The 140,863-nt window shown below is 39.8% G+C and overlaps 12 protein-coding genes across 20 annotated transcripts in view; 6 read left to right on the top strand and 6 right to left on the bottom strand.

Moving 5' to 3' along the window:
* Positions 1–1,079, bottom strand: part of tbc1d8b (TBC1 domain family member 8B) — a 10,934-nt gene extending 9,855 nt beyond the window's left edge. The window contains exon 1 of the mRNA XM_029518639.1: positions 953–1,079. Within this exon, the coding sequence (XP_029374499.1) occupies positions 953–1,079 (127 nt within the window). The remainder of the gene's footprint in view (positions 1–952) is intronic.
* A 2,519-nt stretch (positions 1,080–3,598) lies between these two features.
* radx (RPA1 related single stranded DNA binding protein) lies at positions 3,599–9,264 on the top strand. Its single transcript, XM_029520107.1, has 16 exons — positions 3,599–3,914; positions 4,160–4,685; positions 5,238–5,380; positions 5,493–5,685; positions 6,046–6,154; positions 6,380–6,480; positions 6,600–6,719; positions 6,805–6,900; positions 6,983–7,150; positions 7,393–7,550; positions 7,633–7,733; positions 7,877–7,924; positions 8,006–8,115; positions 8,211–8,447; positions 8,591–8,773; positions 8,909–9,264. Exons 1-16 carry the CDS (start codon positions 3,822–3,824, stop codon positions 9,043–9,045), a joined length of 2,523 nt encoding a protein of 840 aa, XP_029375967.1. The 5' UTR covers positions 3,599–3,821; the 3' UTR covers positions 9,046–9,264.
* Positions 9,265–12,808: 3,544 nt separating this feature from the next.
* On the bottom strand, positions 12,809–48,279 carry npas2 (neuronal PAS domain protein 2). 4 transcript variants are annotated; one of them, XM_029518777.1, is made up of 22 exons: positions 48,096–48,279; positions 27,108–27,304; positions 25,928–25,984; positions 24,308–24,462; positions 24,065–24,156; positions 23,597–23,686; positions 23,071–23,191; positions 21,957–22,070; positions 21,249–21,367; positions 20,014–20,096; positions 19,798–19,904; positions 19,475–19,622; positions 19,249–19,333; positions 19,023–19,149; positions 17,648–17,745; positions 17,438–17,524; positions 16,812–17,012; positions 16,153–16,353; positions 15,623–15,804; positions 15,193–15,285; positions 14,863–15,064; positions 12,809–13,998 (listed from the first exon to the last, which is right to left on the bottom strand). In XM_029518777.1, exons 2-22 carry the CDS (start codon positions 27,161–27,163, stop codon positions 13,789–13,791), a joined length of 2,628 nt encoding a protein of 875 aa, XP_029374637.1. In that variant the 5' UTR covers positions 27,164–27,304; positions 48,096–48,279; the 3' UTR covers positions 12,809–13,788. The 4 variants fall into 4 exon arrangements, with proteins under 4 accessions (XP_029374637.1, XP_029374638.1, XP_029374635.1 ...); XM_029518778.1 differs by lacking the exon at positions 48,096–48,279 and adding an exon at positions 33,579–33,761; XM_029518775.1 differs by lacking the exon at positions 48,096–48,279 and adding an exon at positions 33,335–33,570.
* Positions 48,280–52,050: 3,771 nt separating this feature from the next.
* brwd3 (bromodomain and WD repeat domain containing 3) lies at positions 52,051–66,081 on the top strand. Of its 2 annotated transcripts, none has more exons than XM_029519639.1 (40): positions 52,051–52,240; positions 52,418–52,476; positions 52,587–52,616; positions 52,802–52,861; positions 53,837–53,987; positions 54,145–54,243; positions 54,329–54,489; positions 54,723–54,944; positions 55,127–55,227; positions 55,313–55,383; positions 55,896–55,996; positions 56,101–56,141; positions 56,241–56,345; positions 56,419–56,569; positions 56,681–56,815; positions 56,894–57,022; positions 57,172–57,397; positions 57,495–57,632; positions 57,790–57,973; positions 58,101–58,194; positions 58,304–58,474; positions 58,742–58,815; positions 58,897–59,089; positions 59,223–59,333; positions 59,415–59,522; positions 59,854–59,978; positions 60,095–60,177; positions 60,295–60,406; positions 60,605–60,666; positions 61,464–61,619; positions 61,700–61,820; positions 61,938–62,063; positions 62,179–62,254; positions 62,394–62,444; positions 62,548–62,667; positions 62,791–62,943; positions 63,050–63,219; positions 63,535–63,623; positions 64,037–64,171; positions 64,281–66,081. In XM_029519639.1, exons 1-40 carry the CDS (start codon positions 52,207–52,209, stop codon positions 65,189–65,191), a joined length of 5,439 nt encoding a protein of 1,812 aa, XP_029375499.1. In that variant the 5' UTR covers positions 52,051–52,206; the 3' UTR covers positions 65,192–66,081. The 2 variants fall into 2 exon arrangements, with proteins under 2 accessions (XP_029375499.1, XP_029375498.1); XM_029519638.1 differs by having other exon boundaries at positions 62,545–62,667.
* A 3,695-nt stretch (positions 66,082–69,776) lies between these two features.
* On the bottom strand, positions 69,777–72,089 carry LOC115054566 (terminal nucleotidyltransferase 5C-like). Its single transcript, XM_029519836.1, has 3 exons — positions 71,500–72,089; positions 70,468–70,475; positions 69,777–70,360 (listed from the first exon to the last, which is right to left on the bottom strand). The coding sequence occupies exons 1-3, from the start codon at positions 72,087–72,089 to the stop codon at positions 69,777–69,779; spliced, it is 1,182 nt and encodes a 393-aa protein (XP_029375696.1).
* Positions 72,090–75,219: 3,130 nt separating this feature from the next.
* LOC115054000 (chromatin modifying protein 1B) lies at positions 75,220–78,929 on the top strand. Its single transcript, XM_029518944.1, has 8 exons — positions 75,220–75,380; positions 76,438–76,535; positions 76,647–76,793; positions 76,906–76,974; positions 77,058–77,165; positions 77,293–77,336; positions 77,835–77,907; positions 78,217–78,929. Exons 1-8 carry the CDS (start codon positions 75,365–75,367, stop codon positions 78,259–78,261), a joined length of 600 nt encoding a protein of 199 aa, XP_029374804.1. The 5' UTR covers positions 75,220–75,364; the 3' UTR covers positions 78,262–78,929.
* Positions 78,930–80,962: 2,033 nt separating this feature from the next.
* rraga (Ras-related GTP binding A) lies at positions 80,963–84,530 on the top strand. Its single transcript, XM_029519289.1, has 10 exons — positions 80,963–81,085; positions 81,358–81,448; positions 81,910–82,009; positions 82,095–82,161; positions 82,276–82,498; positions 83,368–83,463; positions 83,548–83,670; positions 83,768–83,859; positions 83,969–84,084; positions 84,176–84,530. The coding sequence occupies exons 2-10, from the start codon at positions 81,422–81,424 to the stop codon at positions 84,277–84,279; spliced, it is 948 nt and encodes a 315-aa protein (XP_029375149.1). The 5' UTR covers positions 80,963–81,085; positions 81,358–81,421; the 3' UTR covers positions 84,280–84,530.
* A 2,462-nt stretch (positions 84,531–86,992) lies between these two features.
* cnga2b (cyclic nucleotide gated channel subunit alpha 2b) lies at positions 86,993–90,955 on the bottom strand. Its single transcript, XM_029519832.1, has 6 exons — positions 90,855–90,955; positions 90,638–90,748; positions 89,905–90,081; positions 89,576–89,683; positions 89,350–89,456; positions 86,993–88,479 (listed from the first exon to the last, which is right to left on the bottom strand). The coding sequence occupies exons 1-6, from the start codon at positions 90,953–90,955 to the stop codon at positions 86,993–86,995; spliced, it is 2,091 nt and encodes a 696-aa protein (XP_029375692.1).
* A 3,707-nt stretch (positions 90,956–94,662) lies between these two features.
* Positions 94,663–108,150, bottom strand: LOC115054145 (plastin-3). The gene is made up of 16 exons (XM_029519195.1): positions 108,049–108,150; positions 102,605–102,707; positions 102,228–102,379; positions 99,815–99,944; positions 99,493–99,625; positions 99,290–99,371; positions 99,038–99,203; positions 98,779–98,921; positions 98,240–98,335; positions 97,949–98,144; positions 96,842–96,920; positions 96,609–96,726; positions 96,389–96,519; positions 95,744–95,867; positions 95,368–95,492; positions 94,663–95,282 (listed from the first exon to the last, which is right to left on the bottom strand). Exons 2-16 carry the CDS (start codon positions 102,663–102,665, stop codon positions 95,150–95,152), a joined length of 1,869 nt encoding a protein of 622 aa, XP_029375055.1. The 5' UTR covers positions 102,666–102,707; positions 108,049–108,150; the 3' UTR covers positions 94,663–95,149.
* A 1,091-nt stretch (positions 108,151–109,241) lies between these two features.
* On the top strand, positions 109,242–131,130 carry LOC115054813 (transcriptional regulator ATRX-like). The gene is made up of 35 exons (XM_029520250.1): positions 109,242–109,407; positions 110,396–110,499; positions 110,575–110,630; positions 111,543–111,571; positions 112,442–112,563; positions 112,873–112,989; positions 113,352–113,455; positions 114,636–114,703; positions 114,811–116,567; positions 117,158–117,218; positions 121,506–121,660; positions 121,867–122,028; positions 122,116–122,233; positions 122,582–122,672; positions 122,766–122,948; positions 123,119–123,263; positions 123,570–123,679; positions 123,870–124,013; positions 124,126–124,303; positions 124,400–124,537; positions 125,557–125,732; positions 125,819–125,936; positions 126,343–126,464; positions 126,555–126,625; positions 126,721–126,806; positions 126,891–127,047; positions 127,148–127,239; positions 127,331–127,436; positions 127,558–127,735; positions 128,338–128,529; positions 128,655–128,798; positions 128,910–128,978; positions 129,069–129,164; positions 129,836–129,964; positions 130,047–131,130. The coding sequence occupies exons 1-35, from the start codon at positions 109,388–109,390 to the stop codon at positions 130,137–130,139; spliced, it is 5,691 nt and encodes a 1,896-aa protein (XP_029376110.1). The 5' UTR covers positions 109,242–109,387; the 3' UTR covers positions 130,140–131,130.
* Positions 130,599–136,620, bottom strand: ccdc61 (coiled-coil domain containing 61). 5 transcript variants are annotated; one of them, XM_029520256.1, is made up of 13 exons: positions 136,352–136,620; positions 135,155–135,306; positions 134,990–135,072; positions 134,424–134,584; positions 134,160–134,312; positions 133,865–134,072; positions 133,667–133,767; positions 133,327–133,547; positions 133,146–133,224; positions 132,851–133,048; positions 132,730–132,775; positions 132,436–132,502; positions 130,599–132,313 (listed from the first exon to the last, which is right to left on the bottom strand). In XM_029520256.1, exons 2-13 carry the CDS (start codon positions 135,300–135,302, stop codon positions 132,219–132,221), a joined length of 1,560 nt encoding a protein of 519 aa, XP_029376116.1. In that variant the 5' UTR covers positions 135,303–135,306; positions 136,352–136,620; the 3' UTR covers positions 130,599–132,218. The 5 variants fall into 5 exon arrangements, with proteins under 5 accessions (XP_029376116.1, XP_029376111.1, XP_029376114.1 ...); XM_029520251.1 differs by having other exon boundaries at positions 130,628–132,313; positions 132,721–132,775; XM_029520254.1 differs by having other exon boundaries at positions 130,629–132,313; positions 132,721–132,775; positions 133,327–133,544; positions 133,685–133,767.
* Positions 136,621–137,913: 1,293 nt separating this feature from the next.
* Positions 137,914–140,373, top strand: itpkca (inositol-trisphosphate 3-kinase Ca). The gene is made up of 6 exons (XM_029520259.1): positions 137,914–138,263; positions 138,397–138,610; positions 139,004–139,208; positions 139,690–139,791; positions 139,869–139,940; positions 140,100–140,373. The coding sequence occupies exons 1-6, from the start codon at positions 138,215–138,217 to the stop codon at positions 140,301–140,303; spliced, it is 846 nt and encodes a 281-aa protein (XP_029376119.1). The 5' UTR covers positions 137,914–138,214; the 3' UTR covers positions 140,304–140,373.
* The last annotated feature ends 490 nt before the right edge of the window (positions 140,374–140,863 follow it).

Genomic DNA, 140,863 nt, shown 5'->3' with positions numbered 1-140,863 from the left:
GCCTGCTCTACCATGGGGTTAGGGTTAGGGTTAGGGTGCTCTACCATGCATCTTGGAGGGGTGGAGTGATAAGATGGATAATTACATTGTTAAATAAGTTCATCATCAGACAACTAATCAATGATCACTTTTGTATTTACTAAACTTTTAAGCAATTTGTCAATGTCAACAATATATTTACTTTTGGCTTTTAAAATGTGAGTACATTTAACCATAAACACATAACCAAAACAACTGCAAGCCTAATGTAAAAAAAAAAAAGATACAACATTTCATTTTGGCAAAGCTTTAGCATATCCTCAGTGACAGCTCCACTAAGCTTCAGCGCCCCACAAAGTCTGTGACACATTTATTGCCCAGGGAGCAGATACTGACAAATACACTGACATTACAAATTCAAGTGCTTTATTTATGTCCTGTGGGAGAAGATGCTGCAAATATCCTCAAACTGGATGGACAGTTTCAAAAGCTTTGGCTTTCCATGAGGAGATAAAGTATGATTATTCGCGATTTTGAATTTGCTGTTGTCAGCTGGAAAAGCTAAACATTGGATCACAGGTCGGACAGAACCTGCCTCCTATGTGATCTCCTTTTTCAGGGCTGAGCTGTAACAGAGCCTGACAAACGCCATGTGTGCAAGGCGATGTGTCGAAACGCAGTCAAGTCAAAGAGAGCGTCTCTGCAGACTGCGACCAGCCGATCAGCTGATCAGCTGATGTTTCTAACATCTGGCTCTTTTTCTACCTGTTGCGGCTTTTGGACGTGTGGGCTAAAAGCAGCAGCCGCCCTTTCCGCGGTGGACCAGACACAAGCTAAACAAACATATGGCGAGGTAAGTGGCCCAGGACTTGCTGTGTGTGTATGTACACGGTTCAGTGAAACCAGAGAGGCTAAAGGCTAAAGGCTAAAGGCTAAAAGCCCGAGGGGACGGCAGCACGACCGCCAACGTTACCTGTCAACCCGCCGCCACCTTCCCCGTAGCCTCGTCTCCGCTGCAGGACGAAATACTCGTTATCATTCTCGGTGACCCACAATTTGAAGGCGTTTTTCAGCAGAATCTCTTCGGGTTTGAGCCACATCGTTCAAATGTCATGGAGTTATCTACCTAAACCAGCTGTCATGTCACGGTTTTCGGCGACGCGGCCCCGACACGGACCCGTGGACATTTGTTTGTGTCCGAATCCCTCCCTTCCCACGTCGACAAGAAAAGCTGCCAAAGTTGCAAGGGATCATGGGATTGTAGTTTCTGACGAGGAGGCGGTCCTTAGAGAAGCATTCACTGAGAAGAGCTGTTTTGTGAATGAAACGGGGGTAAAATAATGAATAACTGGTGACATACTTTCTATCGTATTTGTTGATAATTAATTCATTATTCGAACGACATTCATTCATTTTTGATCAAGTCTTTATTGCGACTACATTTCCAGTTTTCTTTTTCATTTACATATTTATTATGTTTTTATCTTGGCTACATAATATATTGGTGATCTTTTAGATTAAACGAATGTCCATATTTACTCTGTGTTCATATTGTGTATGTGGTGTGTGTTACAATTATCTTGCTTTTTTAAAATTCCAGTTATTGTGCTCATGAAGTCCAGTTTTCTTGACGTCTAAACATTGGAGAACAGTCCATTATCAGCCACAGCCGTTTTATTTAAACGTATTTAACTTTTGAAAATGATTCTAGGAAAACGTGAAAATCAAGGAAATTAAAGTAAACTAAGTTCAGTTACGGAGTTAGGAAGCAAAACTTCATCACAAGATAGTGGACAAAAGTTATGTTAATTGAGGTAAGAGCTGAACTGCTGCAAAAATGAAACACAGTGATGAAATAATTTACTGACGGGTGAAACTGCCTCATGAAAAAAAAAAAAAAAAAAAAACACGAGTTGACTCACTCGACAGGATGTTGTAACTAGTTTTGGAGGAATTAAGATCCCTGTTATTTTCGCACAGATTCATAACGTCAACAGGATTGTTGTTTGTATGGTACATTGTGCCACAAGAGTTTTATTTTAGACAGATTCTGATGTTTGGTCTGTAAGGCCTGTAGCTGGCTCTCCAGGCTGAGGTTAGGAATCTGTATGAGCCAGAAAAGTTCTCCCTTAAGAAATGAATTTCTTCATGAGCCCTGTTTTGCACAAGACAGTACTTTCATGATGATATAGAAAGGATCTTGCACAAACTGCTTCCTCAGTGTTAAAATATGAGTTTGGCATGATCGGTGGTAAATGATAGGTACAGCATATAAATCTTGTTCTGTCTTTCACTTAGCAAGCAAACGTTTTATCGGTGTGTGAGCTGGGTGAATGGATTGTGAACTCTACTTGAATAAAGAGTATTTGGCTTCTGGGTGCTTTAGCTCCATCTAGTGACGTTTATATTCTATCAACGCGGTTTACTCACAGGGTGTGTAAAAAGTATGACACTATATAATAATCCATTAGATACCAAACATTATACATTTATAAATGCATTCTCAACTTATCCTGTCAATTTTGAGGCCGTTGATCTTGTAAAAGTGAATGTACAAGAAAAACCAACTAGGTCTTGGCAGAAAAACTCAGTGAAAGCATTAATAAAATCACTTGTTTTGTTCCTGTGAGTGATATACTGTAAATTATTATTATTAGACAATTGCAACTTAAGTCATTGTGAGTAGCATATACGCATTGGAGCTGCTGGAGATGTTTGGTACTATGTTGAAGTTTCATAGATTCAGTTTCATATAAGCCAACAGGAATATTCTTTTTAAAAAAAGAGGGGGGCTCCTGAGAGATCTCAAGAATTTTTTTTTTTCTTTTGCACATTTTCTTTATGTTCCCCACAGAGTTAAGGAAATTAGACATTACATGTACTAGTGTGGAAACCTATAAATTCCCATTACTACTAACTACTTCATGTATTAGCTGTATGAAAGCGATCTAATTGCATGTAAAGTTGATAAATATTGTTGTTGAATTAAAAAAAGCTGTTTTTATTTCCATTGCCAATCAACATGTCATTTTTTTGTAGCCATGATATGAAAATGTTTTCACATCCTGTTCTGAGCCCACAATAAACCAAACAACCAGCTCCATCAATCAGCTGACGTCCTTACGTCACTTTTAGCCGTCGCTTTGATGACGTTACATCAAGTCCACCATCCTACAGAGGAGTGTGAAAGTCAAAAAGGCAGGAAGTCCAATAAGAAGAGAAGAAATTATATTGACATGGTTAAGGCTGGGACACTGTGCATTAAATAAAACACTGAAAGTAATGGGTGAACGCCAAACAGGATTGTGCGAGGGATGTCAGGAGGAGGAGTCTGTGGAAGGTGCAGTAAATATGAGACGCAGAGTGGCAATGAGGAATAGTATATGAGGAACAGAATATTAAAAATGGTATTAAAAATGGTGGACAGAGCACAGGGCTCTACTAAAGGGTTGGAGGACACTAGGGGTGTATGATGGAGAGTAGACAAAGAGTATGAGTAGGGTTTTTATTTTATTTATTTTTTGTCTTTCCGTTCTGGGGAGCAAGAAAGTAAGCTTACAGTCTGACCCACACTCCGGAGCAGAAGGTGGCGGTAATGCGCCATCGAGCTGGATGCCAACCGCCGTAAAACATGAAGAAGAAGCCCACCATCCGCTGCTAAGCGGGGGATTTTAAAATTGGAAATTGCAGTGGACATTACCTGCGAGTTTTAAGCCGCAGTGAATTTGTATGACTCGTATCGTCAGTAATAAACAAACAAACAAACAAAAGAAACATATTCAGGGAGTTTCGTGTTTTTTTTTCACAGTTTTTAACGCACGCTAAAGCAGTGACGCAATCAAATGGCACCGCGCTGTTTGTTTTTTGAACCAACCGTGACTGTTACTTCTGTTACCTTGCAGGCTTTTATCACTGGAAACTGGAAAACAGTCCAAGTACGTATTTAATTGTTTAGTAGGGGTTGCTGGGTCTTACATTTGATCTGATAAGACAGGTTTTCTGTAAAATTAAACGCGGGAAGAAAGAAGTTGGTTATTTAGCCAACAAGCTAACATGGTACTCTTGAGAGCGGTCCAGTTTGTCTAACGGGACACCGGTCCGGTAAAATCCTGCAATGGGGGACACCTCGTCATGCTCTTCCTGTCCGGTGTCCGGTCTTTCTCGGGTTTCCTTTCTGCAGAGGACGCTTGAGCGTTTATCGTCCACACAGAGTCTGAAGCTCACAGCTGAGGAGAGCGCTCCTGTCGCTGTCATCGCGCTTCAGAGGTACCTGTCGGAGCAAGGCGATGGGCAGCAGATCGACACCTTCACCTACGACGTGACCGTCACCGATGGGGTCTGGAGAGCCAAGTGCTTCCTCGACCCCGGTCTGAATCACCTGGTGCGGACAAACACCCTGAGGACCGGGACAGAAATTAGCATTGTGCAGTGCTCTTTTGTTTACAACGAGAGGAGACTGGGACATGGCTACATTTGCATTGAAAAGCTCAGCTGTGGTGCGGAGACGTCCGCCGTGCTGTCCCGTGTGAATGACGTCGCTTGCCTGCCTATGCTGGTTAAGCACGGCATGGAAAGGAGTGTGGTGCTGCAAAGCGATGTTCCTCTGCAGGTGGGCCGCAAACATTACCTATCTCTGTGGAACAACGACGACCCAGAGGGAGACATCTGGACATCAGGATCTCCCTCATCTGACACTGTGCTGGACGGTGAGACGCTGACCCCGACCCCCCCCCCACGTCACACACAGGTCAATGAAATCTGCACCACTGAACCTTTTTGTAAATAGTGTTGAGCAAATATAATATCCCATTGCGTTTGGCCCATTTTTCTTTCCTCTTAGAGGATGGCAGTTGCTGAGGTCAAACACACAAGACTATTTTATACTATTTACATAGCTGCAACTAAAAGTTATTTTCATGATCTCTTTTGAAATAAAAAGCCAACCACAACTACTCAGAACCCATGGTGATGTCTTTAAACTTTTCTCTGAATCTCAGTGGAGGAATTCTTGAAGGCTAGTTGCATAATTAATTGCCTAAACTGCAGATGAAAGAAATGCTTTTTTTTGTTTGTTTGTTAGTTTTTTTTACAAAAACACATTTACTAAATTTGCCTCTATGTTAATTCCAGCTAATGCCTCTCCTGAGCAAATAATTATTTTCCTTAAATAAATAAGTAACTTAAATGAATTGGCTTTTACTGCTTGTGGTGCAACAATAACCTTGATGATTTGTTATCTGCAATGTCTTATTTTCAAGTGTCCAAGATTACCCTTCTGAGTAGTCTGGAGTCATCATTTAGAAACTCATGGAAACCTTTGCCTCTCCTTGTGAAGATAATACACAAATCCAGGTTACGATATTATGGGAAGTTTGCACTCAAGATTGATTACCCCTACCAGGTAAGCCTGAACCTGCAGAAATCAGTAGATGGAATTTTAGCATTAGGATTTCTTTTGCTGTGACAGAATCCGGTTGGCTCGTATTTCACCACATATTCACATCCCGTTGCAGGCATATTTTGAAGTTGCTGACCAGAGTGGCACAATGTCTCTTGTGCTCTGGAATGAACTCTGTCCAGAGTTTTACCACCAAATGACCGTAGGCTCAGTGCTGTACCTTCAAAATTACTCCCTGAAGCAGAGTTATTCAAGCCGATCACGCCCACAAATGGATCATCACAGAATGAAGAACTTTAACTCTGTAGGTATGGACATAACCACTGATCATAGTCCTAAATTGTGTGGCATTTTCATTTTAATTCCGACAAGAAAAACCTCAAATGCTGTGTTACAATGCATAACATTCTCATAACTTGATAGCAGTTACTTGTTTGTACTTGAATACTCAAAAGTAGCAGATACCTGCAGTTGTTTTTTAATTTTGCTTACTAGTGAGTGAATATTTGGACCAGGTTTTACACTACCTGGAAAATAAAAGGAAAATTTCTGATGTTCTGAAAACTGTTAATGAAAAGCTTTGACTAGTTGCATCCTGTCTTATCCCAGTGTACTAACAGTTATACCTTACACTCTATTCTGGTTTCTGTATATGTATTTTTTCCAAGAAATCTGCCTGAACCCTCGCAATCCAACTTCAGTTATCACTGTAGTGTCACCAAAGAGCGTGCTGCCTCAATGGGGGTTGCCAGAGGTTTCCTACCACTTCATCACCAGGTAAATTTGTGAATTGGTATTTTATCATCACTCTGCACTTCATCACGCTATCTGTCTTCCTGTAATGCTTCAGATTTATACAAATGTGGAAGGCATTTGGTTTAGCTATTATTCTGTCTAAATAGTAAATACTTGCTGCACCATGTATTATTTATTTTATTAATAAAATTGATTAAAAAAAAAAAAAAAAACAGCTTCATATGATGGTATGTATATGTCTTACAGGTCTGAGTTGGAAAGTTTAGCCAACAATTTTGCCTGTGATATTATTGGTTTGGTAACGTATGTTGGTCGTGTTGAAAGAGTCAGGAGTAAAGGGAACAAGGGTGAGAAATGTTCATTTATATATTCAATATAAATAATTTCTGACTGAGGATTGAAGGAAAGCTGCAAAATATAATAAATTTTTTTATAAAATTATTGATTGACCATTCTCGCCTTTAAGGTCCAGAAAAGTACTGGACCTATCGTTGGGTCCATGCAGTGGATGGGACATCTGACCAGCCTTTTATCCTGGAGATTTTTTCGTCTTCCCAGCCAGAAATCTTCTCTTCTATTTGCCCCAGTAAGTCAGCTGCCTCACATCATGTCTGATAAATCTGTTGTCAGATATGAGAGCACCTTCACTTAATTCAGCATCTCTTCCACAGTGACCTACCTGGTTTGCACTCAAATGAGGGTTTGTCAGGTGGAAGGCTCACTGCCCTACCTCACAAGCAGCTGTGAGACAGAAACATTCATCACAGGTTAGTGATGAGAAGCTAAACATGGCAACGCTGCTGGTCACTTCAGTAGGAGATAGCTGTATGTTATTCGTGTCCACAACAGGCTATCACAAAGGTCAGCCTTATGTGAGTGACCCCAGAGTGAAGAGTTTCATCCAATGGACCAAGACTCTGAAGGACAACGTCGTCCTCAAGAAGACTGCAGTCGGTGGCCATTATATCTACCCTCGTCCCCCCAAGATGTTCACACAGTCAATGGTAGATGCATCAGGTAAGGGAAAAGACGGACGGCTGACGGGCCTAATGCTGTGCAGTGCTCTACCCTGTCTTTATACACAGCTGCAGGAAGTTCAACTGTTTACACTGTAGATGTTTTTCTTTTAAGCCAATAACACTCGGTGTTAAGGGTACAGTACATTCTGCATTTGAAATTCAGTATCTGGCAGTAAAAGTAATAGTGTTTAGAGCAGTTTTAACTTTTGTTGTTTTGAAACCTTTACGCTTTGTCTTCAGCTCAACTTCCCCTGGTTGCTGCCTCTGACCTGAAGAGGGAGTTAGAGACCCTGCAATATAGGGAGCATAAAAAATTTGCAATTCAAGGACAGATCACAGCGGTACAGTTCAGGAAAACCCTGAAGACCACAGAGTCCAAAGGGACAGAAGTGAGAGAGGTGAAAGACATTTCAAAGAACTTTTCTGATAACGTAACCTTTAAATAAATTAAATCAGGGTAGACCAATTGGTTTCTTGCAGGTTCCAGATGTTTCAGCTGAGCACATTGTGATCAACACTTTAACATCCCCATCTGCTGAGGAAATCCCAGCAAGCAGAGGAAAAAGAAGAATTGAAGTGAGGTATAGTTTCAGCCATGACTACCAGATTTCTGAGCATGATGTTTTATCGATGCTCGTACATCAATATCTGCACTTTGAGAACAATGCATCTCTTCAACTCTACTTTTAATTAATGCATTGTAACATGCCAATATATTCTTCAGAAAATCCAGGCAGTCCTCCTTGAATCGCAGTGACGTGCCATCAAAAAGGTACCTAAGGTTCAGCTGATTGTATTCATCATTAAACCACACCAACAGTTCTCTGTTCTCAGTTTATCTCTGCTCCCACAGAAAGGCTGGGCATAAAAGTACAGAGGAAGAGCAAGAGCAGGATGAAAGAGAATGTGATTCTGAGTCTGAGGATGTAGAACATAGTCTGGAATTGCAAAATCCAAATCAAGGTGAATTACCTGAGCTACACTTTCATTGTGTGCATCTCATGTCCTCTGATACACTCTGGATTCCTGTTGAAGTATTTCTGTCGATTTCCCACCAGACTCTGATGTTTTTTCTTGGGAAAGCAAGAGTTGGTCAAAGCAGAGAGAAGAAGTGTCTGAACATTTGTGTCAAGGTGGTCTATACACAGACAGCATCTCTCAGAGATTCACATTTGATGCCAAGAACGTCCTCCTGCAGTGGAGCAACCTCCAGCCAATGCGATGGATGCCGGGGGAATCCACTGAGACCATCCCCCCGGTGGTTTGTGCAGGATACTACCAAGTCACAATATTAGGTAATGCAGATTTACTCTGATCTGTGGTGGCCATAGCTGTCTTCTTGTGTTTAAAAAAAAAAAAACTAACACAACAAAATCTGCGTCTGTATTCATTTACCACTGATTACTTGTGTGTTATCACATTTTCATCCTCCCCACAGGCATAAATAAGCAGATAGCTGTTGATGCTGCATACTTTCCTGTTGTGAGTGCTGATGAGCCCAGAGCTGTGGGTCTCCCTCAGGATCCCCACGGCAACACAATGATGTCCTGCCTTTCATCAGGCTTCCTCTGCCCTCTTAGCGACACAGCTAATCACAGTGATGCAACTCTTCCTGAGTCAGGTAGCCACCACACTGCTCAACATATTCAGAAAGAACTCACTGAGACACATGCTTTTTCACAACAAATACATCGAATCATATTAAGGACAATTGCAACACGCGACTCTGATGTTGGAATGTGAAATGTCTTTTCAGAGGAGATCTTGGCAACTGCTAGTGAGCTGGAGGACACACACGTCGTGTGCATTTTGGATCTTTGTCATCTGGGTGGAGATAAGGTGGAAGTTCTGATCACCAAGGTGTACCGAGTGGCTGAGGTTTCTCTAGACTAGGACAGTTTAGTTTAATTTTGTGGGAGTAGCTTGTGATCAGCATGCACAAATCCCGTCTTTACTCATTTATATTTAGACAGAGGGAATAGAGACCAAACCACCCTGTTTTAGACCAAAGTCCAATTTGATATACTAGTACAAACCTAATACTTTAGAGTGTGCGCTTTTATATGCTGAATATACTGAAATATGTGAAATTAAATATTTTTACCATTTGTCTTCAGCTGTATATTTATCATCGCTGACACATGATGCTAAGATATGAACTCAGCTAACTAAAAAACTGCAAATTTCCAATCTAACCAGGAAATCTTCACTGCAGACTTTTGAGAAATGTATGGTGCTATTAGTAGCTTTCAGTCAAAGGGGTTTGTGTACAGACATCAAACCTTTTTCCTCCACTGTACTATGGGCTTCTCAGTCTTTTTCGTATTTAGATTTTGGTCTGTTTTGCTGAAGTAAAAATACAACTTTTTGCATTAAGAAACCACAGCTGAGAAACACTCTTGTACATAAATAAATTTCTAAGTAAACAGTTTGCTCAGAATAACAATACATATGTTTAAAAATATTTATTTTCAAATGTTTCACAATATCCACTTTGATTTATAAATAATTCAATATAGCAGAATTAATATCAAGATATTTTAGAATGTAAACTTAATTTGTTAATTTCTTTTAAAACAATATTAACAATATTTTAAAGCTTATTTTGATGGTAAATACAGAAAAAACAAGCCATACAAGTGACTGTGCAACACCAACTTGGACGCAAACAAAAGCCTCACCTCCTCTAATAAGACACTTCATTATCTGTTAAAAAATTACTTTAATTTTAAAATCATTTACCATACATATGTATTCTATTAGACATATAAAATAAACAACTATATAGTCTAAACCTTTTTTTGTTTTTACATTCTATTATACAGTATATTCATTGTTTCTGCACTGAAACAAAAGAGATGGCTGTGTACCAGGTTAGTTTTGTTCATGTCCTGGCAATTCTTACACAGAAAGCAACGCTCTGACCCCACATTGGAGTCAGTCAATCTCTTACAAATCAGAATAGCATTACAAGTTAAATGTGATTAAAATCACTTGCCTTCAAAAACATTGACACTGAATGGAAAACTCCATGAAGAAGAAAAGCATTCTGAAAGTTGAAGGAAAAAATAAAAATGAAGGCAGGACAACTGCTGTTGGGGAGATCATTTTAACTAAACCACAAAAAAAAGTTTGATTATTTACAGTGACCTATGTGAAGCAATACACACCTTTGTGGGGGGGGTTGTGAAGAATGACTGATTTGTCTGAAGCAAAAATACTTTAGGGCTGAGCCAACAGCTGGAGCACAATACATGAACTATCACATCATTCAATCACAGTGGAGTTTAATGAGCAGAATTCCCCAGAACCACCTTTACAAGGCAAGTAATATGATAACAGTTATTCTGTATACAGGCATGGACTAAAGTCTGAAATGTCTTAATGGAAAACAACCTCACAGAAATTTTAATACCACTGAAAGGTAGACAAATTTTCCAAAATGTCTTAAGATTTTAGTTGAAATAATTATTGAAGGGGAGATAGAAATATAGTTGTCTATGGCACTTTTGAGTCTTTTGTGGGTACTCACGTCACCGTTTCTGCACGTGGACGTGCGGTGATGCATAAAGTGGGACTGAGACTTCCTTCCCTCATCTAAAGTAATATTTGCGCTTTGAATTGAAACTATAAACTTAAAAAAAAAAAAACAAACAGTCAGTTTTGTCTGCTGTTGTTGTTACTATCAGGGAGCACACAGCTGGAGATCTGTTTCTGTCTGATGGAAACTCTACTTGTATGTGAAATCTTGCTTGACAGGAACATACGGGTCCAGATTCTTTATTTAACTTTCATTGTTATGGTGAAGGTGTCACCCTTTACTCCAGAATTTCTGTGTCTTGTGATAATATTTCGTCTAATGTTTGGGAGAAGTTATAACTGCAGCACATTCCCATGCAGACAAAGTCCTGTGTAATCACTGTGACCGAAGTCTTCAGTAGACACATGCTGAACCAGAATATCAATGTCTGAAGGAATGTTAGGACATTTCATTAGAAAAATACTTCCATATAATTTACATGGTACAGTGGCTTATTATACAACTCTATATACATTGTACATCTCTTCTGAAACATTTAAAACAGTATAAATTAACATTCTTTTTTTTTTTTTTCCAAATTGACATTGCACATAGGAAAGTGTAAAACGGCACTGAACATACATGCTGAAAATATTCTGATAGTGGAGTCCTGTTGTCCAATATGAACAGCACCAGTCCTTCAATGAGTACAGCTGAGGTGGCTGAGACCAGACAGTCATATAGAGCATTATTATAGGCTGATTTGAATAAAGTGTAGCACAAGTTCCACAATGAGAACATCAGGAGACAACACGTTTTTTTCCATGTTGAATCCTCTGGGAACGACTGTGTAGCAACTGAATTTAAGGGTAGAAGATTTTCAGATGTTGGAATCTGGCCGATAGTTCCCGCACAGTCTACTGTTACAAGCAGTGTGTGATCGTCGTTACTAAAAGAGGAGATCAACATTTTCTTCCTGTTTATCGTCCAACTGCCAGTCTGGCTTCACTAATACACTCCAGACTTCTTTCTGTAACTGTAATTTTGGTTTTCTCATATCGTGCAATTCAAATTAACTGTTGCATGATTGCTGATTAGAAGTCGAACGTGTGGCAGGAAGATTTTCAAAGTAACAAACTGTTTCTCAACAAATAATGAGCCAAAAGATTGTCAGAGAAAATGTTACAACCACCACAGCAGGAAAAGAACAAGATTGTAACATCTTATAATGATAGGATTTGAGCAATTTTCAGATATTGAATAAACAATATTTGATATTTAAAAAGAAGAATTTAGAGTTTGTCTTATGGCTGCAGCTATTATATAAAATAGCCCATTAATGGTTCCAAGGTAAATTAAATATCTGATAGCATTATTTTTCCAATGAGATCACATTCATTGTAGCAATCACTGTAATATTTAGCCCATCTGCTCATGCTTAAAGCCTTAGTGTCGTGACTCTGCAGGTACTCAAAGCAAACAAATGACCAGACCTGAATAAACAGTAACACTGTTCAGAGAGATCCACTCAACAGGCATCATCTCCTCTAAATCACTGCCTCTGAGGTAACTGAATCACCAGACCAGCACCCCTGCAAAAGTGTCTCGCTGTAACTGTGCTATGGGAATTACGCTTTCATTTAACTGTGATGGGCTTCGATCAGCAGTGACCTTTTCATATTTCAATGAACAAATAAAATCAATTATAATTTTGTGTAAAACAAAACAAAAAAGATAACTAGTTTCTTATCCCATATACAGTTATATATATATTTGTGTAATAAATAACCATGAAATGATTTCAGTAGGGATCTGGTAAATAATGAAATGAATCTTATTAGATACTATCATTACAGAAAGTGTTCAAGAGGAGTTTGGACTACCAATGTAAAGGTTGCAAAAAGCATCCAATATATATTTGTAATATATCCAATACAAATCTAAATGTATTTTGTTTTAATCTTACGTGGAAAATAATAAATTATGACCTATGAAAATATAACTTTGTATTCCAAATGGACCTGAGCTGGATTTTTAAAGCCATAATCAGACAAAACCATCAAACCACACCATGGATGAACCATGGTTAAAGGCACAAATTCCCCCCCCCACCCCCCCCCCACCCCCAACAGCTAGTTCATCACCAAAAGACTTGAGCTGCAGAGCTCGTGAGAAGCACCTACAATTTGGACTCAGGAGCTTTGTTTGTCATTCACATTGAGAAGTGGTGTGATATTTGTAGCACCCCTTCCTCAGTCCCAGATTGAGGCTTTAAAAATCTAGATAGACCTTTCGAGTAATTAGAGATCATTCCCCTCAGTTTCCCAGTGTCACATGTTACATTTGAACTCTTACCTGATTTTAGATATGATAGTCATTTCACCACTGTGTGTCACAATAATAAAGCAGCTTTCATGGCAATTTGCCGTGAATTTACCTGCAACTAAATCAATGTATTTGGGAGAAAATTAGAGAAACATCAGATGTCTGTTAACTGAAATACACATAGATGTAGACTTCCCATGTTCACACATCCCTCTATGAGATTAAGCATTTTTATTCGAGCTAAAAATCTGAACGGGGCGATGATATTATGTGGAATAATCTCATTGTTAATCCATTATTAGTGAGGAGAATTATGGATTAATTTATGGGCAAAAAATAAATATTCTACTTTTAGGTGGGGGGCGGGGTGTGGTATCAAAGTGCAAACAGACACTTAGAAGGAAACTGTTAGATGAAAGCATACACATGTAAACATGTGAAAGCAGTGTCTTTTTGCGATCACTGATATTTCAGTTGCTCCAGCAGTCTGACTGATTGACGCCGGGCAAATGATGAAAGACCCAGCACCTAAGACTCTCCTCAGATCCTGCAGGTGACGTCAGGTCAGTGTGGCGCTGTTTGTGGTTTTCACTACAGTGACATGTGGACCTTCGGCTTCTTCTGAATGGGCTTCACATCTAAGGTAAGGTCACTACGAGAAATTTTCCACTTTTCAAGCACTTCCACTGCAAAACTTGACCTCAACTTTGACTTCAAAATGCCGCAGCATGCTGCTGCCTACACACCAACAACAAAGGCAGATCTCAGCGCTCTAAGAAAAATCCACAGCGCTACCGAGTCAGCATATTTCGGAAGTCTGAAACACTGCCAGTCTGGTTTTGGGAATGTTGGTATTGCCTTTGTTGCTGTTGCTGTTGCACTGGCGGCAGTTGCTGTGTTTGTGGCTGCTGCTGAATGTATCCCATCGTGCTTTGCTGTGGGACATTAGTGGTGTGTAAGAATGCTGGAGTAGACCCACCATGCACAAGTCCTTGAGTCATCTGTGAACACAAAAACAAATGTGAATATGCTCTGGCTGGCTGATAAAAACCCCTTCACTAATTTTTATATTAAACCTTTCTTCGTGCACATATACATAATAGTATATTTCTCTGCAGCAAGGACACAGGTGTTGTCAACACACATCAGGATTGATCAGTAACTGACCAAATAAAATAAATGTAAAAAAAATACAATAAAACCCTGATAAGGATGCAACACACCTTAATGATCACTGGTGGCGAGCCATTCATTTGATAGATTTCAGATGAAATTTATGAAATGAAAAATTGAAAAACTGTGGACTTATGCCGTCTACCCTACCTTCAGACCACCCACTCTTCAGCAAGGAGATAAAAATGCATAACTGTCCCCTCCTCTGATGATGTTTCAGAGGATGTTTTGGTGTGCAAAGGGATTTAGGTTAGCTACTTATGAACAGTGTTTCTGAACCTGACTAACAAGATTTAGCTACGGTAAGTTTTTAGTTTTTTTTTTAATGGCTGGGGGCAAACATGATTAAAATAAAAGAAAAGTATGAGGAAAAGAATTCAGTGTCACATTTTGTTCATATCTGATCTAATAACCTTTTAGATTATGCCACAGTTTTGTTACAAAATTGAGGTTTTAGAGAAACTGAATATAACACCAATCTTTTTAACACGCTGTGGGAATGGCATTGTTGCCGTGGAAACTAAGGGTTGAAATGCAATGTAATACCTAAAATTCAGATAAATCAGTAAAGGCTGAGCATCATTATGCAACAGTCCATTTCTAAACACAGATTTAAAATCAAGCATACGCCAGCAGAGTCTATTCACATGGTGATGGCTGATATCTCATTACACAGCAGACAATGGCCGTACCTGAAAGAACTGCTGGGGCTGCAGGGAGTGCTGAGAGGCCTGAGGCTGAGCTTGGTAGGCTGACTGGGACTGGTGTGTGATGAAACTGTTGTGTGGGAACATAATGGGGGACGAGAATACTGGAGAGGGCACAAGGACAGCGTTGCAGTTGACCTGTTGCATGGAGAACGAGGGGGCGATGATCTGCTGCTCCAAGGTGTATCTGTTTAGAGAGCACAACGAAGAGCTCAAGCATAATGTGACATTATACCACACGAGCCGACTGCCGTGTGGGAGTGAGTGTATGTGTTTTTGTTCCGGTTAATCGAAAACAACAAGTACAGTTCTCACATGGTTTGGGAGATGCCCATGTTGCACTGGGAAGGCTGTGAGGTGACATTGGTAGTGGGAACCAGCGTTTGCATTGGCTGGTTGAGAAGCATGCTGTGGGGGGGGGGGGGGGGACAACAAAAAAGTCTTTTACTGCAATAATTGCCTCTGATTGATTCACAGTGTGAGGCAGAAAGTATGACTCGCAACAAGAGGGCCGCGGCTGAACTATAACAGGACTGCTGTGACGAGGAGTACACTCTGCAATGTGTCATCCTGTAATTACTTGATGATTCATTTCTGCGTGGGAAATTTAGAAAACTACTTGATGCCCTTCATAAATGTGACTGTGTATTAATAATTTTCCACAATGTCTGCCAAATTTCTGGATATCACAGTTTTTTTTTGTTTTTTTTTTTTTACCATTACAGGTCTGTTTCAGGGCTCTCACCGTAGTTGTCCATCTTGGCTGAACTCGTCTGTGTGTCTTTGGTTTGCATCCTGCAGAGGCCTTGTGTTGGTCTGGGAGAACATCATGGGGTTGCTGTAGAAGGGCATTGTCAGACTCGTATTCGTCTGCACGGGCAAACTTACTGATTGTACCTGTGTGCCCCGGGCAAGCCGCTGTTGGACCTGTGATGTAACGAAGGAAACACACGCCAGAGGTACCATACATTTATCAGCAGCTTATAAAAACAAGAGGATCTGCCTTTTGAATCAAATAAATGTCTGCTCATCCATCCTTGCTACATGAAAGTAGAGAGTATTGCTTCAATGCAAACAAAGCACAAACTGCATATGGCAGTTGGCAAATCAACTGATTGTGAAGCCGCCACCTGTTGTGTTGTTTAAATCTTTAAACAACCAACTTCCTCCCATTATGTTATTATCCTCTCAACATTAGAAGGCAGATTTCCAAACAGCTGTGTTCAGACGGGTTGGCTGTTTCAGATTAGCGGTTTTACATGCACAGCTCTGTACCTGTGTTGAGGGTGAGCTGTTCTCTCTCAGGAGTGAGTGAGGGGACGAGCTGTGGCTACAGGCTGGTGGTTTGGGGTGGCCTGAGAGCTGCCTGATCACACCGGACTGGCTCTGCTGAGCCGGCCTGCCTGGGCCCTGCTGCTGAGGCTGCTGCTGGGTCTGATCAAAGTCATTGTTGTGGATAGGCTGCTGCAACAACATCTAAAACATAAACATAAGAAAAGTCTGAATCAGTGCAGGTTTAATTTTGATGTCACTACATTGCGTGTGTTTGTGTTCCAAATAAGCTGATGTCTTGTCGCCTGCGTTGCCACTCAGGAGGCAATGACATTAACTAAAGGGACAATTCAATTTCATTAGACACATATTGAAACACTCCCCAGGTCTCTTCAGTGAGCATGATTTGAGGATGACATTAAGAGTTGAACTGGTTTGTGCTGGCCTCTTGGTGGGGCCATTCCACCATTCCTATGAGAGGTTAGGTAGGCGGAGTTTAGCACATGACTGTGAATTAAACATTGATGAGGACATATGTAATGATCTCTCCATCTGGATTAAAGTGTGTGTTCATCTACTTTTAAGGAACTTCAGTGTTTTCTCAATGCAAAAACAAGCAAACGATGTTAAATGGTGTGAGAGGTCTTTCTGTTCAGTGTTACCTGGAGGTTCGCCAGGTGAAGCTTCTCCTTAATGTCGTGCAGCTCCTGCTGCTGCGTCTTAATGTCAGCCTGCAGAATGCGTGTCCTCTCCTCCAGCTGCTCCTTCAGCTGGTTCATTACACCGAGCTGAGGCTGCTGCAGCTGATAGCGGGACGACTGCTGCTGCTGCTGCTGCTGCTGCTGCTGCTGTGTTTGCTGTTGCTGGAAAGACATGATCCAAATAAAACTGGTTAGGAGCAAATATAATAAAGCTTTGCAGTCTCTTTCATTCTGGAGGTTGTGTCTTTTTTTTTTTTTTTTATTCAGACAAAGCTATTGCACTTGTGCCAAATTGTTTGAGGTGGTCATTTGGTATGAGTCACACGATGGTTTAGACTTTTGAGCTTCATAACTTCTTCAGTAAAATAGCTCTTCTAATAATATTAATAATTGATTTATATATAATGACAAAAAAACATACTTAATAATGATAATTGGGTTTTTCCCCCTCACTTCTCTTATAACTGTGCCACAAGACAATGTACACAATCAGATGAACACACACACGGCAGCAACAGTTGTATGATATTGTAGTGAAGTAGAACAGAGGAAAGCAAAGAGGCAGGAGAGGAAGTCTAAACACTAACCATGGCGGAGTGCTTGCTGCAGGTAGGAGAAAGGGGGAGGCTCATTTGGGGAACGAGGTCAAAGGAATTTTTTCTTTGTGCCAGACTCTACAGGGGGGAAATGACAAAGTTTTACAATTTCACACAACTTTTGACTTTATTTTGGCCAACTTCATGCAATTATTAATCTGTAAAGACAAAGAGATGCAGTGACGTGTTAAATAAACTGACCTTTGAACTACTGGGCTGGGGTCTGGCCGATGTCTTCTCTGTCCCAACTGAAGTAGACTGCCACGATGGTGTGCAGGCCTCTGTGTAGGAGGTAGCTGCTGCAGAAGAGACAGTTGACATTTAAACACATTTCAATCATCGTGGACTGAGGACATGTTCAGTGAGAACACTATCGTTGTTTTTCTGTTAACCACAGAAGACCTTATATTCAAGGTCTTGATTCTGAATCAAAGGACACCGTTTTTTTTAGCTTTCCAGCTGCTAATATACTCACCTGGGGAGCTTTCAATTATTTCTGCTCAGACAACAATAAGGCTTCACCAGCAGGAGTGTCTGCTGTGACTTTTTTTTTTGCCTTGTGTTCTGCCTCTGAGGCTACAAAGAGGCTACTGCCTACCCCCCAGATTTGTTTGGACTACAAGCAAGGCTCAGAGCTGGAAAGATAACCCAAGTTAGCACTGAAATGTTAGTCTATTGTCAATATTCTTTTATATTGAATTATTTATGCGATATTTTATAAAGCATGAAACCTGTGTCATAATAATGCCATAAAACTGATATAAATATACATAAAAATATAAACAGCATTCAGGCATTTTCAGCTTTCAGTCTTCTGTAGAAGCTACACTGTTCCATTTCAGAAGAAAGAGGCTGAAACAGGTTGAAATGGGATTTACATATTGCATAATGCTCATGAAATAAGCAGTGTGCTATAAAGTTTTTACTCATATTTGATTTACAGTCTCCTTTCTTGAAATAGGGGTGATTATTAATACTCATGTGAGTGACCACAATGCTTATGAAAGAGTATAGATTGCACTGGTTTTGCAACAATACTGCTGATTCACTACCCTTTCACTCCCTCCCCAGTCTGCTGCTGGCTTAGACCCACAAACTATGATGCACGTAGTTTTCCCATCGCAACCAACACAAAATGAATAAGCAATGTCAAAACAGTGATTAATTACTGTTCAGCCAGATGTAGCTTTTTCATGAATGAAAATATTAATAAAAGTGTGTATTTGTGTAGGTTAGGCTAAGAGCAGCTGCTATGTTTGCTTTTTATGAATCTTCTAATGAATCTGGGTTAGCTTCACCCACTAAAGTGAGCCCTGGAAATATTTAATCATAGATGCATCGTCACCTACATGAATAAAGGTGGGTGTTTTATTGACTTCTTTCCTGCTTTGTTCCAGATGCTTTATTAGAAGATCTTGGTCAGATTACAACATGAAGCCTCAAATGTAGGATTTTCTACCCCTTTGAGATAAATTTAAATAACAAAAGTTCCTGCAGCCATCTGGAAACAGGATTTCTGTACATATTGACCTGCTGTTGAGTGAGTTAGCACTTTAGGGAGCAGAGGATGACTCACATGCAGAGTCTGACAGCGCTGTGTGGGAGGACTTCCGGGAGCTGTGGGAGGATACCGAACGCGCACCACTGTTTCTGTCCCGTGTAGGATCCAGTGTGGAGCAGATGTCCAAGTACAGCTCCTGAGCCTGGAACATGACAACAATGGCCAAAAAGGAAAGTTGAAGATGAAAGGTTGACATAAAAGCTGAACTTGGAAACATAGCATATAACATATAAACCACTACCTTCACAGAGGAGGGAGCGATCTCCGGTGGAGACAACTCTTCAAGGCCAAACGCTCTCCTCCTTTCAGCTCGCACTTCCGCATAACTGAGGAAGAGCAGAAAGGCACTATAAATGTGAAAAATCTAACGTAATCTTAATCCAAAACCGCTGTTATTTGTTGTTGTGTTATAGTGTAAACAGCCCTTCTTTGACAGAATTACCCCAAAGTGCACCAATGAGCCTTACCTGACAACAGTGTGTGTACAGACGATGAACTCAGGCTTGGAGTTCCACTGGTGGTATGTTATGTAGTAATGAGTCTGCAACCAAATCCACTGCTGACCTTTGGTCAGGAAGCGATAATAACAGGATTTACCCTTTCCAAACTGCATTACTGACGAGAGACAAACAGAAGGTGCATCTCAGTGTCATGTTCATGTTTGCAGGTGTCGCAGGCATAAGTAAAGTGGATGGATGCAAGCAACTAAAGCATATGTCAAAGTTGGATTTGTGGATAAGGTGATGGGTGTTGGTAAGAAAGAAGAAGCAGATGGACAAGAGTCACTTACGCTGCTTGTGACACTGAGCGATAAGCTCCAAGTCATCCACATGATAGTAATCATAGCCAGAAGTTCCAAGAACCTCAAAGGGTAAATAACCGATGATTGGTGAAGCTCTGAAACACAAAGGAAGACAGTGAAAAAGATGAAAAAGACAACGTTTTGCAGTATTTGCTAAATCTAAATGGCTGAACGGTGAGAGAGGGAATCATGCAGATTGTTTACCTGTGATCTAGAAACAGGAACTTCCATTCAAGGCTGTGTCTGGATGTGAATTCATCACAATGATCTTCCACATTACACAAATCCTAAATGAAGCCACAATCACAGAGGATTTCACAACAAAGAAAGGCAGTCTTCTAATATTCTTTTCTTTAACCTGGGCAGTTGTGAAACTTAATGCACTACTACGGGAAATTATACTTCATCTTGTTTGCACTTAATACATACCCCTCAATTCATACAGCTTGAATAGAATATTTCAAAAAAATTGTTTGATTTTTAGTAGGACGAATTAAATTTATACTAATAATGTTGCTTATATTGTGAACAACATCCCAGAATATACAGTATCATTTCTGGTGCTATCCCTAACTCTTCCATCGTGTCTGTACAAGCAGTGAAAATAGTCTGTAGAAGAAACAATGATGTATATCTATATATTAAAGCCTGGATTTGGCTTTTGTCCCTGTCCCTGTCATATAACCCAGGTATTATTGTTCCAGTCATTCCATTTGGCAAAGTCGCTGTCATCAGTGTCTTTTACATTTTGGAATAAGTAGTGGGGGAGAACTGAAGCCTGTCTAATAGATCTGCTCTTTGAACACCCACACACTTTACAATAGAAAATAAAAGATCTGGCATGTTTCATCTATTACAAAAAAAAAAAAAAAAAAAAAGATGGAAAAACACTTTTTTTTTTTTTTTTTTACTTTACCTTACAATCCCTTTGCATAAAAATGTTATACTGCAACTCTAACATGACAGTAATGAATGTTCATAAATGTCAACACACAATAAAGATTAATCCCACCTGAGCCATCACTGGAAATATATGCCATTTTGTTTTTTTCTTTATTCGTTTGTTCTTTAATGTATAAACCTGTTACAGTGCTGAGTTGATCTGACGAGGGTTGCACTCTTAATGGCGGTGATTGTGATCAAGTCCTCTAACTTGCGTTTTCCATGTTTCCAGATTTCAACTCATTGACTACCTTTGGGATCAGATATATCTTAATGATTTAATCTGTTGGGAGGTACATGGTGTGCCACACTGTATCACTTTGACACATGAAATCTCTAGAGAGTGCTTGACTCAGTCAATATGGACCAAATTGTACCAAACCCCCCCTGAGGCCATCAAGCACAGCTCATTGCTGTCATGCAAAATTTGATTATGGTTGTTTTTCAGTATCACATGTTTTAGTCCTCTGAGGGCCCACGTTCCCAGCTGGTCTTACCTTGAGAAACTGTGGAGTGACTAAGCGTACAGTAGCAATGAGGCAGACTTGCTCCTCCAGAGTTGACTGCAGGCTTCTTGGTAACGTCAGTTCAAGTCCGTTACAAGAAGATGTAGGCACTGTGTGACAAAAGACAAGGTGCATACAGTTCAAAAAACAGAAAACACCCATTCATCTTCTACCGCTTTTCCGTTTCTGGGTCGCAGGGATGCTGGAGCCAATCGCAGCTCACACTGCAGCGAGGGCGGAGTCATCCTGGACAGGTCACCAATCCATCACAAGGTCAACACACAGAGACAGACCGAGACCAACAACCGCTCACACTCACACCTCCTGACAATTTAGAGTCACCAATGAACCTATACATGCATGTCTTTGGACGGTGGGAGGAGACTGGAATACTTAGAGGAAACCCACGCAGGCATGGGGAGAACATGCATACTCCACACAGAAAGACCCCAGGCCCCATGGTCTAGACTTTTTCCTTCAGTGGGAAAAAGGAAACCGTTTGCTGATTTTATTTATTTTATTTTTTTCAATATTTTTCAGCTTTTATTTAAATTTAACAGTGCCAATAGACACGTCACACAGGCAAAGAAGCATTTACAGAATGACAGTAAATGGTCTGGACAGCCAGAAATCAAAGCAACGATTTGCTGTTCAGGGATTTTAAATGTGTGGAAGGTATGAAACAACTTAAATTCTTACCATTGTTATGAAACTTGAAATCTCCAACAAACTTGACATACTCGTACACAGGCGGCTCTTTTGGGTTGATGTTGCCTCTGGCCAGATGACAGCAAAATTCAATATGTGCTTCACCTGGAAAAAATCAGATTTTATTTTGAGATGTAACAGCAAATTCATTATGTAGTGTACATGCATATTTGCATCTTTACACCAAATCAATTCTTAATTAATTTCTTGCTAACCATGGTTGTGTTTTGTTTGATTATGCAAAGATTAGGTGATATTTAATATAATCATTTCTCATTTCCTACCCTCTGTGGAGAGTCAAAGAAGTCACTCTCAAATGTCAACTCAGAAAAAGATTAGAAGACTAATGGAGGGCTTTGACCTGATAAGACAGTTTTCCAGAAAATGTACTGCTGAGATGCATAGTTTGCTTGCAGTTACAGTCAGGTGCTTATTCTCAAAAATCAAAACATTTTAGGTCTAGCCAAATGTGCCACTCCAGAAATGGCTCTGTAACAGTTTGCTATGTAGCCTTCTAAGGACAGACAGCTCTCAGAAAAGGCCAATAGTGACACAAGATTAAGGTCAGTGTCTTAAGCCCCAGATACAACATTGCTTTGGATTACTGTGCTAACATAACAGTGATTTAAAGTCTTAACTATGATACTAAGATAGCTCCTATTACTAGCTAAAAGACTAATTATAGACACAGTAATCAGCAATCCAATAAAGTGCAGAACTCAACTCAGCCACTTGTTCTATATATAAAGAATTTCAAATGACACAACCAGTGCGAAACAAGTCATTTAATATTCTGAAAGAAAAAATGCTTCTAAAAGAACTTGAAAAAATTCAATCAATAATTCAATCATGTGCTGATTCTATTCTTCAGCCAAACAACTTTAAACATAATACTCAGTTACAAGTGAATAATTTCAACAATCAACACGATATGCCCAATATTTATTTCTCCACCCACTGGACAAGTGACGTGATCTCACGGGCGACAATCTACAGGCTATAAACTGTCAAGTCATGACATGGCAGGATGACCCAGACGCAGTGTCGTGTTAGAAACAGACAAGGGCCAGACGAGTACAGAGAATCCGACCAGTAGGTATCTTACTGTCAAGGAAGTCAGCAGCAATGGGGTCAGTCATCAGCATGTGGGATGATAGCAGCTTATACACCTCCCCGTGTTCCCGCTCCGGGAGGAAATTCAAGATATTTTGGTCCACCATATCTGACTGGTGCAAAAGCAGAAATGAATGATGGTCAGTTTCTTGGGGAGTGGGTGATCTGCAACAGTACTGCTACGGAAATAGACATTATAATTACATATGATATTATCATTAACTACTGGGACACTACTTCAGAGTCACTTAAATGCAAAAACGATTGCTGATAAATGTATATATGTTACATCCCAACATGTGCTGGATAATGCTGATAATTTATTAGTGCAAGTCAAATATTGGCCAACAAATATTGTTAAACATTTTTTATAATTAAGAGGCTGTTGGACAAGAGCAGGATTTAAAGTGCCAAATATATTTTTTTTTTTTACTTTTGGATGAGAATGAGCCGAACACTGACATTTGCAAAAAAATAGGACAAAGGAAAAAAGGACAAAAAGATGTTTTTTCACTTACCGGTAAATGGCCAGTAAGTGAAGACACACTGTCAGATACGTATATGATGTTTCCATCTGTAGTTAATGCTACTAAGAAACCATCTAGAGCCTGTAAGGAGAGGGAAAATGGGGACTTTGATGATGAAGCTGTGGGTATGCTGACAACTTTGTGTTAATGAACAGCTGCACGCTTACATTGTCACATGCCATCATCATCATCTTTGGTAGTTAAATTCAATGTAAAATTATTTTGATAGCTATTCTGTGCCTCCTTCACTCTTCAACTGTTATTATATTCATGACAGGGTCTTACTAACTTCAACAACAGTGAAAATATAAGTTCTCTAAAATTTAAATCTCATGATATGTTACCTTGACCAGCTTGCGATGAGGATTTTAGGGAGTAATGTCAGTATTATTTCATTGTCAATATTAGTCAGAGTCGGAGCTTAATCAACTTGGACAAACACTTTGTTGTAAGTTTTACCTCCAGCATTAGCTGAGTGAACTCCTCATTACTTAGGAATGAAGGCTTCCAGTCCTGTCTCACATCACAGGTCTCATTCTGTGCAGTGATGTCTAAAACAGATGTAGGAAAAGGTTAAAGATGTGGATTAACTCAACTCGACATTCGAGCTGACATTCTGCATCGGTAAATCCCTGAAAAAAGAGTCAATTGTTTTCTAACTAAGAATACATGCTGTCAAAAGACTGCAATATATTGTTTTACCTTTTTGTTTCTGCAGGAAGTCAATAGTTCTCTGCAATATGGTGGACTTGTCCATCTTGCGCGGATGGCCTTGGCCCTGCAGCATGGTGCATAGCTCTTTGATGAGCACATTGAATTGGTCTCTTCTTTTCTTTTCTGATTTGTTACGAGATGCCCTAAAGAAGCCAGCATATGAAAACAATTAGTAAACAGTGGATGCGGATGTAACAGCAGCTGAGTGCTGAATATGAGCAGATGTTGGGCATAATCTGATCTATATGTAAAAATAACTGTTAGAGACTTAAGTAAACAAAATTGAGGTCTTCTAGCTCTTAAAATAGTTAAATATTGAATGATTACATGCTACTAGCACAGGCTTAAAAAAACAAACACAATACAAAACAAATACAAAAACAAAAAAAAAACAAATGGAATCCCAACAAACACAAAACAGCATTTTCTATGAACTACAAGAAATAGGTGATTAAAGACAGAATAAAACCATCCAAGCCCACTATTTATTTATTTTTTTACACTTTGTTCTATTTGCTAATTGTTTTTCTCAGCTTATGTTCTAAATTTGATTGAAATCCCAGCCTATGTTTCTGTTTTAATCATGAATCAAGTGCCAGGTGAAAGAGGCTGCTCACAGCAATGAATCCAGAGAACATGATCACCACCGACGCAATTCAACAGTTATTTAGGCTCTTTAGCAGATTCATTTAAACATTTACTGTAGTGTTCAGTGTCACAGCTCTCATCAGCACCATTTAAAGCAGACAAGCTTAGAAAAACAAGCTCCACACCAAACAGCAGACAAAGTAACCAACTATCTGAATGTGGAAGCTCATTGAATATTGTTCTTTCTTTTATATGTGTAAAGGAGTATTTACAATCCCACTATAAAAACTCATTTGAGAAATAACTATGTTTTTTCTCTCTCATGGCTGTATAGTTCTGGTAACCAGCGAAGTTGGAAATTCTTTCTGGTGCTTCTGGAGTGTTTTGACAGTACATAATTAGAAATCAGAAATAGTTTTATTTCCAGATATGTATAAACATACTAGGAGGTGTTTAAATCTTGGACATGGGAAAGACAAAAGGAAAAAAAAAAAAAAAAAAAAAAAAAAAAAAAAAAAAATATATATATATATATATATATATATATATATATACACACACACACAGTACGGGCCAAAAGTTTGGACACACTTTCCTATTCATTTGAATGAAAAGGTGTGTCCAAGCTTTTGGCCCGTACTGTATATATACATTGAAATTTGAAATTAGAAATATTTGTAGTGGCAGTACATTCCAATATCAACCAATATTGACCATTATTGAAAACAAGCAAACAAATAAATGAATGAAGATAGATAGATAAATAGATAATAGAAAATGTCACCATCATTCCACCCTATTAAAAATAATTAAAATATTTATTTAATCTAATTCAAATTATCATCGGTCCGCCTTACATTCAAATAAATGCTTGTACTTAATATATATATATATACACACACCAACAACACTTATGTCACAGAAAGAGATGTCCATTTTATGCTGTAACTAAATGCGCTACATAAACTAACATAAAGTGAAAACTTTCAAACAAGTCCAAGCTGACAGAAGGATTAGTACCTTTTTGCCCTGTCTTTCTCATCTTCGTCAATTAGATCCTCCACACAGCTGTTGGTGCTACAAACAAAAGCATACACATTAAAAATTAGGTTGGGCCAATGTTATCTTGTTATCATTGGACTTTATTATAGCTTCTATACCAAGTTCATTAATGGCAATAAAGATAGTCAGTCATAAAGCCTAAGCAAAATAGGACTTTAACCTGAATGTATGGGCAGTAGCAAGTTCCTGTCTGATGAGTAACATAACAAGTACTAACAAGATTAATTCTCAGGTAGGTTCTCCTGAGTTCTCTTTGGGTTGAGACCATTTCAGATTCAGGTTGGGAAGAGGTTTTTGCGTTTGAAAAATTGAAATACTGTCCACTGGGAACAGACAAAAAGACAGTGATACTGTTGCACGTCACGTTCACTCAGTGAGCTAACGGTTAGGAATGGAGAAAATTAGGGGCAAAATATAAATCAAGTTCAGTTCCAAGTTTCAAGCCTGCAGATGTGTCTGTAAATATTCCTTGGATGTCGGGTTTCCTCATTTGAATCATGGGTTTAAGAACATGTGTTGTACACACTGAAAATCCTGTCAGGAAATATATATACACCAAATTATACCAATTTGAAAGAATAGGCATTAGATCTCAAGTATTATCACATAATAATGTGTGCGAAAATGAAGCACACTCAAATCAGGGCGTGCGAGTGTGTAAATGAATGTGATAAAGAGTTCCTCAGATCTTCTGAAGCATAATATACAAATACACTGTATACTGTTTTCTTGTGCGTCTTGGGTTATACGTATGCTGACAGAATTCCTCGAAAAGCCAGATGAATTCTTCTTCTTCTCCTGACATACTGTCCTCCTACAATCATCTCAATCCTACTCAAAAATATCTTGTTCAGTCTCTGACAAGCAGCTAAACTCAATTTATTTCACAGAAGTAATCGGTCTGATCTGTGCACTTTAAACTGTTGTTTAATTTTTAATTATTTTTAAACTAATGTTTAATTGCACACACTATTGTTGGCCAGTTGAGCAATAGTTCTCATGGTGCTCATGATGAGCCAACCACTGAAAGATTAAATAAAGTTACTCTCTCCCTTTATGCACACTAATACATTTTTAAATTGGCTTAAATCAAATATTGAGAGACATAGGTGTAGATAGGTATAGATATACTACTCACTCCCATTCCCGGCGGGTGGATGGACACGGGCCTCCGAAGTCAGAAAGGTTGTCCATACTCACTCCCTTTCCCAGCCAGGCCCTTTCTGAATTCTTATAAGTCCCATTCGCACTGACCTTGTCTGAACACTTTTGGAAAATTCTACAGTGGACCAGCTGCCCACTGCCGTCGCCAGTGCACCAAAGAAACACCAAAACCTGTGGACACATAAATCCGATTACAACATCCAGAAAGTGGGGGTGCTGCTCAAGAGGAAAAACTCAGCTGGATGAAATCATCTGAATGTAAATTAAGCACGTATTTTCTTTGGAACAAGTTTGAAGGATGATAAATAATTCAAAATTTTCCTTTTTTTCTGTTACTTTTTACAGACTTAGGTGCTTTATTGTAAAACTATAATAGAAAGTAAATTTTGCATAAGTTACATTATTCAGATTCTACCTTAGTGCGACATTTCATAAGCAAAGAAGTTGTTCTACGCATGAAGCGCTCCCTTGACCTAGAAAATGTCTGAAGCATACGTCTCCTTTGATAACCCAGCATAAAAAAAAGAGCGTGCTAACAGTGACCTCCTCCAAACTAAGAACTCACACACTTGTCTTGTTCAGCTGCAATGAAACAACTCAAGACTGTATTTAATTACACCTATTCATAACATTTCTGCATATAGTCTTTGCTTTAAAATGTTTTCCTTTTCTTTATGTGGTTAACACAACATGGATCATTTTAGTCATCCAGAGCTGTCTGAAACAATCACTTTATTTTATTCAGTCACCATCATTTTCCAGTAGAAAAAGAACACACACACTTTCCTTGTACCTTGATTAAAAAAGTTCTTGGTTTTGTGGTCTGGAAATATTTCACATTGTGTATAAATTATGTCCAAGTTACAATTACAGTTGGTGGATAATGAGAATTCAGGAAATTGTCACTGTTTATCTTTATTTCACAGTGAGTGATATACACAAGTGCCCTCAGGGGAAACTATGTTATTGCATTTTCCATGATCATTGTGTCAAATGAGAGCCATTATCAAAAGAGAAATACTTGGTAACATGGAAATTTAAGAGTGATGTGGTGCAGTGCTGAATAATTGCCTACTTAGAAGATTATTCGTCTCCATCTGACTGAAGGAAATGAAAGCCTGTGTCCTGAATCTGCCTAGAAATGAATCTAATTAACTTTGCAATTTGCTGTAAGACCATCTTTTAACATTTAGTAAAATTGAAATTGATTTTAGACATATATACATGCAGTTATCTGAGAAAATGTTAAACTGTATGCGTTTTTCGGTATGAGAGGAAGAAAAATCAAGTCAGCAACAGCCAGCTGCTTCTAGAAACTGATTGGTCAGTTTATCACTAAACTGCATCAGCACTGGATATGTGGGACCTGGCAATAATTACTACACACTACATTGCAATGACTTGCAAAAGTGATTTACTTTTGTCCAGCAACATTTACAGAGAATATGGAAACTGTTCACATTCCCACATTTTGTTACATCGAAACTTACTAAAATCTATATATTTTTACTTCATCAATCTTTTCCTAAATTCTGTTTCCACACTTTGCTACTACACAATATTCTGCGATGATAAAATGAAATCAAAATTTGCGAAGTTTGTGCAAGTATATCAGGACTATTCACACTGAACCATTGAAACTTCCATCTGCAGTAAATTCAGCTGATTGGACATCATTTGGAAAGGCACACAGCTGTCTATATAAGGTCTCACAGCTGACAGTACACATTAGAGAAAAAAAAAGCCATGAGATAAGAGATTTGGCAATTGGACAAGAAGGACCTTGGAGAGAGAACTGACCAAAACCTTGACAGTCCCTTTGGCTGTGCTCCACAGAGCTGGCATGGACAACGGGGAAACTTTCAGTAGTGTGTAGTTCCAATGCAGGAAGTTGTGTGGATGAGCATACAAAGCATCGAAGACAAAAGGTTCAGACACTATTTCCTAATTCAAATTGGCGGTTTTTAACCATGAACCCAGTCTTAAACTACTTTAAAAGAAATCTTTTGTATTGACATTGTTCCCATCGCGCTTTGTGCACAAACACACACATATATAGGAAACTGTAAAAGAAGAAAGAGAAACTTTGTGATAAGAGCCCAGCACATTCAAGGATACATCTTCTACATTATTACAGAAAATGTTATTTATTATTTAAATTGGACATCAATTTGGATTTTAATGTTTACAGTAAATGCTCAACTGTAGAAACTGACCATGACATTCTGTCCAGGTACTTAAATAAATAAAAATAAGCTATCAAAGTGGGAAACAATCTTTACTCCCTCCCTGTCCACACTTACTGCCAAACTGCTGTTTAGACAGATATGTTACAAACCAATTAACACAAAAAAATACTTACTGAAATTTTTAACGAGAACTTTTGATTTCAGACAAATCCTGGAGAGGCAAATCTCCTCTGTGTCAATCATAAAATAGATCAACTAATATTAGAATATGAATACTGCTATAATGTCTAAAAACATAAGCAATTATAGGTGCGTCAAGATGCTTGCTTTATGCAGCTTCAATTCATGTGCCGTCCCTCTACAAGGTGTGTAAAACGAGACCTCAGATATCATCATACATTCTTCTAATGCACTGAGGTTAATCCACACCTTGCAAGGTTAAAAGCTAAAAAACACCTGACTCTGGTTACACTTGTGCCCTCAGGTATTTAAAGCCTTTAACTAGCAACCTGAACCTGGAAAAAGTCAGTACACTGAAGTTCAAGTCCACACTCTGGTGTGTTTGTAAACAAGCTGTAAAAGACATGGAGGCTATTACTCTGCCAATAATTACTTTATTATGGCACATTACCCCACATAGAGGAAACTTGATGTTACGCAGTTTTTTCTTGAAAGCACGTAGGTTTCATTTTAAAATTTAATGGAGGAAAGACACCTGCTGCTTCAACCGCCCCCCACCCCCTAGTCTCCCTCCCCTTTAGCCTCTTACGAGAGATATTACTGTTTCCAACCTAGAAAAAAATGCAGTAACTAGATTTTCAGGCAGGAAAGAACAGCTGTGTTTTTATCCCATGTCGCACTCATGGGATAAACATCTAACATCTAAGAAATCTTAAAAGTTAAAACCAGTCTAATTACCTTTTGAAATACCAACACATACCAAAAAACATTGTTGGCTTTGATGAGAAAAAAAAAAAAAAGTTGTAGCAGTGTTACTTCAGACGCTGCGCAGCTCACTTGTTGCTGAAGACATAATCCTCTACTGCCTGAAGTCTGCAAACCTTGTTCCCACCTCACTTTTCCTTCTTTCCCTTTTTCTGGTGCCCTTTCTGGTCTTTGATCAGTGAGTCACATAACGCAGCTACACTCTGTGCAGTAGGCAACTGACATCCTGTTAATGAAAATGAAAACCATCCCTGTCATTAATCTGAGCGACGGATCTGAAGGATTATCAGAATTTGTGTGTAGCTCTTGGTTAATGATGAATTATACAACTCAAGCAAACAGGTTGTTATAGATATCATCAACAACTTTACGCTAAGAGGTTTCTAAAGGGCATGGATGATAGGCCGGATCCTCCTGATGACCACAGATACACAGATATCTCCCTTTTGCTGTCAAAGACAGCATACCTTTAACATCGGTGACTAAGGTGTGGCTGGCATACCTTGGAGGTTTAACACACGCTCTGTGTTTAAGCCACACTGTCTCATTGCTCATTTAGGTTAAGAAAACATTATGCTTTGTAACTTGAAAGGGACTAAAATCTTCACTTTTTAACCTCAGAGCAGAGAATTGTTCTGGCATGGCTGTTGTTTGCAACAGCCAAGTCCAAGAAAACCCTACTTTGTTGATCGTCATCATGTGGGAATAGCACTGTGTAATTATACTTCCCATAATTTACCGTAATCATTATTGACTTCTGACTTGCTCAGTTACTTTTCATCTAGACAGACCCCTTTTATAAATAATTCAACTGGTAATTTCACCTTACTTTGGCTATTTATTCCTGTTACTATCGAAGTTTGTCAGTCCGACTGATATTTTACAACAGCACTGTGGTAACTATGCCTTTAATATTGCTGCTCATATTAAAATATTGTGGGTAATAACACAAATCAAGGAGCAGTACTGCTTTATTGCAATATTGGATTTCGGCATCAGTGGGATGATGCAGCTTTATTTGTCTGGTGTTTAATTTGCTGGATCAGCTCCACATAAACAGTTTCTCGATTGATTTTCCAAGACTTTATAAGAATATATCAGTAAAAAAAAACTATGTGCATCACCCACTCCTGGTCTTTAAACACCAAAGCAGAAATGCTCAGCACAGATGACTCATATCACTGGTTTACATATGTACAGCTAGTGAAAAAGTTAAAAGCCCAATCAATATCAAAACTTCAGATACTGGCTGCAATTTCTTATTTGTGGATAACTCTTCTACTTCTTCACTTCTACTTGAGGGTTAGTTTTAAATAGCTTCATAAGCATGCAGCAATGAGTAACTAATAAAAATAATAATAATATATTGTAAAAAAATATATATATAAATTAATCAGTAAAGTGCTAAGCCAAACAGTAAATTCATGAAAAAAAAAAAAAAAATTATTATCATTACTGTTGTTGATTTTATTGTTACCTTGTCTAATTAATTTCTATGACTATTTACAGAAGAAATATTGATGAAGCCACGAGATAGAACTGGTTAATTTGGTTTGCAGTGGAGCTAAAAATTATCCTCTGCTGTTGACCACAATTGTTATCAGGAAAGGACTTTTTCCCAGGGTTTATTATGTTCATGCTAATGTTTCACCTGCTTACACCCACACTAAAGATGAAACTGGTAATAGACTGTGAGTGAGAAAAGACCATATGCAAGCTTTCTGAAAGCCAACAACATTCTTGAAAAAGTACTATGTTAGTCCAGCCAGAGAGCCCACTGCGCTGATGAATGAGTTTGGCTACTTGTTCACTTATCCCTGGAGTGCCGGGTGCTACTGTCTGCTAGTCTTAAAGTTTATATTGCGTGACCACCTGTATCTGGTTTTGAGCTGCTAGGTCATGCTCTCAGGTTAACACTAACAGGGCCTGGACAAGTTTACCATTCGTCAATCTGGATATGTTTAAAATCAAATCAATACATTTTGTTTTAATAGGTAGTATGTTTTCACTGTATATAATAATAAATCATATTTATAACCATGAACTCGTTGCATTTCCCCATAAGATGGGAATTACAGTTAAACATTAACCTGACCAGCAAGCATCTGCTGGTCATATTAGTCCACATATACAGTAAAAATAGGCGTGCATACACTAAGTGTGGACATAAACACAAAAATTCAATGCTTCTCAAATCCAGTTCATTTCTTTTTAATATATCAACAAGCCATCTATATATTAAATATAGATGATTTCCTTCATTGGAAAGAGGCCCGTTTTTTTCTGTTGTGATTTCTGTTGTAGGAAAGCTCTCTGTGAGAGATAAGGGAAGAGGAGGCCCCTCCGTCACACATGTATAAATGAAAAACACTGGGACTGCCGATGAGTGCACTCAGTGACCCTTTAACTTCCTAATATGTGAATGGTCAATAAGTAATGGTGCCAGGGAAAAACAGTGCACATCTCTCTATACAACACCACGTCTGATGCAAACGTGGAGCCCAAAATGTAACGAGAACAAGGAGTGTTAGTTGGTTGGTCTGAGAAATGTGAACTCCAGTAGACTTAAGGCTGCCAGGTTGGGTAACATCAGTCTAACATAACCCTGCTGAGAAATTATTCAAGGAAGTCTGTCCCTGTGGTATTTAACATTTTGCTTATGTGCGTCTTTGAGGAGCCGATGACGAAAATCCCTTCAGTGTTTTGTCATGAATGTCACCAGCAATGGTGCAACGGGGGGAAAATAGGTTATTTCAACCTTGTAACCAGGGCACTTGATGACTGAGAGCTGAAAACATGTAAGCAGCGTTCAAGAGCGCTGGCCGGCTGCGTGGAGCTAATACAGACCCCTGTAGTTGACAAACATATATATGTTCAGCCTGCACAGCTCTGGGATCTGGTAGAAAATCATTAACTGGGTCTTGACATGCGGTCGACCACCTCCACTTGAATTTGCAAAGAGGCCACTCCTGAACTTTGACGTTATACACGGTGGAGACGGGCGGCAGCGATTATGACAACATTAAGACTGACGCGAAACTGAGATCTTAAATTCAATCTCACTTACCTTGAAAGCGGCTCTCCAGCAAAAATCCACGCCTAACTTTGATAAATCCACTCATTTTTTTTAATTCCCCTTCTTCTTTAAACTACAGCATAGCGGCTGACCCACGGAGAGCTCAGAAAGCCTCCAATTGCATAACAACGCCTTAAGTTAATAATAACGCGCTGTTATTAATCGCCGGTGAGCTCGTCTGCGGCTCGACAGTCCCGATTTATCATCAAACTGCCGAAGAGAAAAAAAAAAAAACCTGTTCAGTTTTGCGGGCTGTGTCCGTCCGTTTTTCCAGGCAGTGTACTCCACATCCTACCGCTGGCAGGGGCTTGTAAACAGGACCGAGTGGCTGGGAGCGGAGAAAGTAGGTCAGCTGGTAGCTCAATACTCGGCCAGCGACGGCAGCGGCTGGGCGACACCGACCGAGAGAAAAGCCTCGGTGACCGGGAGGAGGGGATTGTAATCTTTATCACGTGCTAAATGCATAATAGACCACACTGAGACACACTCGGGACCGTCAACAGGAACCGCCTATATGTGTGTTTTGCAGCTGTGAATGGTACGGTCTGAAGTGAAGCCTAATACCACTTGGCCATGCAAGCATGACAAGGAGTCCTCGATGTATTAAGGTTAGTTGCACATTTATCCTGAAAGACCGGCCTGTTTCTTTTTTTTTTTTTTTTTTTTTTTTTTGACGAACCTCAATGGGGGCCTGGACTTTTGCCAGTAATGCAAAATGTGGAAGAGCAAAAGTGATCATCATGAGTTAGATGTTAATTATGAATCCCAGAGACTGCGTGCCAGTCTGGGGAGCTTCTGAGAAAATATGCTTGTTAAAACTCCAAATTTGTGTAATGTCTGTTTATTGTTCAGAAATTACTGTCAAGACAAGGTGTTCTTTGAAAGGCCTCTCTCGATCTACCTCTCTTATTCCAGGGATTGATCCATTCACAGCAACGCCCACATTACTACAGCCCATATATGTGATGCGTTTTGCAGCAGGTTGTTTTAACCTAAAGTTCAATTTTTATCTGGCCAAGGGACAATGTCTTTGTCAGGAGGAGGTCAGAGTAGATGGGTGGAATATGATGTAGCAATGATCAGTTCACATGTGAAAATAGCAGCTCGTTGTTTCTGTTTTCCATGACCAGTCAACAAATTTAAAGTTGTCCAAAAATGATTGCATCAAACCCAAAGCATATCTTCCTACATCTAACCAAGTGTAGGTAGGCCCATGAGTCGTATCAGAGGTTGAAAAACACTACCAATATGGTTGTCTGAGGTCAAAAAATACTTTCATCACATCTTTAAATAAAAAAAATTTTTTAATTCAGCTCAATGTTTCACACCCTTTGGGATGCAAAACACTACAATTTCACCTACACCCTAAAAAGTTGGGAACCACTGAGTTTTTTAAACTTGTTCCAAGATTGATGCTACTATCAGAAGTGCTTCCATTGTTGGCTTAAATGGTGGATCGTGTACTCTTGAATACACAAGTGTAGAAGAATAAAAAACTATTTGAATTTGAAATAGAACTTGAGAACTGTTACTGAGTTTTTAGTTTTTATATATGGTTGAGAAATCGTAAAACAACAACAATAACAAACTAGGAATATTAAAGTATTAATATAAGACTCATGGTTTGAAATGTGTGTAATTTTGATCATCATACTGCATTCACATAGTGTTAGCACAGCTCTTTAAATGAAATATACTACATGAGAATGTATTGTGGGGTACATAGGTACTTTTACCTAAATGCTAACATGGTCACGGCGATAATGCTAAAATAGTGATATTTATATTATATAATGCTTAACATGGTCACCATTCTGGTTACACCCATTAGCATGCTAATCTCTACTTAATCAGCGTCATTTAGTAAAATTATTCGAAAATTTAAGTGCTGGTCAAATTAAATAATTGACGCAGTGGTGCTATTTGATGAAAACTTAAATTACTACAATCTATCTTGATGGAGGCATGAATGTCTACTCCTACTTTATTTTAATTTGAGTATTTCAGGGTGGGCCAAAGTGGTGGATGACAGTGCCGTCCCATTCACAGCTGACGAGCACAGGTGAACAGTGACATATAACACTGGCCCAAAGTCTGATTCAAACCAATAATATCACTAAACTGTACATGGTAAGGGCAGCCAGGCGGCATAATGATTAGTGCTCACAATAAAGCTGTGTTTGGTTCCCGGGTCCGGGGCCTCCCCGTGCCCACATGGGTTTCCTATGGTTTCCTCCCATCCAAAGACATGCATGTTGAGGTTAACTGGTGAGTCTAAATTGTCCGTAGGTCTGACTGTGAGTGTGAGTTGTTGTTTGTCTGTATTTGTTGGCCCTGTAATGGACTGGTGACCTGTCCAAGGACGAACGCAACTTCACCTAATGTGAGCTGGGATTGGCTCCAGCATCCCAATAATGCAAATGTTATGACTATTGGACATCGATCCATCAACGGCTAAACGGTTTGTTCATCATGATGATCACAGAATTTCTCTTTGGTCTGTATCAACTTAGCTATATCTGACAAATATATGACATGGAATGTGTACTTCAGATTATAATTAGACAAGGCCTCGTGGGGTAGGTTTTTGGTTTGCAGCTATTGCTTTGATGCTGCCATCTGTTGCACCCTTTTAGAACTACCTTTCCTTTCAATCCTGGTTGTTCATGTTGCATAGAAGACTTTCCTTATAGATGGTCTTGTGATAAAGGCCACTTGTCATGTAAGTTAAAAGTACAAACAACAGAGCACAAAAGCATCAACTCTTTTGACAGGTCAGTTTACAACATCGGAAAAATTTTAATGCATTCTCTCAATTCGATAAACGGAGACTTTCATAAACCATGGGCAGTTATGGCCTCCAAGTATGTTGAACATTTTTAGTGAATCATTTTATATTGTCAAATTTGTAAGGTATAATATTTCAATATTAAATACAGTCTGAGCTCCACAAAAACCTTTAACTTGTTCTAGACCCTGACCCCTAATAGTATTCATTCTTAAAATATACTCTAGATAGATTTATCTTTAAGATTAAACAAGCAAAAGAAAATTTGTTGCAGCTCAGACAGAAAAGTCTGTGAATGTGATTTCTAAGTCAAGGGAAAGGAAATAGCTCCCAGTGGCTCTCCAAGTCCTCCTTATTCAACATTTTATTATTACAATTTCCCTCCAGACGACCATAAGGTTGACGCACACAGCTGAGACAATGCTAGATATGCAGACCATTTGTCTCAATGGTCATCTCCATGTGATGAGTCACACTTTCCCAGAGCCAATTCAGACTCCAGCTGTTGTAGAAGGCCAAATTTTGATGACAGATCTGAGTTATGATATTAAACCAGTATGATATAATTTAAAACAGCTGTTCGGATACAACGTCACAGATGAGTGAGTCTCTCTGATCCTCAAAACTAAATAAGCACATCTTTGGGTTATGTAGACAACTGAATCTTTTGTGTTTTTCCTTTAGTGTTGAGATGATGATATCTAACAGTTGTTGACTGCAGGTATAGTGAAATTTTTTGCACACAGCTATTAAGTTAGATAAGTTCTCTACAGAGCTACAGAGCCCCCCAAATATAATATGCTGACAATAGAAATGCAATTCAACTGTTGGCTCTTTCTGTGTGGGGCTCCCACTGTGTATCACACTGGGGCTCCAGTTTCTCTGATATGACAGTCAGGTGGATGACAGACGTAGTTCTGGGTAAAGCCCAATGGCAATCATTTTCTTCTCAGTAACGATGGTAACTTGTAGATGTTGGTGAAATAAATATAGTAGACTGGATTGCAGCACATAAAGTACAGTACAGCTGATCAGAAGCCCATCTGCAGTAAGTTTTAGGTAAGCACCAGGTGATAAAAATAACACTATGTACGACACATAGAGAACAATGAATTATTGTAACCTGCGCCTTGCAAGTTGCTAGTAAAAGAAGTCCGGTCAAATGAACTAAATGGAAATCGACATTACAAAAGTGACTCAACCCAGACAAAGACATGATGTAAAGTATGCTGTCAGCCAAGACTATAAGATGACTGCAAACAGAAGTATTCTATTCACCTGGAAATGTTTTAGGAATATAAAATTATTACCAATGCATGTGTCATTATGTCTACAACTATGTCTATCTATTAATATTCTTTCCAACATCAGCAGCAACATTGGAGTTCAACCAAACATAGAGTCATTTTAAGCCACATTTGCAGACTAAAATGTTCATGTAAGTAAATAATAGTGATCATTTATGTTTCAGGCAAGTGCAGTTACTGATCAGGGTTTTTCCATTCACAAGATCTATTCCATTCAAGAGATCTTTTACTGAGGAATTTACAGGATGGGTGAAGGATGTGTAGTCGATTTGGATTATAATGGACCATAATGGTTTCTTGAGGCTTCATTTATCAGTTAACAGAAAGTGTCAGAAAGAATGTCAACACTGGAGCACATTCCCTTACAATTAATAACAATAGACCCACGTGTATATGAACACAACAGTGACAACACAACAGCCACAGTAATACTGTATACTTTATGTCTTGGTTTATAGTGACACCAGATCTTAAAAAACACCAGCTGACATTGAGGTACTGAGGTTTCTAATGATAGCCAATTTTGATTACAGATACAGATAAGTGTTTCAGAGAAAGCAAAAAAGACCACAAACAGATGTTAAATAAGTAAAACAGATTATATGTGGGTCACAGGGAGACATTGTTGCTCCAGAGGTAGATGAGAGGTTAGGGCCTCAAAAGTGACCTTCAACACACAGAAATCATGATGCCAACATTCTGGACACAGCACTTTTGTGTTTACCAACTTGTCTAGTCTGCAAACGCTTTACACCAAAGGATAGTGTAGGGATGGGAAGGGCAAGGCACGGCTGGTTTTCACTCTAGGAATTTGTTCCCAACATTTTGTGTAAAGTTACTAATATTTTTTTAGTGGCTCTTCATAGTTTTTGTTTTTGCCATCACTATTTTCTATCAGTCCCAGTGAGGCATGCTTAGTGTAGTAATAGAAGACATTAATGTTCTTCAATGAGCTGATGATTTCCGAAGGTCGTCAATGAACAATTTAAAGCTCAAAGAGTTTCTACTATGAATTTAACAAGATTCCTATTTGCTTGAAAGAGCCAAAGACCGATGTGATTTAGCTGGGATGGGATGTTATTCTCAAGAGCAGCCAAACTTTTAGACTTACAGCAATTAAGTTGATTAATCTTTTCAACCGTTTTAGGATGCCAGGGTTGGTCTGTCAGTCAGGTCCCATATTTGGTCCATATTTGATCAGAGTTTCCTGATGATATCCTGGTGACCTTTTCTCTTGTCCCTCCATGAGGTTCAAATTTGTGGCTTTGAGTGAAAAGCTTATCCTGAATGAATGGGAATGAAATCCAACACTTTGGATATTGGACAAATATCTGCTCTCTACACCTCCATACAGCTCATCTGTATTTTGTGCCAAGCTCTAATTGGCAAGTCTTAGCTTGCTAACATAGCGAACTATGAAGTAAATATTCAACCATCAGCTTGTTAGCATTACCTTTGTGACAACGACTTATTGATGTTAACCTAATGACATTTGGATTTAGATTAAAGCACTACAGTATCAAAGTACAGTGTCATATGCAAGGCTGTAAACTCATAAGTCTGAAATAAACATCTTACCTGATGAGTTGAACCTCTACAGTGACACACAATGTGATGTCTACAAGTAACTGAAAACATTTTGCCGACAAATGAACGCAGGGTCAACTGCTGTTTGTTATGTAACAGAGTCGATGCTGATAGAAAGTACAAGCACACTAATTGGCAAGCACACTTGCCACACAAGAACACAAGCCCACTTTAGCTATGCTGGGGAAGTGAAAAATACCAGTGACGATAGTGAATGAGGATCAAGCTAAACTAAATTGTTGCTATGCCAGTGACCAACAAGTGCGAGACATCTACGATTAATAAAGATCTCCCACATTTTACTGCATTATTCACCATCCGCCTACATAGAGATTAGTTCCGCTGTTTTATGTAGGTCATGCTATTGGATAATGAGATGACATTTAGTGTTCATAAGCAAGCCTCGCTACATAATTAATGCTCAGTGTTGGGTTCTTTACATCCTGTACCTTTGTCCAGACTGCTTGGCTTTCATATCTGTGAAAAACTGGATTATTTTGATAATCGCTCAGACGTTAAGCCATATTGCCTCCAGCTACATCTGTGATACTGGTATTGATGATGTCATCCTGGCCCTCTGCTGAGGCACTGACTGTCATTAATTAGACTGTGGCACTGCTGTTCACTCTGTGTTCCCATGGTAACAATGTGTGGTGTCTATTTTCCCCCATCCAAGGCAGCTACGTCCATTAAGCTACTGGTTTCCATTTTCTTCAGGTCTGGGGATATTTTTCACACACAAACCCGTTTGCTAGTCTAATGAATAATAATAATAAAAAAAATGGCAGAAAACCTTTCTGGCTGAATGAGCTCCTCATTATAACAACCTAAGCTCACTCTCAAAATATTCCTACAGTAGTGATGACCGATTTACTGGTGATTTAGCCTTAAAAGGTGACTCAACAACACTGCAACAGCAACAGCACACAGCAACACTGAAATTCAGTGTATTTTCTGCTGGATACTGTTTGAGATATATTTTTTACCTGAACACTGCAAATCTTTGAATTTTATAGCTGACGTAAGAAAGCTAAAGCCCTATTTTAGATCACTGCTTATAATCAGTGCATGATCAAAACAGAGTATTTCCTTGCGTATGGAAAGATTGATTATGCTGAATGCTTCGGAGCTTCTCCTTCTCTCAGAAAGGTAAGAGCATCTCATCAACAGTAAATGCTCCACTTGCATTCACTCAAGAAAATCACCTCATCACAGGAAATGGTGGGTTATTTCTACAGACTGAGTCTTCTCCCGCTTTGCACTGCTAGCTAGCTTGAAGTTCCATGAGGACATTTTGTACCATGTAATCCAGAATGCATGAGCACCACTGGCTACATCTGTAGACCTTATTCAAGAGCAGAGCAAGTAAATTGGAACGGTATTATAGAATGAGCTATTCAGCACATTTCTTACCCCAAACTGTACTCTCTTCCACGGAACAGCAAATAGAAAAAAAGGCAGTGGTCAGTAAAGAAACAAATAATTGTGCCCCTTCTGAGCTGTGCTTTCCCACAAGCTTTGTCTGTCTGAACCAAGCAGCAGCAGCCTCACATTAATCCCCCCTTGGGCAACAGCTGAACCCTTGCACTGACTGAGCTCTACCCGCTGGACAATCTTGTCACAATAGTCCAACACATCCTCACCTGCTGTGCACTAAAGGAAAAACACATGCCCTTTCCCTGTGTTCTTCATAACTGCATCTGTGTAAACAGCCTAAACGACGCTGAATCAATTACACAAAGAGGAAAAAAAATTACTATCAAATTAGTATTTATTTTCATAAATTATGATGAAGAAATTACATTGATAATGTGGTAATGGTCAGAAGCTCACGGGTTCGATTCCCAGCCTGAAACCTTTCTGCGTGGAGTTTACATGTTCTCCCCGTCCCTGCATGGGTTTCCTCCAGATATTCAGATCCAAAGACATCATGTTTGTTTTAATTGGTGACTCTAAACTGTCTGTAGGTCTGAGTGTGAGTGGTTGTTGGTCTCTGTCTGTCTCTGTGATGGACTGGCGACCTGTCCAGGGTGACCCCACCCTCACTCAGTGTGAGCTGGGATTGGCTCCAGATCCCCCCCACGACCCAGAAATGGATAAGTGGTAGAAGATGAATGAATGAATGATCAACAAATGTTTATATTTTATCTTGAAAAACCTGACATCTCTTTTTTATTCACTATTGTGAACTCCCATCATAACTATGGAGACATTTTACAAACTACCTTGACTAACTTATATCAACTGACTTCAAATAAACAAATAAATGAATCATTCTTGTAATTTGCGTATGAAGTGAGCTCATTCATTTTCAGTCTAGAACTATAAATTTTATGACTTTTTTTTCACTCATTCTGGGTTTATGTTTCATGCTTATTCAACAACATTTGTCAATGATGATGTGCCTTGTAATTACACATTCGCCACACAGCACTGTCTCGCAGTGGGTGGCCACAACATTTCAATGAGAAAGCAGAACTATAAAACAAACATCCTTTCACCAGGTAGATCTACTCTCAAATTTCCTTTATAATTATATTCTTTCAACAGGTCTAAATGAGTCACCAAATTATTTCAGGCCTTTTATTGTCTGCTGCTGCTCAGGAAAAGATGCAATTACCTAAGGCAGTGTGTGGGCAAATATGTGGGTCACATTTCTAGGGCATGGGTGGAAAGGGCAATGCAGCTCTTTCTTTGTATCACTGATTCCAACATAGATTGCAGGTAAAATCTTTGATTAAAAGAACGTAAAAATGCATGATTATTGTACAAGTCAAACCCAAGGACACACTTCCAGCTGATAACCAGAATAACATTATAATGAATCCATCACTGAGCATCTGTAAAACCACAAGCAGCCACGCTCTTTTGCACAGGCAGTGAACTCAAATAGCCTTCTGCAAGCAGTCTGTGGAAAAAATTACCTTATGTCTCCATTCCTATCTATTGCTATTTCATTTTCCTTGTTATGAAACTCTGCAGTCCATATTTCAAAAGTGTCCAACTGAAAGCACAAAAACTCAGGTTATTCTTAATAGATAAAAGCAGCTTGTTGTGAAAAGCTCTATCCATGAGGGAACAGGCATACAAATAGCCAAATACTGAGCTGTACTAAGAGCAAATACTCACTTTTTATCCACAGGGACCAAAAGTAGAGGGCTGAAGACAATTCACATTTCTACATCAAAACAACAATTTAGCATATAAACTGAGTCTATTTACAATTACAGGTTTATTTTTCATGCAATTGAACATTTTAGTTGAACACAAAATAAGGAGGATAAAGCATCTCTCTTTTACCAGAAGACCTTTTCATAGGATAGAATTGTTGTACACATATTCACAATAGATGTCATGAGAAAAGTGGATTAATAGCGTCTACATTTTTAATGATAAAAGACTGATTCATTAGTTGTCTGGAAAAAACAATAATTACACTGACTTATTTTCACATGCACTGATTATTGACACGCTGGTGCCTGATTAAAGTACAATGAAATGCAGCTAATTTAGATGCTTAAAAAGGCCGCAATCCCTGTGAATGGTATTATGCGTACACATTATTCAGGATAACAGCTCATTCTAATGGCCAAACAGATTTGTGGAGTGACAGTAGAGCCCCTGCTTCGCTGTGATAATGATTCATGATTTGTTCACCCAGCTGAAGTGTCCTTGAGCAAAGCTTTAAATCAGAGCCAGTTTCTGTGACGGCGCTGTCAAATCTCACTCCAGATTGAGGAACAGATTTTCTCTACAGATTTACAGAATCACAGAATCACAGTCTGATATGTATCTGAAAGGATGCATGCCATACTAACAAAATACTTAAAATATTGGAACAGATTCCAAATTAAATTCACATAAGTCCTCGGGGAATATAAAAACCTATACAGCACTCTGCTTAACCCAGAGAATGCAGCTTGCTCTATCAGTACATCCTGTGTACAAGTGTAAGCATTTCACATTTCTTCACGTCTTCCTGACCCAAACTGGAAGTAAAACTCAAGTGTCACCACGGAGTGTGAAGTCCTATTTCAGTGTCACTATAACGACCAGGTTTTGACATCATAGATTACAGATGACCTACTCAACCTGACATGCCCATTTATGGTCTTTGGTTCTTTGGTTGTGTATTTTACTCCACAAAAACAAACCGTGTTGTAATGCACATGGAGCCAACACCCTGAGCTAAAGATCTAAATCACATCTAGGTCACACACAGGGGCCGGGCCAACACATATTGTGAAACCTTTTTTTCCTCCATCTGAAAGACAAAGGTGTGGCAACACCCATTCCTGATGGTAACCTTGTAACGAGGGAAAACTTGAACCCCGAGTTGCGTGGATCTGTATAAAACGAACATGGTCTCCAGAAAAAAAGCATGGATTCATAGACAAGAGGAATAAAAGTCTGTGTCAGATAGTGGCTGATTTTATTTTAGCTGATCCTTATTGAACATCATTGATGAAGATGGAGTATTCACACCTTTGAAAAGCAAGAACTGCCTCAAAAGTAAAAAAAAAAAACAAAACAAAACAGGTCAGCTATTGATTTTAATGAATGGAGAATGTATTGCAGCACAGTCTGTGAAAAGGGTTCACACAAAATGTTTAGATGTTTATCTCCTGAAATGCCATCACTTTACGCCAAGAAAGCAAGCAAATTTCAATAATGTGATACGCCTTGGAGCGGGATTAAGGGAACTTTAAAAAAAAAAAGAAGAAAAAAAAAAGAGAGCGGGGAGGGGGGGGCAACTAAGTGTCTTAATCATGCCCCAGTAGATCTGAGCCTGAAGCAGCTGAGGACAATAGCTGTGTGCTTTGGAGCAAGAGATCAGCAGCAAGGATGATGACGTCTGTAGAAGCAGTTATATAACTGGAGTTGAACATTTTGTCTGTCATAGTTACACGGTTGAAGAGGGTGGCATGAATACCAGAGATAGTCTCAAGAGTCATGTGCAAACAGTTTGACTGGCCAAATAAAGCCATTCTTATTAAGGCACAAAATAGGGTAACATCCTTGTTGTCTCATGAAACAGCTTCCCTCTGTCATGGTTTCAAAGGCGCCTGCAAAAGTGCACTATCAACATAATGGAGATTTGCCAGCTATTCATTATCCAACACAAAATATCACAAGCTATGCCAAGCTTACAATTCTCAATACTCATATATAGTGTAAGGATGTAATAGCATGATATAGTGTAGCTGCAGATTTGGCTCAACAAAGCTGATTGACAATTGACAAATCAACACATTGTACCATACACATGGATAGAAAAAATTGACATACAGCATTCACAGTAATATGTTGATAAACAATCATTTTGTAGTTTGCTGGATGTCAGTGAAACTAAAAATTCAGAAATGAATTGAGATAAATATAATTTCCTTATTCCTTCCACATGTAAGCCACCTCATGACTCAGATCATTAAATGGAGGAGAGTAGACTAGGAGGTGCAAATAATAACTCAAATGAACAATCATTAGAAAAACAAAATGATTCATTAAATTTACTAGTAAATTGATAAATTCTTCTCAAGATGTATGTGTAGCTTGTGATATTCAAATTCATTAATCTGCTTTACTTTTGTGTATTTAATTTTCTTCTAACTTCCTGAGGAACAAAAAGTCTTTTATTCATCTTATCACGTTTGACTGGACTCTGTTGTTTTCTAAGGAAACAGAATCAGCGCACTTGCAATAAAGGAGGCAATCACTCATTCACCATCCGTGCAGACTTTTGACATAAATCTCATCTCATCGTAGAACACAGATACCTATAGCAATACTTAAAAAGTAATGATTGCCTTTAACCCAAAGCATATACACACAATATTATAATGCTGATATGCATGCATAAGTATCATATTGCTAATATGTATGCTTACATGATCACTTAAAACACATTTGGACGTAAAGTCAAAATATTTTTAGTCTTTAAGTCTCTGTTTATGTGTGTGTGTTTGTGTATTAATAAGCAACAAGCAAAAATTCTCCAAAGGAGGAGATTATACCTTCTATGACCAGCTGAATGTCGAGCTAATTTGTGCTGATTAGTGCTGCGGTCACAAGTGGTCATATCTTTGTTTGAGCAGGACAATGTATTCCAGGACTTTACTTGGAAAAGTTTAAATGGCTGCCCAAAGGCCATACAAAACACTTGAAAGATCAGGAATTATTGTTACAGGCTCTTAAGAAACACTGGACTCTTGTATGGTTCTGATGAAAATCACACATACTTTAAATGCCTGTTTACTATAGTCAGAACGTCTGTTTCACATTTCTCTCAGCTTTTCTTATTGCATGACTTACAATAAATTGGTTTTGGTGTTGCTTTGTCTACTAACCATGCTCTTATGTCGCAGTCAGGGATCTCTTGCATTCAGGATATTTGACAAACTTTAACATTTAAATAGGGTTATATATTCTGAAAGTAGTTTCCTGAAGAATGCAATTTCAGTTATAAATTGTGCTACATGAAGGACATTTGAGCATTAAAACTAAGACCCAGGGATAAAAAAAAAACAAACTGTGAGATATTATGCCATAAAGCCTAGTGTGTCATTCCCAAGGGTAACGACTGCAACAGCCAGGTGTGAAAAAAATGTATCACGCAGGAAGCAAGACTAATTCTTCCAACATGAAATAGTTTGTACTGTGTAAAATGTATGTTTTTAGAGAAACAAACATCAAGATTCATTTCTAAAACAGCAAATGTGATTATTCATACAGTGTAAATGGTAAATATAAGCTGTTCACACACAGACAAAAACACAAACAAGCAGCACATTGTTTGAGATAGATATAGACAGGGTTAGTCATTTTCACCCTGTGATGTTAGTCAACCTGTTGTCAGATTTCACTCTACTGTATTTCATGTGTGGTTGAGATTAATCAACATGGGTTGAACATTCAACATTCATTCTATGTGGAGCACCGCTCTGTTTTCTTAAAGAGACAGAGGGGAGCAATGATCCCTTTGCAGTTGCTCAAACCTACACCATTTGTGCATGCCCAGTCACACTAAGTAGCTCTAGCAATATTCAGACTAGCATTCAGTTTAAGCTTGCAGGACATGGCCCACTAACCTACTTTCCCCCCAACATGCTCTGTAACATCAGAGACGAAGCTGTGTGTCATCAGTTTACTAACCTTCAGCACAGCATAGTTTAAGCAAAGGCATACAAAAACCAGGCACAAATATGCTTAAGCAAAAAGAGAAGACTAATAATCACAGTGGTATCCAAGAAGAAGAAATCCCTACAAGGTCTGTTGCTCAACTGACTCTAAAAGGGGGAAATATAATGTTGTAAACGGACACTCTTTGGCTTTAAATCAGCAGCGGAGTGAAGTAAAACTAAAAATAAGAACATGGGTAAAATAAAAATCTGGAGCTGTCAAGAGGATTATGATACCAGTGACATGTCATAAAGTAGCAATGATGTCTTTATAGCTATATCAACTTAAAAAAAACAACAACAACAAAAGATAAATGTTATTGAGGAAAACTCTAAAGTCTGAGACAGTTTCACCAGGATAATGCCCCGTTCTCTGTCCACATCCCTTCCCAGTACAACCTATGCATTTGTTGAACCACATTATGAATGGTTAAGCCTTAAAACCCAACACCTGCAGCCCATTCTTCCGAGTTTCTAGGTTAACATGAAACAGCAATAGTGACTGCTCAAACATTGCACTACTGACACAGGTGTCTGTTCCCTTAGCTAAACAAATGTAATAATTAGAAGACTCTGGACCTCTGGACTGGACTATCAGCTGATGACTGCATTTCTGCTTTTCGTTTGTAGTTATAGTTGTTGTTGTTGTCTGCATAATGTGAATGAATATGGTTTGTTAAAAAGTTGGTAACATCTGCCATTGGGTAAATGGTAAGTGCATGAAACAGGTATTTTTACAGTGAGTCAGGTAGCTGTAATGCACTCAGTACAGAACAGACAAGGATCCAGATAGAACTCTCACCTCTGTTCTTACGGGGGCAGACTTTAAACCTGAATAGATTATACTAACTTATCTGACCCATGATATTTGCAGATAACTAGATTTACTGTTGAGACAGGACTGAAAAATTAGCTGAAGGGAGGAGAAGATACCATGAGTCATAACAGTGGCCCAAATGTTTCGCAGCATGATATGAAAAGGAGCATATGGTGCAGCGAACAGCCCAGATCAGTCAGTCATGGAACAGCCCTTCCTGTCCCACTCAGCTGTCAGCACACATCCTCATCACTATTCATGTCTGCTGGGCTAACCTTGGCACTGACGCAGCAAGACGGCAGACTGGCTCAAGCCTCAACATGAGTGTAAGTACACGGAGACACGGCATAATCATTTGGACACTGACACGGCTTGCAGAACAATTTTCAATGACAACTGTTTTTTGTTTTTTTTTTTTTGCCATCAGCCTCCTGAACAAAGTCACTTGGCAGTAGCCAGTCAGACAATGAAATGCATATAAAAAAAACTGATTTGAATGGAACAAGTGTGGGTTTGATGATTTGCACAATCACATAATTCAGCATCTCCCATTACTTTGGAAAAACCTGTTTCTCTTTAATGCATAAAAGAACCCTCACTCTCCTCATAAATCAGAAAATAAGTCTTTGTTATCCAAATAAAGCGATGTGCCTCAACTGTATATGCCCCAAACCAAGAGCTGCTTCACATGAGGTTATGGAAACATATAGTGAGATTCAACAACGTTTCATTAACAGGGTTTAGCTTCAGTTAGACATAATACCAGAGGAAATGATATCCTCCATGTCTCTGTCCAATTATAATTGGTTAAATATAGCTTGTATTGACTGAACCTGACAAAAATGTTATTTGACTGTTGTTACTTAATTGTTATAATGATATCAACGAGTTAGTGAGAGACAACATCAGAGCCATCCGCTGATATAAAAAAGATGAGGTTTATTTGTTAAGAATGTGCTTTAAATTATAAGCGTTTGGGGAAATAGGCAATAAACGTATTTAAAATGCGATTAAAAGTTACTGCTGGATTATAACTATATATGTAAGAACTGTAGCAATTACAGATGAAGCTCACCTTGTCCTGTGGAGTAAGGGTCAGTATGATCCACGCTGACACCGGGTGGGGGGCCGATGTCCTACAATCCACAAAGTTGTCCTGAGATGAAACTGCACAGGCGCCTCTGTTTGTAAATGACCGTGTGTGAAGGAAACCGCCTCGGGAGGGAGATCCAAATTCAGATCCGGCACACACTCTTGCAAACGGACGTGGACACACACAAAGCACACACCTTGAAGTTTACATGTAGATCAGACCGGATGATCATCGGAACTCGGTCCCCGGCCGACTGAAGCCTCCACCTCAGACCGCGCCAGTCCGCCGGCAGAGCCCCGCCCACCGGAGCTGACGGGCTGTTAAATAAACTTCTGTGAGCCTGAGCGCCTGTGATGAACGGGCGGGTATACTCCAAACATGGATGAGAAAAGAACCAAAAGCGTCACTTATTCTAACTAAATTTGGCCATGCACGCGGCGAACGGTTATGAAGTCACTGTATATGGTTGATCTGTGCTGTGATTTGTGAGTCCAGCTTTACTATGGCTTGTGTGAAGGAAGTCAGCACATACCGGACTGGCTTTACAAGAGAGATTATGAAAATACAAATCCAAATGTGATGGCTCCATAGCACCAGTTTTACATGATGCACCAAGACACTTGTAGCGCCAGCTTTACTGAAAAATACTCCGCTACTAATAAAAAGTCCTGCAACTGCAATCGTGCTTGATTCAATATTATCCTAAACCCAAAGGTAAGAGCCTTAACGCGCGTTTCTTAAGGGAGGCTACAGCATTGAAATATTAAGATATATTATACTGTCAGTTCTCAGCATGACCTGCATCACCAGCACGTTAATTCATTCATCTTCCACCTCTAATCCGTTTCAACCTCAGAAATTTTGAGTCACCAATCAACCTAAACCTACACAGGCAGGGGGAGAACGTGTACACTCCGCACAGAAGACCGGGAACCGAACCCGCAACCTTTCTGTTGGGGCATCAGTGCTCCACGTCACTGCTACAATAACTTTTTTTTTTTTTAATGCATTTGGGATCTCATTATAAATCCAATCCTCCACTAGGTTGATCACGTGGTAAAGAAATTCATGGATAAGATGCTGCACATAATCTAATTTCTCTCCTGCTGTTACCAACCATACGTTTTAGTCTTTTCCAAATGTGAAAGGTGAGCAAATTTTGACTGTTTACATATCATACATGCTTAATGAAAGGTTAAGTGTGCCAACAAAACAGCAACTCTGATTTGGTATCATTTAGTAAACGTAGTGACTTTGGTGGCGAGCTTCATGTGACCATAAAAGTTTTGTCATGAGTGTGGGCTCTAAATTAACGGCATGGCTTCTGAATGGTCTTGCATGATTAAGGCCTTTCCTACACTGTAGATATAGAGATATAAATTGAGCATAAATGTGTAAAGCTTTAGATTGTTAGCTGTTTGCCATCATTTAAATCACAGCAGCTAAAACAAACTGTGTGGCCAAGCAGCAGAATTCAGTACCTCAGAGAGATTGATGTACACTTTTGTTATTTGCATTTGTAACACAAGTATACTATATGTGAGTTCCCCTTTAGAAGATGCTGTTGTTCTTCAGTGACAGATATACACAAACGCTTCTGAGATCCTACACTTCCTCTTTATAGGAACTTTATAGGAACTTTCAATAAAACCTCTATCACTGGTTCATGCCTGAGTAAACTCCTACAGTGTCAGGCAACTGTAGTTCCTAGTGGCACAGTAGACATCATACAGCCATTCTTACAGCTCTAAGTAGAACTAGCCATGACAAGTAATTTGACTTACTTGTAAATAAGTGAAGTCCATGCACTCAAAAAATCTGTTATTTGTAGTTACTTAACAGAAACCCCTTGAGGTAACTTTTCCAAGAAAAAAATGCATTATTCAGTCCCAAGTGATTCTCCTCTTTCTCTTCGGTGAATAGCCTTTTACAACTGCCTGAAGGAATGATTAGCACTGCTTTCTCAAAATGTCTGTGCAGATGTGAGTCAGCAAACTGTTACATATCATTTTCTTCTAAAAAGAGACAATCATTTTTCTGTTAGCATTTTTAACACTGATTCATTTGAAGGTTATAGATCATGAGAAGTTTAATTTGAAATTACTCTGGACTGTTATCAAAGGCCTGGATTATGGATACCAGAGATCCCATCTGTATTTCTCAGACTACCTTTTTGCACTATGTCATATGCACCACACACGTAATTTGGTCTTGCATGGCAGGCAAGCACAGGGACTTGCAAAACTATTCTGGTTGTGAAATGCATGAAAGGGTTTTGCAGTCTTTTAAGTCTGACATACTAGTATGTGAATCTATTGTGTGAATTCAGTGGTTCAGTATTGTGTAACTCAAATCATCAGAGGAAAAAGGTAAAGCAGATCGTCTAAAAAAGTAAAGAAATTTCTACAGGCTACAAGCTCTGCTGCAGCCTATCACTCCACCAAACAACTGTGCTATGAGAGGTCAACTAACCATGTTATCAGGCAACTGCACTCCACAGCCTATGTTTAAATTTCAGCACAGATCATATACTACATAACATTATAAGTATTAAAAAATAGTTACCTGTAAAAAATTTTTTTTCACAATACATTTTTTTATTCAGCCAAAACACAACAGCTCAAATTTCATGTTATGTCACAAATTTCAACATAAGCACACACGCCAGTTCATTCAGTGCTGAAGTGAACACTGAAGCTTTCAAGCACAATAACAGAATAGACCGATGTGTGCCTTTCAAGAGAATTTCCTTTTTATGTCCATTGAGCGAGAGGATAAAGATTGAATGCATGTGACACCACAACTTGCTAAATAAGAATAATCTTTTCAGTTGTAATACCGGGCTACCTTAGATGTAAAGTAATTCATGAAAATGGGGTTCATGTTTAAAATGTGTTAAAATCCAAACTAAAAAAAAATCTCCATTGTGTTAGATAAGTACAAAAAAGTGTGAATCATAGCACATGTAACAGCAGTTTTCCAAGTGACATCACCTTGGTTGTTAGTTGAGACATGTTGTCAAGATTTCCAGGACTGTTTCTGTTTCAGCAAATTAATGTGTATGGAGAAAAATGAAAAAAATCAGCTTATTCCATTGTTTTTAGTTGCCCTGCCAACTTTGATATTTTTCAAAGAATTAACTTCTGCAGTATGCAGGCTTCAACTTCAGTCCAATAACACAGTGAGGTGGTAGATGATGATAAATGCACGGACTTCTTAAAATCAAACAATGAATTATACAGCTTTAAAAAAGAAAAAATCTCCAATTTAAATATACCAGCAGGGGTTATTTGTGGACTTTATTTTAATGAAATGACACTTCTTCCTTGACAGTGTGCAAACACAACATTTGTCGATTACAAAGCAAGCATGGCACCTACTCTCGCTCTCAATATTTGCCTCACTATAGCTCCATCTATTACAAATAAAAACCACAAACTGTACATTGTGAGTATGGAAAATTTCTTGGGATTATCTGGCAAGATCCCACGACTTTGCCGAATGACATTACCATAGTATTGCTGTTAGTTGTACAATCTGCCAATATGTGGTTTACCACTTCACAATGCCCACTTTGTTTTTACTGCAAAGGTCAAGTGGACCTCTCCTAAAATTAGACCCAGATGCTATTTCCAGTACGGCAGCCTACAAATAAACTGTAATAGTATACATTTCGTATAACTATATTGTTAAATGCATTTTTTTGCCAATAAATATAAAAAACTTGTTTTCGTTTTTCAGCTGTTAAATTTCAAATAGAAATAAATGCAGTAGGGTACAAGCATGTATCCCATCGATAAATGCTCAAAGTCACACCTACAGTCTGTCTGAAAATGTTGGCTGTTCAGTTTAATATGTAAATATAATTCGTGTTTATACATTTCCGAAAGGGAAAACAAGGCGCTCAGTATAGCAGAGTTTCACTGGAGGGCGCTAACACAAAGCACCAGGTGGTCTGGAAACAACTTGAGAAAGGAGGAGGCCATTCACTAGCCTGTTTTAGCTACACACACCTAGCTAGTGTTAGCTAGCCGGCGGCTAACGCGCAAGCTAAAACAACAGTTTGTCTTAATGTCGCCCGTCTTATCAAGTGATGGCAAGAGAACAGTGTTCACAGATCGAAGCCGGTGAGTACTGACGATTCACCTGACTCCCGACAAAACATTTGACATTTCTACAGTTTGCTGTTGTCCGTCAGCTAGCGAGCTAAGTAAACCGAACGTATCAGGCGCTAGCTAACGTTAGCTTGGCTCAATAGTAACTGTTATCAATACCGAGCTAATTTGTCCCCCTTTTCCTTTCAGAACTGTATTACCTCATTGCCAGATTTCTGCAGTCTGGGCCTTGTAAAAAAGCAGCACAGGTAACGCTCGTAAATTAGAGAAAGATTAGCAAATTCCCGATGATATTTCTTTTAAATAAACAGCTGGTGCTAGCCGCCAATGCTAACCGTGTCCTCTCTTGTGTTGTTAGATTCTGATTGAGGAGCTGGAGGAGTATGAGGTAGGTTCAGCGACACCCTTCTGTTTGTATTCTCACATCTGGTTTCCCCAATGCTTCCTATTTGGTCGCTTTTTGGAGTTGCATTTTTTTTTGTTATTCGGGTGGTGATGGATAAAGCTGTAGCCGAGCCGGGACGAAAGTGGCACTTTGGTGCCATCTCTTACTAGCTTGTCTTTTAACTTTAGTTGGTCCCTCAGCGATGGAGTTGGGACGGACAGAAATACAAACGGACCTTTCAAGACTGGGTGAGTGTGAATTGTCATAATTAACTTTGTAATCAATCGTCTTTATAACTCATTTTAGCCGGCGGTTACCTCTCAAGAAATGTCTTTATTTTTAACTCTGTCATCTATACACACCAGACGGGGTGATTGTGTGTTTACGTTCATTAGAAGAGATTTAAACATTTGTATTTGTGCAGGCCTGTGGAGAAATTACTTACAAGGGGCTTTGCTATTGTGTGGACCAGCAGGCTGAAAAGCGACGAGGGCGGGTAGTGATAGGCCTAAACGCATCAGATGAGCTGTCTGTCTTCTGTCGGAGCCAATGAAACAGCAGTTGTAGTTTCGAGCGAACAGGAAGACTCTGTTGATTGGCTATCGCGAGCTTTGTCCCGCCCATTTTTTTCCCATCACCCCTCCCACTCTCCTGCTTGTTTTTCAATTTACTGTATCACAAAACCATGCAACAAAATTTAAATTACTCTAATAGGACAGTATTTAAACAAAAAATCATAAAAATCATAAAAGGAAAAAAATATAAATATAGATTTACATGTTTAAAGAGAGAATAAACTAGAACTAGATGGTGGAATTATTTGAGCGAACACATTGAGGCAATATGTTTGTGTGTCTGCTGTTAGAGTACAGAAATTGCTGTACAGGAAGATGCGTTTGCTTTAGAGAGCCTCCATTAAACAGTTTTTCTGCTATAATAACAACTGACTAAATTGACTAAAGCAAATTGAAGGGTATATTATCCAGAAGGTTTTATATGTAGCGTATTTCCATTACAAGATGATTCTCACCTGATGTACCACTGGCAGATTTATAAGTCTTTAATACAGCTTCCCCAGAAATACAGTTCTGTAATTAGCTTGAGTTATTTTATTTTATTTATTTATTTTTTACTTTTACTTACTTTTTCTAGTATTTTTGGGAATGCAACTGAGATTATAATGCTTTGGTGTATGTGATTAAATGCTATATTACTTACTCTAGGTGATTTTGAACCAGCACATTCCTGCAGACTATCTGCTCCGTGTTTGTCAGCGGATAGGCCCACTCATAGAGAAGGAGATCCCACCTAGTGTTCCTGGAGTCCAAACACTTCTGGGGCTAGGAAGACAGTCCTTACTTCGTACCACCAAAAGTGAGCTTTTTCCTGCCATCCATCAGTTTTCTCTCTGTCTATGCACACTCCTCATATTTGTAGTGTTGGAACATTGGAGTGTGGTGTGTTGGCAGTAGATCTGTTTCCAAACTAATAATGAGTTACAAAAATATACTTTATTATGTGTATAATTTAGGTTGCAGTCACAAAGTATGCAGTGGCTCAGCTGTTGCTGCACTCCATCGAGGCCGTCCCCCAGAACCCCCAGTCAGCCATGGAAATGCTCCCAGTGTTGGTGGGTGAAACTTAATTTTCCTTTAAATTTATAGTATTTTAGGAGACAGTCTATGCTAATCATGTTTGCATGTTTAAATATCAAGTGTCCATCATGGGGGCACGCCAGGCCGCAGGAGCAGCTCGTTTTGGCCAGGCCTTGCCATCTTCCTTTTACCAACACATGAAGATACACAAGCGTATACTTGGCCACCTTTCCTCAGTCTACTGTGTAGCATTTGACCGCACAGGTCGTCGGATATTTACGGTGAGAGATGATTATTGAAACCCCCCTTTGTCTAATGTGCCTGCCTTGTTGTGTTTACTTATGTATTTCACATCTATGCCAACTCTGAAAATTTTGCTAAAGAAAAAAATGCAATTGAGGATTATTCTAACAAGGGAAAGATTAAAAATGCTTCCAGGTCCTATGTTACAGTGCCGTTCTACTCTCCAGTGATACCCTCTGGTGAATTTCATTGCCACTATCTAAATCTGTAGGGTTCAGATGACTGCCTGGTGAAAATCTGGGCCACAGATGACGGCCGGCTTCTGGCAACACTTCGCGGCCACTCAGCAGAGATCTGTGACATGGCCATCAATCACGAAAATTCACTCATTGCTTCAGCCAGCTGTGACAAAGTCATCAGGGTGTGGTGCTTACGTACCTGTGCACCCATCATTGTTCTACAGGCCCATGCTGCCTCCATCACATCCATACAGGTGAGAGTAATGCACTCAAAAGAGTTTGTGTTAATATCCAGAATGAAGGATTTTTAAAAAATAACTGAAGTTGACACTTAAAGTTATATTACGACAAGTCTGAAGGCATTTAATCTAATTTGATATAAAATTGTTGTCAGTCTTGCCAGTGATAAGCCAACACTGACTTTCTCTCCCTTAAGTTTTGCCCTGCAGTCAAAGGGACTACACGGTACCTGGCCTCGACAGGAGCAGACGGCATGGTGTGTTTCTGGAAGTGGCACTCATTGACCATGAAATTCAAGTAAGTGTTTGAAATGTATTTTAAAGCTTTATAATTGATTTTATATAAGGCTTTATTAAAAAAATTACGTTTCCTCTTTCTTTAGTGATCAGCCAGTGAAGTTTGTTGAGCGATCACGTCCAGGAGTACAGGTCTCTACTTCCTCATTCAGTAGTGGTAAGTATATTTCCCTGCTTCATGATCATATGTAATTTTCATAAAATTAAGTGGTATCTGCTGTAGTTTTATCCATATTCATTAACTTATATCAGCAAATGAAAAGACACTCTCAGTGATAGAAACCGAACAACGGCTTACATAGGAAGTAGGGCTGAAGTTGAAGTTTAGATGAAGTTTAAAAATTTCAACCGGGGAACATTCTTTTTGGCACAAGACTTAATAAAAATCACATCATGTTTCTTTTTCTGTGAGTATAAAATGCAAAAACTACCATTCCAACTGAAATGAAAAGTATAAAGTCTGCTAAAGTAATTTTAATGATTTTTTTTTCACTCATATTATCTAACTCTAATTGTAACTTTAAAAACCTTTAAACATTCTCTGAAAATTGCACAGAACAGTTCTACAATTCACTGGTAGATATAGTCAACATCTGCAAATATGAAGAGCAACAAAACAACTTCTTAAAGACTGTCTTTTTAATTTCATTTGGTCTTCACTGATAATAGGTGGTATGTTCATGGCTACCGGTAGCACTGATCACATGATCAGGGTCTATTACCTTGGAGCTGAAACTCCGATGAAGGTTTCTGAGATGGATGCTCACACTGTAAGGACAACACACTGATTCTTTTGCTCAGCATCATTCTGTTTTTAATAATTAAATGAAACAAGTTTGATGTAACTGAAATGCATATCTTTTTCTGTTTTCAGGACAAAGTAGTTGTTGTCCAGTTTAGCAATAACAGTGACAGGTGAGTGTGTGTCTGTGTGTGTGGCAGCTCTGAATTACCTATTTGTTGTGTTTTGGAGCCTTTAGACAGTTACATGTGTATCGTTGTATGTCTGTCAAGTCTAAGGTTTGTGAGCGGCAGTCGTGATGGCACAGCCAGGATCTGGCATTACCAGCAACAAGAGTGGAAGAGCATCACTTTAGACATGACTGCCAGACTTCCAGGGTAAGAGTAGTTTTACAGAGTGGATTCAACTTCTGTCTTCAAGTATCGTGTCTGATGGGCTGTTTTCCTTCAGGAGTACTGCTGCTAATGGAGATGATAAAACCAAACTGGTGGTGACCATGGTGGCCTGGGACCGCACAGATAGCACAGTCATCACAGCAGTGTCAAACTACCTGCTCAAAGTGTGGAGCGCAACCTCTGGGCAGCTTCAGCACGTTTTGTCTGTGAGTGGCTGAGGTTTCTATAGTGCAGCTCCTTCAGGAGAAATAATAATAATACAACAACTTCTTTGGACAAACTGATAACTCTTGATGTTTGTTCTCTTTCTATTCAAGGGTCATGATGATGAAGTGTTCGTGATGGAGGCGCATCCATTTGACTCCCGCATCATACTATCTGCTGGCCATGATGGCAACATTTACATCTGGGACCTGTCCAAAGGAGCCAAGATCCGTAACTTCTTCAACATGGTAACTGATCAACATAGAAAGTCACCCTGCTGTAGCATTTCATTATTTAAAAGTTCTTATGAAAACGTTTATTTGCAGATCGAAGGGCAAGGTCATGGTGCTATTTTTGACTGCAAATTCTCAGCTGATGGACAGCATTTTGCCTGCACTGACTCACATGGCCATTTGCTCATCTTTGGCTTCGGCTGCAGTAGACCATACGAAAAGGTAACATCATAAAACTGCTTATTGACAAATATCTCAATTATAAATACATACATAGATAATTTCCCAGTATATTTACCATTAACTTATGGTGGTGTGAACTTTTTCTTTACCAGATTTTTTTACACAAATTTACTCTCTATCCACTCTAGATTCCTGACCAGATGTTCTTTCACACGGACTACCGACCTCTTATTCGGGACTCCAATAACTATGTCCTGGATGAGCAGACACAGCAGGCTCCTCATCTAATGCCTCCACCCTTCCTGGTAGATGTTGATGGGAATCCTCACCCACCCCACTACCAGCGCCTGGTGCCAGGAAGAGAAAACTGCAAGGAGGATCAGCTGATACCTCAGCTTGGATACATGGCTAACAGTAACACCTGCTACCTCATTATGACTATCATTCAGAATGCAGTATTAATATAGAAAATACAACAGTGTGACTCAATGTCTGCCTTTGTGTGGTTTAGGTGATGGAGAGTTGGTTGAACAGGTACTTGGCCAGCAAACAGCAGATGGAGAAAGCATATTGGACAATCTGATCAGACAGTTACAGAATGAGCAAGATGAGCGTCAGAATGCTGAACGGCAGGCTGAAGAAGCAGAGGGTATGTTTCAGGGTGCATTTTATATTGTCAGAAAATACTGATAAGTTGTATAACTTACTGTACAAAATTTTTTACATATTTGGTTTTTAAATATTATGAACTTTTCAAAGTTGGTATATTGTTCAAGTAGCATTATAATAACAAGGAATTTTGTCAGTAGGAGGTGATGCAGCAGAAATGGTGGCCTCCTCTCCTACTGTTGGACCACGCAGAAGTGGACAGGTGGATGGATTGTGGCAGATGCAGCATAACACCCTGCGTAGTCAGGTGGCTACTGAGAGAGACCTGCTGGCCTGGAGCCGCAGGGTGGTGGTCAATGAAGTGCAGCAAGGTGTATTTCGGTGAGAAGACTGCACGAAAATGTTATTTCACTTTACAGTGATACATATTGGAGATGAGATTTTTAAGGTGTGTTTGGTTGATTATGGGGTTGAATTTTTTTTTTTTTTTTTTTTTTTTTTAAATCAGAGTTTCGGAGGGATGCAGACAAGCCAAAGGTGACATGGAATGTTCTTTATACAATGCAGAGAGGAGGAAGAAACCAGTATCTTGTGCAACCAAGGTACACTATTGTTAACTTTGATGGCTTCCTTCTCAAATTAAAAATACTGTCTATGCAATTTCATTCCTGCTCTCATTATTTGTTTCATTATTTTTCCCACACTTTGCAGAGTGATCCATTAACTTCACGCCTTCGCTCATTACGGCCAACCAAGAAAAAGCAACAGCGCCATGCCTATCAGACCCGCTCAGCTCAAGTCCGCCGTCCTGGGAGCAGGAGCCGAAATCCAAGCACCAGGCGTAACTCCAATAGCCAGATAGACTCTGACAGCGATGGAGATGTACGTTCTTACTCTGTAAATCTAAGCTTATCAACAGAATTGCATTGTTCATATAAAGTTATTCTGTCATTAATCTGGATACATTCACTAATATTTTGAATGTAAATTAAAGCTTTTTTAATTGAATGACAAAAATGATAAAAAAAAACCCTAACCCTTGCTGAAAATAGAAAAGCAATGGAATTACTTATTTAAAATGGCCATTAAGCCAGAATCAATCTTTATCATTTATAATTGCAGAGGTGTTGTCTGTCTTTGTTTTGACAGGCAGCAGAACAGGTTGAGCAAAGTGAAGCCTCCTCAGATGGCGAAGCTCAGTGGCAGAGTGAAAGCAGCTCCAGGTTGATATCTTTGACAGAGCATTGTTTTCAAGATAAGTTGATACAGACCCATCCCTAACTAGACCCCTCTTTTGATCTTAGCGACTCTTCCAGTGAATATTCTGATTGGACCGCTGATGCTGGGATCAATCTCCAACCGCCAAAGCGAACAACTAGGAGGCCTGTACAACCTGCAGGTTACAGCAGTTCTGAGGAGGAGGAAGGTGATGACAAGGCAAAACAGTCCAAGAAGAGGGAAAATGAGAAGAAAAAGAAGCCCAAAGAGACAAAACAGGTTATCTCAATTACCTGCAGCTGATGTATTCACATACATGTCATTGTGCAACACATTGGTTGTGCTCCAGGTTTTAACTGCTATCTCACGCAAGACACATCCTGAAATGTCCTGACAAACTCTCTACACTCAGAAACCTGCATCCTCTCTGGGCGGGCTTGATGCAGAGGAGTGGCTACCACCATCATGGATAATGGAGACTATTCCACACCGCTCTCCTTTTGTTCCACAGATGGGAGATGAGGTACAGGCTGTTACTGTAATCAAAACAAAAGTACACAATATTGAATGCCTTTTAATAACAGCTCTCCTCCTCCCCCTACAGCTCATCTACTTCAAACAGGGGCATCAGGCTTATGTCAGGGCAGTCCGCAGGGCCAAGGCCTACAGCATCAACCCTCAGAAGCAGCCATGGAACAGACTCAATCTCAGGGTGAGACACAGTACACAACTTTGTGTTCTATCAGAGAACTGGTCATCTGACAGTCATGTTCGCATTTCACTGTAGTCTCTCACGTACATAAATTGCCAGATCTCCCTCCCCACAAAGTTCTTTTGGCACAATGTCCCTCATTTGCAGAATGTTAGTAAAAGAAAAACACTGGTGCACATAAGTTGCACATTTTTTGATCTACTTCCAACATTAGTATTAGAATTCCACTCTTTGTGTCTTTTTTATTTCAAATGAACATCAGCAACAAACCTTTAGCATGTCTCAGGTTCTCTTTCCCCAAGCATTATGGATTTTTGCTCTGCTCCTTCAGGACCAGGAATCTGTAAAGGTGGTCGGAATCAAGTATGAAGTGGGACCTCCCACCCTTTGCTGCCTCAAACTGGCATTCTTAGATCCAGTCTCAGGGAAAATGACCAACGAGTCTTTCTCTTTAAAGTGAGCATTTAAATACAATATCTACAAGATAAATATAAAAAGTATTAGAAATGTTAAGTATTTTTGTATTTATGAGAACTTGAACATCACAACTATTTCATTCCCACGCCCCCAAGGTACCATGACATGCCTGATGTCATAGATTTTCTGGTACTGCAGCAGTTTTACAACGAAGCGAAAGAGCACAACTGGCAAGCAGGTCAGTCAGTCCACAGATCTTTTCTGAAGTGAGGTGTTTTCCTTTAACATTCATTTTTCAGGACATTGTGCTGTCATTCCCTTCTGTGTGATCCCTTTCCCCCTTTGCTCTCCACAGGTATGAGATTTCGCAGCATCATTGATGACGCTTGGTGGTTTGGCTCTGTAGAAGATCAGGAGCCTCTGCAGCCAGAGTATCCAGATAGCCTGTTTCAGTGCTATGCAGTGAAGTACGTCTGTGTGTTTGTTGCTGCTGGAGGATTTCTGTACTCCAACATAATGCATCAACTGCACTTTCTGCTAATATGATATTCTTCTTTGCTGACTCAGTATAACTTTTCATTAAAGTTAATCGGATAAGTGATTTTAATCTCCCACACGACTTGGTAGAATAGCCTTCTAATGTTTTTTCTTCTTTATTTAAACAGGTGGGATAATGGCGAGCGGGAAAAGATGAGTCCCTGGGACATGGAGCCGATTCCTGAGGAAGGTCAGTAATATTGGTAGAGATTTTCTACTGATATTAAATGTGTAACAATATATTTTAAAGAAGATGTTTTGGAGATTACATTCAAATGTAGAAGGTTTTAACCCTGTTATAAACCCATACTGTGATAACTACCTATAAATATACATCTAATACATGTGCAAAATATACCTTAATATACAAATTGGAAAATTATGTGGGAACAGTATTGTTTGTAAATCTAGACCACAGGCTGTGTATCAAAAACAATCTCCTTAGAAAAGAGAGTTATTCAGAAAGAAAAAAACACAAACTGGATTCACAACTCAAGTAAATATTAATGGGATATATTTAAAAAAGCTGCATAAAGGAGCTATGGCTGAGTAGTAAGGGCATTTTCCATATGGATGAGTGTGCCCTGAGCAGCAGGTCTCCAGTTTGACTGGTCAGATCAATAGCCCTAAAAAAATAAATAAAAATGAAAGCAAAAAAGTTGAACATGGTCATTTGCAACCAGCAGTGACCAGCTGTAAATTTTTTTAGATCACTTGCTGCTTAATTTTAAGGAACTTTGGGAGCCTGATGCATTTAAAATATAAATGTTCTTGTCAATTATGTCACAGAATTAAGCTCAACTAATGTTCAGCAGAATGTGAAACAATGATGTCAATGTTACATTCTTACATTTTAATGATAGTATTGAACATTAAAAAGCAATAATAGCATTTTATAATTTTTGGTACTGACTATTATCTGCAATTCATAGTTACTACTTTTTGTTGACAAACTAAATACAACTTAAATTTTTGTGTCTCCATCAGCTGCTTTGCCAGAACACGTTGGTGATGGGGTTGAGGTGGCGGAGGAGGAATTGAAGGCTCTGCTTTATAAGCCTCAGGAAGGAGAGTGGGGGGCTCACACACGGGATGAAGACTGTGAGAGAGTCATCCATGGCATTGAGCAGCTTCTTACACTGGGTAAGTCATCAAAGGGTTGTTAGGGTATGGTTTATTTCTGACCTTGTTCATCATCTGATCCCATATTTGTTTTCACAAAGATGTAGCCAAGGCATTTGCATCACCTGTAAATCTGCGGGACTACCCTCTGTACTGCACTGCAGTGGCTTACCCAACTGACCTCAGCACCATCCACAAACGACTGGAGAACCGCTTCTACAGGTGAAGCTGAACACATGACCTCACCAAGACACTGTTTTTCCCAACACCATGTCCTCACATATGTGATATTCAAATCCTGACATTGGAGTTTCACATGCTGATCTTTTTCTGCTCCAGGCGGATCTCTGCATTAATGTGGGAGGTGCGCTACATTGAACATAATGCAAGCACTTTCAATGAACCCCAAAGTCCCATTGTAGCAGCTGCCAAGGTGGTGACTGATGTTCTCTTGCACTACATCGGGTAAGACTTATTGATGCTTTCACACTGGACATAACCTTTTTAGAATAACAGTGACCAGGAGTTGTTTACATGTATCTGGGATTCCTTTATCTTCTTTCTTCTTCTTCTTCTTTAGGGACCAGAGTTGCACAGACATCTTGGATCTGTATCACAAACTGAGGTGTGAGAACAGCAGTGGAGGAGAAGCTGAGGTGAGAGAGCTGGGTTGTTTTGTATACAAATGTAAATCTATTTTTACATCACAATGCCTGTTTCTTCTTATTCTTGTGAATGAGTAAATATTATTGTGGCTGTAAATAAGTACCAAGGCTTGTATTTGTTGCCCTGCAGGCTGAGTTGGATGTTGACTCTGACACTCCAGGGACATCTACAGGACATCAGGTAAGAAGAAAAGGAGGCCGGTTTACCTCATGCACTTTCTTAGCAAATATAAAATAATAAAATTATTTTTTTCTGCCTGGGTTCCAAATCAAATTCTAAGAAGCGTGGTGTGGTTTTGGATGTGAAAGCATGGAGAAGTCAATGTCGGGAGCTGCTGCATCAGATGAGAGTCTCCCCTGATTCAGAACCATTCAGACAACCTGTGGATCTTTTTGATTATCCAGTAAAAAAAAAATCTATCACTTTACATTATGAGTTCAATGATGTCAGAAAACAATTCATACTTACTTGAAATGTGGAATTAAAAGAAATTGTCAAATTAAAATAATCATCTGTTTTTGTTCAGGACTATCGGGAAATCATCGACACGCCCATGGATCTGGGTACAGTGTCAGAGACGCTTGTTGCTGGGAATTATGAAAACCCAATGGAGTTTGCCAAAGACATCCGCCTTATTTTCAGCAACTCTAAAGCTTACACACCCAACAAGAAATCACAGGTAAAGTAGCAGCTGTTAAATAAGAGAAGTGTAGCATTATAGATGTATAAAGTCTGGAAAATGGTAATCTATTAGTTTCATGACAACCTTCTTGTTTTACATTTAGATCTATACCATGACCCTCAATTTATCGGCATTCTTTGAGAAACAAATAATCTCCATCATCTCCGACTACAAGTCTGCCCTGCAGAATGAGCGGCGGGCTCGTCAGAGGCTAAGTTACAGAAACAGATTGCACAACGGAGGCAGTTCTCCACCTGTTAGTCCATCCCCAAGGTACTAAGTCTCATTCAGAAAGTTGTCACTTTATCACAAAAGATCTTTTGTTCAATCCAGTCTACACAGGATGCGAAGAGGCGAAATGTCTTTGACAAACCTAAGTCCTCAGTCCAGTTGCTTTTCGATTCAGTTGTTGGCCAGATATGACTATGACCTAGATGAATGAGAATATACACAGACTTTCCATTGTTGTTTTCTGTGATGTAGATTCTAGTCCTAACCTTGTATTGGACAAGATGTTTCTTGAATTATCATATATTGTAAATAACTGCTCAGAAATGTTGCTTCTATTATCCATGTCCCCATGTCCAGTTCTAAAGGGAAGCACAAGTCAGGGAAGGTGTTGAAGCCAAAAAAATCCCAGACCTCAACAAAGAATCTCTCTCAGAGACCATATCAGGGTGAGACTGCAAAACCACTTTGCCTTACTGCTTTGTATAGGTCTTTTTTGTGCTATTAAGTGTTGTACAGATAAATGTTATCTGTACGACACAGATTGCTAAAAAAAAATAAAAATTACTAAAAAAAAAAGGTAATGGCTTCTATGAAATATAAAAGTGGTCAACAGACAGACTATTTTTCACACTTGTATTTAAACAGACAAATTCTATTTGCAACTTTATGGAGGCATTTATTCTGTTTTGGGCACAACTTAAGTTCATTTCAATTTCAGTCATGTGAGCAGTGTTGTCCATTCACTGACTGAAAGATCTCAATGAGTCCCGTGAAGTTTAATGTGGATATTTATCTCAATAATCTCTTTAGTGATCACTTGGAGTTTTGAATTATAATAAGCGCTGTGTTTTTGCTTCAGCTCAACAAAGCAGCAGTGTAGCAAATGAAGAAGACGTGCAGCCTTCTTCCCCAAGTTCAGGGACAAGTAGCGAGACCAGAAACCATGGGCCGCATCGGGTAACCCGCAGCCGAACAACTCCAGTGAAGAAGTCAGGTATCCTAAGCAAAGCATTCGAACAAAAGTGTCTCAACATCTTTGATTTGAATGTGGCGTTGACAGTAATGATGCAGATATGAGTCACCGTCCTCTTGTGTTGCATCAGGGCATCAGCGTAATTTGCATCTGAGCAACGGCTCCAGACAGCGCCCCAGGCGAGAAGAGCTGCAGTCTGACAATGACGAGGAGGCGTCTGTATCCAACAGCTCCTCATCAGAGTCATCATCCACTTCATCATCATCATCATCATCCTCCTCCTCCTCATCATCATCTTCAGACTCAGAGAACAGCTCTGATTCTGAGGGGGAGAAGTATGTGGAAGGGGGTGATCATGACTACAGCAAAGCCCCCTGCCTGTCAATACGCCTGTTAGGTAAAGGTAAGGTGGTGGCCTCAGGGAAAAGGAGATACAAAGGAGGGGAGGACATGGCACAGAGACCTAAAAGAGCACGAGTGCAGCTGCCAGTAAAGGAGGAGGAGGATGACGATGACGATGACGACGACGACGAGGAAGAGGACGATGAGGAGGAGGAGGAGGAGGAGGAGGAGGAGGAGGAGGAAGAAGAAGAGGAGGAGGAGGAGGAGGAGACGCAGCAACAACCGGTCAATGTAAGGCACGAAGAGGATGACGGAGAGGAGGAGGAAGAAGATGAGGAAGATGAGGAGGAGGAAGAAGAAGAGGAGGAGGAGGAGAAGGAACCCGAAGAGGATCCTGAAGGGGAGGAAGATGAGGAAGATGAGGAGGAGGAGGACGAGGACAACAACTCTGAAGTGCAGAGTAGGGCTGCAGCAGCAGTAGCAGCTGCCACCACCAAACTGAAAGGCAACCAGTGCAAGTCTCGGCGGGTGAACACACGCAACCAGGGCCGCAGGACAGTTCTGTACAGGGACGACTCAGAGGATGATGGCCATGGGTCAAAAGACGACCCCCTCAACCTGGGCATGTCCCGCTCAGGACGGGTACGGCGAATGACTGAAAAAGCCCGTGTCAGCCACCTCATGGGCTGGAGTCACTGACACCGTTTTTACAAACCTCAATACAAAACATGAGTAACACTTCAGGGATTTTTTTGTTTCTTTTTGTACAACAGTGTGCACGTGTGTATATGTATAGACACGCACACAGACACGCACACACACACACAAACACACACACACACATATGTGTGTGTACGCATACATACATATAGAGATGATCTCCTTTTATCTGAGACTACTTATGACTCAGACTGATAGCTGGTGCTCATGACATGTTGCCAAGGATTTTTCATCCCTGGTGGACAGAGCCTCTGTTCAACAAAGACCCTTACCAACTGGACTAACTCACCTCGGCCTTACTGCTCGCTGGAGGAGCTTTAAAAACACGGCACTGCTCTGCTCTTCCTCATCTTGTGCTTTTCACGTCAAGTGATAAAACACTATCTTCTTCATCCCTCCCACAACATTTCTTACTCTTGGTCACCAAAGAAGGATGCAGAGATGCCAAAAAATGGTGCTCATATTTTTATTTCTTTATTTTTCTCAACAAATAATTCAGTAAAGCTCTCATGCTAGTGGTCACCAGTTGACTCATGACTACAGTGAGAGTCAAACAGTATCGCCCAAGGTCACTGATGTCAATATTTTTGGTACTTGGTCTTTCTTTAAAACCACAAGCCTTAGTTTTCAGAGCTCACATCATTCAGATTTTGTGCTATCTGGCAAAACAAGAGCAGTTGTGGGGAGAAGCAATACTGTGGAATCAGTGGCGAGAAGAATTTACCATAGTAATATCCCACTTGATGGCCTTGGCCTGTGAATGTTAAATGTTTTACCTGCTACCTGCTTTTTACTGGTCTTGACAATTTTTTTTTCCTTCTATTTAAAAAAAAAAAAAAAAAAAAAGATTTTTCTTGGGTAAAATTAAAGCCACTACGTCTTTTTATGTTCCCTGCTGCACCCATTTATGGTTGTTTCCACGGCACCTTCTCCATCCGTCACATAAAAATGCAAAAAGGGTTCCTGGCCAACTCACGGACACATAGAAATATTTATTTTTCCATTGTATTATACTTGGGTTGCTATTTCGTACATCATTAGTGATGAGGACAAGGAAATATTTGCACATTTATCTACTATACATGGCAGCTGAGTAATAAAGATATTAGAAAGAGAAATGAGACAAAAACCTCATAATTTTTGTGTAAAAATGTTTTCAACTGTGCCAGCACATTCAATTTAGTTCATTTTAAGTTTCATCAAATAAAACAGGCTATAACTTGGAAACTCTTTGAACCTGTGCATGGTTAAGCTCGAGGTCTCATCTGTATTCTTTTGCCCTAAAGCACAGGCAGCAACCACAGATCAACCCTTTGTGAATTTTTTTTCTGGTCTGGGTTTAAACTGTAGACTCATGCATTTGTAACTTTGGGTGCGTAACACTGCGTACATGACATGATTTTTACATGATATTATACAATCAGGTGTTGTCAGAATCACTGAAGAGTTTTTCTGCCGAGTTATAATCATGGTCATATGTTTAGTGGAATTCCATCAAAATGGATGCATCCAGTGTTGTTTACGTCAAGCTTTTGCAGTTGTAGGTTTGAAAACCATTAGAGGAGAAACCAGAAAAGCTGAGTTACAAATTCTCATTTCATCACTGGGTGCTCTAATTTAAACACACCAACTCACCACTCTGCCTCTGTGTGGTCACTGGCAGGGGGAGGTAGTTAGTTTTCTGTGAGGCTGAAGAGTTTGGTTGGTGTTAGGTGCTCAGATTAAAACACAAATCAGCACGGCAGCATTAACTGGCATCTTGAAATGATTCTGGTTGAGTGTGAGAAGACTATGATTCACATTTTGGGATCTTATTTTCATATAGTAAATGGTCCGTAGTGTTGCCTCGAAGCATCAGTAGCTCGATGACAAACAGTAACATTCCGCTGTAGGTGGAATAAGCTTATGTGACTGTCTTTTATACACAATGTTTTGATTGTATGTGTTTTTTTAATAAAATGAATTTATCTCTCTTTGAAAGCATTTGATGGTGAATGTTTTATAATTTCTCTGTATATTCGGCCAGCACAAGCTTTAAGAGACAGCTCTGGGACTGACCCATCATAAACACTGCAGATGACTCAATAGCGTCATACCCTGAAGGCAAACAATCAGATTTCAGAGCACTGGGACTGTTAACCAGATGTGAGAGATGGTCATAAACTTGATCATGCCATCTGTATCTGCATTAATGCACTGGAAACTGGGGTGAGTCAGATGAGGAACTAGCAAGGCTGAGCTTCAGTGCACCGTGTTCTGCCACACCTACAAAATGCAGAGCCGGGGGAGGATCATGAGAATTAAAAGGGGTCAATGCATTAAGAGGGAGAGGTCAGTTTACAGGGTGCTATGGTGGAGGAGGGGGGGGGGCTTAGTCTGTAACATGCACATACATATAGAACAAATTATTTTGCATTGTCCACTGCTGATAATATCAAATCAATACAATAATGGAAACAGCTGTGTGCAGTCAGACATTTGGGAGATGACACCCAAATATTTAGCATTAAATGTTTGATCCATCAAAGCTAAATATGTGCATTGAAGTGTTCAAGATCTACTTGTAATGTGTATTTTAAGACTGGTTATTGAAAATATATCTCAAAAAAGAACTGTGGCTAATTCATCATATCAGGTCCCTCATGTTTTTATATTAAGAGATGACCTATTTATTTCTTACTACTGCACAGTTGTGCGCAGAGGGTCCATATAATGTTGCCATGGCACCATGAGAATGACATTTGATCCTGAGAACAAATCAAATAACAGTGAAGATATGATGATCCTCCATAATTTAATGGAAAATGCGTACAAAAACAAGTCAACAAATGCCAGTAACAGTGTAACTAAGACCAACAAAATAAGACTCCAGACAAAAAGCAGTTGTGTTATATTTATTATCACAATAACACAACAATCTGCGCAACTAGATATCATAACAGGAATATTTGACATTCTCTACAGCTCCTTAACGATATACAACATACCCAAAGTCTAATAATAGATACGTCACTTTAAAGCCACATAGGGCACTACGGCAGCACAAAGCATCTAGATGTCTTCAATATTGAATTTAAGATTCACAAGCATGTCTGAAGCACCTTATCTACCCATCCACACATATTGTTTACATTGTGCTTCAGTCTCAGTTTTAAGTGTGAACAGTCCACATATCCAAACCTGTGCTTAAATGGTCTTTTTTAATACTGAGTGCACGTACTGTAGCTATAAATACACAATAAACAGACATACAGGGACAGGGTGCAATAACTATTGGCTGCTTCATGGACTGCTCCAGTCACTCAACTATGCAGTAACATTTTTGCACAGAGTCGCAGGCAGGAACCCAACAGAACTGACATTCACGACATCCACCACAACAAACAACTGTCACTGTGTAACATACTAACACGAGAACACGTTTCATTTAAAATGAATGACACCACTGCCAAGGCTGTCATAAATCATCAAGGGCAGATCATACTTTTAGGACTAAAAGGGAAAGTTCTCTTGGTTTGTCTGCTGAGTCTAAGTATATATGTATTTCAGCTTTTCTTTACATTATGTAAACCTTTTGTAGATGCTAAAGACAATTTTAAAGGCTTTTTATTATGAGTGAGGGGAACCTACATTAACAGCTATTTTGTAAGTTTGTTCTGTTCTGAAACGGGGAGTTTGTTAAAAGTTGATGTCACCATGAGAACCAACATCTAAATCTAAATCTGCTGAGAGTTGTATTTTGCTTCTTTTTTTTTTTTTTGGCAACTTAATAAATAAGTAATAATGTCTTCACACTTTTAACATGAAGTTGTTATGTTTAAAGAAATACTATTGATAAGCTTTTTTTTTTTTACCCAGTTTCCCAAAAGTTTTCAAAATGTCCCTAATGGGACTGAACCTGGGATGTTGCACTTTTGAAATTAGGTGTTTACTTTCATAAATACAGAACCTATGACATCATGGAAATACCACAGCATATTTTCCTCATGTATGTCTGGTCTCCTACTTCTATACACTCAATACACAGGTATAGATAAGTGCTGAACTTTACAAAGACTGATGATGATTCACAAAAACAGCCATATGGAGGTTTGATCCCTCTGAATAATCAATAACAATTAACCATGATGCAAAGTTGAACAAAAAAAGGAACTAAGTTTTATATATGTTTATCTTGTAACTATAGAGAACTATCACATTACAACACTCTCCTCACCATGGGAGAGCAACCAGTACAGAGCCGTGCCAAAACTGAGCTGAAACGACAGTAAACAAAGTCCCTCTACTTCAATGAAATCCTCCTCATCTGAAGAATGTGAGCTCCTAGCGTTTCTTTCCTTTTAAATAGTCTTCATCTTGAGAGGGTGACAAGCTTTCCCTCCAGACCCCTTTCAGTTCTGACTTTTCGCAACCTTTCATGTCATAAGCGGGAGTGATTTCAAAGTGATTTTAAACAACACTACAACCGTGGTTGCCTGTTGTTGTTAAAACTTGCACTTGTGCCTCTGCTTGCAGAGGACCATGCTGAAAGCCTGCATGCCTCCCCGTGGGCATGTCACTGTAGCTACACCAGGCCAGTCTGCATGTGGACGTGTAGAGGGTAGGGGTGGTAGACGAGCGGGGGCTGGGGCTGGGTGATGAAATAGCTGCTGTAAATGGGCTCTGTCATGTATGGAGCCGGCTGATAGAAGCAGGTCACGTTGGCTGTGTTTGGGATGGCGTTCTGCTCGCCCAGCACCCTCAGAGCCAGGACAGTGATCATATTGAGCGTCTGCCTCCTCTCATGTCCCATCAAGCACACCGTGCTCTCATCTATCACGCGTCGCAGGGTCATCAGGTAGTCGTACTTGCTTGTCTCCTCATTGCCAATGAAATGGCACTGCAGGTAGGTCTCGATCTTCCTCTGCTGCTCACTTACATCAGGAAAGTCGATGAAGAAGCGGGAGCACATGTACCGCTCCAACGACTTGATCTCCGTTTCGCTGGCTGGCCTGAAGTTCCTCACCAGCAGGTCGCTGTATTTCAGCAGGCCCCCTCCTCGGATCTCCTCTGGGTTGTGGGTAGCAATGAGGTGGTGGCGAAGGTGGTGCATGGCCTGCTCAAAGTCTCCATACATGCATTCTGCTTCAACCATGATCCGGGGTTCCCCTGCTGCCCCGGCCCACGGGGTTGGCCCACAGCTATCTGGAACAGTGCCTGTCGAGCCCGATTTTTGCTCGCTGGCCTGAGGCTGTATTGCTGTGTTTGCTGTGCACGTGTCGCTCTGAGTCGCTGAATCAGGGGGTTTCTTGGAGTTTTTTGGTTTGACAGTCTGTTCCCCACTTTTATTTGTGCCTGCGTCATTCTGAAGTGTACTCTCTGGACTGTTTTGGTGAACTGTAATAGCGCCGGTACCCTCAGTATTGTCTAAATCAGAGCCTGGGACATTTGAGCAATGAACTTGAGCATCATCTAGTAAAGGAGGCTTTGGCTGAAGGGGTTTCGGTATTTCTATGGGTGGAAACAGCTGTGTTGTAAGATCTGACAAATCAGTTAGTAAGGACCATTTTTCAGGCTTATTGATCAACTTCCGTGACATTTTTCTTTGTAATTTTGGTGAAGGACAGTAGTCAGGAACAGCTTCCTGTGATGCGCTGCAGGTTTTCTTAGCTGGCGGAGGGAACGAGTATTCCAGTTGTGAATCCTGTGGGTCTGGTGTATTTTCAGTCTTGCAGATGACAGAGTCTACTTTGAACTGAACATTTACGTCACAATCAGCTTTTTCCTGGGAAGATGACTTTTCTGGATTCATTGGCTGGGAAGCTTGTGATTCAAGTATCTCTTCATTGCTCTGTAGGTTTAAGCATGCATGTGACATTGGTGGATCCGTGACCTCTGTAAATAAAGTTTTAGATGATGAAATTAAAGGATAGCCACCATGAAACTGTTCTTTCTCCTCTCCAGTTTTTTCACATAGCTCAAACACAATTTCCTCCTCTGAATGAACATCCTCGATGCCATCCACCTCTTCCTCCTCTTGCTGTAAATTACCGCTCTCTGGTTCTAACGCCTGTGGGGCCCCATGCTTTCTGTCAATATGTTCCATCTTTTCGTCTGGAAGCTCTTTCTCCAGCACAGGAAGTGCCTCATCCATACACTGGCTTTCTCGGCTGGCTGACATTGCTGAGTCTTTGTAAAGACCTTCTTCAGCTTCTTGAGAAGTGGTAGATTGTGCTTTGTCTTTATGTTCACCCTCATTGTCTCTTTTAGCCAAATTCCCAGCATTCAATGCGAGCGTTCCTCTTTGCTTCCTTTCAGTCTCCCAGTAAGACTCAAGCATGCGATCTAAGATTATCTGGAATGAGTCCACACTGAACTCAAACTGTCTTCGAAGGGAACTAACAAACCTCAACCCCACGGTTTTAGCTCGGTTGTTGGATAGTGAGATAAGGCTCCATCTATCATGCTCATTGAAAACTTTCACCATCTTTTGCACATATGCTTCTTTCATTGTCAGGCATGTAATCTTCCGTCTGTTAACTCCACAAGGTAGCAGGTCTCGTAGGCTGCCCAGCACCACCTCTTTAATCACCTGAAAGTCCTCCTGTCTCGGGAGCTCTACTCCAAAAATTATGTCCAAGTCGCTGTAGCCCAGGCCATTATCCCTCACCAGGACATGGCTGGCAGTCGCCCCATTAAGTCGTATATCTTTCACCTGGATGTCTCTTTCAACCAGCCGATCCTTTACCACGCGGATGATATCTTTTGCTCTCACCTGCAGTGTGGGAAAATTTCCTCGTCCATGAATGGGGATTACCTCTGTCAAGACCTTGTCCAGAGCTTGGACTTGCTCAAGGGTCAGGTTGTTTAACCGCTTCTCTGTTTGAAGCTCTGTCATCCTTATCTGTGAAACAGAGGTCCAAAATATATGTCACATTATGGCTAATGTTTGTTGTAATCTAAAAAAAAAAATATAAAAAAAAATGCTTTCCTATAACTAACATAAACCACTGACCTTGCTTTTCTATCTTCCATAAAAGATGCACTTTACAAATGGCAAAGTGCACTTTTTTTTTTTCTCCCTACACATTGCCTGGGTCATCCCAGCACCTTGTAAACCTTTTCATCCTTGAGTATATTTCACTTTGCAATTTTTTCCCTCTGCGCCCAAAAGTGTCAAATGCACAGCTTCGTTCAAAAAAATCTGAATACCAGCACTGAAAGCTGCTGTGTGAGATGTTTCAACTATTGCGTTTCAACTATTTTTTATATCTCAAGCAACTGTTTTCTGCTAGCAACACTTAAAATGAGTTCTGCGCACTGAGGAAGTCTCAGCGTCACTAGATGGCGACAGAATCCTGATGCATGGTCAACTAAATGGCATTTAAGAGCAGTGATCAGCCACTGGAAAGGCACACAACCTAATTAAAATTTTGAAATTTTAGATCAATGGCACAAAAGCAAATGTTTTTCTTCAGCTAATTTAACTCGGAGAACTAATTTGTAGGACGTGGCTCAGTGAGCTGTAGTTAAGATGAATGTGGCATCTTTGCAGCTCCTCCCAGAATTCTTTGTGAGGTTTGAAAGGAACTTTCTTCGCTCAGAGTGAGACAATGCATTCCAGCGGTGTGAATGCCATTACAGTTTTTCATGCTATTCTATGACACGTTTAACTAGATAAACGTCCAGCAGTCCAGCAAGAAATCATCCGCCCATCTGCTAGTTACAGGTGACTCACCTGTGTGTCATTCACTTTCTGACATCTAAGGGGAACAACCTGGTCTAAGAGACCGGTCAGGCACATCTGTTCATACTGCACCTGTATGTAAACATGCTTCATCTGCCACAGAAGCACTGAAGCCAGACTGGGCACAGTGCTTCAGTTATACACTCAACTCCGCAGTATTGCTAATCACCAACATGCAGTTGACTGAAGATGTGTTTATTCCTGCTGTCATAATGTGAGAACATTGTATTTATGAGGGGAAGAGGGGTGCATAATGTACACTGACTCACCCACTACTGAGGAAAATGTCAGATTTTTTTTGGCCTATAGCTTGTAGGCGTTAAAGGATTCTCATACTCTTAGATGCAGCAGGAGGGAAGAGGGACTAGTTAAGGTTCCTTAGGGTGTTTTGAAAGATGAATGCTCTCATCATCCCTGAACTCATTATGAAGACCTTTTAATTAACTTTATTTTCCTTGAAGGCTGAGAGGAATTTATACTCATAGATTGAAGTACACACTATAAATTGTAACATTTGATAACATTTTGCCTCTGGTTCCAAGTGCAAATGAAAATATGAAAATGCACCCCAGCAGTTTTAGATCTGCTGTATTTTAAGTGTCACCTAAGAGTATTGTTATTAATTAATATTATTACACTCATTTATTTAGTGTATAAAGTCAAATGTGATTATTCTTGTTTTTGTTTAGACATACAGTAGTTTGGATGACAGAATTTAATGTAACTGCTGCAAAAAACGGGATTGTGGCATTAAATATCACCAAATAAATTGGAGCCAGTGCAACAAAAGCACTGCATTGTTTTGAGACTGACATGAACGTGCACTTTTGCATTTGGTCATCTGTTGAAAGTAGAATTAAGTGAACATCGAGCTGTCTCTTCAGCCTGTTATGTGGCGGTGATTGTGGAGCGGCTGCGGTCTCTGAGTGAGCCGGGGAAACATGGCCCACAGCAGCCTCTAGTGATTCTCACGGGTTACATCAGCTCGGTCCTGCAGCAGGACTGCTCTTCTGCCTCTTGGCTTCTTTATAGATAAGACTATATGAGTCATACAGCCACTGAATGAAGCATCACTCGTTGGCTCTACGGGAGTCTTTCTCTGTGCGGAAAAAAAGGACACTAAATGCACCACTTCAGGTGCCTTCAGGGTCGTGACATTCGCCAAATGCTCAACCACTAAGCCTGTGGAATAACGCATATTACAGATAATATATAGTCGTGATCTAGACTCATACAGGGCGATGAGCATTTTTTAAAAGCTGCCACGAACAACATTTTGCACGGCCAATTAATTTGTTACTGTTCGACTACAGTCACTATATATTGTCCTCTAAACTCAAACTGTTGTCCTATGTTGCAACTGAATAAATAAAACAGTTGAAGATTGAGCCCAGAATCAGTAAATCAGTAAGTTGACAGCTGACCCCAGTAAATGATCAGACTAACATTGTGGCTGAGCTTGTCTTATAAATACTGTATGTAAAAAAACAGCAAGATTACCTACGTACTACCACAATGGCACACAATAATAACACAACAGCAGCGATGTTACACACAGACACACAAAAAGAAAATAAAGAAAACTCACCTGGTGTGTGTGAGTAAATTAAAAAAGGGAACGCAACACAAGAAAAGCAATAAAGACAGCCAACAGGTTTATCCGACCCCGCTGATGAGGTTGATGCTGAAGTTAACGCGGACACTTTCCTCTCAGCGCACGAGCTCTGTTTCCATGGCAATCAGGCGTCACGAAATTTACGGTAAATCACGACGCCCGGTATCTGTTTAACAAGCGACCGCTAAAGTATTAAACAAGCGCAGTGTGCGTCTCAGCCGAACAGTTGGACTAAGTTTGACTTTTATTTGCTGGAGTGGAGCGATATGTTATGCTGAACTACCGGCGTGCCACTGCACTGCCGAGCTGCTGTTGCGGGGTGAGCATCACATCAGACGGGGTGAGTCATCCCCCCCTCTCCCCGCCGTGATCCACACCGTAAATCTAATCATCAATCAGCCGCTCCCGCCGCCCACCGCTCCGCCGAGAAAACACCGCATACGCTTTTTCTCCCAGCGAGCCCACTCACGCATAAACCACCGACGTTACGTCTTAAAAGCGTCGTGATTACACGGTAACAGTTAGTTGTTTTCTTTTTCTTTTTTTGTTTCTTTTCATTCACATTTAGTGCGGGGGAGATAGAAGAGGGAGGGGGGGTGGGGTGCTCCCTCCTGACGTCATATGGAATACCGCTACCACGTGACGATGACGTTGGCCTTATTTTGGTAAGACATCAGGAAGTGTGAGAAAAGGCGACGACCGAAACTCGAAGTTCCACCGTCAACTCTTGCTTTGTTTGACTAGTTTTTTTGTGGATTGGTCGCAAGGATTTGACCTAGTACCTGTTGGAAACGCCAAGAGCCGCCTCAAGATGCCGAGCATGGAAAGTATCCTTGTAACACAGTGAGACGGTGGTGTAATGTAAATACGAGGGCTCCGGGAGCGACTGTAGCACGGTAGTTCGTGGTGACTACGTTGAGATTTATCTGCTCCGGGCACCCGAAACAACACTAAGGAGGCCAAATATCTACAAAAATCAAAAAACAGCTATGTTTTGAACAACCAGGACATTTCCTAGTCATTTCCTGGCGCCGTAAAATGGGAGATCGAGTCTGAGGGCCTCCACAGCTTCATGCTAATAGCTTGAAATACCCAACGTCTGACAGTTTAACCATGTAGTCCGGTGCAGGCAAGGATTGCTATGTGTAATGTGATTATCGTATAAAGGTCGATATTTATATAGACATAAGGGCTTTTACAGACCTAGGATGTTTCACAGGACCTGTGCAAACATAGGTACATAGAAGGGAAACTCCAACAATATATGTTACATAATATGGCTTGACAACAAAACCAATGACACGAATGTTGGTATAGTGTGGTTAACTGAGTCTTTATATTTTGTTTATTATTAACTGGCACATATATCGATGCCACTCGTATTAGTCTGGCTGTACTCTCTTTAAATGAGGAAATACGAACTTGCACCTAAATTTGGATTACTGAACCAAAGTAGAAACTTCCGTGCACCTACTACATTCCCTGGGGGAGGTCAATATATTTTGATTAAAAGCTGATTTCTAATGATGCCCTGATCCAAATGTTTAGAATTTTCTGATATATTGACAGAAAAAGAGTGTTTAATTTGGTCTGGTCGCATCACATCTGATATCATGGATCAATGCAGCCCTACAAATCTGTCTAATAATGCTGTATAGATCACTCACATGCAGTATGAATCAGTGAAAGCAACATAATATTGAAAGAAATTCTACTTAAGAAGTTAACACAACGTAATTACTAAATGGCAAGACATTTCCATCAGATCTTATAGGAATTTAATTGAGACAAGAGAACCACCACAACGTTTCATTGTACTTAAAATATTTGTTATTTTAGATTACTTGTTTGTTTGGACTTTTCTCCTTTAACCTAACAATTCAGAACATCTCTTCAACTTAAAGTTTGCTGCCAAAGAACTCCAAAGAAATGCAAAGAAATGTGACAAAGAGGAAAAAGTAGAGAAGGCCAAAGTCAAGAAAGTAAGTTACATCACCTGTGTTAGTTACCAAGATAACACATTATGGGAGGAATGTGTCTGGTTCATGCTGCATATAATCATTTTGAACCACCTTTTTCCCCTGCATTTCTAGGCCATCCAGAAGGGGAATATGGAAGTGGCCAGGATTCATGCAGAGAATGCTATAAGACAGAAGAACCAGTCTGTCAACTTTCTCAGGATGAGCGCTCGGGTCGATGCAGTGGCAGCAAGGGTCCAAACTGCGGTTACCATGAACCAGGTACATTGAAAACAGGGTCACTGCCAACTGCTGCAGGTCTAAAAAAAATAATTCACACTCACAGATTTGGCTTAAGAAAGCTGTTTTGTATGTTTTTTTTTTTTTTCCACAGGTCACAAAATCTATGGCTGGAGTAGTAAAAGGCATGGATATGACTCTGAAGAGTATGAATCTGGAAAAGGTTGAGTGTCATTTACATATGAGAATAATATTATATTTTGGCTTTAAGTCATCCAGCAATTCACCCCCCCCCTTTTTTTTCAGATTTCTGCTCTTATGGACAAATTTGAACACCAGTTTGAAACTCTGGATGTTCAGACAGCCCAAATGGAGGACACCATGAGTAGCACAACAACACTTACAACACCACAGGTACATTTCTCTGCTTTACTCTTAGAGTCCCTGGTCTTCTTGTGCTTTCTTGTTGTCTGACAGCATTTTAAACACAAAAGGCATTTACTATATATATAATGTGTATAATGTCTAATGTGTTTTTCAGAATCAAGTGGATTCATTGCTCCATGAAATGGCAGATGAAGCAGGGTAACCAAGTTTTTTATGAAATAATGTTAGGGAATTTACTTCCAACACTCTAACTTGCCTAAAAAGCTGTTCCTATGCACACAGAGACACATTATTATTATTATTATTATTATTATTATTATTATTATTATTATTATTATTATTATTGTTATTGTTATTATTGTTGTTGTTATTATTATTGAATATATGTATTTCATTTTTCTTCCTTAAATGAACATCTGGTATTGTAGCTTTTTAGAAGCTTAGGTTTTGTCCCTCACTTCGACTTCAAGACATTTGGGGTAAAAGCTTCTGCTAAATGAGTGAATATAAATGTATATACATGGGTAATGTGTTCATAAATTCTGGCGTGGATAACAGTATAAAGGCTGTTTGTTATGTTAGAAATTTTATACACATTTGAAGACTATTTAGACAGCGCTATTTGGTGTAGCATAAGAAATGGCATTGTATCCATAATTTAAGTGTTTTTAAAAATGTTGTGTGCATCATCTGTAGATTGGACCTGAACATGGAACTTCCTCAAGGACAAACAGGATCAGTGGGTACCAGTGTGGCCTCTGCAGAACAGGTACATTTGCTTCACTTGATTTTGCATCCTTTATTTTCAGTTGGGTCACATTTGGCACAAATAACTTTATATATCCATGAAAACGTCACTGCTGTTACTGCTACAAGAAAATTATCACTTAAAAATGGAAATCATAGTCAATGAAAAACAGATTTTGTGATTCCACAAAATTTTATATAAATTGCATTTGTCATGTAAAAAAACTTAAAAAATTTTATATGTTGGTAATCTCAATGAAATGTGATTTTTGATAATGGCACATATTCATCTTCCTCCCTAACGGCTGTCTTTGCTTTCTGTTGTCCTAAGGACGAACTCTCTCAAAGACTCGCCAAACTCAGAGATCAGATGTAAAGGATGATTGCAGTGGACTGACCTTATAATGCAAAGTGTTCAAAACACCTCTACACTACCTGAATATTACTCCCATACTTTGATTTACATCAAATATTTTCTCCTCTTTACAGCTTGTGTCTCTCTTGAGGAGCTACTGTATTATTGTCCTTTCTTTGTTTTTTTTTTTTTTGTCAGATAATTACCACTCTTTTTACTTCAACTAACAGAAAAAAATTGGTATGGAAAATGTGTCTGTTTCTTAAGTGCACATAATTACCAATAAAAAAGAGATTAAACTTTGTTGTTAATTATGCATACTTAACAAGTGTGCACATTTAGATAAATTGAATAGAATCATTATCCTGTATATTATTTATGAACAATGTCATATACTTGGTGGTGTTAAAGCATAAGACTTTGAATCGTTGACTTCAGTTTTTGCATGATTGCAAAAAACCTATATGCATTTTCTCTTCTTAGTATCAGAGTGTGAAAGGTCTTTCCCATACTGGTGAATAGACAATATAGATAATTTGTTGTAAATGACTTGACAAATATTTCCAGAAGATCTTGGGTGTTTCTAGTTTCTGGTTGTCTGGCAAGTATTTTCACTGATTGTTTGGAAAGGGCATAAAGTTTGGAGGTGAAATACAGAAAGTCAACAATAAAATTTTATTATACTTCTATCCCTTTGCAATTTCACTGAATTTCAGCAGTAGTGTTATGTTATATGTTGTGTCTGTAGAGAAATCCCAACTGCGAAGAATTCAGAAATCTCATTTTTTTCTGTTTTTTTTTCTTGTAGTATAAGTGAATAATAGAAGTAATTAAACATTATTATTATTTTGGTACCAATGGGGAGTGGATGGGGGGCTGGAGCTAATCTGAGATGACATTGGGCCAAGGTGGGATACGCCTCATACAGGCTGCCAGTCTACTGCAGGGCCAACATAAAGAGACAAACCAACATTCACTATAGGCAATATAAAGTCATCAATTAATTTAAACATGTATATCTTGGGACTGACAGGAAGCCAGAGTATTCGGAGTGAACCCACAGAGAAACGGGTTTCAAACCTAAAACCTAGCCTCTGTAACTCTGTGCTATTTAAGTGCCAACAATTCTAGGTCAAAACTACACTTAGACCTGAATAGGTGCGGTTAAAAGAGCATCCATATCCTCTAAAATGTGATGCAAATAGTTAAATATGTCATATATTATCTCCTTGTCTTTCTGAGATTTGGAGATGATTTGCAACCATATCATTACCAATGGCATCTCACTGACTTTTCAGCTCAATGGAGGCAAGTGCTCCCTTAACTGCTCCCTCTCTGTGTATTGTTCTGTCCTCTCATTTAATTATACAGCCATAACTTCAAAGTAATCTTTGAATTTTCTCCTCCACTGCAGGCAGATTAAATCAAAGTTAATCCATCCCTGCAGACCTTAAAAATTTGTTTCTATGCAACAAAAACGCATCTGGTGTCTCTTTGGCTAAGCCCTGTTTACTGAGAGAAATGTCATTGAATCCGTGTCTTGAAATGCAGAATTTCCTATCTTAAGAGTAGCCCTATGTGTACAAATCTTGCAGTGTTGACTATTAACTAGAACTTGTTTATTTCACTGGTTTCCTCTTGAGAATTGCTCAAACAGCATCTTTTTCTCCAAAGAAGTAGCCATACTGTGCACTACTTCATCCAGACTTGTATTAACACACTGCACTACATGTACACAGCACTGCATGACCATGATTAGTGTGCCACATATCTGACTCTGGACTGACAATGAAACTCTCAACCACAACTTTGTTTTACTTTGTGGATTTCTAATTAAATAATGTGTTCATTGCCCTCTAGTGATCACGACAAGAAACAACAACACAACATTCTACGGCTGGAAAAACACAGATTTTTTGTCACAATGCTTCTGAATGCATTAGTCTTCATAAAGGTTTACTCCGCTGTATTTAAATGTATATTGTGAGTTTGACAGAACGTTTTATTTTGACAAGGGTTTCCGGATGCTGGGGGGGTTTGTAATGGTGTAAATTTAGGACTCATGGCTGTTAACCCTTTACTGTCCCTTTTCAGGTGCTGATGCACTACGTTCATTTCAACATATTTTTGAATACCTTTTATATATATTCTTATATATATATTGCAATATATGGCATATATGTGGTAAGTATCACCGGTTCGTTTTACTAGGCTTCATAGTATGGTGACACATACTAAATTACTTAGGAAAAACAACATGGAGAAGGGGACAATTCTGAGGAGGCAGAAACCACTTGTTTTTTTTTATATAATATTTTTCAGACCAATGCAACGTTTCAAATGGGTAAATTATATATTCTTGAGTGACAAGAAAAATAGTAAAAATAAAGAGTGGCTACTCCACGCCTACATTCACACACACATTTGATTATGCTTTTTTATCAAAAATGTTTCTGAACTATTAAAAACAATTTCCCTACAAATGATAAAGGAGAAGCGAAATCAGGGGGCACTTTATTCTCAGAGTACTGTCTACAAGGCATTTTACTTTTTCCTCTGAGATCTGAAACCTTTCAGCTGTCCTTATTCTGATCCAAATGTGTCCTCATGTCCAGACATAACCAGAAATATGAAATCCTGCAGTGACCGGAGGAGGAAAAACACGGTGGGATCTGTCAGACCAAACTGAGGGCACACAGCCCAACAGCTCCTCATGTGACTTTGGCGTAAACAGGAAGCAGCTGATCTGGGCTTCACTGGCTGTTTCCACTAAGTAATGTGTACAAGTCCGTTGTTCAAACTAATTCAAATACACGGTTTAAGCTGCTCGGGGAGACGTTTCGGGGTAAGTACACCACATTTTATCCGAGCTAGCTAGCCACTTAGCCCGGCTACGTTGTCTGACATGTATCTGGACTGTCTGTCGTGCTAACTAAATTAGCCGAAGCGTTGGTGCTTTTTTTTTTTTGTTTGTTTGTTTCGGAACATGGCAGAGAGTTTAATGACATTAGATACATTTTTTAAAAACCGTCCTCTGTGTCTGCTAAGCTAGCGGAAAGGCTAAACATTTGGACCTGTGAGTTACATGACTGAGCAGTGTGTGTGTTTGCCCGGCAGCTGTAGGGGAGGACGAGGCGACCGAAGCTCACACTCATACTCCACAGCGAGTCTGCCGAGGGGGATGTCAAGCACAGCAATGAAGAAAAAGGTGAGAGCGGGCAAACACTGTGGTGAAGTGTGTTTCAGTCGCTGCCCAGCCAAGCAAATGTTTCTCTCTCAGCTATGTCCCAAATTATTTAGGAGTGTAAAAGCTTTACACTTATTATTATTATTATTATTATTATTATTATTATTAGTAGTAGTAGTAGTAGTAGTAGTAGTAGTAGCAGCAGCATTTTATTACCAGATTTTATTCTCATTAAGAGTTATGCTACTTTTATCCCATGTAACTTCTACCTGTGTTTTTATGTGATACACAAACAAGTTTATTTACATTATTAGAAAGCCATCGAATTTAGCTCCATGTCAACTAGGTTGGACTTTAAAATGTTGTATTCTGATGGAGCGCTTTCACATCCTGCTATTGCAGTTTTTTATTGAATTTTCTTTGAGCAGTACACGGTGCACAGAACTTTAGTGATAGTCTAATTGCGGCATTTTTGCTTCCAGGTGCTACTGATGGGAAAAAGTGGGTCTGGAAAGACCAGCATGAGATCAATCATCTTTGCTAATTACATAGCTCGAGACACACGTCGCCTTGGAGCTACAAGTATGAGTACTGGATAAAAAAAGATACATTTTTGATGTAGGGTGACTCTTTAATCACAACTAAAACATCTTTTGTTTTAATCTAGTTGATGTAGAGCACTCCCATGTACGGTTTCTTGGCAATCTGGTTCTAAACCTGTGGGACTGTGGAGGGTAAAGTGAAACTTTGCTTTATTTGTTGTTAGACTTCACAATTTATATGTTTTACCTGACCTGAAAACCTCTGCTAAATGGTGCTCTGTGCTTCTCTCTTCACCTATTTATCAGGCAAGACACATTTATGGAGAACTACTTCACCAGCCAGAGGGACAACATTTTCAGAAATGTAGAGGTGCTTATTTATGTATTTGATGTTGAGAGTCGTGAGCTGGAGAAGGACATGCATTACTACCAGTCATGTCTGGAAGCCATCCTGCAAAACTCCCCTGATGCCAAAGTCTTCTGCCTTGTGCACAAAATGGACCTGGTACAAGAAGATCAGAGAGATTTGGTAAGTTTTATCCAACATTTTATTTTTATTAATGATTCATTCAAGCTGTTCATTCTGTCACCAGAAACTTTTTCAGACAAAGGTGTGGTTTTTCAGTAGTATGAGTATATTCATTTAAATTACATTGGTGCCTATTCCTATGAAAAAATGCAAGAATAATTAATACTGATTTGCCAGCTGAAATAAACTAAAATTGATATTTTACCTTGAAGGCTTATCAAAATCATGTGTGGTCACCCAGTGATTTCACATCTTTTCATCAGTATCTATCACATAAATATCGCAAAGCTTTATTCCTACCATTGAACAGTTATCAAGGCTACTGACAATGATACGTATGCATCAGATGATGATGGCGACGTTAAGTGGCACAAAAGAGAAGATTCAGAATGAGCACTCCTCACTCATCTTCGTTTCCGGGTCACGAGGGCTGCTGGAAGCCAGTCCCAGCTCACATTGGGCAAGGGTGGGGTACACCCTGGACAGGTCGCCATTCCATCATAGAGCCAACATACAGAGAGAGACAAAGATGAATAGCCACTCACACTCCTACGGACAGTTTACACCAGTTAATCCAAACATGCATGTCTTTGGACGCTGGGAGGAAACAGAATGAACAATAAAAGGCAAAGGAAGTAAATAAGTGGGATTAATCATTTTGAGACAATAATTCTACAGATGATATTAAAAGATACAGTTGTTTATGTAGTTGTAAGTCATGTTAATTATCTTTGCTCACTAAATCATTATTATTTTGAGATAAAATCATTATTCAACACATGGACCACTGGAAAAATCCAGGAAGTGAACAGTTTATGTCTCTTGTTTCCTGTGACCCATTGACTTTACTGTATTAACCGTCTTAACAGATCTTTAAAGAGCGTGAAGAAGATCTGAAGAGGCTGTCCAGACCTCTGGCTTGCACATGCTTCAGGACATCGATCTGGGATGAAACCCTATATAAGGTTGTGAATCTGTCAGGCTGTATATTGAATTGTAAGCTGATAAGCTGATTGTCTAGGAAACCATTTTTTTCCTCGTCTTTGCAGGCCTGGTCGAGCATAGTGTACCAGCTCATCCCAAATGTTCAGCAGCTGGAGACAAACCTGAGAAATTTCGCACAGATCATTGAGGCAGATGAAGTTCTTCTGTTTGAGAGAGCCACCTTCCTGGTAAGAGCAGCTGCTTCCTCTGTCACTGCAGCTTCAGGTCAGAAAATCTAGGTCAAGAACTGAAAGTCATTTAATGCATGGTGCCTTATAAATGCAGGTGATCTCCCACTACCAGTGCAAAGAGCAGCGCGATGCTCACCGCTTTGAGAAGATCAGTAATATTATTAAACAGTTCAAGCTCAGCTGTAGGTAAGTTCACGCTGCATATAAATCGCCATCACACCCATATCATCTGCAGCATTGTAATGTTGTTTCTAAAAATAAAAAAAAGATTATAAAACAAAACATTTTATTGCAGTAAACTTGCAGCCTCTTTCCAAAGCATGGAAGTGAGGAACTCCAACTTTGCAGCTTTCATTGATGTCTTCACCTCCAATACATATGTCATGGTCATCATGTCCGACCCGTCCATTCGTGAGTGAAGTCATTTTCTGCCTTCAATTAAAGGTTAAGCAACTACATGAACAGAATAATAAAAATCCTAATAATCTACTTTATTTCCCAGCATCTGCAGCCACTCTCATCAATATCCGTAATGCTAGGAAACACTTTGAGAAGTTGGAGCGGGTGGATGGACCCAAGCACAGCCTGCACATGCGAATGCGCTAGACGGCGCATTTGTGCCAGTGGATACTCTCAGCCAATCAGTACACAGACCACAGAGGTCTTTCACCTCCCCGATAAATATGAGCAGCCCTATACCATTTCCTCTATATCTTCACATTCAATCAGAGTTATTACGGGAGAAATCATATTTTCTTTTGATCTAATTTCTACAGTATCTTGAACAGTGATGCCTTCTGTTGACATATTTTTCCTAACTTGGCGCATTAAAAAAATGAATAGTTGTGTTTACTATGGAGGGGGCTACCTTTGCTGTCACATTTTGTCATGTACAGTAGATGCCTTCACTTTACTTGTGAATCCCTTTGATGGGGGGGATGGTATCACCAGTTTAGGTTTTCAGATGCAGTATGTAAGCTGTTGCTCTTTGAAAGTAAAAACAATATAGTTGTATTCAGAAAAATATTATGTGTAATGTGTCTTTTACTGGGCAGCGCGGCGGCGTAGTGGTTAGAGCTGTTGCTCCACAGGAACAAGCTGTGTGGAGTTGGTATGTTCTCCCTGAGTTTGCATGGATTTCCTCCGGGTATTCCGGTTTCCTCCCACCGTCCAAAGACATCATGTTTGGGTTAATTGGTGACTCTAAAGTGTCTGTAGGTCTGAGTGTGAGTGTGAGTGTGAGTGGTTGTTGGTCTCTGTCCAGGGTGACCCCGCCCTCACCCAGTGTGAGCTGGGATTGGCTCCAGCACCCTGCAATGCAGAAACAGATAAGCAGTAGAAGATGAATGAATGAAAATGTCTTCTCTGCTTCGATATTTCGACAGTCCTCACCACTTGATCTGGATTTACAGAAATGTAATATTTATAGTGCATGGTATAAACACATGGAGATTTAGGTAGATCTTTGGCTGCTGTAAGAACGTTCCTGCTCTAAAAAGTTCAAGTTATTCCCTCTATTCACTGCAGTAGCCACACACACTGCACCAGTTGTCCACACACATGACATGTGTTGGCAAAAGTTTGAAATGGCAGGGGATCTGTTGGAGCTGGATGGGCGGGGACAGGATCGTGTGGTGCACCTGTTATGAGAACTGAAAGGAGTTGACAACAGCGTTTGTGCAGATGCAGCACCATGTTCATTTCAGTGGATTTAACGCGGTAACAAGCTGCATGCACAGACCTTTTTCCTGCCTTGGTGGTAGTAAATGGAACTGGTATTGTCAACAACATCAAATATGAATGATTATATGAACATCAGCAATGGTTAGAAAAGTCACAAGGTATTTATTACAAGTTGTGCTTGTTCAGGACTGTGTAGGATCAATTTGAATCCAACGTCAGCCATCCAATTATAATTCAAATGTTGCTAAATTCTGATAGGTGCATACAGCTGCATGACACCACTGATAAGCACTTTCATTTTAACATTAAACATCTGGCTCCAAAAATCATATACTGTTGATTCCCATCTTGAACAGTGGATTAACCAAGAGACATTCAAACTGGGTTGTGCTACTTAAATCACAGAGGAACGGCTGCATTTCTTTGGACTTATAGTAAACTTTTAATTTCAACTGCATTTCAGTGATATAGTTCCATTTTCAATACTTTAAAACATAGTCATCAAAATATTCCATTATATGTAACTATGAATCCACAGGACCTGGAAATCTAAAAATATAAAACTAGCCCAAGATTTTTTCATGTGCTGCATTCAAATCATATTTGATATTTGAGTCAAACAAGAGCTGTATTTGTTAGTTATTTCTAAGTGACACAAAAGAGACTTAGCATTGTAGAGTATGTTTAGTGTTTGACCAGACTATGGAAGGTAACTTCATCCCACCCACTCCTTCTAGGGCTGCAGAGGATATGCACTCATTACCTCCTGCCTCTTTATAACAGCCCGCTCTGCTGCGGGAGCATTGTTCCCACTGAGCTTATCATTACTGCTCATGTGCTTGACTTGGATCCCGGAATGTGAAGACCAAATAACTGGAAAATTCCCAGTCGTGCAATTCTCATAGTAAGTGTAACAGAGGAGTGGAAACGTAGAGAAAGCAGCTTAATCATTTTAATAAAAGTCTGCAAAAGTAAATGCAGTAGCAAATAAAAGTCACACCACTGAAGCCCATTTTCAACTCAACTGAAAAACTAAAAAAACCCAAAAAAAAACAGCAAATAGTGAGTGACTCACTTCACAGGAAGTGCAAATTATTCTAAATTCCACTGAAATGTCCCACAGAGGCCAAAGGGCGAAGGAAGTGTTATCATCTTAGTGCATCTGATTTAGTTGTAACTTAGAAAATTAGGACAATGGAAGATAATTGCAAATCCCCTCCTGCCATCTCTCTTCTGACTGCTTCTCCTGGAGGTGCAGCAACGGCCCAGGTCTACGGGCCGAGAGCACAAGTCAAGAGAACTGAATCCCTGTGCTGATGACGACAACCAGCAGTGCAGCAGCATTAGGCCCAAACTGGCCCTTTTCTTAGTTGCTTCATTTGCTGACTTTTTTCCTTCATCACTCATGTGTCCTCCATACTTGAGCAAAGTGCTCATTTGTTTTGGTGCAGTCAAGAACCCACAGACTGCGTAGGCACAGCAGTGAGGTTTCTTTTTACATTTATTGACATTCAGATGTCTCTACACTCAGCTGCACTGGAAAAACGTTCTCTCGGTGGAAGTTAGAGTGTCTCTTACTGAGTTTTCATCAAAGGACTTCAGATGCTCTAACATGTCCATGCTGAGGCAGTTACTGTTATGATGTTGGGCTCTTTCTGTCTTCTGTTTGCACATTATTCTGAAGTGAGGACCCCTTTGTACGGGCCACACCAGCAGGGTCTGCGTCATTGACTGTCTCTGCATAAGCATCTGATTCTCTGTTTGCGTCGGCGCCACAGTCCATTTGATTCAGATGCCGCTCCAGCAGAGTGATGCGCTGCTTGAGTCGTTGCTGAGTGTGTGTGTATTCACTGAGCAGACGGCCAAAGCGAGTCTGAAGTGTGTCCAGAGAGGACTCGAGCCTGTCCACTTTTTCCTCTGTGTCTTCTTTATTCAGCCCGCCGCTTTCTGTATTCTCATCCAACAGGCCCTCCTTCATCAGGATCTCCCGGCCCCTCTCCTCCAGCACAGCCTTGGCATCAGGATACTCGGTCACTGCTTCCATCAGTTCGTCCTTGGAGAGGCAGAAGAGATCAGAGTAGCCCAAGCTGCGGATGTTGGCTGTGCGACGATTTCCCATTTTACTACCTTTAATGTTCAGGATGCTGATTTCCCCGAAGCAGCTGCCAGCAGTGAGAAGGGCGTACTGTGTGACCCCGTCATCAGCCACCACGGCCAACTTCCCCTCCTTAATGATATACATCTCCTTACCTATGTCCCCTTTTCTGCAGATATAGTCCCCAGGACTGAAGACCTGCGGTCGTAGTTTGAGCACTAGCTCCACCAGCAGTCCCGCCTCGCAGTCTTGGAAAATACGCACTTTCTTCAGGGTCTCCAGATGTACATTAATAGCAATCTCAGCCCGCAATTTGTTTGGCAAGTTCTTTAACACCTCCTGCTCATCTACTGCTTTCTTGTTGGTCCAGAGGTAGTCAAACCATTTAATCACCCTTGTCTCCAGTTCCCTGCTGACTTTGCGGAAGTGCATGTAGTGTTTAATGGCATCGATCCGGGCTTGAAATTCAGCACGGGTTGCATTCATGTTGGCAATCATAGAGCCAACATTGCCCACAATCGTGGCAAAGATCAGCACCCCAACGAGAAAGTCAAAGACCACAAATAGGTACTCTTCATCTCGCACAGGCGCAGGCATCTCTCCAATTGTGGTGAGCGTAAGAGTGGACCAGTACAGACAGTAGACATAACTCCGAGTCAGGGAAGCGTACTCAGGCCTGGAGGTGTTTGGGAACACCCAAGTGTCCGAACCAAAGCCCAAAGACTTGGATATAGCATAGTAGATGCAGGCATTCCAGTGAATGATGACCAGGATGTAGAGCACCAAGTTGCAGATTCTGAAGATGTTGGGGTAGTTGGTGCGTGTCTCTGTGCGGTCAAAGAATTCAAACATGCGTGGGAAGCGCAGCAGGCGGTTGAACCTGAGCTGTGGCGTGTGGATGCCAGTGGAGATGTAGGCCAGGTCAGTGGGCAGGATGGACAGCACATCCAGCTTAAACTGCAGTGTACGGACGTAACTGTCTCGGAGCTTGGCGTGGTCCTTCACCAGCAAACCTTGTTCCAGGAAGCCTGAGAAGAGAGAGTGAAATGGATAGATCGCACATCAGTTAAGCAGTAATGCTTCACCTCAAACAAACCACTTCTTCATCTTCAAAGGGCCTCAAGCCAGACATGAGCCCAATTCCTGAATTTCTGTGGGGGCAACACTGATGGAAACTCATGTGACATCCACTGGTTTGTGAAGTGTTGTTTTTAAGCTCTGAGGTTGAATTTTGGATGAACAAACAAGCATCTGACCTGCTCTGTGCTTTGTCTGGCAAGTTGCCTCTTTTGGTGCAGGCTGTCAATAATGGCTTTGCCACACCCTGATGCATAAACTGCTTTATTGTCTGTTTTCCTCCAAATCAAAAAACAAAAACATAAAAAATAAATATCAAATTCTATTGAAGAAGACTTAAAACCGGCTGCTTAGACTATAAACTCATCAGGAAAACTTACCTGGCCAATAACCAAATGAGAAGTAAAGCCATTTTCCCAGTGACTTCAAGACAGCCTGAGTTCTTTTTACAACCAGTGGAGTTCCCCCTAGATTTATTGTTTGTCCATCTAAAGAGCTTTTAGCACCTTTCAGCACATTGCTTTCATGCATCATGCATGCTTGCAGTTTGAAAATATAAATAATGCTGGTTGTTAAACATTAAAGGGAATCTTTATGAATTGTGTTGTCACAGTATCTCAAATGTTGCCTAACACTGAATCTGCATTGGGCTAGATGATGGTGAGGTGACATTTACAATCCCACATGCCAATATTGTCCTATTTGTACGACACATCAGAATGATCGATATGTATCTGCAGTCACATGGTTGCACTGGGCTCCTCAAGGCTCAGCACCTCTGCATTCCGTCATGAAGCCAGAAGCTGTATTTTATGGGTTACCTGTGCGAAGTCGGACACAAATGTCCATGATGTACACAAAGTCAGAGAGGTAGTCCAACACCAGCCAGCAGATGTAATTGCCCACCTGTAATTTGTCAAAGCATGCCCTATGGATAAAAAGAAATGATTTACTGCTCCAGCCATGGAAGGAGACACACATCACTACATCCATCACCAGTCTTTTGAGACTGCAGGGCTGAATGAGGACAACTTGTAGTGTTATTACCTCGCGACAACAAGGAAGAAGTTGTACAGCACTGCGGTGGCGATAACAAATAACCAACGGTAGTAGGCGTTATCGGATGGGGAGACCACAAACAAATCCAGCTTTTTCCTGAAGGCACGGAGCGAGAGCAGACAACGCTGGCTTACATTTTGGCTAAATTGCCATTGTGCATATTACTGCTGCAGATATCCAGGAAAATAGAGCTGGCTGTAAGTTAATACAATAATTTTCAAAGCTAAATTTTATTGTCGTGTTTTGATAGTCATCTAGTGTGAATTGTAGGCCGCTCATCATCAGTGTGTAGTTGCAGCAGTGGCAGGCAGACCTACTTAAAGGTCCCCTTGGTGTTGTTGCCACTGGCATCTGGCTGCGTGTTGCTGATGCGACTGGGGGCCTTTCTCAGCTCGGGGCCCCGAAAGCGCTCCAGGAAGGAGTCGGGCCGCTCCTCCTCCTCCATCAGACTCCTGTGTGCCCATTCTCTCAGCCTCACCACCAGGCTCACCAGTCTGACATACACACGTTCATTAAAAAGGAATAATCTGTTTGCTGAAGCTTGAACAATATATTTTTTTTTTTTTTCAAGTTTCAAATATAACCCATCCTTTGTCATAAAATATTCCAGTTTGTGGATTGTAATGATTCCTCAGTTCTTCCTGCAACTTTTTTCAGGAAGCATGCCTTGAGAATTTTGTTCTATGAATCCTTTTGAATTGCAGTGATGTCTTTTTGGTCAAACTATTGTTTTTGTGATTTGTAGATTCAGGAAAAAAAAGGAACTTAAAGTAAGTTGAGAAGACCTTTTGTACAATGACAGATCAAGATCATAAACGTTTCCTCTGCTTTTACAATCCTGCTACGACATTTTGGTCGTCAAGGTTTCTGTGAGCTTGAAAAGAGTGTGCAGGTCATGTGTCCACTTAGCCACATAAAAAAAAAAGACATTTTTCTTACACATTTAAAAAAGTAACACAACCTTTGCCCAAAACAATAATGCATCCCTGGCTTTCTGTGAGCACAGGAAGCAACACAATAACACTTCACCTTCACCCGTCACAGCTTTACCTTGAGATAGCGCCGTTCCTTTGGAAAGAATTTCTGGAATTGCCTCCATGAGGATCGAGAGCAGCGACTCTTTGTAGCTCTGAGGACGTGTCATCACAGATGGACGGCACCCTGACAGATGAAGAGCGGAAACATGCGTGAGCTTTTTCTACATCCCATACTCTGCAAATTTATGAGACAGGTACGTCAGAAGAGACAACTGAAATGTTCTGGTCACCTGCTGAGGATGCTCTCAGCTCTCTCAATCTCCTCCTCCAAGGTGGTCTTCACTGACAGACTGTGGGGCGACCGGTCCCTCTCTGCTGCCTGGCCTGTCATCTTCAGAGCTGACTTTTCACCCTAAGAGGTGTTTATAGTTCACAGAGAGCCTCTTTGTTTATGGTGTGGATGACAGATTGTCGTTAGGGGAGGGGGGGTGGACGACTGGGACAGTCTACCTCAGTCCCTTACCTGGCACATCACACTGCAGACGTTGCTGCGGCAACTGAAACAGCTACAGGAGGAACTCAGTGTAGTTACATGCAGATGTGTTGTTTCGAATTTCTATCCACAAAGAGTAGCCAGCCCCCTCCCCACCTCAATAAACCATGACTACGGTGACATCCCCCCCTGCAGCACAGACAGGCGATGAGGTGTTTAGATGACTGTTGCTATTGTGTGACTAATTGGTGGATCATTAACGAAAACACACACACACACACAGTCCATATGAAGCTCGACAGCTCAGCGAAGCCATCAGCTGCTCTCCCCCAGGAGCCACATCTCTTAGGAAACCAGGGTGTATGTTAGAAGTGCCCGACAGCTGCTGCCAAATAAATGGAGGCGGCAAAAAACTGGTAATTCCCCCATAAATTGACTCAGCTATTATAATTTTTATTACTGTCTGAGTGGCCGGAAAAAAGCTGTGAGCCTTTTGTTCTGGTAATATTTTATTTCATGGGAATATTTCTCAACAATTTCAATTGAGGTTTCCCAGAATAAAACTCTCCTAATTATTGGATTAATTCCAGTTTCCTTGTTATGTAATCTAAATATTTGACAGCAGGCAGGCCAACTATTTAACGTACATGAAAAACAAGTTGTCAGTAATAAATGAAAAATGAATTTAGTGTTTTATTTCAGTTTAAAATCCTATTTTCCTCACAGTTAATACCAAATTGCAGACTATAACCTACATTTACTGTAAACTCTTCATGCCATCAATTCCAGTGACATGGCAGAAAGATGTTTTCTTTATGTTTGCAAATAAATCAATTTGACAAGTAAAAGATTAGGAGCCTGAACTTGCTTGTTTCACTTTTAACACACTACAAATGAATCTTACTTTTGCAATCAAATAGTGTTAAATAAATCTCAATGCTTCTACTTGACTTTTATATTTAACAAAAGCAACAAATGTGGATCATTGGCATAATAATGAAGTGTATATAAAAAGGCTAAACAAATCACAAATGTCCATATATATATTTATTCTTACCTTCAGTTTCCTTCAGTTACAGCAATAAACTCCTTATGGTGACTTTACACAGACACACCCAGAGCAGCTCTTTCCTGACCAGTCCATCCTTCGTGCCACCTGTGGATGTGACATGAGGAAAAATCAAACTGCATCAGACGCTTCTGAAAAAACAAAAACAAACAAACAAACAATCTGTCACAGGTCCCGTTCTTTTAACATTTTCTGTGATCTTCCTCCTGAGGTGTTTTCCTCTTTCCTCTAGGTGTGAAACTCAGATGGAGTGACTGCATATAGGAGGCTGGCAGGTTGGGGGATGAAGGGCGGAGAGATCTCTGAGAGGTTGAGAGCCCAGATGTCATCTTCAGACACAGAGGAGTCTTCTGGGACAACCTGTTGGCAGTTCCTCTCCTCTGTGTGTCTCTGGAGTGCAGGCAGGCAGTTCAACAGGTTATCCTATCGATGTGGATCTTCTGCTCATAAGCCCCACTTAGCCTTATACATAATTTATGTTTGACTATTTCCTTAAAACATGTTTTAGTGTTTATCCTCAAACAAACTTTTACAAACAGCCACTTTTCAACTTTAATGTTTGTTCTTAAAAGAGCATGATAATTTTTTTTCTTCCATTTCCTGCCTTGTTAACAGGGCCAGGGAAATGGCCCAATATTTTGTGTCGCTATGTAAATTATTCTATGGTAAGTTTTTTTTATCTTTTATTTATTTTTTTCTTCTTTTGCTAAGATGAAGTGGCTTTTCATTGTCAAATTGTCCTGTCCGTTTAAATGTTAAAACAGATTCAATGAATCAATTAAAATAATCTGGTATTTGTGATTTGATGGTTGACAAACTCTTTTTCCAAAGCAGCACAGACACACTGTTGTGCAAATAGATCTTGACAAGTGTAGTGATGAAGGTCTCTGGAGATGACCTCCTCATCATCCAGTTTTCTGTCAGAGCCTTTAACCAGTTTCTTGGAAAACTGGAGAATGGGAGTTCCTGAGCAGCTCTTTAGGGACGAGCACAGAGGATCAACTGAGATTCAGACTAGTGAACAGAAAACTACAACCTCCCACAGGGCAGTCAACAAACAGATCAAAGATGTGCCATAATTATGAAATCCCCCTATTCCCCCTGGTTAATCACATTATACATTATAAATGCTTGAAAACAAATAAAAAAAATGTTATTTTCACTTTATAATTCATGTTTAGAATATACTTCAAATTAACAGAACATATGTACATGTATATATATATATATATATATATATATATATATATATATATATATATATATATATATATATATATATGTATGTTTTTTTTTATGGTGTGAAATTTAAAACAGGGATTGTTTTACAATGAAGAGGAGGGAAGAACATAAAACATAAGGCAGTAACACAAACAGAACTTCAGACAAAGGGAAGCAGGGAGCAGTAAAAAAAAAAAAAAGTCAAGCCTGGATCATAAAGTTGAAGTCAGTAGCTTCTCTGATGTCGCAACCAGATCCAGATCCAGCAGATAGTTTGGTCAGGAAATGCAGGTGTTGAAATGGATTCATTTGAAATCAGAAAATGTTTTCCATATTTATTCATTTGAACAGTTACATTACATGAAGAAAGGTGAACTTAAGTTGTGGACAACTTGATGTCAGAAAATCATTATCTCATTTAACAATAGAAAATGTTGATTTTCAACAGGAAATTTTTTATCATATATATATATATATATATATATATATATATATATATATATATATATATATATATATATATATATATATATATATATATATATAGTTTGTGACTTCTATTTTTTACTTAGAGAATTTAAGTTTTTGATGACTCAAGTGATTAAAAAGAAAAGTTTTCCATTTTGTGTTGTAACTATTGTAGATTTTAAAACGTGTATTTAATGCAGAAGTTTTGATGGCTTAAGATAAAACACACAAGCATTTTTCAAAGTCATATTTATTGTTACATGTAGAGCACTTACAGAGTAGACATGAAAATGAGACCAAATGCAATTTGGTCACAGTCAAAGAATGAAATTATTGTTTATATTTGGTAATGTTGAATACAAAGGAAAAAGGGAAAACCTCAAAGCGCAAATACAAGTCATCTTTGTGACAAGAAGAAGGCACAGCAGAAGCCAGGAGAGTCCAGTCATCCTGCTCCTCATCCAAAGTTACAGACCAAAAAGAAAGGGGGAAAAAAAAAAAAAAAAAACAAAAAAAAAAAACACAAAAACCCCAACCCCCCTCCCCCCCAAAAAAACCAACCAAACAAAAAAAACAAAAAAACCAAACAAAACCACAACTGACAAACAAACAAAACAAAAAGACCAGACACCTCAAGAAAAGCATTTACCTCATGAAATATTCCAGAGAAACAAACAAATGATGAGTATAAACACAGAGAGCACATCAGGTTGGCCATCATGTGGATTCTGTATGTAGATATGTAGAAGTTTACTGTGCCAGTTATTAAGACATGCTTGTACTTCATTCAGTGAGAGGGAATGATTGGGTGTTGGTTGACGTGTGCTGCACCCAAACATCCCAGTACTTTTTTTTTTTTTTTTTTTTTTTTTCTTCAAATAACCTTGTCAAGCATTTTTTGATGAAGCAAGTATGGTATTTAGGAATGTGTGTTGCTTATTCAAGAATATAATTAACTTATCAGTCTGGGTAAAAATATGTAAACAACCTTACAGCTGTAAATATGCATACTCGCTTAAAAAACAGTATTCTTAGAGTTCTGGATATGGAAAGTAACAAGTAGTCTCCGTAATACGAGACCCATCTCTTCGTAAAGTTTAGGAATCTGATCCACTTTAAATAAGTGGACTGCAATCATTCTTCAGTAAATGCCATCGTTCATCAAAAGCAGCAGAGACGCGTGCCAATTTATGATTCTGGATCAATTATTCTCCTTCAAAAAATAAAACAAAACCAAAAATATTTGTACTCATTCAGCTGGGGTAGCACTTTAAAAATGCTAATGGCTTGTGGGTACAGGTTTTACAAGTGCCATAATGATCCCAGTCAGTCTCTTAGACCCGCTTCATCCCCCGACCCATCAAGCAGGCAAAGACTGTCATCACCATTTTGGGTTTGACCTCCACAAGATCATCTGGTAGAGCGTAGACGCGGGCTCCTATCTTCCTCGCCATAGAGACGGCATATCTAGGAGGGACAGAGAGGTTATCTCTAATAGGAGTGTGTGTGTGCACACTAGTTACCAAATAAAGGTAAAAGGCTTCTCTCTTACTTGGCATTCTCATGCTTGTCGTCCTCAGAGAGGCTGCCAGTTTTTATCAGCTCGTGGTTGATGCTGCCGGGCTGGATGGCGTCTATCAGTTCCAATACTGCCAAACTGCTGCTGATCTCCTTGTCCTGATCCCCGCACAACACACACCCATTAAGAATCACACAAGTTCATCTGACGAGTGAGGAAAGCTGACACTGCCTCTAGAGAAAATTGCAATAAACTGCCAAATACTGGGGATTGAGAAACTCACTGTATTTCTAACTCAGTACATTAAACTGAATATTTATGTGTATGTTTTTGTCATATACATTAATGGAATCTAGACAGAAAAGTCTGTTCACATTAATGTGAACAAAAACAGGACAAAGAGCTTTACCTTAAAGCTTGAAATTTTGGTTGATTTTCCAGCCTCTGCCAAAGTTTTGTTCACCCAGTTTACAATGATGTCATCATTTACTTTCTGTCCATCTCCCAGTTCTTCCAGTACATTCAATGTATATCTGAAAGAGTGGAGAGGCAGCTTGTTTATGATGCTCCTTAGCATGTAACCATTTTTCATAGATGTGACAGATCGGGAAAAAAAAAAGAAGCTTCAGGTTTGAAAATGTGTAACTTTCATTTTAAGAATCACATGATCTAGTTGTGCAGCGCAGACTTCTGTATCTTTGTGATTTTTGGGTCACACTGGAAACTCTGACACAAAGAATACAAAAAAATTTGGAACTTTTAAATGTGTCAACACAAATCCTTTGTCATAGGTGCCAACTGAGTTCATGGAAATGTGGTCTTGAGGAACAAACAGCATTTCAAATACCATGTAAACGTATTGACTGGAGGACAAAATGTGCACGCAAATATTCTCAGTGTAGCTGAGTAGTTTTTTGAAAGCAAGATGTCATTTTTAAATATATTTCAATGCATGAAAATAATTAATGTTAGCTTAAGCTCTAAAGAGCATTTAAAAGAAGCTGACAAGTTAAATCCACCATGCTTTCACCCCATTGTGTCTATTTTGCCTCACCTTCTCATAAGCTGCCACACCAGCGCCAGAGTTAGGGTAGCGTTGCCATCGTTCAGGTCCTGCCCGCCGATGCCAACGAGGGAGAACTTGGCTGTTTTGCCCAGTTCCACTGCATAGTTACAATTCTCCAACTAGGGCCACACAATTAAAATGTTGGCAAGAGACATTCAAAATGGGGATGATTTTTATTTTCATTGTGATCAAAATAAATAAAAGCTACCTTTTTCATGTTGGTTCCCAGCTTGGGGTAAGGTGGCTTGTTGACCTTATTGTTCCAGTCAACAGGCACTTTAATCTTCTCATAGAGTTGAAAGATAACAATGGCATCCTGTAGATCTCTGTGAGACAGGAATACATTCGATTATTACCATTAAATACATACAAGTATCCCAACAGCTGTGAAAACTGGTGAGGTGAACGTCAGTTTGTGTCTCAAGACATATTGGTACATACCCATACAAATGATTGACATGTGGGTTCACTCCCAGAGAATTCATCCAGTTTCGGAATGTCCTCTCTTCTCTTGTCTCACCTAGGCAGCAAAGGATCATGGGATCAGGGGATTTCCATGTGATGTAACTGGAAGCTCAACTCAGTAACAGTCATGAGCTTCTAAATATGCAGAGATGAATAGGCCTGGTGTATTTCTGCTTTCACTCTATTGAGTCATCACTAACTGGTTGATTTACAATGTGCAGACACTGAATGTGTCGATGTGTATCCAGAAGGAGCCAAAACTTGGGACCTGCTGTTGTCACTTTCTAATAGCTAAATTAGTTTGTATCCCCAAAATGAGCCTTGGGGGGTTAGTCAGTTGACTACAACAAAGGCTGTTTGTTCACAGCTGCTTTTCTCAGGCTGAAGGTCTGCTGCTATTGAGCCAATGGATCTGAAAACCTGTTTTGTTGGTCAGCTTCCTTCTTGTATCCATGGGACCACACTTTAATTTTTATAAAGCTTAAAATTTTGTGAGTTGTGGTTATTTCACACACGAGATGTCTGTATTTGTGTCTTTGTCTGGTCTCTGGTCTGAAATGAGCTCCTGGGGAAACATAACTAGAACACGATGGCAGCTGTGGGCCTGTTAGCTCATATTGGTGGCAGCTGTCAAACAAATGCAATTAAGCCCCACCCACCTGATGAAACAGTATCAGAGTTTGTGTTAAATTCTTAATAAATTAAATCAGACAATTTTATGGCTATGCTGACAACAGCCAGGTCTGGAGGTATTTTGTTTTCAGCTTGTCCATCTGTTCATGTTTACAACCGTTCCCAATTCTAATGATTGCAATATCTCAGTAATGTCAAAGGTCAAAGTAATCTCATACAACCCATTCTTGAGCACAACTGACTAGCCATACATTAATGACACAACATAACTGAAAGATCTATAAGTATTAAATGAAATGGTACCTTTTATATATTAAGGGTGAAAAGTCAGATTCACTTTGAAAACAGCTCAGGCTATTATGTAATGTCTTCTAGTTTTAATGAATTATGAATTTATTTTTACATGAGATTAACACTAAGTTAAATATCCAGTTCTCTTGCTCTCCATACCTTCCAACAGCCCCCAGTCAATGTCTTCATTCTCAGGTTTGGTAAGTGCTGGATACTTATTGAACAGATTGGCCACAAAAGCCAGGTTGAGTTTGGGGTTTCCACTGACAACATCAGCCGGGGTGACAAACTGTCGACAACTGAGCCTGTCGGCCTGCTGTAGCATGGCTTCTGCCCTCTTCATGTCATCCTTCTCCTGAACAACACACAGAGAACACGCTCTGGTCAGAGACATCGTACAGCTGTGCGCATGTGATGAAGGTACCCAACTGTGAGCTTTTCAGGGCTTACACTGAAGCCTGCCATGCTGATGTCTATGCGAGGTTGGTCTTCGTCTGTGCCTTTTGGTGAGATCTGATTCAGCAGGTGGAAATAGGCCCTTGAGTCCTGGAACATATTTTAACAACCATTCACAATTAATTTGATATTTGGGTATCCCAGCAATGCGTTCTTCTTTAAGTGCTTATTGCATTTTTATTAGAATACCTTTTTGAAAATCTTTCCTTTGGTATATATTAATGTTTCTTTATTACATTTTCAGTAATAGTTATGGAATTAAAAGCTTGAGTAACAAATATTTGCAAAATAAAAGAATATTTGACTTTTCTGAATCTTAATCCCTCCATAAACATTTGTCACGATTAGCCCTTCAAGAATATTTTTGAAGCAGTGGAGGTGTTTATTTAACATTTGGCTGCCTCGTGTGGTGTGCAGACAGATGTCTATCTTGCTGAGTTAACTTTGTTGAAGATACAAAAAAAAAACAAAAAAAAAAAACAGACAAAACACCTGCAGATACTTTTACAAAACCCACTGAGCTGAAGGCTCACCTTGATGTCAGAGCTGAAGTTGTTGATCTTCTGCCAGCCAGCATTTTCCAGGTGAAAGTTTGCCCAGCGTAGCAGCAGTTCTTCTGGAGACAGCTTCATCAGGTCCTCCAGTGTTTCCCCATCTCTCAGCAATGCTGCCAGCGCTATCGAAACGCGTTAATGATTGGTTAGACTACTTAACAAAAGACCAGGACACACTGGTGACAGGAGCACAAACTCAGACATATTATGCAATGGACACTCAACAAAAGGCCCCTACCCTCATTTCTGCTGAGCTCGATGTCAGCAAACAATCCGATTTTGATGATCTGCCACAGCAGGCCCAGCACTAGATGGGGTTTCCCCTCTTTCAGGTCTAAAGCACCAATGTTCACTACATGGCACCCAATGGCAGATGCTGAGTTCAGGGCCAGGTTCAGATTCTCCTGCAAGGTAAAACGTATCAGCTGTTGAAAGAGTTGCATTAGAGTGATGGGGGGAAAAAAAAAAAAAAACATTCATATAGACTAACCTGTATTGTAAACGGTGTCAGCTTCTTCTTGTTGATGGTCCTCTCATCTATAGTGTCTGGCACTGACAGGTTAATCATTTTGCTGTATACACAAACAAAACCAAACATTGGTTTTTATTAACACTGCATCAGTAAATCGATGCAGTGTGGAGTTTAAGGGGAGACCTGTGCTGTCTGCTTTAAGTGGAAACAGGATGTCTTACCAAAGTACTATACCATCCCCGACAGATGTGAAGAGAGAGTCTGTGTTGGGATCCATGGGCAGGACATGTTGGCAGTCAGGATCTTTTTCCAGAGCAGTGTTGATCCAGTTCACAAAGGCATATCGCTCCTCCTCTGAAAGTGTGTACATGCATACAAACATCAGTTAGAAAAAAAACATCAAAACAACATGATGTTGTGGTATGATTTTGTTCATGAAAGGTTTCTTCAATGTTAAATACAGCCTGCATGTCAGTTGTAGAGGGTATTAAGTCAACACTTCATGAAAAACATTAGCAGTGATCTTAGGACTGTGTGACTTACCAGAGAATGAGTGTTGTGTGCCTTCGCTCGACAGCTCAGACGTCCCTCCAATAGCCAAGATGCCTTCTTTTCTGTTGATGACTTTGCGGAAAGTTTTTGCAATTTCACTGCCCCTCAGTTCTTGGACAATCTGAAACAGGCACCAAAAAAATAAAAAATAAAATATATATAACAACTACTACTTAACCGCATATTTCCAATGTTTTTGGTTTAGGCTGAAAAATTATGGAATATTTAAGGTTTACATAAATTTTTACATTTTACATTTACCTTTTAATTTACAGAGAAGTTGTACAAGTAAACCAATTTAAACAGAATATCTAAAGCCATTTCTATAAATTGTGTCAATAATGAAATTGGCAGAATGATTTACCTTTTCTCATGGAGGGTATTTATTTCCTTACATAGAACAATTTAATTACAATCAACTTTGTATCTTCAGATCAATCCAGTTCAAACCCATTGTGTATAAATTTAGAACACAAAGAAAAAAAGAAAAAAAAAAGATCTTGAATTCAAAGAATGAATGGTGAAAAAATGGTGGTGCTTGAACCCTGTTGTCTTATCATGCTGCTGTTAACCATCATGACAGCCAGGGTCACTTGGCAGACAGCTGTGCTGATGGAATTTCCCTTCACTGTCATTACAACACAAAGTAAACCTACCAGATACAGGACTGAGAAAAGGTTGAGAGTATGGCCAGTAATTGAGTTTTAAACAATATAAATGGGTTGAAAAAGAGCATTTATTACTATGAAAGGTCCAGGACAGTGTCAGTTTGATGGGTTCATAAAAGCAGCTGATGTTGTGTTGTGCATTTAAGTACACTGGGGATTTAATATGAGACATTACTTTCAGTATGCATCTAATCCAAGCATTACAGTGCTGAGTGTGTGTAACTGCCAGTATGTGAGCAGTGTTATCAACTGTAACAGTAAACCACCACAGCAACAGCTATTATCATCCCTCACCACCCTAACACCATCCTCAGGTTTGTCCCTACATCCCAACATTAAATAATTACCTACAAACATTAAACCAGTCTCAACTACTAATGAGTCTACAGGGAGCTCTGTGGTGAGAGCACATGGCTTATCAGTGACACACAATATGTGAGCAGTTTCAGTCAGAGCTCGTTTTCTATTGTAATTTGTGTGATACTTCCTGGGGCCAAAGTTATCACAACTTCATCGGTGACCACATCCCCAGAGGCGGTGATGTGACCACAATGCGCTATTCAGCCTGTGACTGAAAGATTTGTTTAAAAGCATGGCACACTTTGCCACAAACATACACAAGGTCACAGGGTGCTTGCTTGCATTGTTTGTGCACTCTAGGTAAAAGAGGTAACTGCAAAAAGACAATTGTTGCATGAGTGATGGAAACTGCAAATTTAGCAAACAGCTCCTTTCCTTGTGTGGAAAGGTGGTGAGAGGATATTTACAGTGAGCCCACACACATCTAGTTTGTTTTCATGCATATAATAATAATGATAATAATAAAATAATGTATAGTGGTGCGTACGGTTTTATCAAATCAGTTTTAAAGCTCACAACCAAACAGAACACAATGGTACAATACCATATCTCAGCCAAATGGGAAGACCTGGCTATTATCCCCTTTCCACAAGCACATGAACATCACCGTATAGAATTAGAACAGTTTGCCCAATTTTATTGAATTGTTTCTCTGAAACATGTAATTGTTGATTTAATCTATTTAAAGAGTTGTGTTTCTTTATTTTGAAAGCTGCAGTATCAATAAAGCTTAGCATAATAGCTGTGATATAACAGTCAACTTTGGAAACACCTACAAAAGAACAGATACATCCTGGGAAGGTTTATGTATGAAACATAAAGTAACTCAAATTGCAACATATAATGTTGACTGAAACATGTCCCAGTTGGGGACAGAGAAGATGATCCTTCTAAGCTTCTAAGATCATGAAACTGAATTTTCTTTCACCCAGTGATTATCATATTAAGGGTTAAGCTTAAAAATATACAACCACACATCCTAAAACAATACATCCAAACAATTATATGGTGACAAAACACAACTACACCCTCCCTATCTTGAGATTTTGAGTCATGCAGTGCTCCTGTCCTGAGGGAGAGGCTATGAATGGCTTCTCGCTCTAAATCACTGCTAAAACAAAATACTGGAACTCGCACCACTTTGCTGACTTCACTTCCACATTCCCTGAGCATTTGTGTGTGGTTTGCAAAGGCCTTCAATGTCCTGCCGCGCATTTTGCTGCTTCAAGTTGCTTTGCAAAGCTGGCCCACTCAGGAGGGCGAGGTATTCTCAGGCAGAGCAGAAAACAGACCAACTTATTGAGTAAGAGCAGCTCCGTACAGACGGTGAAAACTCGGCTGGCTCTGTGAGCTGCTTCGAGCTCTTCTTGACTTACCGACAAAAACTCATCAAAGCTGATCTTATTATCCTTGTTGCGGTCAAGCTTTTGGATGATCTCTCGAACCATGTATCCAGGTAAGGCATGGCCAGCCTCTTTAAGAAGCTCATGGAGTTCAAAATCACAGATATATCCATCGCTGTCCAGATCTACACAAAAAAGGACTATTAGATACCAACATTTATCACAATTTACACATTCAGTTACAGTTTTTGTTAATAACTTATGTCTACAAATAAATGATAATAAATACACACCAGAAGTTAGATGTGGTTCGAAATATACCAAAAATATTTAAGTCTGTATTATTTTCTTTACACTATTGTTAAATGAGCTAACAACAGACTGTTGCAGTAAAAATGGCTTTTACTCACCAATTTTCCCAAAAATCTCCCTCATCTCCTCCATCTCCTCTTTAGTAATCTTTCCAGACATTTTTCTGTGATTGACCGTAGGTGGTCAGTCAGAGAGGTGGGACTGCAGAGAGAGAAAGTGCAATGAGTCATCAGCATCAGCTTCCTGAAAACCTTTTCAGGGACCTTTCAATCCCTGCAACTTTTACAGACGCCCATATGCCTCTGCAAGGGAATATGAATGCTCAATGCCCAAGTCCTCACTTTCCCTGGCCCCTTACAAACACAGAAGTGACCCTTCCTCTTCAGAGGAAGAGAATATAGCTCTCCCCCAATCTTCTGTCAAGAATCAAAAGCTTTGCACTAGTCCTCCTCTGATCCACAGCCATGCTGTTCATATCTACTGTTCTCTTTAGCCCTTTTCCTTTTCCAAACACATCTCTCTACCATAATCAAAGTTATTTCCTGTTACTATTGTATAGCAAGAGACTATTTTCTGTCAAGAAAAAAGAAGCCCACTGAGGCTGCTTCATTCTTTAGTACATTTTTTTCCATTTGATACAACCCCCTTATCTGCATTGTTCTACAAATCTAAAATATACAACAAATGTAATGACTTTATTTTAGCGATACATAATCCTTCATGATAACTGAGCAAAAGCAACAGTTTAAAGTTGCAATATCACACCACGGTAGTTTTGTGAGGGCTCTGAACCTAAAATCCTTAATGCCTGCTTGCCATGAAGTTGCTTGAGTTTTATTTCATAATAGCTCAAGAGAAAAGTTTCTTCACTTAGAGGAGATTTCCATTGTAATGCAGAAAGACTGAAGTGAGTCACAAAACAAGACTAGAAAAACTCGGTCTCCAAGTTGTTTTGCCTGAAACCAAAAACACTGTGCTCGCAAACTTCTCTGAGGCAAGCCGACCATCTGAAAATCACTGAAAATAAGGAATTCCTCTGAGCGCCCTCTTCCCGTTCTGCAGTAGCAGAGGAATGCATGAGGCCTTGGTAGAACGAGCCTCACTCCACACAGAGGTGAGGAGAGTGTGCTGCCTCGCTCACTTAGAGCTAAACTGGTATGATGGCATTCCTCTCTGAAAGTGTTCAGAAAAAAAAGATGAGGTTTATATATTGTGGTAGAATAAGGGACACTGACTTTTCCCAGCAGAAAAGTGTTGCTGTTTCTTGACTTGAAGTAGAGACTATTGTTGTAGTTTGTTAGTCAGAAATCTTAGCCATGGACATTTAGGTTTCCACAATATAACATGGCTAAAAAATCATATTAGGGAATAGCTGTGTGTCCAGTTCTTCAAATTGATCATGTCTCACCTCATTATAGGTAATTAATCTATGTCTCAAGTCAGTGATTCCACCCATCCAGTCTTTCTGACAAGAGCAACATCACAGGCACATTCAAGTAGATGAACAATTAAGAAAACTTCAGTAACTGAGCTTCCTCTTTCTTGAATGAAAGGTTTAGGGGGTTTGTACTCAAAGATTATTCAACAGTAGCAATGTGGAGTCAGATATGACTCAGTTCCTATGATGCTATTCGTAAAGACAAAACAAAGTGATGGCATGATGCCACTTGGCCAATTAAGAATGAGTTGGCTTCCAAAGTCATTCAGTTAAAATCATGTTTGTTTTGATTTCATTGATGATAAAGGAAAATAAGGCCAAATATGGCAGAAAACTAGCTCTGGATCAGCAGAAACAGAGATGCTTTTAAATGGCACTCCATGAATCATAGAGGACAGGGTGTTTTTCTTCTACAGAGTAATACTAAATCAGGGCAAGCACAAACTTCTGACTAAACGATTAGGAAAAATGACGATGTCAGTGTTGCTATATTTAACATTTCTCCAAATGGAGGTGAAATGTGGCTGCTGAAGTCAGCCCAGCTACAACAAGAACCAACAAACATTACCTCATTTGCCAGCCCTTGTCATACCGTCGACAGAGGCAGAATGAAAACAGAAGAGGGGTTAAGTACATGGAGCAAGGGCACAGATGGCAGGCGACAAATGTGAGACGCATCACTGGTGGTACCGAAGAATAGGGGGTTTGTAATCACTGCTACAAACCATGGCAATAAATCTTGTGTAATACTAGAAAATGAGTCCAGAGTGTCAGGATCCAAACACAGTTGCTGTCTTTGACAGCTGGTCTTTGTGCTCTTGGACACACACAACTGAATTCTCATGCACTCTTCTCAATGCAAAACCAATATCCTAAATAAGAGTGCTCACATTTGTTAAGAGTATATCAGTACTTTAAAATCATTATTCAAATGTTGGTTAATCTTGGTTACAGTGATGCATTTCAGTAGAGGAGCATGATGCTGCCATACCTTCTTTCATACATAGCCAAGTTTTCCAGTATTGGATGATCTTGCACTTGTCAAATGAAGAAAAGTTCAAAATAAGGCTCCAATTATATAAAATTAAAACAAGTCTTCTACCTGCAATTCTGTGGATGTTTATCAGTGGCATTCAAATAGCAACTGGATTTGCTTTGTAGTCTTCAACATTTCATCACTCATTCAGGAAGTTTTCTGTTCTCTCGCCCCTTGTTGAATTTGACTTGAACATCATCCATACACAAACACCATTGTTGATTAATGAGCCAAAGTTAGCACATTGCTGCTGTTTACAATTGCCTTTGATGGATCTTTGAATCAATTTAAAGTGGAGGTCTGCTCCCAGATGGCTGAATTAAATGTGCAGACCTGACACACCCCGCCCCGCCAGTGTCTCGTCCTTACAGTTACATGGGAAATGTGAGGCGCACAAATAGATTGGGCACCCTTCCCAAATGTGGTCAAGTTCATATGCGCACACACCCAACTTAGTCTGCAAGAATACAGACATTTTTACTCAGTCACAATCACACACAGATGTGAAACGCACTGACTCATAAACACCAGAAAGTCTGTAGCATTAGCCTCCTATTTCCTTTTCTAGCTGTGTGACTATGGTAAGCTGAGCCATACTGACAGGTATGGAGCAGGTGACTGCAACAAAGGCTGTATGTGCAGTTTGCACATCTTTGACATCCTGTGCAGCTGCAAGTATTAAAGCCTAGGCTGGATTTAAGGGCTGTACAAACATTTTTGAAGTGTGACTATATGATGAATAATACTGGAAATATTCAACAAAATGGTCCCTTGATAGCATCTCGTACCACAAAGAGCTAACCTCCACAACTTGCTCTTTATATTACACTATTTTAACCAAACAAAAGTATAAAGCCGTAGTAAATCATGCTGGGTGTTTGAGAGCTGTGCACAATTAAGCAAAGATTCATGTCACTTATCTGTTAAGAATGCCATTAGACAGGTTATTGAGGTGCTGCTGGATGACTTAAGGCTGTTACTGCTGCAGGTAAGCAGCCACACCTACAAGGGTTTGCCATTCCGCAACGCTGGAAAAGCATTGTAAAGCATCATCATTTAAATGCCTCATAGCCAGACATAAGCCATAATAACTATTAAGTACCACCCTTTCTTCACTAAAGCATTTCACCCTTGAACAAGTTACTGCATCCCAAAAATTGGTTACACAAGATAGCAAATGTAGGGGGTTATACAGCCCTCTGATTGGAATGAGCTTTCTGCTTAATGAAGCTAAACAGGACGAGATCAATTGCAAGTATAAGTAAGTGACTTGATCACTTTCACTACATTGAAAAACAAGTGCAGGTGCCTGTTTAAAATCATGGCAGCACAGAAAGTGGGCCAACCTGTTCATGCACACAAGTGTGAGCATACGCAAGTGCGGAAACAAAATATAAGCCCACTCCCTCCTCCTTCTTGACTGTCTGGTTTGTCCTTACAGAGATAGCATCAAGCATGCAACGTCTGTTTTGACACACCTACAGTACAGACTCTCATGTGGCTCTGTAGCATGAGTAGAGAAAACTTACATTTTGTTTTAGCTGCTGTGAAGCATAGTACAAATACCACACATGCACGTTCATGGGCAATTTGACCACACCAATCATGTTAATGACAGACAGGCTTGAAAAATGCAGCCTTTTCTCTTTCCCACAAAGGAAGTGCTAACAAAATCTTTTTCCAGTGCTGAAGGAAAAAAAAAAGAAAAAAAAAAATCAGATGCCATAATGGTTTATTTTTGTCTTTTAGAACTTAACAATTTCAACATTTTCTCTGCTGAAGTGTGCAACTGTACAAGCAAAACAAAATTTTAACCAAAGCTAGACAGAGTGAAATGATGAATAGGAAATGCAGGCTACGAATGAGCAACTGTATTCACAACATGTCTGTTGTTCCAAGTAACAATATTTACCCAGTTAAAATGTGGGTTTTCCTGATGTTATCAGACTGCCTTGCCGCACAGGGCTGTTCCAACAGTGAACAACAATTGGGATCCCAGATGTACGTGTATAGTGCAACCCCAGATGGTCTACAGGAAAAATCTGGGAAATCATTCAGAGAAGTAAACATCTACATAGGCCAGAGGGGAGGGGGAAAAAAAAGATTAACTTTATGGACTGCTTAATGTAAGTCTCAAAACGATGACCAACCATCCCTTACCAACTCACTGTGACACCCACTAAAACAAAGAGTAATTTCTGACGGTGGACCAGTTGTCCCAACTCACGTTATGGGAGTGAAACTTCTCTTTGTAAAATATATCACACCACATGAAAGAAATATGACAGACCACGGGGTGGGTGGGTGGGTGTGTGGAGGGGGACAGATCTATTTACCAGAGAGTAAAACATTTACTCTGATTGTTCTGGCATCATATGAATGTGTAAACATAAAAAAAAGAAAACGTGGTCCTTCCCTGGACCAAACAAAGAGGTTACTCACACCTATGCATGTAAAGGACTGTGTGATACTGGGCTTCACCTTGTGTAAAGACTCTATGAGTGATTGTGTTTATGTGTGGGTCATTCATGTGCTGGCGAGGATCCCAGTAACATTAAAAAAGAGTAAAAAACTACTGCAGGCTCCACCTATACGGCTTCCTCCGGTAGCTGGTGTGAAAAATGAACGAACCAGTCTGCGTCCAGCTCGCCCCTTTTTGTCAAAGTCGCAAATGTGAATCAACATTTTCACAACCTTTTAGAAAACGCAGACCTGATGAATCATTTCCAAACCACCTACAGAAATGGCCAGTTTCTGGCCAGGGAGCATTTGACTCCCAAGAGACCTGAATAAAAACTTTGAGCCGCTGTTTTGCTCTACCTCTCCTGGAGGATGAGCAGGCTTCAGTCAAGGTGCAGCTAAAGCTAGCCGGCTAGCGACAAACATGCAACTTTTACGGACAGGAAACTCTCCCTGTTCAGCCTGCACATCCACTCTGAGAGCAGCGGACAGCAGCTCCGTCGGGGCACTTAGACCCAGACCAGGCTCCTATTTCAGCTCACGGTGCCGGGCAAACTCTGCCCGTAAGTCGTGGCCAGACTAGAAGTTGCCAGGAAATTGGTACTCACCGTCGGTGCGCCTGAAATCCCAGACAGCGTCCAGTCTGGATCCTGCTGCTCCACGTAGAGACAAAGTACACGGCGCTGGGAGCGACGCCCCGCCCCGCCCCGTGACGTCACCGCCGGACTCAGTCTGTAGAGTATTGTCCCAAACACAAATGACTCTACATACGAAAGTTATATGTTTAGAGTAATCATGGCATTACAATGAACGGCATCAACGTTTTGTATGGTGCATTGATACACGCTATTTATTCTCAAATCACACACCCGTCACTGTTGTAAAGTTCAGTTCGCGTTAAAGGTGTGAATGTGAGAGTTACTGATAATGCTGTGAAATCCGCTGGTGAAGAGCGTGAGCCTCAGTCGTCGGCCTACATGGATGCATGGATTAAAATGTAGAATTCAATGTCTGCTGAGGCCAGATGTTGGAATCAGTAAGCGAATGAATAAAAGTTTGTCTGAGAGAGGCATAAACAGGGGCAGCACAGTATTTCTGTAATTTAATTGAAAATTATTTGTGAATATTGGGTTTCTCCAATTTATGATGTAAGAGGACCATTTTAAGTCCCAGTTGCTTGATTAAAGGATTTATGGTTGATGATTTAAAGGTAATGCAAAGTTAAAGATTAGGTGTGATGTAGGGAGAATGAGTATACCTGACTTTTCACATTTTGGCTGAGTCATGCTTGGATCACATACAGAGGTTATGTTGACAGTAGTAATTAATACCATAGCCAAGGGAGTGAAAATGTCCCCTGAAGATTCTCCAAAGGTTATAATATCTGTATGGCAACCAAATGCTGAAATACCATCCTTTACAAAAACTGCAGAACAAGGGACATCAGTCTTTTTCTCATTTGAAGTAAAGGTTTTAGAGTAAAACATGAAGACATTTGCTGCATTAGATGAAACAGAGCAGTTTGTGTCATGCATGGCTCAAATGATGAGTTATTATAGGCTGCAGTGAGATCAGAGCTGAACTGAGTGTCAGAAATGCCGCTCAGTAAGAACCTGCTTGCACTGATTGTATAACAGGAGCTGTTTGCTTGAGGAATGGTATGGCTTTGTTCACCAGGTGGGTAAAATGGGTCATTTCACCCAAAGGACAGACTTGAACATCCAGACTCCGGGCCAGAAGGGGGCGCTAACACACATCGGGTTAATATTGCAGGTCAAGCGCGTTAGGAGCTTTAGCTGGTTGTTGCCTGATTTGCCTCCCTGCAGATTTGCCTCTGGTGGGACGCAGAGGGCAGTTGAGTGCCATATTCTTGTTCCACCACGATTATTCTGGTGCCATGGGACGATAAGGAGCTGAAGGCTTTCGGTGTCTCACCTGCTCGGCGACATGTGTGCAGCGATGCTCAGGTACAGACGGACAGACAGTCGACTGTCCACCGCCGAGCTAACGTAGCAGCCAGTTAGCTCCATCAGCTAACAGCAATGATGATAAAAACACAGATAATAATCAGTCAGCTACCAACTTAAAGGAATTATTGTTGTGGGGACTACACAGCATGCACTGGTATATGAATCCCGTAAGCATGTTTCCTTCACGGTTTGGGGCTGATCTTAGCTGTTTTCATCGCTCTTTCTAAATTAACGATAACTTGTGGATGATGAATTGAACGAAACCTACACAGCAGACGAAAGCCATTCATTGATCAAAGTTGTCCAATCTGGTGGTTATTTATAACCTGAAACGCCCTGTAAAGCTTTATTTTAAGTGAGGTTTTCAGTAATTTGGGTCAGTGGATGTTGTAGTCAGGTCATAACAAAATCACCGCAATGTAAATAAACCCAGGTCTCCAGCGTTACTTACACGAAAATAAAATGAATGAAAGCCTCTCTTCACAAAGGTAGGGTTACTGCAGGCCATCACAGACTGGATATACTCAGTAATATGGGCTCACAGTGTAAAAGTGAGAGTTTTCTTAATTCACCCAGTTGTTTGCTAAAAGCGGTCAGACAGCTCTTGGTTTCCTTTTGCAGAAAGAAATCAAGTGCCAAGAGAAACAGGCATTTAAACGCTGTATAAAACTCTCCTATTTCAACAGTAACGGTGTGGATGAATGAAATATACATAAGCCATGTTGTTCTCCTTATTCAAGCCCAGAGCTCAGTCCAGGTACAGCTGTGAAACCCTTAACAGGAAACCTCTTTTCCTCTAATACATTCTGTAGATATTGACTTCACCACAGCTGTGCCACTCAAGCGTTTCTGAAAAAACAATTTAATTCCCAATGTCAATTGCTCTACACCCACATTATGATATAAATAATTTATGTGTATCTGACATTTGTCCATCACCGGTTTTACCATTACCACATTGTATTTTTTTCCCCCTTCCCTCTAGTACCGCTTCAAACAAGCTGAATGTATTGGTCAACAAGCTGCACGAGTACTTGGCTCATTCCACTGTTGAGGACAGTAATGGCACAACTTCAGAAGATGCAGATGGTACAGTGTGATTATGGTATTGATGAATGTTCAAAAAAGTCAAGTTAACATTACAAATTGATCTCCTGTTCATAGGTGTGACAAACAGGAGCAGCCCCGTGGGAAACTTAACAGTTCTCACCGCTGTAGAGGTAACTGATCTTTTATTTTAATTTTTATGTATTCTATTGAAGTTTGTGTATCAGTGGAAGTTATGGTGCCAGTGACCTTCTAAATGCAGCACACTAAAATGTATTTAAGTTATGTTATGGATTAAAGCAAACATTTATCTGAGTCAACATGCCTTTTTTAATGCATTAGCTGCTAAGGCCTCATTCAAGCCTCAAGCCTCAAATTTATACGTAATATATTTCACACTACGTTACAGTTTGATTGTCATTTGAAGTCTTCTTGCAACTGTTTCAGGGCAAACCTTCACTCATGTACAGGGAAAAGTCAAGTCAACTTAATAAAGATTCACTTTTGCCTTGTGACAGTGTTACACTGCCTGTTGGGTCATTTTCAGGTTATAGTTTCAGTCAATACAATAAACATTCGTTGAAATAAACACGTCACTATGTTCTATCCCATGTCTCCAGTGTACTGCTATACACAAAATGTTTATTGCGTTGGCATTACTTTATATGTTCCCATTTGAGCTTTTTTTTTTTTTTGTTTGTTTAGATGAATGTAATCCAAAATAATTTACAGCTGCTTAAAGATTTACCCAGATGTTTACCCAAAGCTCTCCATCTGTATGCCACTTTTTTATAAGGCGTATATTATAAATTTTAGAGTCTTTTCTCCATCCCTCATAGTCACTCTTATGTCTGCTCAGTGACAAATTTATTGTCTTTAAAGAGCAGTGGGCCTCAATTGAGCGTGGGATTATCAGAGCTTCCTGTTAGTTTTCCCATGACTCACAGTGTCCATAGTTTGCATAATAAATGAAGTATTAAGTGCTGAATGAACATTCACTATCAGGGCATTACTGTAATAGTAAAAATGTAAACACTGTAAGTGCTATTGATGACTACCAACTGGCAAACTGTCTTGTTTTGCAGGCAGGAGGTGATACGAGGTACTCAAGGAGGTAGGTGGAAATTTGATCTATACTATACAAGCATAGTTCAAGCACCATGACATCATTACCTGTCGCATTTGGTGTAAATAATAGCACATATATCTTGTATATCTTATATTTTTTTGGAGGGAGATTGATGGCAGTGTTGCATGTAAATAAAAGTGAATACACTCTCACTAAAGAAGTCTAGATTCAATGGACAAAAACAGTATGTAATGAAGACAATTGTTAAAATGTTAAGTTGATTCCAGAGACTTAATGTGTACAGAGTTTCTGCCGATAAGAGCAACAGTATGTTTGTGTGGACACAAATTTGAAAAAGCTTGTTCGTGTTCATAATCACATGTAATCAAAAGTGCCAGAGAGGTTGGTCAATGTGGTGACTTAGACCAGGGTTTTAGGCTCTCCTGGGCTATGCCAGTGAGTCTTGAATCTATGAGAAGCTCAGACAGAGCTGCTTTCTATTGCATCCATTTGAACCCAAACACTTCTCCTTATAAACCATACAAAGACGCTTTTTGGCCGAAACTTTACTAAACAGATAAATAGATTATAAAGAAGTGTCAAAATAATTTAAATAAGTTCCTGATTAAACACATTCTCTTGGGCAAAGTCTATACTCAACACCTCCTTCCTTATATACACCTGTTTGCTCCTTGTGCCACCTGATTCCCTAGAGCCTGAGAAATCTTCTAATGACACCTGGTGAAGGGGCTCATTAGATCTAAGCCATCCTGTACACAGTTTTTTAGCAGTGCAAAAATAAGTTGCTGAGAGGAGGTATAAATGGCTGAATGGACATTCACTTTCAAGTAAACTGGCAGATGGCAGAAAATGTTACATGATATTTGGGATTTAATTTCTTCCGTTATATCACAGAAAACCCTCTGTTGTCATAAAGCACTCTGGATTGGATGAATCTGGGGACTCAAATGCTAGTGAGGACTTGGAACTGCCCATAAACTCAAATGGTCACCTTGATATCACCAGACTGCCTAAAGGTGGGTCTTTTAAAGCTTCTTAATGCAACTTTGACATCAGGTAGGTCTTTTCATGCCTTTTTAAAAGAAAATTAAGGTGAATTTGATCAGTGTCTGTTGTGTTTTATTAAATTTTTGTTAATTAGAATTGCTTGGTTCTGCATTACCTGCATGTACCTCCTCACACCTGAAGAATGGAAAACGTAACTCAGCAATTAAGAATTGTGTTTTGTATTTTAATATCAGTCAGATGTTTCAGATCTTTAGGTTGGTTTTCAGTTAGAGCACCGCCCAATGTTTTTGATTGATCTTTCTGTTTTGGTTACACAGGCACTGTATTGGTAAGGCCTGAACCTGTTGATAATGGAAGGGATGACTTCAGGGGTCCCGAGTTTCGCAGCCGGAAATCCACCGTACTGCGGAAAGAATTCTCAAGAAGACGTGGAGGTCAGTCACTGCTGGTTTGACACAAAATTGCACATCACTTCCTGTCTACTCAGCCACACGAATCCATTCTAAAACAAATGAAACAAAAACAAGGCACTTCTCAGTGTTCTCATCCATTGATTGCTACGGGGGGAAAAAAAAAAAAAAAAAAAACTCAAGTGATTGAAGCAAGCGAAAAATCCACAACACTTTGTGTCTAAACAGATCTTGGTCATTCTTTGTTCAGAGTGTGAGTGTAAGTAAAGCTGAGTCAAGGGCTTCACTTCCATTTGGCTAGTAAAGGCACAATATTAGACATTAAAAAAAAATAACTCATAAAGCTATAATCATAACAATTTTGTTGGTTATTTCTCTTTTTGTAGGAGTGGAACACATTGTCAGTTGCACTGCATGTGGCCGGCAAGTTAACCACTTCCAGAGAGATTCCCTTTACCGACACCCAGTCTTAAAAGTGATTATTTGCAAGGTGGGTCTGCTTATTGATATGTCTGAATCACACTCCATTTTTATGCATTTTACTCATATTGCTGACCTTTTAACTTGGAAATAGTCAGAAACTTTGTCAACTTTGTTGATTACAGTAGTTGGTTATGACGATTTTAAATGGCAGCAATGGATCCTTTAACCACATCAATCTTTTAAACCTAAAATCTAATTTTCTGTGGGGAAGCTCCATAGCTCCAGAGCATGGTGTCATTAATATTGGAATGCACTCTTATTAACTATGGGTTATATTGCAGACTGCCTGACATCTGTTTAGAGATTCATTAAACTTAAAAACACAACTGTATTAAAAATAAAATAAAATGAAAGGTTATCTTCTCCATTTTTTTCTGCATACTGTGTCTTTGATCTCCAGTGATACAGCATTTCTGTGATGGTAAATGAAAACCAGATAGCTTGTCATTGTGTCATCAAATGTAATAATTGGACAACTATTAAAATGCAGAGGAATCAGACGGAAAACTGAAGTCAGTTTATACTCACACCCCTCTGTCAACACTGGCCAAATGTCCAGTTCTAAGCAAAACATTTTGCCATATTCAGTAAGACTGATATTTCCAAAAGCTTGGTTTAAGAAGCTTCAGCTTGAAATATTTCTGAAGCCATCACGGGGCTTATGTGGACAGATGATGGCCTAGGAGAGCAATTGCGAATGGTTTCTATCTTTGCCAAGATCAACACCATATTTAAGTTGTTTTCCTAATATGCAGTAATTTTATTATTATTATTTGTAGTATTTAATCAATATCAAATTGAATTAGCACTTCCTCATGTTACTGTATAGAACTGCATTAAAACCTTTCTAGCAACAAACATGCTCAAAAGAGCTGGTTATTATTTATTATTATAAATGGTCTGATTATTAAAATTAAATAATACAATATGTGTGATGACAAACAAACTGCGCTGATATTCATATTGGCTGTTGACAAAACAATATATGATGAGACTGTTTAATCCCAGCCATAAGAAAAAATTGCTAATAAGCATTTAAACTGCAGTTAACAAGCTTGTAATATTGTTTCTGGAATATAACACACATATGTAGTGTTCCTAAGGACTGATTGCAAATTTTTGATTCCCTTTTTTTTTTTTTATCCAAGTTGCCTGTACATTTTCAAATAAACCTTTCATTTTGTCAGTCTTGCTACAAGTACTACTTGAGTGATGACATCAGCAAGGATGGAGATGGGATGGATGAGCAGTGTAGGTAGGATATGTTGTATTTAATGTTTTAAATGAAATATAAATCTTGCATAGTTAGTTTTATGTTAAAAATTTAGCAACTGTCCATATTGTTCTGTTTTCCTCATGCAGATGGTGTGCTGAAGGAGGAAACTTGATCTGTTGTGACTTTTGCAGTAATGCCTTTTGCAAGAAGTGTATTCTCAGAAATCTGGGACGGAAGGAGTTGTCTGGCATCCTGGAGAGTAAATGGTACTGTTATGTGTGTAGCCCGGAGCCCCTTTTTGACCTGGTGATGGCCTGCGATAATGTCCTGGAGAACATGGAGCGTCTCTGGCATCAACACCGCAGGAGAAACCGCGTGGAGCCGGAGAAGTCTGAACTTTTTGACATGTTGCCAGACTTACCACAGAACATTCCTTTGGATAAGTGGGATCACACTGGTATGGATGGTAATGTGGTGTTCAACTACAACACACTGCAGATTCCCAAGGACTTGACCAAAAAGGCCAAACATTTAGTGGACACAGCAAATGCCTTAAACCGAACATTTGTCAATTTCATTCATACTGTGACAACAAACAAGCAAACGCCTGGTGTTCGCCAGCTGTATCTGAAGTCCTTTTTGTCTGTCATCAAAGGCTTGCGAAAATCACTCACCTTACTTGAGGATAGCCTAAAGGAAGAATTCTGTGATTTGGATGTATTAAGCTGCTGGGAAAAGTTCCTTAGTGATGACTTTGATACACAAACTGTAGCAGAGGCAGAAATGGACATCTCTAATGAAACATGCTTGCATGACTTGCAGAAATTGGCATCTGAACATTTGGATGATGATGATTCTGACTCCAAGGGATTTTTAGATAGGAGAAGTGCACATGACTGCCCTGGGGTAGATGTGCATTCAGATTCACATGCAGTCAGTCAGAGGTCACAAAAGACTGTCATGAAGCCCTCTGAGACAGTGGTCAACATGACAAAAAAACTAGTTGTCAAACTTACACCTGTACCTATGGAGCAGGAGCCTTCCTCCCATGCCCCAAAGACGGAGGAGCACATCCACATCAACGATAACAAGTCAGAGGGAAAAGATGTGTCAGAAGATAGAGAGACAGCTGACAGTAGGATGAGCAATGACAACTCTGGTCCATCTCAACACTTAGAGGAGGAGCACGGCAATAGACGGTCTCCTCGTGTAAAGACAACACCTTTGCGTCGTCCAAGTGATGTCAAGTCCAAAACATCTCTTACAGCAGCCGACAGTGATAGTGAATCTGACCCTGAGGGAAACCCCAGCACAGTACCAGTTAAAAACACTGAAGAACAAAACAGAACAATAGACGACTCTGACTCAGATGAAGTCCCTGCTGCTCTGCTTGAGCGGGCAGCTATGACACAAAGCTCTGATGAACAGCAGAGTGATGAGAATGATGGAAAAGCATCAAAGGTGGCCAAGAAATGTCTCTTTTGGCTCACTAAGAGCAACCCGATGTCATCAGATAAGATGCGGCGGAAGCGCAAGATGCTGGACCGCTCCCTGGAGTCTGACTCGAGCGATAGAAGAGGCAAAGCTCAAAGGGAAAGTGGAACAGATTTCTCAAGTGATGATCAAGAGTCACAGAATAAAATACAGCACTTGAATACACTAAGATCAATAGGGAAGCCTCACCTCATCAAAAGGGAAGAGGAAGGTGTGGCTAGAAAGAAGGGAAGAATGCAGACTGGGAAGTCAAAGGCTAAATCTCACCAGGAAGCAATGCAGTTGTCGTCCTCATCAAGTGAAGATGAACATGACAACGACTCTGGAAGTGACGGAAGTGATCAGAAGATCAAGCCAATCACTGATGATGTGGCCTTACTGGGGGCAGCAGCATTCCACCAATCATCAGGTGAGTCTACTATGTATGTAGGATGTATCATTGCAGTGGTTCTTTTGAAAACTGGATGAACTGAAGACCTTAGTTTTTCATGTCAAGTCAAATGATGAGAATATTTCAGAGTTTTATTTATAACCGCTGTTTCAGATGTTGACGATTTAAATATGGTTTGGCCTAGTGAATGTGTTAACTATGACTGTGTATTGTTGTATTGTTTTTTTTTTAAGGGTGCCATAATTAATGTTCTTATTTTGTAATGTAGATGCATCAAATTAAGTTATTACTATAAGGGAAAAAAGCAAAGTAGCATTGACAACAATATTAGCAACATTCATGGACAGCCTCGTGGAGAGGAAAAGACAAAACTGGTGGTGCTCACCAGGGAATCACTATGATACAGGCTGTCTCAGGGGAGTTGATCACAGCCTTGTTGTAGTTAATAAGCTGTCATTTCTGTGACATTTAGAAGTCATATTTCTTGTTTGGTATATTAACTATGAAGCGGTTTCGTTTTGCATCCTGTTTTTGATGAATGGCTTCTGTTCCTCTAAACTGAAGTGGCATTATTGAACAACTTAGGTTTCTCTTTTTTGTCTACATAGGAGATGAGGAGCAATCTGGGCCTTCGTGGGTGGCAGAAGACGATGACGATCCAGAAAATAGGTATGGTTCAAAAAGCTGTGATATAGACTTTGTAAAACACCCTAAATGTGGAAGAAAGGCTGCAACTTCAAAACCCAGACTCTGTGCAAAATCTAGCAACACCCATGTCATCAAGACTCAGTTGCGGTCCACTCAAACACGACCAAAACGTAGCTGCAGGAGAGCCTCAGCAATCAAATACACATTCTAGACATGTACTATGACATACGGGACTTGTTTGCTGCAGTGAGACGGGACTTTGTGAATCACGGGCAACATGCAAAAGTGTGAGCTTTTTAAAAAATATTGGTATGCAACATGTAAAAAGAAAGAGTTGAATTAAGTTAAATAAATTTTTTATTATTACTTCTTATACCATATTCTCTCCCTGGTGCATTAATTAGATATAAAAGGGAAAGCTCTGTGGCTGCCTATGAACTATGACTATGAATATCGTGAATGAATGAAACTCTTTTTGCCTTGCACCTCAACTTGCTAATTTGTTACACGTACGCGCTTTAATGTGACGACAGAATCAGCAAAGAACTGTAGTCCTCCACTGAGGAGTTCTGTTCATTTATATAAATGGAATATTGTTAATACAGATGAAGTACAAAATCTCAAACATACCTGTAGTATTTCTTTCGACATACTTATATTTAAAAATTAAAACTTTACTTTTTTTTTTTTCCTCCAATTTCTATAAATGTTTTCTTTGTTAACTTCTGGGTGCCAGAACTTTACTGCTTTACCCTGAAATCATCTGCTCTCAAGGTAAATCTACATTGGTATGACAGTTTAATTTGATGAAATGGTTCAGGAATGGTCTGTGAAAGTTTCCAGTTTGATGTGCGCAGCTCTTTAAATGCTTTTGAAAATTTTTATTCAGCTTTTTAGCCACAAAAGTTCAAATTCTTTCCTACAGCAGCCCCTTGTTCGTCTGCTGCTCAAGACTTGAGCATAAAGTAGGGCTCCACATTTAAGAGCCTTTATGTGAGCCTGATTTCTGACTTCGTTCTGATAGTGATGATGGTATCATGACTTTCTGTAAGTCTCAGGATTTGTTGTAGGGCTACTTCCACATTCCAACAGACAAAAGAATTGGTAAGTGATAAGCCTAGGAATGTTTTTCTGGTAATGAACATTCAAAGCCTCCCACAGCACTCATCCTGAAACCTCTTAACAATACAGTAACACTAAGGTTTCTTTGTCCACTGGTGTTGAGCTTTTTGCAAATTATGGTAGACAACAAACCTTTACAGTCTATTGCTGTAGCTTCGATTTGTTGTGCATGCCAATTGATGTTGTTCTTCTGATTGCGAAATTGTCCTTTGCAGTGCTATATTTTTAAGGCATCAACATGGTATTAGCTCTTGGCGAATATGCTGAATAATACTGACATAATAATAACATGATACTTGGCATGTGGTTCCTCTTGATTGAACTCTACAAGCTAAAAGCTACATGGTGTACAAGGTACAAATGGCGTTGATAATTTTGTATGTATTGAAAAAGTATATTACTTCAGCTCCAAAAGTTGCCAGTTGCTCTCCCACAATCACGCCTAATGTAGATGACAGCAGGCACCGTGCCAAGTTAACATGCACTATATGCCTTAGTTGCCCATTTGTACCTTTTAATTAAATCAGAGCATGTTAATGCTTCATTGAAAGCACCAGGCTATAAACACAATTCTCAGCCACTGTTTACCAAAATGATCTCAATAAAGAGATATTTACCCCATTGTAAATATTTGAGCCATGATGGGTGGGGCTGTTGTTCAGATTTCCTGTCATTCAGTGATATTTATTCATATTATCTGGTTGCTGTTATTATCTCTTTCAAGCACGTATGCTAGCACAGACCTCAGGCTATGTCTGTATCTGCTAGTGTGGAAACATGAAGTGCTGTTGGAGCTTGGAAGCATTTATTTTTACGTATATGCAATATGGTGTTGTAGAAGGTTCAGGATTTATGTCCTCCAAAAAAGCTTCCTATGTATTTCAAAGATTGTCATTTTATTTGTCTAACAGCAGTGCCTTTACAGAAGGGTGGCCCATTGAAATTATAAAGGCAATTTTTTTTTCACCATTAGTCACATGCTGACGCTTTGTTTTATCTGCTGTGGTTTGAAGTTATGAGCTATGAGCCTGAGAATTTTAACACCACCACAGTTTAATGGAGGCTGATCATATCTTGGCTGCTGATGCCTGAGCCCTAAGGAATCACACAGAGTTTGGCAGGAGATTTTGGTGTTGAAATGAAGCCGTGAGAGTCTCCTCACACAAACCAAGCATTTAGAGGACACAGCTTTAACACAATGAAGACATTTCCACTGTCACCAGCTTATAGAAAAATGAACCTATATAAAAAAAATCTGGCTACTCGTGCCAAAAAAAGGTGTAATTTGTATTTTTGTATGTTTTACCCCACTTTCTATACACAGTATACATTACTGCTGACCATTTTCTAAAGCATAGACTAGCTTTTAAAACACAAGTGAAGTTTTATCATTCAAACTTGCAGAAGTGTAAACTCTGCCTGAGCGGTGAGCCATCAGAAAATTAGCTTTTGCTCTTTTTGCTGTGGCAATAACCAATTTGCGTTAAAAAGCCTTCAGGTCAGTCCTTCAGTTGTTCACAGGAACTTGTATATCTGAGAATTGAGAGTGGGCTGTGAAACAACGACCGTTTATAATGCAAAAAGCGACCAAATTCTCATTCTGACTTTAATGACATAAATGTTTGTCTCTCATGTTTTTTCCAGGTCGGATTTCCTGACAGCACAGCAGTGAATGTAGTGCTGTTAGGCATCACTCACTTAAATCTGGATTATTGTAGCCTCCTATCAGCAGCAACTTGTTGCCCCCCCCTCACCCTCAGAAGTCTGTTTGTAGCTGTAGTGTAAGCACAGAAAAATGGTCAGCAGAAACGTAAAATTTATATTGTTTCTAGCTAGTGGGCTAAAACATAAAACGTACTGTAATTATTTTTGAAATTCACACAGCATGTTATTACAAATGGCAAGAATGCCATATTCCCATGTGGCAGTAACTTCGTTTTCTTCAGTGTTACTTTTTCTTTCTTTCTTTTTCCCCCTCTGTTTTTCTGCTTTTTCTGTGTTGCCCTTGTGCTCAAACTATGTCAAATGAGATCCAAAGCGTTTTTCTGATTCTGATTCTGCTGCTGCTGCTGCTGCTTCGCTTCTTTTACAAATAACCCTCCTTGGATGTTGGTGGTTATCTTATTTCCAGTGACCTACATCAACAGTCCGTTTTAAGACCAAGATCAAACCTGTGTACATGACATGTTTTGAGAATGGGCTGATGTGGAATGGACAATTGACGAGAGTAGATATACCAGAGTCAGATCCACACCCCATCTAATCGGTTGGACTCAATTATGAATTGAAATAGTCGGTCAGACTTGTGTTGGGAAATGTGGTTCAAACCCAGCTAGCTGTAGATGAGGTTGATGATAGTAGCTAGTGGTATGTACTAATCAGTGGCCAAGTGGGTATTAAACCAACCCCAGTTTTTAACAATTTATTTATCAGTACTCCACTGGAGTATAACAGCAGCTGAAAAAACATTTTACTTTGAAGAAATATTTATTCAGAGACTTTCTTGGTAATTTGCAGTTTTTAAGTCTGTTGTTATTTCTCCTCCCTTAAGAGAACATGAATTTCCTGGTAGTGCCAGGAGAATATGTTGCATGAGCCTGTTGCTCTTACACTCTGAGCTGCCATCATCGGACAAAATACATATCCCTGTTATTCTTACTTTCATGTGAAAACAATCAACAGATGTCTGTGTCAGACTCAAGGAAAGAAAACTTTGTAGTGGGAAAAATATCTTTCCCCATTGCCCGAAGGAAAATACAGAAAATTATTGTCTTTTCATGTGAAGAATACTTGTAATAAATTCTGACTCATAAAAATGTCTCTGTCTCATTTTTATTTTATTTATTTATTCATTGCATATTATTATTTGAAATGTTTGACCTCCTGTGCTGTGATAATGCACTTTAATTGTTTTATGATTTGACAAGCAAAACTTTAAATTGGCAAATGATTTCAAGCCATCATTGATATTGATTGACTGCAGGACAATATTTGATCTGATTTAATATTTACTTTTTGAAGGCTAACTGCTCAGGTACTATTGGCATTCAGTCAGAACTTAACAATTAAACCATTGAAATCTGTTTACTGCCATATTTGTGGTTTTAACAGTATCCAGCTGAAGATGATGTTAATGCTCATAAAATGAACTTGCGGTACCTTTTGCTTTTTTTCTACTTTTGAAAGAATCGCTAAGAAAATGCTATTGGCCCAAATCAAAGCCAACTACTCCTCGGGTGATGATATCTCTTCAGACGAGGAAACGCAGGAGGATGATTCTGAGTCGGATGATGCAAAGGAGGTCAGACCAGATAATGAGGATAGTGGAACAGATGACAATGGTAAGTACTTTTTTTTTTTTTTTTTTTTTTTTTTTTCTCAGAGTAGCACATTTTTAGCTTTCCTCTTGTGCGTCTTTAATAAGCACAAGATCTCCCCTCTCCCCGAAATATTGAAAACCTTGTGAGGGGAAAGACTGTCAGACACCCGATATGTCACTGTAGGTTAGAAAATGGGAGAAATAACAATGAATATGTCTCTGCCACAGGTGAAGAGTTGCCTTCAGAATCGCCTGACAACCTGTCTAAAGGACCAAATTCTAGGCACCATCTGCTCCGCCACAAACTCACCTTAGATGAGGGAGCGTCCAGTGACAAGACCACAGGAAAGCAGAAGAGCAAGAAAAGAGTGAGGAGAGCGTCTGTCAGCTGTAAGGACACCTCTCACATGAGAAACTAATCTGTCTAAACAGGGAATACCTGCGATGCTCGAAAAGCTGATTTTGATTTCTGTCAAGCTGATAGTGAAAGCGGTGGTGAGAGCATAAGCAACGAGTCAAGCCGGCTAGACCTTGGTTTGAGCGAGGAGCTGAGTCAGTCAGAGGAGGATGAGGCCAAAGAAGACAAGACCAAAGGGTACATGAAATGGCTGCTGACATTAACAACATAGAGGAAAAAAAGAAAAAAAAAATAGTGACTTAAAAATAATGGCTCTGATCTTGTACTTATGTTTGCGTTACATTTGTAAAATCTCTTCAGTTTTCATCTACTCTCTGTAAGTTTGTATTTTAGTATGCATAGAATAATCAGCAGTAAAATGTCTGAACTGTAATATTTACATTACAGGTAAAACCAAAGCACATGTAAATTACTACAATCTGAAGTACCGAACAATGAGTCTGTATTGAGTATTTTTATTTCAGAATATAGTGTCCACATGTATAAAATTAATTTTCATTTCCTATTCTCTCCTTTTATGTCCAGAATATCCTCAGAAATGAAGGAAAGCACTTGTGATTCTGAACAGAAGAAACAAGTAGCCTGCATTTTGTTGTCTGACACCAGTAGTGAAAAGGTAGCAGCTGAGTTATCATTCTCATCTGGAAGGGGAAGTGGCTCTTTTGTCTCATGGCCATAATTATTGTTGGGTCTTCCTGCATTTGAACAGAGTGATCAAGACGATGGAGAGGAGGATATCAACCTCCAGGGCACTCCTAAAGGTCGCAAAAAGATCCGCAAAATCATTGAAGATGTTAATCTCCGAGCTGAAACCCAGGAAGCGCTGAGGGAGGAGGAAGAGAGATGCAAACGGCTCGCAGATAGAGATCACCAAATGGATGACAGGAGAGAGGTAGTGCCTGCACAGCAGGTCACAGAGACCTTTACATTTCACTTTGGAAATCTTCAAGGCAGGACTTGGACCAAATGCCTGTTTTCCTGTATCATCACTTAGGCTTAGAGCTTATTAAAAGGAACAAATACACAAAATTCTTGCTGTAACTACCTGTCAATGTTTTCCAGGTTATTGTCATAGAAGATGAACTGTCTCTAGTGGCGTATCCAATCACCACCAAGCTGGTCCTGGATCAGGATGAGGAGACGAAAGAGCCCCTTGTTCAGGTGCACAGGAACCTGGTGACGAGACTGAAGCCTCACCAGGTGGATGGTTAGTTTCTGCTCTGTTTTATTTTAAAATGAGGAAGATGTGTAAATACCAGTTCCAACATTACTGCTCTTGTTACATTTCTATTAGATTTGGATTGTGCTTCAAAGTAAGTCTGAATATGAGCATATCCCCAAGAACCATTGGAGATTATGAGCCAAACATGTCAGTGGGCATCCAAATGAAATATACATTTTTAATGAGAAAATGTTTATGCACCTGTTGGTCTGTTAATCATCTGAATTCATGCTGTTATAAATAATTAGCAGCTGTCTTCTGACCAAGCTTGACCTCTTTATTCTACAACAGGTGTCCAGTTTATTTGGGACAGTTGTTGTGAGTCTGTGAAGAAAGCCAACTCATCTCCAGGCTCAGGCTGTGTATTGGCACACTGCATGGGCCTGGGCAAGACTTTGCAGGTGACAAACATATCCACTTCTTTTATCAGTATCATCATCATTGACATTTTGGAGCCACTTTAGATATTGCTAGCTGCACAGATTCAAATTCTCTCTTACATTTTTATTACTTTGTTGGTCTTAAATTGCACTTCATTGTCTCTGAGAAATTGTCTGCACTTCCTATATACATAATTTTGTGATCATACAGGTGGTGACGTTCCTCCACACGGTGCTGCTGTCACCAAGCCTGAAGTTCAGAACAGCGCTGGTCGTGTGTCCACTCAATACAATACTCAACTGGGTCAGCGAGTTCAACAAATGGCAAGGCGACATGGGAAAAGATGTAGTCAAGGTTTCAAAGCTGTTAATTATGCTCAGTCATAAAGGAGTGGAACTGACTCTTGCCTAATGTGCACACAGACGTGTCTATATTTGGCTGTTGTTCAAAAAGAAATACGTTACAGGTTACAGAACTGGCTTCAGTGAAGAACCCTTCAGAACGACTGGCAGCCCTGCAGAGGTGGAACAGTGAAGGCGGTGTTGTGATAATGGGGTATGAGATGTACCGCATCCTATCACTTGGCCAGAAAATCAACAGTGAGCACTGGAGGACTGAGTTAAAGACCATATTAGTGGATCCTGGTACAGTAACTGTGATGTAATCAAGATGCTTTTCTCTGTCTCTGTCATTTCTTATTGCTGCGGTGGTGATCTTAAATTTGGGTTTTTTATTTCCAGGCCCAGACTTTGTGATTTGTGATGAAGGCCACATCTTGCGCAATGATGCATCCAATATCTCCAAAGCTATGAATGCTGTCAAGACGCGACGAAGAGTGGTGCTAACTGGCACACCGATGCAAAACAACCTGGTTGAGTGTAAGTCTGCACTACTATGATAAAAACTAATTATGTAAAATATAAAGGTAGCACTGCAATGCACAATGAGACTATCCTCATCCAGTCTACCCTAACCTGCGTCACTCATGTATAGCTGACAAAGGATTGCTCCCTGGGCCCCTTCTCTTTACTCGGATAAGCTGTCCATTGTGATAAAGGACAGGGCCTTTTCATCTCTTACCCCCTGGGTCAAGAGACATCTGAGTCTTGTGCTTGCTGATCAGCTGTCCTTATCTGACTATGCTGCATCTGCCTGCTGCTTGTGGAACTTTGCATGATATAAGACTCAACCACCCATCACACACAACCGAACCCTTCTAGATGACCCATCTTCAAGCAGCTAAAAAGGCCATGTGTCCCTCTGTCACTCATTGACTTACACTGTTTACATAATCAGATTCAGCTCTCTGCTGCTTTCCCTTCAGAGTGAGTTCTCGGTCTGTGTGGTGGCAATTTTCTATTTCCAAGGTGAGCGAATGAACGTGCTCAACGCAGCCAAGCTTGAAAGATTTAATACGAACAAACACAGCACAGATTACCGATTACAGTTACAAGCAAGCAACGAAACAGAGTTGTATCTAACTATTCAGCTGATTAGGGACAGAGTTCTTTCTCCCATGTGGGTTAAATAAGTCTGACAATTACCCTGTGACTTGAGTTCAGCTTTATACACAACATCTGGGGAAATCAAAGGGTGTTGATAGTCCTTTGTCCATTGTTCCCCTGGGGTCAGATGAGTCTTCCTTCCTGTCATGTTTATGACCTCAGGTGAGGAATGCCACTTTCTGGCTAGCTCCACAGGATCTGTACATATGAGCGCCTCCCCCCCCCCCCCCCCCCAAAAAAAAGATGTAACTCAGACCAGAAAAGGCAGAACTAAATTGAGTTCTGCTTCATTTCATTGTCTAAGTGGTTAAATTTGGTGTGGACAGTGTTTTAACAAATTGAATTATTATCTTAATTTGAACTCATTAACACAGCACGTTTCTTTCCCACAGACCACTGCATGGTCAATTTCATCAAGACAAACCTTCTGGGGTCATTGAGTGAATTCCGAAACCGCTTTATCAACCCAATACAAAATGGCCAGTGTGCTGACTCCACACCGAAAGATGTCCGAATCATGAAGAGGCGAGCACACGTGCTTCATGCAATGTTGGCTGGATGTGTGCAGGTAAAAAAACAAGTCCACCCCTGGTGTCACGCACACAGTTTGGTTTCATTTTCCACCTCTAACAGCACTGTTCATGTATTTCCTAGAGAAGAGATTACTCTGAGTTGACTCAGTTTCTACCCCCTAAACACGAATATGTTCTGGCAGTGAGAGTTTCCCTACTTCAGTATAGGTTGTATCGCTACTACCTTGATCACATCACTGGTAAGAATCTGTCGACATATTTTTTCTCTAAGAAATCTATATTTACAATCTTTGCAATTATTGTAACATATGTCAAGAATAAAATGTAACTTTCCCTTTTTTTTAGTTTACTCTTGATGCTAGTTTTAGTTTATATATATATATACATGTATATTATTTATATCTTAAAAGGTTTGGTTGCTTTGAGGCTGTTTATTGTAAATTGGGTCTTATGGAGCATTTTCATCATGAACTGATTAGAGTTGGAATAAATCACAAAAAGGCTTAAATATGATGATCATCAGCCAATGAGGAAAGGAAATATAAGCCAGTAAGGTTAGATCCTGTCAAGGCTGTCTTTTAAAAGAACGTGTAATAAAAATGTGGTGTTCAACCATTTAAAGTGGATTTGTGTTTGTTTTTCCAGATATGGGCTCCATGACTAACTCAGCAAAGATGAGGGTTCGAGCAAACCTGTTCAAGGACTTTCAGGTGCTGAGCCGAATTTGGACTCATCCCTGGTGCCTTCAGCTCAGCCACAGCAGCAAAGTAACCACGTTTCCTTAAAAACATGTTGATTCCTTCCTTTGAGGTGTGTGCAAATGCCAATGACCTCATTATGGCTGAACCTTTACACAGAAAATCGACAAAAAGAAGAATAAACTTCAAAATTTAACTCTTGAGACAAATGCATTCCCTGAGCCTGGGAGGTAAGACCTAATATGTCCAACATGTCCACAAAAGAAAATGCAGCAGGTTAGTGTGTTTTCTGATTTACACTTAACCTGTTATTTGCCTGAGTTAGCGGACAGCAGGGAACAGAAGAGAAGAACCCCAACGACAGTACAGTAGATGGTGCAGCTGTGTCCACAGACACTCCAGCAGTGGAAGGTATTAAAGCTCCATTTGTCACTGAAACTCCAGCCTTGCAGCGCGGACATTAATATAGTTTCTCCTGTCTCATTGTCCACACAGGAGACCCTGCAGCTAGTAGCTTGACATCTCACAAATCAAATGAAGACTGGTACAAGAGTCTGCTGTTTGACATGGATGCCAAAATCCTGCAGCACTCAGGAAAGATGGTGCTCTTGTTTGAGATTCTCAGAATGGCTGAAGAGCTGGATGATAAAGTGTGCGTTTCTTTTCCGATCTGAAGCCCAGCAAAAAACACACTGATGGTGGTTTTTCAGGATGTTTACTCATCTAACCAAAATCCACTTTTACTTTTCAAGGCTCGTGTTCAGTCAGTCCTTGATCTCATTGAACTTGATCGAGAGTTTCCTTCATGCTTCCCACCAAGCAAGAGAACCGTCAGCTTTAAAAGGTATTGTTGTGTTCACAGGGAAGAAAAAAAAATCCGTTTAGAAAATCTCCTTATAATGGTATTTAATTTTTGTGATTTACTGTTCTAACAGAAGGCAGCTGGATTAAAAACATCGATTACTTTCGTCTTGATGGGTCCACCAGTGCTCCAAACAGGAAGAAATGGGCCGATCAGTTCAACAATTCTTCCAATGCCAGGTATTGATTTTCCAACTGCTACATCTTTTATTGGGATTTATGGAAACAATACAGTAACATTTTTGACTGTGTCCTGAGAAAGTTTCCCTTCTGATCTATACTTTGTTGGTCTTTACTTCAGAGGACGACTGTTTCTAATCTCAACGAGAGCCGGCTCTCTTGGCATCAACCTTGTGGCTGCCAACAGAGTCGTCATCTTTGATGCCTCGTGGAATCCGTCCTATGACATACAGAGCATTTACAGGGTGTACCGGTTTGGTCAGCTGAAGCAAGTGTTTGTGTATCGCTTCTTGGCTCAGGTAAACTAACTGTTCAACTTCAAACAACCAGTAGCATGCATACAGTCTGTTGACAGATTTGTTATTTTGTTATTAACCACCCAAACATCTGAGAACAGAATATTTCTGGTATCATCATGAATCTAATGGGAAAAAATATGAAGTGTCCTCAGCTACATCATGAATTTAAATGTCTTAATGTCAACATTTTAAAGCTAAAAAACAATTGGAGAACATTCGATGACTTCCCTGAAAGTAGGATAGGAATTCTTAAACACAAAGAGATGGGTTTAATTTAATGGAAATTTCGATGAAGATAAAATATTGTTGTCCACAGTTGTGCCACAATGGGTAAATTTGCATCGCTCCAGCAGCATGTGGACAGTGAATAGAAAAGCAGAATAAAAAGAAGAATATGTACAATAAATAATAGGTACTAAAAACAATAACCATAACATATAAATAAAATATACATAATAAAAATAATAACATGACATTATTTACAAGAGAAATGTTGATACTGATTAAAATACCAGAGATGAAATTGTCATTGCACAAAATAAGCTAATGCAGACTTCTAAACATTTCAGTCAGTTCTGTATTGCTGTCATTTTCATCTCCAGGGCACCATGGAGGAGAAGATCTATGATCGTCAGGTGACCAAGCAGTCTTTAGCCTACCGAGTGGTAGATCACCAGCAGATTGAGAGGCACTTCACCCTTTTTGAACTCACTGAACTTTACACATTCGAGCCTGACATGCTGGATGACCCCAACTCGAAAAAGAGCAAAAGAACCAACTCATCTCCGCCAAAGGTCACTTCACAGTCGATATTGTCAGGTTTCCGCTGCGATGGGATGAATATATGAGACACGCAGCGTTCCAAAGCCTTAAATGGTGAGGCTCCAGTGCTGAATGGCTTTTTGTGTCTTATTCACAGGATAAGGTCCTGAAAGAGCTATTACGAACCTGTAAAGACCACATAGTGTCATATCATGAGCATGAATCTCTGCTGGACCATAAACAAGAAGAGGAGCTCAGTGAAGCAGAACGCAAGGACGCCTGGGCTGAATACCAGGCTGAGGTAAAAAGCTGCAAGTTTTTACGAGCAGCAGCACGTAGTGCTTTCTTCATGCCTGTGACTTCACATGGCATTTTTGTCAGCTCACTGTATGTTAATATGTTCATCCCTCAGTCAGTCAGCCAGCCAGCCAGCCTCACACAGAAAGACGCTCTGACTAAGAAGACAAATGAAGAGCTTTTGGTATACATAATCATAATTTTTCAAAACCGTTTCTTAGAAATGCTCCCGGGCACATTTGTGACATCATTTTTTTAATAATATGTATTTCAGGAACTTCTGAACAAGTCTCGAGCAAATGCATCCATGGCCTTCATGTCAATGCAGACGATGAAGTCTCACACCATTGAGGAGTACAGGTTGCAAGTGGTGAGTGATCACATTCTCATAGTGGTAAATCCAAGTATTCAAAATTTGGTATATATTTAAGATATCAAACCAACCTAAAGTATAATTTTCCAATGCACTGTATGTTCATTCATGTTATTATTATGTTGCGTCAGTGTATCAGTGTTTTTCTCCCCACTGTCTTTTTGCGGTTATTTGAAGCTCTGCCACGAATGGACATGACATTTTTTTCCACTGAACAGATGTTACTTCATGTTATTGATGTACAGCCTCCACACAAACCATTTGAAGACCTTAAGTTCTCAGTGGACAGCATGTTGATTGGGAGAAATAAACCATGTAGTGAAATCAGTGTGGGCTTTATGAGACTATTTTATAGAAATATTTATTCATGAATACTTGCATGTCTAACATACGTATGACAATATGTTAGATGGGGCTGTAAATATGGTTTCTCTCTAATAGAGGATGAAAGGTTTTCTGTAATGTCCGATTCATTTTTAGGAATCCAGCGTCCAAGGACAGAAACTAGAAACTGATGTCTTTGTGTGGGAGGGTTTTTCTGATATGAAAAGAGACAGCTGATACAATGAAACTTCCTGCCTGTGTGTGCACTGACTATTCAAATCTGAAGTTTGCTTTTACTCTGGTAATAATCCTCGTTACTTCTGTGTACACATTATTTGTTACAGCGGCAGCAGTATCCTTACCTGCCTGAAGACATCATTATGGTCAAGGCTAACATTTGGCGACTGTATGACGAGAAGGAGCAGGAGCGAAGAAAGGCCTGTTATCGAGACACTGTTGCACAGCAACAATCAGTAAGATGCTCTTACACATGAAAGCATGTATGTCTTTGGATATGTGCAGCCTTTCTCATGTATCACTCCCACTCCTCCATAGCTCACACTCAGCATTCAGGCCATACTGAAGAGTCGAAGAAACGAAGTGATGCCGATGACTATGGTTAGTGCCAACCAGTCCGGACAAAGCTGAGCATGTAAACTGTTGCCGTGGGAGAGGACCGTTATGCCCTTGTTGATGAGAAACCTTAAATCATCGATTTAACAGAAAACTGAATGTGTTTTATCAAGTTTGTAACAAAGGAATGTACTGAGTTTGCAGCAACCACTTTTTGTAAAACCATATATTATATTCTCTGCGTGCTGTGCGTCACATTATAGTAATGTTCAGGTGCACTGACAGTTTTTGTATGTAGTACTCTGAGCACTTTAACTGTTACACGGTTTGGAGCAAAAAGTTTTACAAATAATGGTTGGCAAATACTGCTGCTTCAACCCAAAAATAGATTGGGACTGATGGATTCGATGCTGGAGGTTAAATGCTTTTTACTTTTTTTCCCCTTAACCAATTTATATGGTTTCCTTTTATATTGTTTAACATTTTATGCTTGGTACCAGTTATCGTTCTTTAATAAATCTAATAAGTAAATACATTTTTTGCAGTGTTATTAGCAGGCCAATATTGCTGCCCGTTTATGTAGTATTAGAATATGAGATTTCTTAAGTGTTTCATGTATTTAAAAAAATCCTTCCTTTTCTGGAATATAACTGTAAGAAGACCAAATTAAGGTTTAATGTTTGGACTCAGTAGCTTACATAGCCATTATTCCGAGTTCAACTTCCTCAAGACACGAACCAACATAAGATGCTTGTAAGAATCCTAGCAGAGAGGGAGCAGCTGTTCAGACTCCACGCCCCTCTCCGGAGAGGACGGCTCACTGCTCAGTTTATTTGTTAATTAATGAAACCAAACCAGCTGCAGACCCTTCCAGGTTCTTCCCTTTGGCTCCACTTCAGCTGACACTAGTACAAAGGGAGAGCAGCATGTGTGCAGCTGTACAGGCCTGGAAAGGATTGTTCATTTTGAAAAGTAACGCAGACAGAAGACAAACTTTTATAAATGGCATTTTAAATGATATAAAAAGCATTAGACTAAGTATCTAAGTACTCTTAGTGCACAGACTCATTTTAAAATTTCAGGTTGGATGGTTTCACCATCAAAGATGCCACTGTTCAGACATTTGCATGCACAATAATTATGAAATGAGTAATCATTCATGGATATCGACCTCTTGGTCTCTTGTGTTAGTTTGTGGTAAATGCTTAAAAGAGAAATTGTGCTTACTTACTGTTTCAGCAAGTCAAAGGTCGACGTGTATCAAGTCTGATACTTTTAGATGTATTGATTATGTTAAGTTAAATGTGACTACACATATAGTTGAAAAGGACTTAGGCAGGAATCCCATGTAACAACCAGCCATGCAGTGAAATGCAGCATGTGGCCATTCACATCACCTACTAAATTACTGCATTTCAGGGTACAGGGGTTGGAGTGTATCCCAGCATGCACTGGGTGGAAGAAACAACAGTCCATCAAAAGGTCAATAGTCTATGGTTAACACGTTAATGAAACATCACCCAAATTGCAACCATAGGGGTTTGAACTGGTGGCCTTATATTTGTTTTACAGGGTAGAGACAACTTCATAAAAAACTATTTCCATTACAAGACATTTGGATTTGGGACCATCTAATCAAAACTATTTTATAACACCACTTTGGACTTTGGTGAATATTTTGTCCCTGGACAAACTTTTGATAAAAATAATTTATCATTAAAAAAAAAAAATCATTAATTTTTAGTTGCACTTGGGAAGATGTCACTTAACATAAATGTATATGAAAACAAATGATAAACGTCACATGCTGTGTGTTAAAATGTACTTTACCAAAATAAAAAAAAGGGACCTGCAAGATGAGAAAACAGGGCAAAAGGGGGAAATTAAAATATCAAATCATTTACAAATCATACATCCACGTATGCACTAATTCAGTCATTTGGTGAGGTGTGAATAAGAAATGATTAAACTACACTCAAGACCGCCACATTTTAAATTACTTAATAAAAACAATAACAAAAATCATTTCAGTCCAAAAAAGTAGTCCTGGCTACAGTTTTCTTTAGTCCTGGGAGTGTCTTCCGTGAACACTTGAGAACAGGTAGATCCATTTTTCATAGTTGATCTGTTCTTCAGCCAAAGCTCTGTGCTGTGCTAGTGTCCTGTATCTAGGTCTCTCATGTATTCCTGAAGTGCCTGCAGTCTGGCATCAATCTCTGACAGCTCAGTACCCGTATCCATGGAGCTCTCTGCGGTTGGAAGCAGAAATAGTCACATGTTGTGCAGTGGCTGGATGTTTTGTTTTTTTTTTTTCCCTAGTTAAAGTCTTTTTATTGCAACATAAATGTAAAATAGTATTTTAATGAATCACCTTTGTCTTTAATTCTCTTTGTTGGAGTACTACACATAGGCTTCCTGGTTAACAGGCCTCCTCTTGACTAGAAACACAAAGATAGCACAGTTGATGGATTTTAGTCTGATGAAATCATGTTCATTCTGTGAACTACAAGAACCCATAAAAATACCAAAATCATAACTTCAAACATTGGCATTGTAATTTATGAGTCAATCCCACAACCACTCAGAGGGAATGACACAATGTGTGGATGTCCTCCCTTGAATTACTGATATTAGCATCTCATGCTAGCAGAGTTACCTTGATAACCATGTCACTCATCACAGTCGGCCCATTGTAAGTCTGTTTTCTTCCTCTGTGCAAACAGAAAAACAGATGTTAGCTCAGTCTACTGAAACAACACAAAGGCTGTGGGAGATAATCCAATTACCTGAACAGAGTTTTGGCCATTTCATCCATGTCAACTAACGAGCTTTCAGAGGAGTTCCTGCTCCCCCTCCGCTCCACAGATAAACTCCTGCCTCTGCTGCCAGACCGGGCCATCTGAGGATAGGCCTCTCTGGAACGTGAACGCCCCCTCTCAGGGACAATGGGCGACGTCAGCATATCCCTCCGCATCTTCCTCTGCCTGACACCAAGAAGAGGGTTACAACAATGTACCTGTGGAGCAACAGTATTAAAAACTGATAAAATGTTAAACGGAAAATATAACATAAGGAAACAACTTTTTGAGTTCTGCTTCTTTCTGTCGGCGCTGCCTGTCCTGGATGTATGCAGTAGGATCAAAGCGTGGGCCCCGTGATCCTGAGCAATAACAGGGTGAGAGCCAAACGCATTACAGCTCAGCAAGAGGCATACGGAGAAAAGAAAGAAAAGAAAAGGAAAAAAAAAAAAAAAAAACAGTACCATTGGGAGATGGTGATGTCCTTGGTATACGAGCACGAGGCCCAGAGGAGTCAGCTCTTCTTCCTCTTTCATCTGACCTTTGTACTCTGTCCTGTATTCGTTCTCTGGACCCGGAGCGAGCCCTGACTGTCCCGTACCCCGATCTCCTCTCACGGGAGAGAGAGCGATAGATCTCCCTATCACCTCGAGAGCTGATGTGACTGGACACAGGAGTCACTCTGCTGCAAACAAAAATGAGAATGTGCTTTAAGTAGGTCAATTAAATACAATTTTAAACTGTATTTAAATTTCCAAATTTTCAGTGAATGAAAGAGAGAGAGAGAAAATAAAAATAAAGTACACGCTTAGAGTGTCTAACCCTCTCCGTAGTAACGCCAGTTCACTGGTGAGACTCTTGACACGAACACGTAAAGCACACTCTGAGGCTCTCAGCTCTTCCAACTAGTCGGGGCAGTAGAGGAAAAGTTCAAACCAACTGAGTACAGAGAGAACATTGTCAATCTGTTTCAGCTGACATTGTTAATAAGAGGTGGTCCACCTGTTCCATTAGGAGACGCTGTTCCTGGCATCTCTTGCTTGCTGAACGTTGGCTTTTGGCTCTCTCCTTGACCAGCTGGTCTTCCAGTGTCCTAACTACATCTCTGACCCTCCAGTCCTCCCGTCCAGGTATGGAACCACTTGCAGTCATCTGTAGTCGCTCCAGAACTTTAGCCATGGCCTCCTTCTCATCCTTGACTAAAGTCAGCCTTCAAAATACCAGAAGATGTCAAAGAAACATGAATAAATTCCACATCCCCTCATACTGGTTAGTGACAAAGAGAAAAGCAACTTACTCTGCTCGCAGCCGCTGTATTTCTAGTTCTGCAGATTTATCAACCCCATGAGAGGTGACTGCACTCAGCTCAGCCCTGAGGGTTCTGATTTCCTTCTGCAGGGCAGCTGGGTCAGGCTTTCCCACATATGGCAGGGGTAAAGGGTAGTGTATCCTGCAGTTACAAAACAGTCATTAAATCAGACCAGTTATGATCACAATATATGTGAGCAAAACAGAGCATAATCCTGCTAAATGATCTGAAGTGAATATGTATGACACAAACCTGTCAAACTCCACAGTGTATATGAGGATTAGATATCTCTTCGCAGTGAGAACAGATGACTGCTGATGGCCACGAGGACGACTAACCACTCCTGCTTTTCTGTTACGCAGCAGCTCCAGGTCAGCGTAGGTCAACAGGTCAAGTGTAACAGAATCACTTGTCTGCAGAAAAAAAAAAATCAAATTAACTATGCACCTTCAGAGATTAAAAGGAGTTTAGTGTCCCATAAATCCAATTGTTACTTTTCCCCTGGGCCCACTCTCCCTTTAGTCCCTGTTCCTGTACATTAAGGAAAAGGATAAAGAGAATGAGACAGCTTGGGACAACTTCACATTTTTCGCTCAAGTGGAAACACTGAACTCGATTGAATGAGCCTCGCCTCAGCTCATGCAGCCTTGAGCAAGCGTGTGTGTGTGTGTGTGTGTGTGTGTGTGTGTGTGTGTGTGTGTGTGTATGTGTGTATGTGTGTATGCATGAGTGATATCACATCCTTCTACTCACTTTACATTTTTTTCTACCACCTCAATGTTTTCATGCGATCTATGTGAGTGCACTGTCAGACATACCTTTCTGACAGCAGATTCCAACATGCTGCAGAAAATGGGAAACTGCTTGAAGTTCCCAGTTTTACGAGTTAGGTCCTCGATGTCTGAAAATAGATAAATAAACACACTTAAATAGTATTAGTGGGGCTGCTTGCATGGAGTCAATGTTTAACTAATGCCACTTACATGCTGGATCAAATTCTCCCTTCCACTGATCAGCTGTCACTGAGTCTGAGATTTCGACCATCAGTGAACGGTTGTCCCCTTCTATCTTCACTGAAAACTCCACCCCTCGAAATACAATATCCTCCATCACCTCAGAGCCCTTCTCCATTGCTCTATATTTGTGCGAAAAAATGTTGATTACTTAAATTATTACAAACTTAAATCAACAAACCTCTTTACTATTATAAAATGCACGAGAGTGATGTTAGTGGACGTTTTACTTGGCCATGTCATAAGGCTGCATACGTCTGACGTCAGGGACAGAACACTCAGATAATCTGACAAAGGAATGCTATATATGCTATAAAACAAAAGCCATTGCCATTCACATGAGCCATTGTTGGGTCTTATTGTGATGGGAATTAAGATTCAGATCTTCATTCCCTCTGAGCCCTGGGGGTGTAAGGCATTAAACCACATTATAGAAACCATGATCATATAAAAAAAATATCAGTCTGAAGGAAATTTGAGGCTGAGCATCAATGGTTTAAGGAGGATTACAGGACAAATCTGAATAAAGACAACTGTAAGAGCAGTTCATGCGTCCATTAGAGGTTTCACTGCTGAGAAACACACCAGAAGTCACAGTCCACCAAACTGCAGATTGTGTGCCATCATACATGTAGGTATAGATATTATTTATCACCACAGAACCCAGTGCGAGTTATCTGAGATGTTCTCACATTTCTGCTGTTTTATCTAACTCCACGTAAACACACCGCGGGGGGCGGTCACGAGCAGGCAGCTATATTTTAAAAGGCGTCATCGGTTTAAACTGGAAAAAGTTCTGCTGGATGGATCATTTCATGTGTCCGGTCCACATACAGCAGGTGAGTTATTCTGTGTGTTTCTATTGATGGGGCTCGGCGGAGTGCAGATCTCTCGCTTGACTGGACTTTCTCCGTCAGCCTGGTCGTTCCCTGCACTCAGCCTGACATGCACAGACGGATTGCTGCTGTTTAGCTCCGTTAAGGGGAAAGTTTGAGTGCCGTCTGTTTATATCCACTTCACAGACTCCGGCTCGAGCTAGCCGGAGTAACGTCTTAGCCCCGGTAACGGCGCCGCTAGCTCCGGTTAGTTAGCAAGTACGGTGTCGTTAGTTTCGGCGGAGTAACTTTAGTCGGTAAATGTGACTCTCGTATAGTTGAGCAGACTAACCGGGTATGAACACCGTCCCGTTATTCGGTGTAGGAGTTATCTCCAAACAGAGACATGTCAGCGTTACCCCGGGCAGCGGTGAAGCTCCTCGGTGAGAGGCTGCTAGCTCTTAGCTTCTGGCCGTTAACACATCGCGGTGTCGGAGGGAGTGAAGCCGCTGACCGTCGGACCGGAGCCTCTCCCGGTTCACCGCCCGTCAGGAAGCCCACCGGTTCCGTGCAGGCTGCAGCGGCTCAACAACCGGGAACCGTTAAATTCTTCTTCGTCCCTGCCGGCTCTTCTTCGGACTGAACCTGACGGAGCTCCGCCGGCCCTCACGGCTCACGGCCGCCCCCTGCAGGCCATGAGGCAGCACTGCGCCATTTCACCGCCGGAGGTTTCCATCAGCTTTGTGTTAAAACGAGTTCACACAAAAAAGAGAAAAGTGTCCTGACCCCTGAATAAATCTAACCCATCATCATTACCTTTTATCACTCTGTTGGATATTCACATGGATTTTAAATACAGTATAAACGTGATGGATCTTTTTATCGATTCAGTTTTAATCCTTTTAACAGTGTTTAGTGTTGACACTGTATAAATCAACTTCCCATATATAAGTATATATCAACTATATGAAACTATATAAATTGTATTTTATTAACTGATAATATATGAATACCTACGAACTGTCAAATTAATAGTTGAGAGTATAATGTAATAATTCCCTCTAAAGTAGAGTAGGAATATAACGTAATTTAATGATAACCTATTCTAGTTCATCTTGAGCCCATAGAAGTTGGCTGTAGAGGATTTGCAGGACATTCTTTCTTCAAGGTCCTCATTCGGTTGGGGGCGTCACAGGAGCAGCCTAGAAATGGGCCATTCACTCTGCCAGCAAGGCCGCAGAAAAAGCCATTAGGTGGCTTTGGTTAAAGAGGGCTGACCCGAAACACCTTGTGAGCCAAGTTCACAATACTGATGATGCTTCCCTGTGCATCCTGGAGATTTGTTTCGTGAATAATTCCCTCTAAAATAGAATAGGAGTATAATGTAATTTAATGATACCTAGTTCATCTTGAATATTAATTTTATAGTGTGATGTGTCACTAATAAGAATGTTTTTTAGCTTTTTTCTTCTTATCCTGGTGTTTTACTTTGTCTGGCATTTGATACTTTTCATAGTCATTTTAAATTTCCACTTTTTTATGTGACATACCAAAGAAAGACTGGTAGCCAATATAGAATAAATAATATGATACCTTTGATAGCTGTGGTATACTATATTTTGCAGGTTTCCTTGCGGCATGATGCCATGTATAGGTGTAAATAGTTATATTTCTTACTATTAGTCAACCTACATTTTATTTTTCCCTTTTAATTAGTTAATGATAAAATGTTTGCGTATCTCCTTAAACTTTCTTTTTCTATTCTGAAATATTTGCTTCATTTATTTGCAGATCTTTTTGTGACACACTTTTATCAACACTTCATTTTGGACATCATTTTGAAACTTTCCATGTTGATAACAGCCATCAGTTGTGTGTTTATCCCGCCACTGTTTGTCTAAGAGTGATCTTCAGTGGAAAACCAGGGTTCCTTGTAAATGTTTGATAAACCTGTTGCGTAACAGCGGAGCCAATCCTGTTCCTCTGCAAGTCTTCACTTGATCTTAGCGAAGGGCTGTTTCCATGGAGACATTGTTCACCCACATGGCAAAAAGTTGAGTCTGAAGTCTGAGGTCCTTGTCGCCTCTCGGTAAAGTCACAAAAAAACCCACACAGGCAGCACAAGAGTGTGACTTGAAGTGTGTGAGTGACTTAGGGCTTTTTTTGCTCTGCATGGATAAAACATAAAAGCTGTGGGGCCTCGTCTCCTGTTCCTATGACGCCAAAGAAATCTCAGCAGTGGCTGCAAGTGGTTGGACATGCAGGTTGGTTTATTTGACCACACTTGTTTTTCATGTTATGCCTCAGTGAATCAAATTCAGATTTTTAAAACAATGTTCATTGTGTCCATTCCTCTGATTCTTTTTTTTTTTTTCTCCTCTTTTTTTGTCCATGAAGGGAGCTTTCATGTGGGGGATTATGGCAGACTCCTGAAAAGGTTTTGTAAGAGGGAGCAACAATGCTACCTGAGGCTGATGAAGGACGCTCTGAGGCCGTTTGTCCCAGAGTACCACGGTGTGGTGCAGCTGGACAAGCTGGATTACAACATGATGGATAATTTACTGACCCATTTCATTACGCCCGCCATCATGGACTGCAAGATAGGCAGTCGGTATGATTTATCTGAATCTATTTGTTTTTATAGACGTTCAAAGGAAGATAAATATACTTTTTACAGCTCGAATCTGCCAAAGGAATTTGTAGTTTTTCAATATAACCTGAATATGAAAATCTCCATCATGGGGACACAATCATTTAGCAATAGAATATGCCAAATAAAAAAGAAAAAAGAGGCACCAGTTTAGCTCAAATTGTTTTAGAGACTGATATAAAACTACTCAATTTAATAACAGATTAATGCACTAGCGTAGTGGAAAAAACTTTTTATACAGTTTGTTTGTATGTAAAAGGAAGGTGTTCCTCAGTGAAGCCTCCATTTTTTTCACTCTTCTAAGTCTTGTATCCTCTGACAACACTAAAGACAACGAGACAATGTCCTTCACAGCACATACCTAGAGGAGGAACTGCACATAGCCCGTGAACGGCCCCAGCCTCGTAAAGACATGTATGAGAAGATGGTGGCTGTGGACCCAGAGGCCCCCTCCATCCAGGAACGAGCCCAGCAGGCAGTGCTGAAAACTAGGTACATGCAATGGAGGGAGACGCTGAGCTCCACAGCAAGTCTGGGCTTCCGCATCGAAGGATTCAGGGTAAGCTTGTTGGAGATGGCTTTATCAGGTCATCGATCTGTCTTTAGTCATTTTCTTCCCCCAGATCTCTTTATTACCTTTTACAACAATAATATTTAGCATGTGCAAAGTAGAATGACAAACAAGGATAAAGTAACAGTAAAGCCAACCCCTTTACAGGACCCTCATCTTAAAAAAAAAGGGGGGGGAGGGGGTTGTTGTCAAGGCTAAGTTATCTTTTCTTTAGTTTTCTTTTTTAATGTCCAGTGTATCCATATCTGATATACACACACACCCCTATATATATATATATATATATATATATATACATATATATATGTATGTATGTATTCATCAGATTTTTTCTCAACAATCCAGCCATTGTGTGTAGGAGGAGAAATGATCCATCTTTATGCATAGGGTATAATAGGGAATAAATGCAGGAAACTGCAGTTTTGTTTTTCCTCCTCTTTGTATACTTTGCTATATCTTTCATGTGCAGAAAGCAAATGAAGAGTGCCACACAAACTTCAAAAGAACCAAAAGCAGAGAACAAGTGATGAAAGCATTTGACAGCTTTGTTGAGTCCAGCACACAAATTGTGGTGAGTATAACCTTCACTGACTTTATTTACATCTACTGACACTTCCTCTTTTCTAATTCTTGTGTCTGTCTCTTCAGTGGGGGTATCTGAGACAGCTGAAACAGCTGCGCCAGGTCTTAGAGACATCTGACTTCTTCAGGACACACGAGGTCAACTATCTGATTGTTTCATTGAAGAATGTACTGCATGTGTTGAACAAGATTGTGTAACACATTGTGTAAGAAAGAAACATACAGATCTAACCCCCCCCCCTCCAAAAAAAAAACAAAAAAAACAAAAACAAAGATGATTCTTAATTTCCTCTGCAGGTTGTGGGCAGTTCCTTACTCTTTGTACACGACTGGACAGGCAGAACAGGAGTCTGGATGATTGACTTTGGAAAGACAGTGATCTTACCTCCACACCTCACACTGGACCACCGCACTCCCTGGGCAGAGGGCAATCGGGAAGATGGCTACCTGTGGGGCCTTGACAACCTCATTGATATCTTAGCCAATATGCTGCCTACCTGAATCCCACTCTGGAGACTAACTCTTAAGTTTGGGTGGCCACTGGTGGAGTGGCTCCTGAAATGATTGCGTTGTCAGACTTTGTAGAATGAACTTCATTGGAAAAGTCATAAATGATGGTTGATTAAAATAACAATAAATACTGCAAAACATAGTGTCTCCACTGTGACTATTGATTAGACCTAATCCCATCTGTACTGTAGCAGAGCAAAACACATTCACACTGTTTACTTCGGCGCGAGATGTCCAACTCTGAGATGATGCAGTTTAAATGCTTTATTTGAATATGCAATACATTAGATATAGTTTAGATATTATCTTTTAGTGGGCACCAACAAATCAACTGTAGGTGGGTGTCCTTGAGCGCCTGGAAGGACACTTATCGATGTTAATAATAATAATAATGATAATAACAACAACAACAACGTTTTTATTATTGTCATCATAATTATTATTGTGGTCATCATGTCAAGTAGCAAATGGCAGCATGTTAGAATATGATCACGAACATGAACATGGTAAACATCACAACTTATAAAGCATCATTGAGCAAAGTTTCTGCA

Source organism: Echeneis naucrates, chromosome 14, assembly GCF_900963305.1.
Source record: "Echeneis naucrates chromosome 14, fEcheNa1.1, whole genome shotgun sequence".
In the NCBI taxonomy this organism is placed as follows: domain Eukaryota; kingdom Metazoa; phylum Chordata; class Actinopteri; order Carangiformes; family Echeneidae; genus Echeneis; species Echeneis naucrates.
This window is presented reverse-complemented; position numbering and strand designations above follow the sequence as displayed.

Coding starts and splice junctions, on each gene's coding strand:
- brwd3 (XM_029519638.1), top strand. CDS start 52,207: ATGGCAAGAGAACAGTGTTCACAGATCGAAGCCG. Junction 52,617..52,801: donor AGGAGCTGGAGGAGTATGAG/GTAGGTTCAGCG, acceptor TTTTAACTTTAG/TTGGTCCCTCAGCGATGGAG. Junction 62,064..62,178: donor GTTCTCTTGCACTACATCGG/GTAAGACTTATT, acceptor CTTCTTCTTTAG/GGACCAGAGTTGCACAGACA.
- itpkca (XM_029520259.1), top strand. CDS start 138,215: ATGACGCCAAAGAAATCTCAGCAGTGGCTGCAAGTGGTTGGACATGCA. Junction 138,611..139,003: donor GACTGCAAGATAGGCAGTCG/GTATGATTTATC, acceptor TGTCCTTCACAG/CACATACCTAGAGGAGGAAC. Junction 139,209..139,689: donor TCCGCATCGAAGGATTCAGG/GTAAGCTTGTTG, acceptor TTTCATGTGCAG/AAAGCAAATGAAGAGTGCCA.
- LOC115054813 (XM_029520250.1), top strand. CDS start 109,388: ATGTGTGCAGCGATGCTCAG. Junction 127,240..127,330: donor AGAACCGTCAGCTTTAAAAG/GTATTGTTGTGT, acceptor CTGTTCTAACAG/AAGGCAGCTGGATTAAAAAC. Junction 129,965..130,046: donor CTGTTGCACAGCAACAATCA/GTAAGATGCTCT, acceptor ACTCCTCCATAG/CTCACACTCAGCATTCAGGC.
- LOC115054566 (XM_029519836.1), bottom strand. CDS start 72,089: ATGACAGAGCTTCAAACAGAGAAGCGGTTAAACAACCTGACCCTTGAG.
- LOC115054145 (XM_029519195.1), bottom strand. CDS start 102,665: ATGTCTGGAAAGATTACTAAAGAGGAGATGGAGGAGATGAGGGAGATT. Junction 96,921..97,948: donor TGACTGGGGGCTGTTGGAAG/GTATGGAGAGCA, acceptor TTTGCTGCCTAG/GTGAGACAAGAGAAGAGAGG. Junction 96,520..96,608: donor TGGGAACCAACATGAAAAAG/GTAGCTTTTATT, acceptor GTGTGGCCCTAG/TTGGAGAATTGTAACTATGC.
- radx (XM_029520107.1), top strand. CDS start 3,822: ATGGCACCGCGCTGTTTGTTTTTTGAACCAACCGTGACTGTTACTTCT. Junction 5,686..6,045: donor GAAGAACTTTAACTCTGTAG/GTATGGACATAA, acceptor ATTTTTTCCAAG/AAATCTGCCTGAACCCTCGC. Junction 7,925..8,005: donor AGTGACGTGCCATCAAAAAG/GTACCTAAGGTT, acceptor CTGCTCCCACAG/AAAGGCTGGGCATAAAAGTA.
- cnga2b (XM_029519832.1), bottom strand. CDS start 90,955: ATGACAGGCCAGGCAGCAGAGAGGGACCGGTCGCCCCACAGTCTGTCA. Junction 90,749..90,854: donor GCTGAGAGCATCCTCAGCAG/GTGACCAGAACA, acceptor TTCATCTGTCAG/GGTGCCGTCCATCTGTGATG. Junction 89,457..89,575: donor TTCTTCCTTGTTGTCGCGAG/GTAATAACACTA, acceptor TTTTATCCATAG/GGCATGCTTTGACAAATTAC.
- ccdc61 (XM_029520251.1), bottom strand. CDS start 135,302: ATGGAGAAGGGCTCTGAGGTGATGGAGGATATTGTATTTCGAGGGGTG. Junction 134,585..134,989: donor TGGAATCTGCTGTCAGAAAG/GTATGTCTGACA, acceptor TTTTTTCTGCAG/ACAAGTGATTCTGTTACACT. Junction 132,314..132,435: donor AAAGAGAATTAAAGACAAAG/GTGATTCATTAA, acceptor TTCCAACCGCAG/AGAGCTCCATGGATACGGGT.
- rraga (XM_029519289.1), top strand. CDS start 81,422: ATGTCAAGCACAGCAATGAAGAAAAAG. Junction 82,499..83,367: donor AAGAAGATCAGAGAGATTTG/GTAAGTTTTATC, acceptor CCGTCTTAACAG/ATCTTTAAAGAGCGTGAAGA. Junction 83,860..83,968: donor CAGTTCAAGCTCAGCTGTAG/GTAAGTTCACGC, acceptor ATTTTATTGCAG/TAAACTTGCAGCCTCTTTCC.
- npas2 (XM_029518777.1), bottom strand. CDS start 27,163: ATGGACAACCTTTCTGACTTCGGAGGCCCGTGTCCATCCACCCGCCGG. Junction 20,097..21,248: donor TCACTCCACAGTTTCTCAAG/GTAAGACCAGCT, acceptor GGCTTCATTTAG/GATTTGTGTAATGTGGAAGA. Junction 13,999..14,862: donor AGCCCCAGCAGTTCTTTCAG/GTACGGCCATTG, acceptor TTGTGTTCACAG/ATGACTCAAGGACTTGTGCA.
- LOC115054000 (XM_029518944.1), top strand. Junction 76,794..76,905: donor CTGCGGTTACCATGAACCAG/GTACATTGAAAA, acceptor TTTTTTCCACAG/GTCACAAAATCTATGGCTGG. Junction 77,166..77,292: donor CAACACTTACAACACCACAG/GTACATTTCTCT, acceptor TGTGTTTTTCAG/AATCAAGTGGATTCATTGCT.